The sequence below is a fragment of the Prinia subflava genome, chromosome 1 (genome assembly GCF_021018805.1).
Source record: "Prinia subflava isolate CZ2003 ecotype Zambia chromosome 1, Cam_Psub_1.2, whole genome shotgun sequence".
In the NCBI taxonomy this organism is placed as follows: Eukaryota; Metazoa; Chordata; class Aves; order Passeriformes; family Cisticolidae; genus Prinia; species Prinia subflava.
In genome coordinates, this window is record NC_086247.1 from 22,882,510 (window position 1) to 23,026,001 (window position 143,492).

The 143,492-nt window shown below is 43.7% G+C and overlaps 4 protein-coding genes across 7 annotated transcripts; 3 read left to right on the top strand and 1 right to left on the bottom strand.

Moving 5' to 3' along the window:
• Positions 1-8,116: 8,116 nt before the first annotated feature.
• PTDSS1 (phosphatidylserine synthase 1) lies at positions 8,117-36,519 on the bottom strand. Of its 2 annotated transcripts, none has more exons than XM_063390613.1 (13): positions 36,208-36,519; positions 30,895-30,986; positions 29,350-29,394; positions 27,101-27,225; positions 24,041-24,199; positions 21,329-21,480; positions 19,248-19,389; positions 18,182-18,294; positions 16,638-16,703; positions 13,699-13,798; positions 12,462-12,530; positions 11,870-11,939; positions 8,117-10,563 (listed from the first exon to the last, which is right to left on the bottom strand). In XM_063390613.1, the coding sequence occupies exons 1-13, from the start codon at positions 36,384-36,386 to the stop codon at positions 10,454-10,456; spliced, it is 1,422 nt and encodes a 473-aa protein (XP_063246683.1). In that variant the 5' UTR covers positions 36,387-36,519; the 3' UTR covers positions 8,117-10,453. The 2 variants fall into 2 exon arrangements, with proteins under 2 accessions (XP_063246683.1, XP_063246677.1); XM_063390607.1 differs by having other exon boundaries at positions 8,117-10,566.
• A 98-nt stretch (positions 36,520-36,617) lies between these two features.
• Positions 36,618-50,771, top strand: MTERF3 (mitochondrial transcription termination factor 3). 3 transcript variants are annotated; one of them, XM_063390637.1, is made up of 8 exons: positions 36,618-36,774; positions 37,202-37,550; positions 39,768-39,920; positions 40,905-41,094; positions 44,023-44,170; positions 45,408-45,479; positions 48,127-48,288; positions 50,513-50,771. In XM_063390637.1, exons 2-8 carry the CDS (start codon positions 37,220-37,222, stop codon positions 50,705-50,707), a joined length of 1,251 nt encoding a protein of 416 aa, XP_063246707.1. In that variant the 5' UTR covers positions 36,618-36,774; positions 37,202-37,219; the 3' UTR covers positions 50,708-50,771. The 3 variants fall into 3 exon arrangements, with proteins under 3 accessions (XP_063246707.1, XP_063246697.1, XP_063246715.1); XM_063390627.1 differs by lacking the exon at positions 36,618-36,774 and adding an exon at positions 36,781-36,937; XM_063390645.1 differs by lacking the exon at positions 36,618-36,774 and adding an exon at positions 36,795-36,921.
• A 2,264-nt stretch (positions 50,772-53,035) lies between these two features.
• LOC134547098 (cytochrome b-c1 complex subunit 7) lies at positions 53,036-57,655 on the top strand. Its single transcript, XM_063390658.1, has 4 exons — positions 53,036-53,122; positions 54,316-54,387; positions 56,078-56,244; positions 57,417-57,655. Exons 1-4 carry the CDS (start codon positions 53,104-53,106, stop codon positions 57,492-57,494), a joined length of 336 nt encoding a protein of 111 aa, XP_063246728.1. The 5' UTR covers positions 53,036-53,103; the 3' UTR covers positions 57,495-57,655.
• A 32,227-nt stretch (positions 57,656-89,882) lies between these two features.
• GDF6 (growth differentiation factor 6) lies at positions 89,883-102,659 on the top strand. Its single transcript, XM_063390671.1, has 2 exons — positions 89,883-90,381; positions 99,877-102,659. The coding sequence occupies exons 1-2, from the start codon at positions 90,045-90,047 to the stop codon at positions 100,743-100,745; spliced, it is 1,206 nt and encodes a 401-aa protein (XP_063246741.1). The 5' UTR covers positions 89,883-90,044; the 3' UTR covers positions 100,746-102,659.
• The last annotated feature ends 40,833 nt before the right edge of the window (positions 102,660-143,492 follow it).

A 143,492-nucleotide genomic window follows, 5' to 3' on the forward strand; every position in this document is an offset into this window, starting at 1 on the left:
ACAACAAGGAGAACCTGAAATATCTTATGCATGTATGTTGGGGCAGTTAATTATCTAATTTCTGTTTTTCTTTCTTTGGTCCCTGCCTATCCACAGCACTACTTCATGCAATAATAAAATGTTTTCTAAATAAAGCTCCAAGCTCAAAGACCCCACTCTGGGTAAATTAACGGAAGTAAACAAGCAAGCAGCTAAGTGGAGCTAATTATATATCTGCCAGCAGCCTTGCCTTTAAGCACCTTACAGGTGAACATTTTAATTACTTAATGTGCTCTATTGTTCTTGAATTAGATATAAGAAAAATAACATTGATCCAATCCTTTTTTTTATTTTTACACACTGGAGTTGGAAGGTAAGTGGCTTTGTAAGGGGATTATGCATGCGTTAATCCTCTTTAGCTATGATAAAGTTCTCTGCTTCCTAGTGAGGTTGTTTAACCCTCTTCTAACAGCTGAAGGAAGCTGGAGAAGATGAGTTACAGCCTAGGAGAGTTGAAAGCAGAAAGAAAGAAATGTTTGTTTCTTATCTTTTGCCATGCTGAATATTGCTTATCAGACTATAGTAGGAATACAGTCTCAAATTTAGCAGGTTCTGTAAGAAAGCAGGTGAATGACATTCCAGCATAGAACCCTTAGTTTCCTTTTTTATGCTGTAATGGGCTCAGAGCATCAGCAGCATCCTAAAAGCACACCATCAGGAAGAGGGGCGACATGTAATTCCCATCTCATCAGGCAGAATTATCCATTGCTGAAGTGCAGTATTCCTGCATCTAGAGAACAGCATCATGCTGTGAGGACCAGTGGGGAAAAGAGATGCACGCCTCAAATTCGTGGAGCATTGGGAGCATGTACCTGAACTCATCCCCTGTAATTTGGGTGCTTGCAGAAGGTGATGCAATGTGAAGGCTGGTGTAGCTACACGCCTGCTGTCAGCAGGGAAGGTTCCTTTGGAGGTCACCTGCAACTCCACAGAACGATTAAGCCATCTACAACCTCCCTTGCTCTCTGAAGGTGCCGATAGAACATTCTTGACTGGCAAGGCAGCCTATGGGGACTCTGCACCTAATTAAGGCTCTTCTGTCAATTGTCTTAAGTGGAGATGAATCCAAGCATCCCACCCTGCTGCTGGGAGAGGATGACTGCTGCATGACAGAAAGTGACTTGGTTGCTGAAGGAGAAGAGTGAAAAGTCATTATTAGTTCATTGTACTGAACAGAGGCTGACCCAGACTACCACCAGGACACATCTGTCACCTGCTCAGTGCTGAAGCCTTGTGGGACCATATTAGGTGGAAGGAGAGAGATGAGCCAGGAACCCAGCTCAGCAACAAAGGCTTTATTTTAGTTCTTTTTTCTTTTTACTTTAAAATGGCAGTTATCCTCTTATGAAGTTCAAAAAGTAATTAGTCCTTAATGAAAGATCTCTGATGTGTCAAGGCAGAAGAGCATGGTTGATGAAAACAAATACCAGAGACTGACAGGTTCAAGAACAGTATTTAAAAAGCAGAAATTGAAACTTTTAAACCTGGTACAAACACTTGGGTCATCATCTCTAATTCTTGCTATAACAAAACAAGGAACACCCTAATGCAAAGATCAGCTCACTAGGCAATTACAATAAATGCAAAACCAAAACCAAGAGGGCCTTAAGGTCCTGGCATCAGTGGCAGGGCTTTATCACATTATCCACTCTTACAAATTACAGTTTTTTCATACAGAAAGGCATTGCATGCCTGGCAAAAAACCCACAGCAAACAGGTTTCTCTGGAGCTGTCCATCCAAGAACTGTACCCAGCCCTGCAGGTGGGGTCTCACCAGAGCAGAGCAGAGGGGCAGAATCCCCTCCCTTGTCCTGCTGCCCACACTGCTTTGGATGCAGCTCAGGACACATTTCTCTTTCTGGGTTGCAAGCCCACATTGCTGGGTCATGTCCAGTTTCTCATGCCCCAGAACCCCCAAGTCCTCCTCCACAGGTCTGCTCTCAATGAGTTCTTCCAGTTTGTATGCAAGATCTTCTACTTTGCTCTATGTGTGTTGATCCGCCTTTAGCAAACCCTAATTTTACATCAACAGCCAAGGTACTGGTCATGAAAAAGGTAGGTAAATTGAAGTAAGCCTGTGAAACAAAATGAAATGGAAGATCAGAATATAAGAATGGAGGGGGCATCACCTTGCTCCTGTTCCATCTTACATTACGTTTTCATTTTTAAGGACTAAGAGATGTGGATAACATTCATAGATTTACTACACAAGCCCTTTTTTAGAAATCCCATGGTAATTTCCAGGTAATAGCATGGAACCCAAAAGTCTGGGATTTTACTCTTCTCTTTGTCTTCAGCTTCCTGAGGAAATGTAGACAAGTGACTTACCCTTTGTCCCCATTTCTATTCTTCAACGTGAACATACTGGCCACTCCCCCCATCAAGTTTGCAATGACCTATGCATTGTTCCAAAGAAATTCTTCAACATGGAAGAGGTACAAGAAAAAAAACCTACAGCATGAAAGATCATTACTGGCAATCATGTTACCATCCCTGTGAGAAGCACTGGGACTGAATGAACAGTGTGTGCTGCCGAAACCCAAAGTCACCAAGTGGAACATTTCGCCCTGAGAGATATTTTGGGATGTTTAGAGAACATGTCACCAGGAAATTGCAATTCAGCTCTATCTGGTTTCCCCACCCCAACCTCTGTCCTGCTATTCCAGATGCATTTTAAATGTGGGCAAATGGAATGCATAGATGTGGACTTGGGAGCCAAATATGGCAAAGTCAGCAAAAGGGCAGAAATAATAGTATTTTAAAAGTTATATGCATCATTTTGCATCACCTACAACCCTTACAACACATAAATAAGAAAAAATGTAACCCTAAATGTCTCAGCTAATGTAATAAAAGGTCTTGGTTTTCTTCCAGGTTATTTATTTGATTAATGGAAAAATATGACTCTTAGCAATATTTTTCACTGTATTCTTTTTCCTCTCCATTAAGTACTAAAGTCAGGCTAGAACAAAAACCAATACAGGTTTACCTATATTAGTGGCTATGCAGAACCATATTGAGAAGAGTAACTGTTTACTCCTGCCTTAACTGTTAACTCCTGCAAGGAACGACGGCTGCAATTTTATCTTCCAGACCATATAAAAGTTAAATTACTTTTTTTCCCACCAGCTGTCTTAGCATTAATAGATAGAAGTCATAGTAATTGGTACAAGCTGGATGCCTTGTGGAGGTTTGTGACCAGAAGGATTTTCCAAATCTTTAGAAAAAAATGACACTTCAAGGAGAAATGGGAATTCTTTGCAGATGGTATGAAGTTCTGAATGCTTGCTGATAAATACTGCTGAGTCATCCAAAACTCTGAGCCACATAAACACATGAAGCAATAACAATCTGCACCCAGTGGCTTCTCTGTCCCAAAGAGATTGGCAGGGATGAGGGACAGGCTCACCTGAGCAAGGAGATAAACTCACAACTTCATGGCTACAGCCACAAACTCAAGGGTATGGGCAGCACTGGAGATCATGCCCTGGTTCAGCTGAGCTCCTGGGAACAAAAAAACCACACCATCTTTTCAAACAGCAGTCATCCTATCCCTCCCAGTGCCCTACACAAAGGCCAGTGGGAATAGGAAGAAAGCCATAAGAACCCTGCCCAGAGTTTCATCCCAAAGATCCTCAGAAGAAAGTAGTGCTCCCTTCAAATCTGGAAGGTACTCAGACAAGAAATTGGTAGTCTGTGTATGATGGAAACCAGAACAGAGGTCTATTGCTCTTGCTCTCCAAAGACTAGAGCTATCATTTAATGCTTTAAATAAAAGTCTTCTCAAAGCTACTAATTTGATTTTATTTTGCTTTGGTTATTCTCTAGCAAGTTTGACAACAGGGGCACTTTGGAGGACAAGTGTGCATGGCATTTGTAATTAAAGTCAACGGGAGCTAAGAAATCTTTAAAACTGAGCCTGAGTGGCTAAAGCCAGTAGCCCAAAATTAGAAGCAACATTTGAAAATCCAGGTCACATTCTTTGTGTGTGTTACAGCATCACCTAGGGGCTGCAACTGGGACTAATGCCTACTCCTCCTGGACCTTCCAGGGGTACAGACAGACTTGGATGCTTCCAAATGTTCAAGTGTGCTGTAGTCATTGTCACAGAATCTGTACTGAACCAGGTTCTGAGCATTTTGACGAGAAAGTTCATCTGGTAGATTTACATATACAAATGCACACAACTATTTTATGCATTGTTTTTTGACCAAGAACCACTAAAATACTGAACTGGAGGGCACAGCAGTTGTAGAACATACTTTGGATCACAGCCACAGGAATGCTGCTGCTGTAAATTCCCCTACTCTAAAAACATTAAATAAGCCATCCAGTTATTTCATGATCATCTGAAAACTGAGATCCTCAAAAACGATGAAAATTGAACCCATGTGTGTCCTTAGTATAGTCTGGCACTCACATTGTTGCTGATTATAGGAATTCAATGTTTATAATTTGCATTCTTTCCCACACTTGCCTTTTTTTGCTGCACTGAAGTAAAAACTCACTTCGTCTTACCATAATATAATTCAGACTGTTGAGGGCAAGACTGCTCCTTTGTGAGAAAAACAAAATCCAAGCATGAGAGACCAGTTCTTGCCTTTCACTGAGAAATGATGGAAACAGAAGAGGATATAGTCCAAATTAAAGACACAGGAAGGAGTTGGAAATAGAAATTGACACCCCAAATTTCCAAAATCTCTTGAGATAGTCATGACTTGGACTCAGAGTACAAAGAAACTTGATAGATTTTGCTGAGCAGCTGTCCAAAGTGAACAGAGAGGTCACAAACATACAACAGAAGACTTGTGAAGCATCTACTCTTTGTAATCTTCTTCAGATGGATAGCGTAATTGCAAAAGCAACAGCAGATGTAGAATCATCCAGAAACAAGCCAACCAACCAACGTTTCTTTCTCCAGACCCAAACTGGGTTCCTAAAGCCACCCTCATGGTTTATGCACACAGCTCTCACATACAGGCAGGTTTCTGGCTTCATTGGTACAATATAAAAATTGAAAAAGCCTGAAAGCCTACTTTTTATCTTCACACTGCCAGTGGTAAGCCCTGTGGCCCCAGCTGTGCTGACAGGTCTGAAAGGTGTATCACTTAGTCCAAAAAAAGCTGGAAGCAGCAGAGCCTGACTATCACCTGGCTTCAGGGGGGGCTCATACAAATGAGAGCAGCACACAGGAAGGCACCTGAGGTGCACCTGCAGCACTGACAGATGAGTGAGCAGGCACAAAGATAACAGACCATGTACCCTGCTGGGCATAAACCAGGAGTCTGGCTGTCCTTGGACTTTTCAGCCCACTGTATGAAGAGCTTATGATTTTCTAGTCCTACTTTCTTGAGTAATATGTAAGTGCCCAATTCCTGACCAGCTATACCAAAGCAAAAGTGAGCGACGTGGGCAGGATGTTTGTCCAAAACACATTTCCACTCAACTAGGAAACTGCACCTTTAGGGAATTACTTGAATTTGCTGAATTAGGACCAGGGCCTGCCACAGCTCCAGAGAACAGAACTGTGGTGTGGATAAGAAGGCAGAACACACCTGCAGACAAAGGGAGCCAGAGTACTGTAGGAATTATTTTGAGCATACAAGAAGTAAAACCAGCTCAGAAACCTCTGGTTAAACCTAATTGTGTGTTCCTTAGAGTGCTCCAGCATATACCAGAGGGAACAGGTGGCTCAGGAGAGCAACGCTTTGGCCCATGCATACATTTACAGGACACTGCTGAATGTGAGCACTCAGACACTAAAATAGGCACACCAACACGTCTTTCAATCACAAAGCTTTTGGCTCCAGCTTCTAGTCTGGGCCAAATCATATGATTTTAATAGTGTGCAAGTTGTGCCACAGTGTGACTGAGCACAAATGAAGACACTAGGCCCATCTGACACTGCTGATCAAGCTCCACCCTCAACAGCAATTACCAAGACATAAAACAAAGATTGATAGTTCAAATGTAGTAGAGCTCTATTCTTATAAAGGAGTGTATTTTTGAAGTGTTGTTTCTTAAAAAAAGTTTCTTCCACTTTTCCAATTTTTTCCCAGTATTTTTAATGCTTTAATGAAGAATAAAAAGATAAACACACTCCCCTCCCCTTCTCTAATGTAGTATGCAGCGTTCTGAGGTGGCTCCTATAAAATTTTTAATCAGGTATTTTCCCACCCTTCAGAAGAGGTTTAGAAACTGGACACTTGACTTTTAGGTGTTCTTCCCAGACTATGAACATGCTTAAGTCCTTGAGTTAGACTATCCCTAACTTTCCTACAACCTCAGAATGTATGGCCTCTCTGTAAACCAGAATTCAAAGTGGTAAGTCATGTTAAAGGAAAGCAAATCAGAAAGTCTCAGTATTCAATGTCTGTATGGAGAAGGAGCTGAAGAAGGAAAGGAAAGCTATGCTGCCTTACAAACTACACACCTGGCTCTGAAGAACAATCAACAGCTCACAACAGGTTTTAGGAATAACAGAACTAGAAACTGCTATTGTGGGAACCGTCAGCAGTGGAAGCCAAAGTAAAGTGTTTTAGACACCAGTGGCACCTTTATACTGGCTGTCTACTTGCTGACAGCCTGTCCTACAGTCCTGGAACAGGAGGCCTCCTTTCTTCCTTGAAGGTCTGTCATGAGACCATCTTGCAACTCAGCTCTCCCATCCAATAATAAAAAAACCCCAGAAAGAACAAGTAAGACAAGAACTTATCCTGTACGCTAGAAAAACTTCAGAAAGGATAATGTAACTGTTCTAGTTATCAGATCTGCTGCTCCAAAATAATAAATTACAGCAAAACCTCAGAGTGCACTGTAGGCTGCTCAGGAACAACTGCATTTGTCAAAATTCATTTACTTAGAATAAAACAGAATAGCTTCTAAAGGCAGTATGTCATCATTTCCCATGCCTTACAGGTACAGACAAACACACATACTGGTGACATGGGTCGATTTACTCAATTATTGCAAAATACAATACTTTGCAATCAGTACAGAGCAATTCATTTCAAAATTATTAAATATGTGGTAACATCTGTGTCCTCTTGTGATAATAAAGTAAAAAAAAAATAAAGTTTTAGCAGCTGGAACAAGTGATGATCTTCACAGAAGAGAACAAAAGAATTGGTCGAAACCATGCTCAAAATATTTAATTTGATGTGGTGTATGACGTATCCAGCAACCTTACAACTGGAATTCAGTGCTCAATACGAGCTCTGGTTCATTGTAGAGGTATACAATGAACCAGAGCTCGTGTGGAGCACTGAATTAAAACTCTCCATTTTTACTTAATCTAATACTTAAAGTTCTTGCCACTACTCTCTGCTTACACCATGCTGCCTCAAATTAGCCTCCCTTCAATGACTGACATTGATGGACAGCCTCTGGAGGGCCGATTCCAATCTCTCCATGGCAGCACGGGAGATCACTGGAGGACAGAGAAAGGAAAGAACATCAGAAGCAGGGATGTAGGAACGAGAGGCTGTGACAGAACAAGTAGCTAAAAACAGGATAGTGCATCCATGACTGTTACAAAACACTGTTCAAGCAGCAGAACTCACACATGGATGCTTGTTGCTAAACAGCTCAGTGATTTGTCATTATAGGTGTTACACACATACAGAATTCAGCAACAGTGCGGGAATTGAGAAAACTGAGATCACTAATTTTACAGCAGTGATCAAAAGCACCTTTCCAATGCCTTCCAGTGCAAACCTCACATCCAAAGTGATGGGCTGAAAATACAGTTGTCAGTCAGTGGAGAACTTGTGAGAACACATGTGAATACCAGCCAGAACTGCTGACAGAGGGGACAAAGTGTCATTTACCAAGCAGCACTTGAATAGTTTACTTAAGTTTCCCTTCTCCCTAGCCATCTCCCTTTTAAAGTAAGAAAAAACCCCAACAAACCCAAGCAAAAAAACCAAAAAACCAAAAAAACCCAGAAAAATCTCAAAAAACCAAGAACCAAACCTCCAAAACAAACAAAACAAACAAATTAAAACAATCCAACACCCTTCCAACCCCCCCGCAAACCAAACACCACACAACAACCAAAAAAACCCAAACACAGAAGTTTAAAGTAAAAAGACTTAATTGGAAATAATTTAAATGTGTTGTCAAACAACATTTCTTCAAGACCAAGTTGTTGTAATAGTACACAGAAGTCAGCTTCCAACAAGATGACATTTCAATATTTCTCTTTCCAATATTTTTAGGGTGCAGTTCAGCAATGCGAGCACCAGGTCTGCATTTACAAAACGTGTGCTTGTCCCCACAGGCAGGTAGATGTTGTACTTCAGTATCTGTTTACACATGTAAGCTCTGTATACATAGTTAAAGTGTATACCACTTGCAAGTACAAAACAGGCTCTCACATTGGAAAACCATAGTACTTAAAATACCTAAACCATTAGATTTCAAACCTCTTACTTTGGTATTGAATCAATAGAAAATTTACAATGCCACTCTTCAGTCTTACACAGACTGAGTTTTTAACCAAGGAAATAAAAGAAGTACCAAGTCTCAGTATCCAAAGAAATCTACAAATACATTCATCAATGTGTAGTACACTACAAATACAAAGGCAATATATGGAATCGCTACAGTATGAATGAAAACCAAGTAGTTGTAGGAGAGCCTGGAAGTCTTCCTAACATATTTTTTCATGTTACAATAAATGTCACTGCAGCAATGATGATATAGCAGCTTCTACCACATTACTTTCAAAGTTGTACACTCCATGTTTGATTGAAAAGCAGGGTAGGAAATTAAAGGCCTCTGAGGAGCTCAGCAGCAACACTTAAGTGCATTGAAAACACTGATAATCTGTGGCACATAGGAATTGATGGATTACACAGCATACTTTCTTCTATTTACAGTATCATACACTTGTATAAAGTCTCTGCTGCATTTTTTCTTTAGTACCTAGCCTGTGGCAAATCACAGTAACATCAGTCAAAGAAAAAGGAAATCCCATTTTCTTATAAAGACTAAGTAACTAATGGGCATTACTTATCCTTGCTTAAGCTACCTACCCCTCTGAATGCCTTGAATACCAAAATTTAATTGGCACTAAAACATTTTGACAACTTAACACAGAAACTGATTGCTCATGATTTCTTACCTCTTGACTTAATTAATTATTACATTCACTGCTGGAGAATTATCCACTTTGCTAGATGTCACAATTAATATATTAAAAAACCCCAAAAGAACACCCAGAAAAAAAGTAAACCACTCCTCTCTCAAAAAAAAAACCAAAAAAAATCAAAACAACCAAACCTGCAAGAGTGACTTTGCTGTTGAGTATCTGATGCACAATAGGAAACACACAGCAATGGGGTCTATCACAGTGACATCGTGCTGCCTCTCAGACACCAAAGACCACAGCAAGTCTTCACAAATAATTATGTTTATGGAGATAGTAAGAAACTTCAGCAAAAAACTGCCCTATCACCAAGCTCAGTAGGGCATCTGAGCCTTCAAAGCAGTTTCTGATATCATCTGAAAATAGGATTTCTGGGTCCAGCTAGAATGGAAGCAAATAGAAGGAAGTACAAAGAAACATTGTACACAATGTGGCACAGATGAAAAAAAACACAAATTTACACTTGAAAATGCAAAACATACCACAATAGAGGAGGAAAAACAATGAAATAACATGACCTCTGTCACTGAGGATAGACAGCACGGCCCTCTATTATTAAGCAGATTTTTATATATATATTTTAAAAACTTCAAAAAAATCAAAAATGTATGACTCAAGCAGGAGGACAATGTAAAACAAAAAAACCTCTGTGTTTGAAGATCAAGTTCACATGCTTTACAAGAAACCTGGACCCATTTCTTTCCTAGTAAAACCCTGACTTAAGGCCTAGAGAACCTTTAAACAAAAGGCAAGCAATATGAAATTTTAAATACTAACAGTTGCATGGCAAAGTTTTGTTGTGAGAGTGAGAAAGAAGGGCAGAGTAGTCAAAAGGGTTGCATACTCTTCTAGAAAACAACACAATAAACCAAACAAAAAAAATCCAATCAACTATGCCAACTGACTATCAGTTTACAAACCTTTGGGTTTAAGGCCTCAACTGAGATATTAAAAATGAGCTTGCAACACCTGAACACAAAACAAGGAGTACCTGCTATGATAAAATAACATTTTTTCCAGTATACCCTTCATGAACTTTTGGTGCCACATGCTGAAGAAACTAGATTTACATCAGTGAATGGCAAGTGTCATCAGGCAACGGTCTGCAGTACACTGGTGGCTTCATCTTCATCATCTTTCTCTTCAACACCTCCTTTTTTAAACTTTAATTAAAAAATGGATCTTCCATTTGGTAATTCAGAGCCAGGTCTGATCTTCTTTGTCACTTCTGGTCAAACTGTAGGATGTCTTTAGACACCATTCTTATTTCTTGCCAATTCCATTTGATACTTTTGATTTGGAATGTCGATTCCTCCTTCTAGATGAATGGCTTTCACTATTAACTGAATGTTTTGGTGGACTATTGTCAGCACCTGCTGAGAAATAAATATTTATTTAATACATACACATATTTATATAGTTGACATTGTCAAGCTCATCTGAAATGCAATAAGGCTTTTTAGAGCTACAGTGTTTACAGTATGGATTATTTCAGGCTAACACAAACTGGTTGATACTTGTACTCCATCTAGTGGCCTATTTATTTTAAAGCAATTCTTGAGATTCCTGTAAAATTCTTTCCCACCCTCCAAAAAATCAGATGTTTGCTAGCAGAGTACAGTGGCGAAACATCTTCCATTTTAAACATATCAATAATTAAATCTCCCCATTTTTCTTAGTGGTAGGTAGTACTATCAGAAATTAAAATTCGTGCAAGCAAAGTCTTTTACGAATCTTTTAAGAGTACATTTCTAGATTTCAGTCTTTCAAATGACAGAATATGTTTTATTCGAGAAAAAATGGGAGACAGTGGGCACCAAAACAAGAAATCAAGAACAAAATGTGAAAGGAGCTGAAGCCTCTAATTAATGAAGTAACAGGAAGTTATGAAGAAAGGATTTTTTTGATCAGATTTCTCCAGCATGCATAAATGGGAAAAACATTCTGAGTGAAAATCATTTTTCTCCAAAATATAAAAGTCTGCAAATTTACTAAACTGAGAATAAACATCCAGAAAAATCATGTATGAAAAATAAAGACAATCTGCTTGTAGGTGCTTTTCAAGCATATGATACATAGGAAATATTTTTAATTTTACAAATACTTGGAACATAAACTCTGACAGATAACTTCCAGGTGTGACTATTTGATATTTGTTCAATAAGCAAGACCAAAAAGCCAATGGACGAGGCAGATAACTGACCTCTAGTGTAGGGAAACCAAGTCAGAAAGAAGCTGCCTTTGCTTACTGCAGAGAAAACTGCTTATGATCATCAGCACTGAACTGACAAGGCAAGTGTTAGTAAACACAAGCTCCAGGGTACATTGCTGACAATTTCTTAACAAGCAGAAATAAAAGTACAGCAAATCAAACATGCAATGTTCAGAGAGAAAACCTGTTCACAACAGTTATGAAATGCATAATGCCCTACACCTACAGTATCAGCCTGGACAGCAGAAAAAAATCAGTTGACACATTAAAAAAATAAATACATTTCCAAGAATCAGAGTTTAAAAGAGAATAAAGAAAAATAGCTTTGCAGATGATTTGTCTGCATTGGTCCTGCAGGGATGTTAAAACAAGTCCAGCTGAAACTAGGTAAGTTTCTCAAGCCTCATTTTCTAGCACTGAGCCTTAATGATACCATTTCTGGAATACAGCTACAGAAGTACCAATACCTCTGCTGAATTTAGAATGAAGCCAGGAAGCATCTGGACTGTATGGACTGTCTTCACTTTCTGATAAGGTCTGCAAAAACAAGGACACATGTCATTGGGATGTTGGTGGTCCCTCTTATCAGTACTCCTCCCATTTGCAACTGGACTTATAAACTGTGGCAGAAGTCCTCACAAAACATTCAGACATCGCTTCAGACTTTTCCCTTCCCAGTTAGAGGGCACCACATAGATGGTACAGTAAGAACTCACCATTTGCCACATGATCTGTTGTGTAACCAAGTATTCTTAATATTCCCCAAGCATTCCACCTGTACAATGGGAACATTAGCTAACCATTCATCCTTGGACGCTTTGCTAAAATTACGGCCTCATTTTGAGTAACTGAGGACAGCATTCTTTAGAAACCACAGTGAAATTTGGGATCTGTCCAAGGCCTGCTGAATTCAGAGTTCTTTCTATTGACTTCAGTCACACTCTACACCATCCCCCCTTATCCCCATTTATGCTAACTCTGGTAAAGAATTCTAATATCTAGGAGCTTTGGAGTCTTAACTCTTAACCCCAACAAGCCAGGTCTCTTTTATATAAGTACCTTTTCTCGGTGGCCGTAGTACTCTGCGTACCAAACCATTCCATATAAACACAGGAAAGTTGTAAAGGCCTAAACAAGGGAGGAGAAGAAAAAGAACAACAACAAATCTGTAAAACTTTTTCCAAATTCCTGGCTGATTCAAGGTTTCAGAGTCCTTGGAGATGTCACATTTAAACTTTCATGCTCTGTTTCTCCACGCATCTTTTGTCAGGATGAGTAAGACTCGTGCATCAACTTCAAGCTACCCACAGTCTGCCAACATGGGGTATGCAGAACAATTCTCAATGGGAGCAGGAAAATACATCCAGATCACCCACAGGAAACACTGCCAGGCCAGTAGGATTTCTGTCCATACTCTGTACAGTCATCACACAAAGGCATTTGGTAGGCACTTGTATACTTGCAGGTATATTATCAGGAACCACCAGTCTGTGAGAAAACCAAATTCTCCTTCTCCCTGCCCCATGCCTCAGGCTAGGTACATACTTGGTTTCATGGTACTCTGATCTGAGAAACAATTCAATACTTTCCTCCTCTGAAGTATCAGGAATAAAATCACCATACTAAATAAGAGAACATAAATTCTGACTCCCCATCACCTGTTCAAACTGTGTTACCAATTAGAAGGGAGAAGTATTTATCTGCCAGGCCATTATAAATGCCTTATTTTTCACTGACCATGAAAAACGTGTTTGGCATCAGAGTCAAGTCTGGCAAGACAAACGTCCATTTACTGTTATAAAATGGGCATTTCATGCTGCATTTACAGTAATCACACTGAAGTACAGAAAGTTACAGGCTTAGTGAGAATGATTTGCTTGATAAATGAGGGTTGTTTATGTAGTTGTAAGACTTCAGTGTGGCACAACATGCATTGCTTATTAACACTATCCATTAACTCCTGTTCATTTCCAGCAGGCACTACAGCAAGCTCCACCAAAGCTAGGATCAATCGAACCGACATCATCTCTCATAAAGATAAAGCATCCTATAACTACTGTTTGTTTCATTGTTAATCACCAGTAATCTGCTATGTCAAGAAATGAGAAGTTATTCTAGTCCCTTCAAAGTGAGTTCTAAGCAATCTGGCATTTGTTTTTACTAGGACATGCATAAAGCTCTTTACCAGCATTGCCCCACAATGATCCCCTGCTGCCAGTGTTCCAGAGAGGAAGCTATTTAGATGCTTTCAATGCTTTTGTCATGCTTTATGTTTCACATGAGAAATCTCACTTACCACACAGAGAAGCCAAAACACAACATACAGTATTTGTGTTTTGGAAAAAAGATCTTGTCCAAACTTTATGCACACAATAGCTTCGAGGAAGGCAATTACCCTGTGGGTAAACGAAAGCAGGGGGGAGAGTGAATAAAAACACGAAGTATTTAACTCACATGTTCACAACTCAGACCCGAGACTGTCAACTCTAAACAAGCACTACCCTCTAGTGAGCCCACATTTCCCTGACACCATTAACTGAAATCCTTTGGCAAATATCTTTTTCTTTCTATACTTTTCTCAGCATAAATAGCACACAAAAAGTTATTGACTGGCACTTCACGTTCCATGAGGCTCCAGGGAATAAGGAGCGTGTGCCAATAGCAGAGAATCTTCAGTTGTGCCTACCACTGTGCTTCAGCTCTCACCACATATAGATTTCTTTTCCATGCTGAACACCCAACAGACTCCCTTGATGGATGAACTAGAACTGTGCTTTGTTCATTTCTCTACTAGATGTAAATGTACTACAATTCTAAATTGTCTAGTTTGTTTGCTTCACATGTATTTCCCATATTTTCACATATGAGAAAATGTATATGAAACATTTCAAATTGTCTGAGAATCCATGCATTTGCTCTGGTTTATCTGTAAACTCAGGTCCACACAACAACCTCAGAGGATTTGGGGAGAAATGTGAGAGGAAAAATGCAGTTTTTACTTTCCTCTCTGACCTTAAAAGAGTCAAAAAAAGTATCTCCATCTCTCTCCCTGCTACCAGGCATTTACATCTTTTCAGATTCAAAGCTATGAAGGCTTGTCCTCCACTTGGTTATGAATCCAAAGTTTCTGTTGTCTGCCATGGAAATAAATACAGTTTGTATAGATCCTGAAGAGAAAATTACATATGTTTAACCATATAAGTGTAGAAGTGACATTAAAAACCTGCATAAAAGTGTAGAAAACAGACTCATCTCAATCTGAAGCAAATCATGAAAAACACTATTAAATTTAAAGTGTAATACTTAGCTTGTTCACTAGAGACCTTAAGGTTGTACATCTGACCAATGCATGAAAACTCCCCACCTTTGTGCAGACACACTTAACATCAGGTGAAGTATTCCATTCTCCCAAGCTTGACACTGCAGGACACATTCCCTACCAGCACTCTCCATAACCAGTTAAAAAAATGGCACTACTGCCTTTCAGAGAAGACCCAATTTCCCCCAATAAGAGGAAAGAAAATGTATGCTTGACTAAACCACTGGTATTGCAGAGATGGTCCTGGTGCAAGTAATAAATTACAGCTTTCCCTGTACTGTTTAATGACTTCCAGCATGATGAGTGGGGCCAAAACTTAAAACTGTGCAGTAACGTCCAACTGACCAATATACAAATCAATGAGATGCATATTAGCAAAAAATTGAGAGCAGTATTACTCTCTGGGGTCACTAATTATTTCTTTTCTTGGTTTTATATTATTCTTACTGATCCAGTTGCAGAGTAAAAAATCATGAAACCAAACTACAGGAATGGGAAGGGCAAGACCACTATCAGGAAACAAGCACAGGGTTATGATATACTCAAAGGTATAAACAAAACAATAGACTGTTTTCAATAAGGACTCAAAAATACAGCTGTTTGCTCTGAATTTATACATTCTTTCTATTATTCCTGTCAAGGATACTTGGTTTAAGCACATTTTACAATAAGACAGCTATTACAGTCGATGAAGTGGTAAATCAAGAGAAAGAAGGATGCTAACAGTGAAAGGTGTTAGTGTGCTACTGAACGGGGATGAGAGCATTCCACAGAACTAAATATAGTAAGTTCTCATGTAAGCAAAATGATCTTGTAACATCCTAACAGACATTCCTTTTTTAAAGGCTTAATCTTCATGAAAATAGTGCATTTTCAGCAGGACTGTTGCATTGGCTTTGTTCATGCTTTACTTTGCTTACTAAACATCTATCAAGAGTTGCAATAGTTATGTTAAGTTGAAAAGAAACAGCTTCATACTAATGAAAGGCACTAATTTTAATTCTACCCACAGTTAGATTGCTTAAAATTCCATTTGTGCCTTTAGAAATGCTTTGGTTATCACAGATATGAATGTTACATATACTTATATATACTTGTTTTATTTGCTCTAGAAATTACATTCTAGACAGTTAAATTACTGGAAGATTTCCTGTTTTTCCGCAATCAACAGGAACTCCTAGTGATGCTCTGGTTTTTCTAGCAGATCACAGGAGTAAGCAGCATGAAGGAGAATACTTATTCCATACACATTTCCCACTATTAGATCAGACTGTGGGTGAATGTTCTATTGCAGTTCTTGTTAAGCAAACCTACAGACATATTTAGGTATCTATTTATTGACACTAACGTGGCATTAATGTGTTCAGTGAGGGCTTTGGACCAAGGATAATGGTCTGTAATCCTTAACAATTTTTCAGAAGCAACCATGCAAACCTTTCATTTAAAGGTATCCTATAAGAGAAAAAGATTGCAGCCAAGGTCACCATGGCTCATAGTACACTCATAGAAATACTGGATAACCATGGCTTGTTTCACTGTCTTTTGCTCTGATGCTGCTAACAGCAGCAATGTCCACCCTGCCAGCCAGGGAAACATTACTCTCACGACCATCAAGCAAAGGCAAGCTGTGGACGCAAAAGCTTTGTCCTTCTCACCTCACTGAGAATATGGGCAGAAAGGTCAATGGTACTTCGAAGGAGCCTAGCTCTATCCAGTAGTTCCTAGTTCTTCCTTCTGTTGTCCTTACTCATTCCATCACTTCCCATGTTCTACCTCCAAATTCAGAATTTCCTTTCCTCTGAATTTGCAAAACCAAAATAAGACAAGGACTGGCTTCATGGGAACCACCTGTTCCTATGCTGGACCCATCCTTAACACTTGTCCAAGTGCTTCAGGAATGCAGCAAGAACACTTACCCGAACACCCAGCACTGAGTTCCCACCCTCTTGCACTGTGTATCTGTGAGGTAAGCATAGTATTGCCTGAGAAGGGAAAGAATAAAATTCTTCAGTGAAGCTGAAGGTCCCCAGAATGTTTACATTTAGAAAAAAACCTTTGTGTTACAGATGTATCTACAGTGAAAATGAAGTGCTGATGGTTAAATTAACATGAAATGAATTCTGGATGTCTACCAGATGGCTTCAATTCTAGAAGGACAGATTACCACATATATCAAATAGCTTGAGACAACACAGAAAACAATCCTGAGAGCAACGACTGGGAAAGCACCCAAACTAGTAGGCTAGCAACATTTGTCTCCTGCCTCTCCACTGAGCCTCCAATTCTTATAGGCAAACTGCAACAGTTTCAAAAGAATTAGAGAATCCCTCATTTTTCCCCAGAGTTTGTCTTTTATTTATTAATAACTGCATTTTCTTGAGAAATGTGGGTCTGAATCTTGAAAGAATATGGCTATTCCATATCCTGTTTGAATGGTCTAACCACTGGCATATTTTCCTCCCAAGAACACTAGAATTTTTCACTATTTTGAAAACAGAATGGAGACCATTCTGCTCTGCTCTCTATGCTCCAGAAACTTAAGAGTTTAGAGAGGAGAATTCCAAAGAAGTGAAATCAAAGTTCTTGTTCTCAGTTTCTGATTTCCACTGACAGCTGGGGAAAACAAGTGTTCTTAGTCCAACAATATGAGGACTGCTAAAGAATAAAGACTTCTACAGGTGTGCAAGTTCTATAAAGTAAAGTAAATAACCTTACAAATTCACTTATACAAGAGCTCACAGGGTGTTTAGTGTGATTTAATTAATAGTGTGAAATCACTGCACACAACTTGATACAGTATTTGAGGAATAAACCAAATCATGGCTGCCATTGAACTGTCCAAGGTAACATCACTTTGGACACGAACAGGGAATTCTCTGCTTCTAACTTCAGATCTGTGTGCATTCTGTCTACCTCCAACTATGTAATGGGGAAAAAAAGAAAATTAAGGGACTTTGCTAACAAGCTAAAATTGCATGCATGACCCAAAGCAGATTTGTGTTCCTACAGAGCTGTTAATGCTCCGTATTACTGTTCTGTTCTCACAATAAGCTACAGCTCAACCACAACAAGGAGCTGTTAGAAAAACCAACAGCTCTATTTTTCCTCATCTACACTTTTGGGAGCACCTGACTTATTAACTTGAATACTTTCACATGCAGTCCTCAAGGATAACATATGCTAACTCACAAAACAGGGAGATGCTACACAAACAGGAGAAGGAGCAGACTGGCTCTGCATCCCTATGGCAACACAGCTGTTTATGTACATTTTACCTCATTAGTTTATTTGTCAGGAAATACATTTTATTGACAAGAGACAATTGTTTTGCATTTCATGGTGGCAAAAGCATACATTTTGTGAAATGTGCCACACTTATTTACAAACTAAATGCGGTTCTTGGATGCTTAGAAGTTAAGCTACTTTAAACTGAAAAAAACCACAAAACCAAAAGGATTACCTTACAGTGGGTGCTGTAATGATTCCTATGAAGAGAATTCTCCCCCAGCTTAAAGGGTGGCTTGCTTGGAACACAAAGATATGTTTCAAAAAGAATGTGTTCAACTCAGTTAGCTAGATTAAAAAAAAAGCTAGTTAATAGTATTCCACTTAGATAACTCCTAATGAGTTAGTACAGAAAATGTGCAAAAATTAATATGGAAACTAAAACATCAAAAGAAATCTATGTTCTACTACAGCCCTGGTAAGACTGACCATTGAAAGAGGAATTCCTGATTTTGCTAGGACAAGCAAGTAATATATAAGTAAAACAAAGAATTCTCCCCTAGAAACCTCTATGAAAGTATTTGCTCTCTTTCCCAAAACGCATTAAGGGACCAAACACTAATTTACACTGCAGAGGTCTTCTGATAACTTGCATATTAGGATATGCAGGTACAAATGACCAAGGCAATTTTGGGAGAGAAGCAGAAGAGACCATATATTAAAAAAAACCCCAAACCTCAAACAACTATATCAAATATTTATGGTTTTCCTTTAAAATACTAAATTAAGAAATTTAAAACAAATTCACAAAAGTTTTAGTTTTAAGTTTTTAAAGCATTTTTGATACATTAGAGAGTCTTGCTGGATCAATTACAGTATTCTGAGTATCACTAATCCATTCAGCAGTCAGTGGGAAAGGAAAAAATCCAAAAAAACCCAAACCAAAACAAATACTCCCCACACAAACTAAACAACCCCCTGCCACATCAGCACAACAAAACCAAAATAAATTAACATTCCATCACCCAAACCCCACCGTCTCAGAGTTTTTAAATCTATGTCAATTGCAAAACTCCAATATAACAACCTGTAACATTTGGCTTTTCCACAGATCATGTAATTACGGTCCTGAACTATCACATAACTCCTGTGAAAGTGCCCTGTCCAATTCTGCATTATCAATTAATTTAACTGTGTATTTCAATAACAGACATACATTCCATCAGAATATTTTTAGTCCAACATAGCCAACAAGTAACTGAGCAGATGGCAGCTTTGATTTCACAGAATTTATTTCTTACCTGCCAAATAATCATGAAAAGGTACACTCCAGCCACTCTCTGAAATGAAGACTTTGGATCAAACCAGCGGACGTAGGTCCAGCTGGCCGGGGTGAACTGTAATACAGCTCTTTTGATTTTCCCTGTGGTTGTGTGAATGTCCCTGGAAAAAAATAATGGCTGGAGTAAATACAAGGAATATACCAGAAGGAAAAAGCAAAAAAGCAACAGCTCTATTACTGATGTTTCTGAGGAGCAATGACATTTCTTTGATCAACAGCAGAGATCTTCTCAGACCCAACTATGTACCAAGCAAGGGGGAATTCAGAAAAATAATCTATTAAGCATTTCATTCAGGGTGCATATTCTGCTAAAGAAGTCCAGCCTTCTCTATCCTCAGTCAATAACTCAGTAACTAACTACAAAAAACATTTATCATTCTCTTCACAAAGAAATGGGGACAGCAACCCTGCAACTTCCTTGGAAAATCTAGAGGTTATTTCTTCCTAGTCTATGTTGCCACTGCTCTAACTCCAAACACTCCTTGTTCTAGAGCTCCCTGACATTAATCCTTCAAGAATCTGTCAGACTCATTATTCATTATTTGTATAAAGGGCTAGCTCCACAGGTTTAATAATGTTACACCTCCAGCACAGATAAGCCCTGCTGTTCTGATATCAGATGCATGTGGACCTCCTGGAGAGGTGTGATAGCACTGTTAAAAGCTAGAAAGCATTTAAAATCCATTTTGAAAGGGGATTTTAATGCACGCTCATCTGACATGTATTACTGATTCTTGCTCTTGCGAATATTAATTCAGATGAACAACAGCATCCAAAGGACACAGAATATAAGAAAAACTCAGAGCTTCCTTTCCTGAAGAAGACTAGCAGGACTAGAAGATAGTTTTCACCCTGTTATTTCTCTGGCCCTTCTGGACCAAAAAAAAAAGAATCAAAAAACCCCTCAGATTTGATATTTCCAATATTTATGTTCTTCTAGGCTGGAGAGAGCTTAGGTAAGGGAGAATCTTCTAAACTTTAAGATCTGTATTTATTAAATGAAAAAAAAAAGAACAAGAAATTAAAAGGGCGCAAGCAAAAGCATTTAGTTTTTGCAGCACCTTCATGTTAAAAGTCACCAAAATCTATTCAGGCATTTAAAAGAACATGAGGAAAAATTATCCCACAAAGACAGTAAAGACTAGTTGTGCCATGGTCTGCTGTTTAAACTTTCAGTGAACTCTCTAAAAACAGAAGGACCATCAACTCTGAAAGAAATGCATGAAAACTGAATTCAGACTAAAGGCTGGATTGTTCTTAGAGTAATTAACAAATCTGTGAGTAAAAAAAGAAAGCAGTACAGAAATTCACACAAGGTACAGATCTGGAAGTCAGTTGAGATCTGAGTTCCTTTTCCATCTCTCAATGTAATTCACTGTACTTGACCCTGTTTCATCCACACCTATTTAATCTGCACCATTGTGCAGACAACCATGCTTGCTACTAGCTAGCAGGGAAGAAGGCAAGAGAGGGGCAAAAAACTATGGAAGAAACCACACCTGGACAGCTAGGAACTGACACTTACTAGGCCATAAGCTGTAGCCCTTTTGCACAACAAATGCCTCTTTATTTTACAATTACTCCACTTATTTTAGAAGGTCAGCAATGAGGCAAGGCAATTCACAGCACAGGTACCATCAGCCCCATGTCCCTACTGCAGTTACAACTAGTGCTGACAGATTGCCACACTAATGCATCACCAAGGTGAGCCCAAATCTAGTTTAAAAATGCATGATGAGAAAACCATCACCATTTGTTTTGCTCCCTGACTTCCTTAAAGTTTTATGTATACAACATAAACTGAAAATGCAAATAGCTTTACTATTTTGTATTGTCCATTGGCATCAATGCTTGTAACTTAAAATTGCAAAAGAAAATCATGTATACAGTCACATTTACAAACACATGTTGTACAGGAACATTACTACGACATTGATATTTAACATTTAAAATGAAATTACAGCACTGTTGGCACAGGCAGATTCCATGCTAATTTTATACACGCAAAACAATGTTTATCAAGCTTTAATTTAGACCTACTTGAAGCTTGCCCAGTGATAGGTCCTCATCTCCAAGAAACGACAAACTACCATGCCCAACCAGATGCCACCCCCGTTACAAAGCAGGATGTCCAAAATGACTTGATCCCACCAGCATTCAGCAAAATTAGGCAGAAGGTGCATGAAGAAGAGCTATAGAATACAGCAAAAAGATTCTGGGTGAGGAACAGCACAGAATTAATATAAATTCACTTTTAAAGTACACATTCAAAAATCAGGTTTTCAGTACATAGCATACTTCAAGGGCATGAGCCACAGCCACTGAAATTTGACGGACATCCTTCCATTAACTTCAGAAAGCCTTGAACAGAACCACACAAGGCATCAGAAGTTTCCTGCTCACTGTTTCCTGTTGAGACTATGCTGTATATGAGGATATCATGCAGCTCTTGGCCTCTCAGAGATGATACACAATATGGTAATAGAAATGTATAAAACAAGCAGAACTACTGTGTTTCTTGGAGGAAATAAGGTGGTTTGTGCTTAAAAAAAAATTAGGAGAATCTTTGTTTCATTTTTGCTAAATAGTTTCAAGTAGTATGTTTTCTAAACCAGCAACAAGATGCACCAAGTAAAAGGGATGCATTTGTAACAGCTGTCAGAACTAAAGCATGATGGTGTTCACAATGTAAGACTTCTCTATTTCAAAACTCTGTTTTCAGGAAATGTAGTGACTGTAAAAAACTTGAGAGTTCAACCACATTTCAGCAAGCTTTGCTGCTGTACTTAATACAGAATGGCTCAAGAACTTAAGAGAACATTCCACTCTACTGATGCAGTGAGGGGAACAACTGCCCAGAGTTAAGGCAAGATATAAACATATTTTACCAAGAGCTGGAAACAGATTCACTGCCTCTCTCTCTTTCTCCTTTAACAAAAATAATTTTATTCTCTTATTCTATGAGAATCTGAAAAATAGACTGGAAACGTTACCTATGGACAGGAAATTAAGACAGCCATGTGTTAAGCAGTACCTCTGCAAAACTTAAAGAAATAATTAACAAAACACATAGCAAACTAAAGTATGTACCTCCACAAAAACAGTACAATTCTTGTCAGTTAATGAACATACATTGTGGCTTTGGAAGATTATTGGTATGATTTTGTAATAAAGTATCTTTTAAGAGATGTAAGCATAAAGTACTGAAAAAATCAGATTTGAGAAAAGAAACAAGAAGAATGTTTTCTGTATACAACAAGAATGAATGCTGGCCCATTTATAGTACATTACAGTGACTAATACCCATGACAATTCCTGTGAAAACTCTAGTAGAAGTGTATCAAAACCACTTGTTTTTCTTTAACAAAGCTATGTGAATTCCAACCTTTTCAAAAAGGAAAATTTGAGTTTCTCTTCAGGACCCAAGTGATACAGCATTGTTCATTACCCCAGTAAAGTTTCCCTTTCATCTTTTTCATTAAGTTGCCTGAGAGGGGTGATAGCCTACAAAGGTCAGTCAGATCCAGGCAAAGATCAGAAGCTACAGATAATGAGGCAGCAAAGCCCAGAGCAGACATTTGCCTGACAGTCTCTCAGGTTCTCCAGCTGCTTTCTCAGAATGAGAGACCAAGGTCTGCCTGCTTCCCAACTTTAATCCAACAGTATGGAGCATGAGCCAAGTTTCCCATTTCAGAACAAGGAGTTGGCTGAAATGCATTAATGCTAATAGGAGATGCTCACTAAATCCCTGTGAAACTGCCCTGATAACTTCTGGAGGTTTCTAATTACTCTCCTGAATTATCTAATTCATCAAAAATCCATTTGAGTGGTGATAACATATCTGTGGTTTGAACCTTGTCCAACACATTGCCTGTTCCAATAATCTGCCATCCAACAAGAGGAATACTCGACACCTGATGCTGTGTCAAATTAAAGAGGGGGGTTGTGCAATGAACAATAATAAGGGTATGAGTGAAACAAATCCAAATACATTCTTTTCCAGAGGGAAAAAATGAGTACAATAACTAGCTAAGGTGTTTTCTGTGAACGGGTAATTGTGAAATCCCAACCTTATGCAATTTCAAAACCACAGTATCCTTCAATGCCACAGAGCAAAAAAACACATTTTGAAGAGGAACTCATGGCACCAGGATTTTCAAACTTGGAAGTTTAATTTTAGACTAATAAATCCTTATCTATGTTTCTAAATTATAAATGCTTTGTCAGATAAGCCAAGCATTCTGAAGACAGCAAGCTTTACAGAAAACTGATTTTAAAGACCAATTTCAAGTGTTTACATCAAGAAGATCCCTCAACTCCATTTCATGTGTACTTAATGCATGACTATACACAATGTGTGATACTGTTGTATGTGAGGTAAAGGGACTATGAGAGTAGATCACAGATACTGCAAAGTGAAAAAGCAGAACAGTTGCTCTGAATCAGGAAATATGTGAAGTAGAAAAAGTAGCATGATCCCCACAACAGCAGAAAATAAATTATGAATGGCACAAATAGGCTGACCTAGACTTCCTTTGTATTCAAGCAGTAATAAATCACTTACCTAAAACCCAGCTTGCTGTTGTGCACTCATTCAGCTGCATCAATTAGTCAGCATCTCGTTTATAAGACTTAAAACACAAATCTATACTGAGAACTAGAGAGCCATCTTTCTAGTAACATTCAGTCTTCCCCCAAGAACAATTCACATCTCATACCTTTGCTGATAATTAAGATAAAAGAGAGGCCTACCTCAGTGAGCTCCCAGGTGATGCTAATAGTCCAGCACAGCCCATAGCTGCGGATCAGCAAAGCCTTCATAGCCCAGCCCCAGAAATGTCCAAAAGCAAATATATCAAAGTGGCTGAGGATTCTCTCCCAGGTGATAACGTGACAGTTCACTGCATACTCCTGTTATGAAAAGAAAAAAATCCAGAACAAATTTGCTCCATCAACACACAACTTCAGAAAGAAGAAACATCTTTCCATCCAGTGCAATAAGCCTGGAATTATAATGGTATTAAAATTAGCATTATTTCATTTCCTTATCCTTCTAAACTATGGCAGAAAACTTCCAGTATTAAGACTTGGTGCCATCACAGTACAACTCTAATTTAAAGGGAAACAGAATAGACCTTGGTGCCTGAAAGAGCATGTATTTCCTCAGGGACAGAGAAGCAACAAAACCAATAAAATCAGGAACAATAAAACCAGCAAAAAATACTCCAGAAAATACTTGTTTGCCTTTCTTTGGAGTCTTGATTTGAAATAACCGCTTTTCCCCACATTCACGCTGCCTGATAATCAGATGTGGCTTATTGGTGGCTAAACCTCCCCAGTTTCTGATGTAATGTTACTCATGTCAATGTTTACTTGAGCATCTTTTGTGTCTTACTTTCTTCATTAAAGCAATTTCCCAGAACATATTCATATTGAGGATGTTCAGTCACAAGCTTGGATTGAAAAAAAAATTAGAAGATTAAAGGGAACTTGCAAACATCTTGTCACAGATGAGCAGCAGATCCCTTAACAATACTATTTAATAGTCTAGTCACCAATGACAAAGGAACCAGGCTCTCATAACATGTTGTACAGCAAATGCTAGATATCATTGCCCAACAAGAAAAAAAACATTGTTAGCCATCAGGAGGCTACAGCTGAGGGGTTCTGTCTCATCACTGGGCACAAACTGAACTATTCCTAACAGGAAACACATTTAAAAAATCTCTGCTCTTCAATCCTCCTAAAACACACATTGCCACCTGCAGGTGACAACACAGCACTGCTCAGTGCTGTTGAATCAAGAATTCTCTTTCAGGCCAGAACTATTGCTAATCCTGCACAAACGAACACAAATGAGCAAGCTGAAAAGGAGATAGCACAGAAAGATTTAAATCCTGGCCACCACAAAGAAAAGAACGCACAATTTCATTCAAATCCTCTATCAGCAGGCAGGTAAGTCCCACTATGGGATGACAGGAGTTGTGTAGGTTACTGTAAGTAACCCTTACTGCTGGTGCTTTCTCATGCATGCCCGTGCTGCTGGTCAGAGAAAGGTGCACCACTTGTTCTAAGGCCTGTAAACCTGCACCAAGAGAACTGGAACTGGCTCCTTTGCCAGCATGAGAAGCACAGAATACACCACAGTAGGTGCAGGCTCCTTGCTACACCATGATACCTATGATGAGTGAACACAATGAAGTTACTCCAGAAGTAAGGGTTTTTCCAGAACTCTTGCTTTTATTTTTACTGGGCCCTTTTCCTCTCTATCTCATTTTTCCAGAGGCAGTTCTGCCAGCCATACAGTGAAATGTATTGAAGTTTTTATATACCCAAGCAACTTTGGTAGTCCTGTGCAAGCAACCAAACTGCAGCCTTCATCACAGCTGCACTTTAAAAATTTACTCCAACTTTAAATGACAATATCTGGATTGCAAAGCAGACCAGGGCAAATTTCCGCTGACTGCTACAGTCAGGGAATCTGCTGTACTGTGGTTCTGCACCAAGAGTAATACTAGTCCTCCCCTAGATAGAATCTATTTCTAATTTAAATGACAGGAGAGCCAGGTGCATCTGACAAACCAACAGACTCCTTGTCTCAACACCCTTTTGTTGCTCAGCAACACCCCTGACGCCCGTGCTGGGGCTCCATTTAGCCACGAGTCCTCCCCCATCCTAGGGCAGGCTGCCCTCGCCTCTCCACCAGCACAGGGGGCTCCTGAAAGTCACAGCCCTAGAGCTGCACAGCACGTACTGCTGACAGGCTGAGGTGCAATACCTGAAGCACCCAGTTTTCCAGGCAAGGAGCCTGCACGCAGCCCTCACTATCAATCGACTAACGTGAGCCTACTGCACTGTCAAGATTTCCATTCCCCCATCTGCTACAGGGCGGGAGTTTGCAGCCACTGCTGATGTGGTGCTATGCATTGCTTTGCATAGGCAGTAAATTGCCACGTGTGGAAGACAACCAGTCAGTCTCCCTACTCATGGGGCATGAGCCCTGTAAAGGCACCTAGTATACAACAGGTGACCATGGTGGACAGACGCACAAATCCAAGGACAAGGGAGCATGTTGGTCAGGAGGTGAGGAGTAATTTGATGGGGTAGTGAGGAGGGCGAGACTGGCAACTCTTGCCTCCCCATGCAGCCTCCTCTTCTTCTCAGTGCCCAACTGCTCACACTGTGTTCTGCTGCCTCTCCACTCAGTAAACAGAAGAACACGCCTGGCTTTCCAGATTATGGTCTATGGAGGTAAATTCCCACTGGTAATAGCATCAGTGCTCAGTTGCTGACTGACTGGAAAGGAGCAGAGCCCAGCAGTTGCCACACAAACACGTACTCCACAAGCTCCATAGCACAACAGTAATGTACTAAGCTGTGAGCAACAAGGTGAGACCAAAGCTCTTTGAGTGCAGCACTATGGCATCAAAAACTCTGATCTGTGACACATACCATACAGGCTTCATTCAGATACTACCCTGCTAAGTCTATTTTCAGTATCCACGCTCATATCTATTACCCAAAAGAATCCGAAGTCACCCCACTGCAAATATATATCATATTCCAAATTGCACACTCATCCAAACATCTACATTAGGAAAAAAAAATACTGAGAAGATTGTTTTTCACACCAGCTAATTTCAATGTAAACAAATTGTCACTGACACAAAGGACTTGTTGACTCTGTCAAGTATAGGCACAAACTTGCAATGTTCATGCCAGAAAATTCAGATTTATCCATTCCCACTTATATAAAACATACCTAAAGTATGTACAATAAAGTGTACATGGATATGTTCCATGGATACATACCATAATATCTGCTTCCCTTGTGGCATATCGAAGATTAGGGTCCAGCCAGTACATCACTGCTTTTACCTGCTCAAAGTTAAGGAAGAGCACGAACACCAGGAACAGAAAATAGAGCACACTGAGACCTGCAAAAAGATTCAGTTTTAAAATCATGTTCACTCACAAAACTGCTTGGAACACGGAGTCCAAAAAGCTACTTTCAAACTGTTGTTCTACAAATGAATTTCTATATACAGCAGCTACATGCAGAAAAGCTGCAGAGACACCAGTCAGATGGCAATGTCTGAAGACTCAGCCCTTCGTATCCCCTCCTGTGACAAGTGACACATATGCTCAACTGCATGAACCCAATCAAAACAAAATCAGTCTAATCAATTCAGACATGTGCAGTACAAGGCTGTGATCAGGAAGCTCCTCAGTAAGAGATACATTAGGATCCAGGATTGCATTAGCTCTGTCCCTTTGCTTTAAGTATTCTTGGTCTCATTAACACAAGCCCCTAAGCCTTTACACAGATTTCAACATAAAGATCAATTTAATAATTCTACATGGCAATTCTGAGCTGTGCTGGTAATACAGAGTAATTATAAATATAAACTAATGCCTGTCTGAGTAACTTCTGTGAGCTGCAAAATTTGCTACTTGAACCTTTTGAAGGTAAATATGATTATTATTTATTTTCACACCACTATAAATTATGTATTTGGGAGTACCATTTCTCTCCTCCAGTCTGAATAAAGATTTTTTTTTTTTAAGAAAAACTTATTAGAAGTTGAGTCCTAGGTGTAGCTCTGTGGGCAGCTGAAGCTTTTGTTGAAACCACATCTTTACATTATCCACAAGCTCAGAGATATCCCAAGACCACATTTGGAGGAGGCATATAAACACTATTTCTATGGTCTCAAACGTACTTGTATCCTGTAGCAATGTCATGGAAGGCAGAAAGATTAATGTGAATAAACTCAGGATCTGCCATTCAAAATAAACTGCAGCAATTCTAAGAAGGCCTTTTAAACTATACCCAGGACTCACATGTAGATGGCCCCAATGTTTACCAGAAAACAACTTTTGTTCCGAGACACACACATGCACAGGGAGTATCTATATGGTCCTGTGCAGTCCCTCCCAGAAACAGGAGGGGAACAGATGTCACCCAGCTAAAGGAAGCACAGCCTGCAGGCCGGGGAGCATCTGCAAATGTTGAGGACACCAGTCCTGCCCTTCATCTACCAAAGGGGTCTGAGAACTGAAGCACAGCTAAATGAACCACACCAGAAGAAGCAGAATTACACAGGGAAAACGTCGCTCCTGAATTTGTATGCAGCCTTTTCCCAAAAGTACAGGGTCAAGCTCTGACAGTTTCAACATTGAGAATGACCTTTCACTCAACATGTGGTAGAGTAAAACTTGAAGTGAGCAGCAGGAGCTGTGTTTCCCAAACTTCCCAAGAAGCAGGTTTGTTTAACGAGTACTGTCTAATCAGCAGTATCCTCTCAATGTCAACAGATGAGTAATCAGCTACTTTGGGAAGCTACTTATTTTTAGATATAAGGTGGCAGGAGAGAGGAACATTCAGTCTGCCTAAAAATAATCAAGTGTCTAGCAGTCTAGCAAATGTTCTGTGAGCCGTGAATTATTTGAAAATAAAATTCCTCATGATCTTGCTGTGTAATTTAGATGTTTAAGGAGCAGGATTTAACTTGTTAGTTTTGTAGCTAACAGAATTATTTTTCAAACTATGAACGTAACTGATATTTACAGGTACTTTTAACGACATAAGTTAAGAATACAAATATATAGATGTCAAGAATTTTAATAAGTGCTAACCTATGCAATGGTACAATTTAATAAACATATAAAGTAATAGCATATTTTGCCAATAATGAAAAGAAACCACCTACTTAAGTGGATTTAGAAGTCAGTTTATACAGTAGCTGGGGTTGGAAGAGCTGACAGTAGGAAAGATGTGGGGAAAGGAGATTGGGAAGCACAAAACAGGATTAAACATAGTATCAGAATGAATGATCCCTTTTTGGTGACTTCATTTACACCATCCTGATACACAGTAACTACAATGATATTTCCAAACATAACTAAGAATAGATTATAAGCAACTGCTCAGGAGTGGGAGGAAAGTAACATTCACACAAGTTTGATGCAAAGTTATATTTCATAACAATTCCATTCATCAGAAAGTTAAAAAGACAGGGCCTGCAAAATCAATGCAAAAGTCAGAAACACAAACTTACCAAAAACCATCCTCCATAGAGCAGGGTGAGGACGTGTAAAGGGTCCTATAGGAGGCAAACAAAAAGCTCATTAGGACACAGTCAGTAAGAACCACAAAATTTATTTTTGAGCATATCACATATGACTACTTGGCATGAGCATGATTAGTTCTTCATCAAACTATGTAATACACCTGAAAGCTGGAGCTCTATGTTGTTAAGGAAAAGAAAATATAGCAGCAGATTTCAGAGTGGAAAAAGGAGACTGCCAATTGGTAACACGAAGACAAATTTTCACTGTTTTTATGGAGTCATGTCCAGAACAGTAGCATGCTGTTTGTTCAGCAGCCACCACATCTCAGGTGTCACCTGAGGATGTCCTGACCTGGTTTCCAGGCTGCAGCTTGCTCCCAATTAAGACATCCCATACAAATTTGTCTGTGTTAACAAAGAAACATGGCACTTAGCCTTCAGACCAACAAGAAATGTTACTAAGCATTTGAAATTTCCTCCTGAAATTTCCAAATTGAACATTATATATACAAGAAGGAAGGCACCTATGCTCTTTACCAGTGTCAAATTATTTACTTTAGAGCCAGTGATGAAACTGATTTAATGGGCTAAAAACCTCTCAGCTAATGTGAACAGCAGAGAAGGTAAATCTGGTGAAACTGGAAAACATCTAAAGATGAATCATACATTTAGGTAGCAAGAAGGGCTCAACAAATATTTTCAGCACACATGGCAGACCTCTCTTTCACCAGTGTATGCATAAAGCTAAATTTTCTCTGGCATTCAGTTTTTCAGGCAGAACTTTGCGAAAAATGTGCATATACGATTTTTAATGTATGGTAAAAACACAGCCCAACTCTGCAGTACAAAGCTTCCCTGAACATGATCACTTTTTTTTCCTGAACACTGCCAATTGTGAGATCGTTTAGACTTGATCCAAGAATTACGATTTTGCTGACAGCAATAAGTAAAAATTTAAAAAAACAAAACAGACAAAAAAGCATTTCTTCCACAGAATTAAGTGACACATAAATGTTCTTATGTTTTTACAATTTCAGCTCCTCACGCAACGACCAAAACTTTTGTCCAACTTTAACTTCTACTGAGCAACTGTGGTTTTACGGTGTAAATGCAACTTAAACCATTTCTATCACTATCTTCTGGTAAGGTGTTGTGTCTCAGAATTTTTAGAATTACACTTCTGTTGGAACACACTGAGGCAAAGTTGTCCTAAACATTATTCAAGGATCTGTTAGCATCATTTCTGAGCAATCTGAGCTGCAACTGCACATCTGCAAATAGGACACTGATTTTGAGAACTTGAGTCCCTTGTTAAATACAGACTATAAACAACAAGCTATAAATAATACTTTTCTCTCTCAAGTATGACTACAACCCATTTTAGACTGTTCCTTAATATAAAAGAATTCAAACGAGTAAAGAAAAAATACACTGAAAATTGGTATTTAAATAAAAGTCAAAGTAAATACAGTAGCAATAAAGAGAAATTTGCATTTAAAAACATGAAGTATAAGCTGTATACACCTTACTCACCATTAGGAAAAGCTAGAACACTGATGATTAGAAAGAAGAAAATCACAGAGAGGATACCTCTCCAAATATTATCCTCTGGTACAGAATCATCCCTAAAGAGACAGACAACACAGTATTAAAGTGCATTATAAGGATGAAGGCAATAGGTTCTCAAGATATATTATTTAAAAAAAGAATACATGGAAATTAAATGCATGCTCATTATGTAACAAGTTAAGATAGTAATTGCACTGAATGATTTTCACACTATACTTCTGGGCCTCCCTTTCTTAAAGAGGGTTAAATATTTAGTAAACACATTCAAGCCATGGCACGTGTTAGAAGTGGCACATAGCATTGTTAGAAGTGAGTATAGAAAAAAATGACCAAACTCAGCAAAAGGTGAAAAAAAAATTTCCCACTTTAATGTTTATAGAGACATCATCAAATTACTTTTACACAGCAACTTTTACTTTTACACCTAAACTAAAACCTCTGGAAACCTGGAAACAACTCCTGGGTTTCCCCCTGCTGTTTCAGTGCTACTGCAATATTCTTCACTCCCCTTTGCCTATCCCCAACACCAAATGCCTGAGATGAGGGCTGAAATAATGATTACAATCAGTCTTTAGAAATAATGAATGTACAGCTTAGATCTATAACAGAGACACAGCACAACTTAAAAGACCCAAGGAAAAATATGAATTTGTTTTTAGAGCTATTAAGCCAAAGCTCCAAATATAGTATCATGCATTATTTGTGCTACTGTTATATTATAGCCAGAAGAGAGACCTAAGAATTCAGTTTGGAATGCCAAGGCAAACTTGCCAGAGCCCTTTCTATTCAGGCAGGTAGAATATGGCAGCAAGATTAACAAAATAACTTTTAAAAATTAACTTTTCTAACCAGCAGTTAGAAAAGTTATTCTAACCAGTTTCTGGGATGCTTCAGTAATATAAACAAACTTCAGACTATCATAATTTAAACACTGAATATTTCATAATGTATCACCCACTACAACTGAAGTCAAAGTTTTACTATCTGCACAGTTTTCATGTACTTATGATCGGTTTATTCATTTAAGTATATTTCTTTATTTATTCACAACATGGTAACAAAAGAATTCCCAGCAACCTTTAAAGGTATAAAGCTCTTCCTGGCAGAGCATCTGTCATATTTCTGGATAGTTCAGTAAGGAATCCATGACTGCATAAATGCTCTCCACATTAGATACTTGCTGCAGTTACAAAATATTTCTCACTGAGCCATATTATTTTCCTCGAAACTGAACCTTAACAGCTCCACAGCAGGCTTTCATCTCTGTGAGGCATTTAAGCACCGTGTTAGTTTAAATGCATGGAAGAAAAAAGTGCATTAAACATGAATGGTTTCTCTGCAGGCCTTAGGGACTCTCCAGCACTTCTTTAAAACCAGCTGAGTTCAGCTTTACCAGTCATTTCCAGCAGCCATGCTGCACAGGCTGACACTTTATACCAGCTATAAACCCCAAGTCCCAGAGCTTAATTCTGGCTCCCTTGGCAATCCCAGGACCTTACACCATCCAATGCACTTCCTAGCCAGAGCCTCCAGCTCTGATAGCTCGGACAGCAAAACCATATCCCTCTTTTAACACCTGCAAATACCACATGGGAACATGCTGTCATGGCTGCCACCAAGAGGATGAACTTTTTTTTTTTAATGGAACAAATAACTACAGTTGCATCACATCAATTCATCATGGCCAACAAAGAAGTGAAAGACATTGCAATCACATCACTTAACTGCTGCACAAGGTGGGATGTAAGGTCCTCGCCTTTGCATATCAGGATTCTGAGTACTACTCAGCTCAGGAAACCTGTCCTAGACATATTGGCACCACTTCCCCCCAAAATCAACAAAGATGTATGCAGTCCTAAACTGCATTTTGTTCCATGTGAGTGGCAAGGCATTTTATTTTGGCTTGCAGGTACATTTCACCAGGGATAGACACCCAATCTTCTTGCCAGAAGAAGGTAAGAACAGGTGGGAGCAAGAAACTTGCTGCTGCGCAATAGCTCATATAAGAATTATAGTCTTTACCTGGAAGAACCATTTTGGGGAATGCCAAAGGGACAGATGCAATCACAACAAGCTGCAATGAGGAAAATGTGCTAAATCATCTCCTCACTTAGCTCCAGAAATGTTGACTCTGATTCTGAAATACAAGCATTCATGCAGCAAAAACAAGGTTTCTAATGCTTATGTGGGAGGACAGATGAAAATTCTCTCAATTTTAACCCACTTTATGAGGGCATTTTTCAATTCTGTGGCTTTTTAGAGAGAAATAAAAAAAAGTGAATAATAACTACATAATCTTTATCCCTCTTCTGTTCTTCTCCAGAGTACTAGATTACAAAAATGTCAACTAGTGAGTTATTACATCACAAAAAGAGAGGATACTCAGTTGAGCAAAAAATAGCTAAGACACTAAATTTGGAATGTGGGAGAGGGAGGAAAACAAATCTTGCATAAACTCAACCAAACCTAATTACACAATAATCCAGTTTAATCAAGCCCATTAATCAAGGGACATGGAAGACAAAAGCCCTAAATCCTCACAAGTCTTACTCCTGCTTCCACAAACCCCTGCAGCTTCATACCAGGAGCTACTAGTCTGTCACCTTCCTCAGACCTGTTGTTGTGTCCCACAGAATATCCCTTCCAGGACAAACTCCTGCTAGCTGCCTCTGGGCTCAGAGAGGGCCACACCTCTGTCTAGGGTGAAAGAGGACAGGGAGAGCTAGAGCCACTCCACACCTCTGCCCCAAGGTGCAGCATGGAAGCAGAGGAGCCTGTGTCTGCCTCATTCAGCAAGAAACAACCAAGGAAGCTGCAGCCATCCTCAGAAGCTCTAGAAGGATGTGCTTTAAAGAACAGAATACCCTCTATTCCCTACTTTAACACAGAAAAAATAAATACACATTTCTTTCTCTGGATTACTATCATACCTGTAGATTACTGCTATCTGTTTCACCCTTATCTGTCAGCTCAAAGACAGTAGCAGCTGCTCTCAGTGACCCTAAGGAGAATTTCATGCTATGTAAGACTTGCTACACACAAGGGAAAACCCTTTTCTACGTTTCTCGGAACCCTCCACAGTTCTGACACCAAATTATAGAAGAGACAAGAAAGACTTTAAGGAACACAGAATTTCCTCTGCCTATGGTGAAGTTCCTGAAAAAAAAAATTTTACTTCACAACATCAGCATGAATCTATAAAAGAAAATCCCCCACTCAACAAACTGACCAGGAGAGCTACGGAACAACTGACAGCACAGGGGAAGCAAAGAATCACTTGTGACACCTTACAGGGAAGTCTACAGTGCCTTGTGCCCAGAAAGTAGGAAAATGAACTTAAACCTCACCTTATTGCATGAGTCAGTGTAGACTCAAAGCAATAAGCTGATGGAAAGGAACACAGACTGTAAAAGCATGTGAGAAAGTATCTCCTCTTCCCCAGCTTCTCAAAGAGGGTATATGGTTTAGATGTGTCTCAAATGAGGCCCAGAGGCAGCACTCTTATATCACTCAGGAGATCTATGAAACTCCTACAATAGTTGAAAATAGCAAAAGGAGGAGAGTGGAGAAAGTAAAATCGCAGTACCTTCCACAATCTGAGAAGAGGAGAAACAGAGAAGAGTTAAAGAGGAGTCATCTGGTATTTAAATACAGGAAGTGAGGCAGAAATAGACAGAGAGAGGAAAATGGAACTGAAGAAGTCAGTTAGAAAGGCAGCAAAACAAAGGGAAAGATAAACCAGCAATCCTCTTGGAAAAATGCAAACAAACATCCCGGAAGTGAAGCAATTTTATTTGGGCCTAGAAGACTCCAAAGTGACGAAATTGCTTCTTAGCTCATCCTCTGCTTGAAAGAATTAATGGCAAAATTCCTTCCCCAAAGGTGAGCAATCAATTCCATTAATCCTTCAGAATGACATTGTGATGAGAATCTCTTAGTGACTCAGAAGTTTGACCTAAATTAGCCCTTCAGGGAGAAAAGTGATCAGGCAAGGGGAGGAGGAGCACTTGTAGCAAAGGTCTGTAATTAAACATTGTAGCAGAGCACAAACATATGTCTCTCTATGATTTTGGAGTTAAGAAGGGATCCAAGTGGAATAAGGGATGCGCTCACCAAAAGTATCTTCCTTGGGGCCATACACATGTCGAAACAAGAAAAGGCACACCTCAGACCATTTGCAGTTACACTATTTTCCTTACGTTCCTGTCTCAACTCTAGCCATCTCGGCCATTATTTCACAGCCAATAAAAGCTATACTTTTGGATTCTTAGAATAAAACATAAGATTACACACCAGACTGTGTGTAGAGTTAATGACAAATAATGACTTTCTCACATCAAATGGAGAGCTGCCATGAATGAATGTTTTAAGGTGACTTTTAAGGGGGGGATTCACCACCATAAGAGTTTAAGTCACAAGACCACTGAAATCCGTGATTGTGTACACACAATGCCACAAAAGTTTAAATGAGCCTGAAACCACACTGCACTACTTAGCCAAAGCCTCTCAGAAATTACTGCCTACAGACTACACAATTTAGTCTAAAGCAAGATTATACAATAATCTTTGGATCCAGTAGGAGGCAATAAAAAGTATGCACAACTTCAAAAAACATGCAAGATACCCACCAGACTGCACCACTGTACCCTTTGTTTTCAAGTAAGGCTCCCGAAAAAACCTCTCCATTCCTAGCAGTATCGCCATGAATGACTGCAGGGCTGATGCCCACAGAGCCTTCCTGTGGTGTGCAAAGGATGTGGCTAAGCCCATCCGTGCCAGGGCCTGCGCCAGCCTGAGACTGGCCACGGACAGCGTGGGGCACACAAGCGACGCCACAGTCACGCCCGTCCCCTGGAAATCATCTACCTGACTGATGTCACTGCGGGCTGCTCGACAGCCTAATAAAGCCCATTTTTGGCAACTCCTCGAAACACACGTATTAGTAGAGACTTCAGCAGAGATTCTCCAAACGATTGACAAGTTCCCAGGAAACGCTGCGGGGATGATAACCGCTCGGGGAAGGAGGGGAGGATGCCCGCTCTCCAGCACGGGCCTGCCGAGCAGGGGGCGCGGGCGCCCGGGGCTGCAGCAGCCGCCCGGGGAGGGCACCGCAGGCACGGCCCGGCCCGGCCCGGCCGGAGCCGCGCGGCCCCAGCTCCCCCGGGGCCGGGCACGGGCACTGGCACCGGCCCTCCCCGTTCCCTGCCCGGGACCCCTGCGCGCCGGGGCTGCCGGCACCCAGGGGCGGGGCCGCGGCTCCCCGCGGCGGCCGCGCACCTGGTGAAGGCGAAGGCCATGAGGCTGAGGATGGTGAAGCTGAGGAGGGTGATGGTGTGCGGGCGGTAGAAGAACTCCAGCGTGATGTCTTCCACCTGCTGCTCGTTGATCATGCGGAAGTGCAGGCGGTAGTTTACGTCGTCCTTGCTCAGGGTCCGGCTCCCCACGCACGACACCATCTCGGCCCCTCTCTCTCCTCGTCCCAGTGCAGCTGTAGTTGCGCGGGGCGGCGCAGCCAGGGGCGGCGCAGCCAGAACCGGCGCGGCCCGAACCAGCCCGGCCGCCCGCCCGCGCCGCGTCCCGCCGAGGGCAGCCGAGCGGGCCGAGCGGGGCAGCGCCGTGCCCGCCGCGCCGAGGGGCGGAGCTCGCCCTGCCGCGCCCACGAGGCGAGGGAGGGAGCAAGGGAGAGCGGGAAGGGGGAGGTGGGATCACACCGCCCCTTTACAACACGTGAAGAGAAGGACGCTGCTGCTTGCTCCCCCCCTCCTGTTTCCTCTCGAATGGTCTCGCCCGCCCGGGCCGGGGAGCGGGGCTCACACGTGGGCCGGGCCGCGCCGTGCGGCGCAGGTGAGGTGCTGCTGGGTTCCGCTGCTAGCCCTGCTCCCGGGCTGGACGGCACTGCCCCTTCTCCCGCAGGCTGCACGTAGCGGCTACCGGCGTGGGGAGCCCTGTGAGGGGAGGACGGCCCAACTTGGCCTCCCCGCCCTGTGGCGGGTGTGCGGTGGCGGCTGTACGCGGAGGGCCCCGTCTCCCTGGGAGGGTTTAGGTCCTGGCTGGGCTTCCCCCCTGCTCCCAAGGGAACGGCTATTCGTACCGGGCGGCAGGCGGGGCCCCTCAGACCTGGCTCCTCCGTTTGCTGCGCGTTTAGAACCTTAAGGCAGCTCCGTGCTGCTTTGTAGTGAGGGATTGCTGTAACGCCCAGGGCATTCAGCTCCCGGCTCTGCGGCGAGGCAGGCAGCGCCTGTGTCACTCCGCACCCTTTTTCTCCCGGTAGGATGCCGTGCTGAGGTGTATGATGGCTGTGTGGGCTCGGCAGGTCTGCCGCTGGGGCTGTCTGCTGAGCACGGCCCGTGCTGCGGAGTTCCCCGGGAGGCTGAGCAGCCGCGGCCGCTCCGCACGGGCCTGCCGTGAGCTCGGCCCTGCGGCTGCGCTGCCCGCTGGAAAGGAGCGCGTTCTGTGCGGGCTGCAGGCACGCAGGCAGGTGTCTGCGGGAACCTGCCCTCCGCCCGACAGCGCCGAGGGTGGACCCCGCTCTTCTCCCCAAAGTAACTTGCCTTCAGTACAACAGAAACAAGCAAAAGCAGAAACATTACCTGATCTGAATGCAAAAATACTGGACGAAGGTAAGAGGCTTTAAGGGATACCATTTCTCCCGAATCTTCGTGTTGTGTTTTCAGTGTGCTGCTGTTTAACCCCAGCTGGGTTCTCCTTATTTGCCCTGTTTGCCTAAAATATATATCTGGAGTTCCCGAGTTTCACTTCTGATCAGTTTCGTAGTTAATTCCGATATCTGTGGTCAATATAGCATGTAAAGAATATCTTTAGAGTGAGATAAGGGTATAATGTTTTGGGTAGAAATGTAGGTCTGGAGCTGCCGTTTGAAGGAGTTTTCATAACCCTACCTGCATCTGCTGAGCATTTGCCTTTCCCTCACAGATGTGCTAGTGCAAACTAAAAGGGTTTTTTGGTTTTTGTTTTGTTTTGTTTTGTTTGAGCGAGGCGGTTCCACGCCTGAAGCAGCTCACACTACCCGGCCGTTTGAGCAATCAAGGATGACCAACAGGAGGTAGCAGTGTGAAGCCTCCTTGAGCGCTGCCCTGATGAGAAATGCTCGCCCAGCTGTCTCCTGAGGAAAGGAGATAAATGCAACGGCGCCTCAGTGTTGTTGCCCTGAGGAAATTTACTCACTTTTCCCTCTACTTTTATATCTAAACGAGGATTATAATATTTCCATCCTTTCAAATTACTTCGGGTATGCTGAGGAAACTTGCTCTGAATTACTTAGCAGAATTGTATGTTCAAATTCTGCTTTGAGCCCAGCCAACCTGGATCGTACAGAGCTTATTATTTGGGGTGTCTCGGAGCTGCAGCAGAGATCTGGGTGTGTAGCTGGTTCTGAAACAGTGCTGCACTGTTTCAGAACCAGCTAAAATGATGGTATCCACAAAATTATACCAGCATTTTGGATGGTATATGGCAGCACCTGTGATGCAGATTTATCCACATGCCAGATTTTTATCTCCCAGCAGACTGACTGAAGAGTGTGTGTGTGTGCGTGTGTAGCATTTTTGCCCAGTTGACAGGTTATATAATGGAATAAACATAATTGGTAGTTTTGGGGCGTTTTGGTAACATGAAGTATGATTCCAAATAGGAAGGATAAAGACCTCAAAGTGGTAATAAAAGACATGCACGCATCTGGAAAGGACTTTATTGTATATTGGTTTGGTCCTCAACAAGTTGAAAAAAACCCATTTGCTATTCCTGCAGATTCCTGGAGAGTTCCTGTTCAATGTGTAAATGATGTTGAAAACGTTTTACTGTGCTTTTGTTTCTGAGGCTGTGAGAAAAAGACCTTCAACAGCTATCAAGCTAGTCTGTGCAACTCTTCCTGGAGCATTAGTCACATCCTAATTACTTTGGAATCTGTAGTAGTAGAGTTGGTGTGCCTTTGTTTCTTGACATGAAACAGTGTTACCCTGGTCTCTAGGAAGCCATAATACAAAGTATAGAGCACAGAAAACCCCCTTCCTGAAGAATTTATAATCAGGGCATCTTATTAGTAATTAAACAGATGATTGATGTGGAGGCTAGAAGCTAGCCTGCAAACAGTAATCTTAATCTTGCTGCTGTGAGTTCCTGTCAATGGAAAAATAGATCTGTTCAGAGAATTTTTTTTTAAAGACACTAAGTTCTGTGATTTGGAACATTTACGGGAAAACAAGCATAATGATGTTCCCTTTGAAACCTTAGTGAGTAGGAAATTATTCCTTTTGCTATTAGAGATAGTGGGAGTCAGCTGCCTTTCTGTAATGGATAAGACATAATAGCTTGGCTGGAGTTGGCTATGAAATACATTGAAAGTTAAATACATGAAAGTTAAAACAGCTGCATTTCAGGCATCACATTCAGGAGAGCCCCAAAATAGTGGGCTTGTCAAGTTATGAAAAATAGTCTTTGCAGTAGCCTTTTATGTGGCTGTGATCAGGCAAGAATGCATTTGTGAAGACACAAAAGATGATCCTTTTCCAGAGGGCGATGTGAACTCTTGTCTGCAGTGATCTAGGCAGCAGACTGAAGGCAGGCTTGCTGGGTACTACTCTCAGATTTGGCCATAGGAGTGAAAGCTGATGGGCAGTGACCAGGAAGGAGATGTAACAGAGGCAAAAACTGGGAGCAGAGTCTATGTTTTTATGTTTTCAAATAATAGGTTGGCTGTTTATCACCTGGCACAGAGTTCCTGCATTTTTGAAAAGGATTTTAAGAGATCTGTATAGCATTTGGTGGAGCAGCTTTGTCTTTCACAAAATGTATTTGAGTCTTCTATGTTTGTTTCTTAGACTGGGATGACATCCCACCTTCATCTGCTCTGGAAGTGATTTCTGAGGAAGAAGCTGTACAGATCATTGCAGAACCACTTCTCCCCATTCAGTCTTCTACGCTCCGGGATTATGTTGATCACTCAGAAACGCTTGAGAAACTTGTCCACCTAGGTATGTGTGATTTTGTTTGTGTGACCTGCCTGTGGCAGGAGCCTTGGAGCTCCTGTAATCTGCTTTGCTCTTACTGTTTACCTCATAAACTTGAAAATGGGAACCGTGACCAGTGGTAAAAAGCTGCAGAATGTTATCTAGGGTAAATGGACAAAAAGAGAGGACTGTGTCACTATCAGTGCCATACTGCTCGGAAAGAAAGCTGGCTGGTGTTAGTCCCTTAGTGCTGTAGGAGTTAGAAGGAGGCATCTCCCATGGCTTCAGGAGATGGGGATGGCTGTGTAACTTTCTTTGGTCTTTATTCTTTTGGGCTGGTTAAGGATGCTTTAATTTGCTGCAAAACAATTTGCAGCTCTCTGTCCTTGGAAGGAAGGAGAGAGAATGATTGCTATGCATAATCTTAGGAGTGAGGCACAGCACATTAGAGAGGCAAGAGGGAAGGGATTGATGAGAACCTTCCTTCTCATCAAAAAACATTTGGACTACAGAGATACCAGAGTTCAAGCTCCCTGACCACCTTGTTGCCCAAACATACAAGGAAGACTTGAAAGAGGTTAGAAAAATTATTTGAGAGGGGGAATCTGTCTCCATGTAGTAAGAAATTGCCATGTGTGAGTCAGTATATGAAGTCACTTCACTGCAAAATTGTCCTCTTCCTTTTTATAACAGATTTGGAAGTTTCATGCACCCATACTTCTGTGTAACAAGAGCAGGTCTCTAAATGTGGCACGTGCAGGATTCACTGCAAATGTCTTCCTTCAAAAAATAAACTCAGCAAAAGCTTCTAAAATGACTGCTTATTTTATCTGGAGTCTCTCCACAATATACAAGGTGTTGTACCCTTGCTGTGTTGAGTAATTAAAGTATGCAAACTCAGTGCAAAAAATTGAGTAGTCGTATAAATTCCAGCTTGCCTTTGTGAAACATTTACAGAAAGCAGAGTCTGTGTTTAATTAAAATAGTTTTTGATTTTATTTGTTGTAGGAGTTGACTTATCCCAAGTGGAGAAACGTCAAAAGGCAGGTCAGCTTTTACTGACCTTGGACTTTGAAAAAGATGTAAAAAAAATACTTCTGTTTCTTAAGGATGTGGGTATAGAAGACAATCAATTGGGATCATTCCTGACCAAAAATCCATACATCCTTGGTGAAGATCTAGAAGCTTTAGAAACCAGGTAAGCCTTTCAAGTAGCAGCAAGGTGTTAAGCCCCTTGGCTTGAAGATCTGGTTTCCCTTGTCTGAAGGAGCCTGTGCTGCCTCCTTCCTTACTCAATCCCTGACTCCATGTTCTTGTGCCTCCCCATCTGTTGGCACTAACATGTGATGGTATCATAAGTCAATACCTTCATCCACCTGAAAACTGTCTATTAGCTAATTTTACTGTCCACCCCTGTCTCTCTGCTGCAGAGGAAGCAGCTTGCTATCTTAGGCCACTTGCTTTACTTGTATCAGCTTTCTTTCCATAATGACATCCCTGAGACTTTACATAAATTCGTAGAACAATATTAAATTCTTCAGTCACAATTTGAAAGCTCATGATTTCTGCAATCAAAGAAGCAGATCAGATCTCTTCTGTGTTGACATCTTATAGCAGCAGGAGGTTTTGGTGATATTTTTTCCTGTTGTCCAGCTGAAACTCAACACAACACTACAATGAACTATTTTGTGTGTGTTCACACTTGTATGGCCCTAAACTGTTCTTCAGTCCTTAAAATGAACTTTTATTTCTAATATTACTCCTAATTCAATAGGGTTTTTTTCAGAACAAGTGCTGTGTATGTGTATGTGCATGTTTAATGAACTTAAAACTTGCAGTACTCCAGAGAAGAAAGTCTGTCGTCTTGGCTCTTGCATGTAATAGCATTTCTGTCTGAAACAGAAATGTGAAAGTACAGATATTTAGAAACAGGCACAGGAGTAGACTCTTGTATAACATAGACCTCACTTCCTTCCCGTCTGTTCTTCTAATCTTGTGTTCAATAAGTGGCCTTTCAGAAACAATATCCAAAAAAATAGCCTGTGTCATTTTCCAGCAGTAGTTTTGAGTCTAGATATCAAGCGTATTGCTTACACTCTTCTGAAGAGAGGTTTGGGGGCTTTTTTGTGATAAATATCCTAACTCTTCCATGAAGTCAGTGACACTCCTGTGGCACTGTCTGGTTAGTGAGGTAGGGGCTGAACAGAGCAATCCAATTTCTTCTTAGTTTTCTGCAGTATGATTCTTCTGTAAGTTTGACACTGGTGAATGATTTCCTGCAGGCTTTAAAGTAAGTAAGTGTGCTGTAAAGGCTGTGAAGTGAGTGTTTCTCAAATAGCTGTCTTTTGAAAGCTGAGTATCACCTTTGCATAAACAGTTCGGTGCAGATGGATGTGGTATTGGTTACATCACTCTGGAATGTTTTATTGCTATGGATTCCATGTTGCCAGGAAACAAAACACAAATTTCAATAGGTTTGGCATTTGACTTCAGATAAACACTGTAAAAATCAAAACATTCCATAATTCCTAACAATTTTGACAGTTGCAGATCAGTCTGTACTGCAGCTGCACCAGATGCTTTGTTTTATGCTGGTGTTAATGATGACTTAAAACTGTTAACATGCTACATAAAATTGCTGAGCCCTGTAGTAGAATGAGGGCTGACCTTGGTGCCAGCACTCACAGATGTACCTCAAACTTTGGCCAGGTTAGATGGTTGTGTTCCTTTACTATACTGGTTTCTAGAGTCAGATTACTACAGTCTTGCTATCCCTCTTTTAAGTTTCTTGCCTTTCCAGGAAGAAATGCTTCAGGTGTGAATCTTAATGACTTGTTAACAGAAAAGAAGTAGAGTCAGGACAGCCAAAAGATTTGATTTTTGATCTGCTCATTTAGCAGTTTGTGGGATGCTTGGAAGCTGTGCCAGTTCCATTGTCATTGTCTGCAGCCTAGGGTGCTCCCTTCTGTGTTGGGCTGTCTGCTCAGTTAGGAATTGGTCCTCCAGACCTTGTTCTTACAGCTTCCATCTGGGAGATTTTGGCTTGTGATAACTTAATTTCTGAGGCTTTGTGGAAGGTAATTTTATTTTTTTTTTCTTTCCACAAGACATGGTTTAACAGAGAGCCCATTTTTGTTGAATATCTGCTTCTGCAGAATATTCTGTAACCCATTTAGTATCTTAATTACTACCAGATAAACCAATTCTTGGATGGTCTAAGTTGATCTGACTGCAAATACTTCTCATATTGCAATTACTGTCATCTATAACCAGAGGAAACCTCTCTAAATTGTTGTTTAGTACATGATAGTATGTGGATTAGTCATGTCTCTTTATTTTGTGTGCTGTATTTCTTCTCTTCATGCCTTTTTTTCTGGGAGCTATGATAATCATCTATTGCAAGTGGTACTTGAAATAGGATTTCACTTTCACTGAAATCAACAGAGTTGGGAAAAAGTTTTGACTTGGAAAGAAAGCAAGCTCTGTTAAATATCAAAACTTTAGTCAGCTCCTCTTGCTTTCTGACAACCAGATGTTTGTTACTCACTTGTTAGACCAGTAACTGAAAGTAGGGACCTGTTTGCAGCAAACACAACTTCAGCTGATGTAGAAATGTGTTTTTTGACAATATCTCTACACACAGCATCATTGTATGATGTTTCTACTCCAATGCTATTGGCAAAACAGGAATGCATGAGGTATAGTACTGTGTTCTTTCAGCAGTAGAAATGGAATTCATTAAAATAGCAAAAGGCTGTATATATCTTCTTGTCCATACCCTGTGATGATCTATTAATGTGTTTGCAATCTAGGAGACAGGCTGGTAGTTAAATGTAGGGTAACGTAGTTATCTCCTTAAGTACAGCTGGAAGGAATTAAAATCTGTCTTCAGTATTGACATTCTGCTCTGAGGTTTATTTTACTTCTAATTAATTGGAAGGGAGGGTATTTTGCTTTTACGATAACTGCAGATTTCATCCTAATTATTTTTGGCAGGGTTGCATGTTAATGCTAGAGCATCTGTCCATTTATAAGATATCACTGAGGAATTTAAGTGATCACTGAATAAATGGAGGCAATAAAATTTTCATCACTGGATTTTATTTTGTTTTTGTTCTCTTTCTAGAGTGGCTTATCTAAAATCAAAAAAATTTGGTCAGTCAGAAATTGCTCAGATGGTCTCAAGAGCTCCATATTTGCTGTTGTTTTCAGTGGAAAGACTGGATAACAGACTGGGTTTCTTCAAAAATGAACTTGGACTCAGTGTAAAAAAGGTAAAGACTGAAGTCTTCAGGCATTTTGTTAGTGACATTTGTAAGGTCTGGCAATATGAATACTCCAAGTGTTTGGAGGTTATAACGAACATTGTGTTACCATCAGTAATGTGACTAGAGGGTTACAGGAAGGTAACATGGTTTTAACTGTCTGTGGAAGTGATAGGAACATCTAACATTCAGATCCATTCAGAGGATCTGAAATACAGTTTCTGAAGATGACCTGCTACAGGTTATTATTAAATAAGCATCTGTATGTCCAGTTTTATTATTTGAGTAAGGCCAGAGGACTGAATTAATTACTGAAACAACAAGCAGCTCTTTGAACTTCTGGAAAATTATTTGGTGCTCTTCATTTCTTTAAGATACTGTAACATACTGATGTCATCATTGAAAAAATAGTCTAATCTGCGAGTATCAAAGCAAGATAGTGCCAAATCATATGCTCATCCCACCAAGAGGGACTTCTGGCTTTGCTCATGAGTGCATACCACATTACGTGCTTAGTGGGTGTTCAGCACCGTACTTTGGGATCTTCAGGGCAGGTAATAGCTGGACTTGCCTGGAGTAGGTGGGCAGTGTTAGTTGTGTCCTGCAGTAGGTGGGGTTGCAATGAATGCCAGATTCCAAGTGGAATCTGTGGTTCTTCTATTAGCTGAAGAGTCATAGCTGCTACAGTGCCCTGTTGCTGACCTTTCCATGTTTGAGGTGAGAGATCTCCTTGGAAAAGGGTTTAGTCACTACCGTGTACTCAGGGTGGATTACATGTAATCAGACATTTTGGGGAATGTGAAGTAATTGCTTGCAGTGCTGTTACACTGTGGTCTAAACAGATTCTGAAGTTAGCTCCACTGCCACTGAAAAATCCTTTTCTAACCTCCATCAGGTAGAGTGTGTTGTTTACTTTTTTTAAAAAGATGGGAAGAAGCAACTTGAAGGCTGAAAGAAATGAGGCACTTGAGCATACTTTCTCCTTTTGATGTGTGCTTTAACTCCCTCTTCCTGTCTGCTTTACAATTGTATTGTTTTTTGTTTTCCAAAAGAACATATTTGAGTAAAGTTTTGCATTGTAACAAACTGCTGCTTTGTGCAAATTTATCTTTGGTGTAGAGATAAAATGAAATACAAAATGAAATGCAAAAAACAAAATTTAGATAGGATCTTTCTTTCACAGACACATTTACAAAGAAGCCTTCAGTAAAACTCTTTTAATTTATGTTTTTTTTTCCAATTGTAGACAAAGGATCTGGTAATTCGTCTTCCAAGGCTACTGACTGGCAAATTAGAGCCTGTAAAAGAAAATCTTCAGGTGAGCTTATGAATAGATATTAAAAGTGTATTGTATATCCATACAGTTTAAGAGTTGTCAGAAGATAAAATTCCTGTAGAGGATTGTGTACAGAAAGAATTTAATGAAATAATTTTAGTGGTGGTATAAAATAACTGTTAAACAATGTATTTTCCTCTAGAGTGTGCAAGCTTACCCAATACATGGAGCATTATCTTATTCTGTTTTCTACTCTGATGTAGTGCCTTCCTGCCAAAAGTTGCTATATGATGACATAAATGGTTACCCATTTTTTAATGAGTAGAAAAATACTGTCTTCCCCCCCCCCCCCGCCCCTTAATTATTATGGTTTTTTGCTAACTGGGATTGCTTACTGGATGATCCGTAAGTATTTAGGAGCAAGAAATGTGCAGTTGATTATTTTTCTCCTGGCAGGTAACTAGGCTGCCAAAATGTGCATTTGACACCTATTGTCTGATAGCAGATGGTCGTTATTAACAACTGTTGGGTAAATAACTTCAAACCCGTGGGGATTACTTTCCCTTTTGAAAATGTAACTATGTATTGGTTTAATTACTGTGCTGTAAAGCCATGGAGGCCCAACAGCATGATGTACTGTAACAATTTGTGAAATTCCATTATCCTATAACAAATAACTATGAATCAAAATGTATGATTTTTCAGACACTCACTGCTCTGAAACTATTAAACACCAGAAATCTTGCAATCTGAAATGTGTGTGTGGTAAGGGAGGAGACTGGAAAGTAGCAGACTGTTCTAATTAATAGTGCTTTCTTTCTAACACACATTGTTTCCACAGGCTAGGGAACCGTTATTATAATGAATGTGTTTTTAAGATCTTCAGTTCTATGTGATTATCTTGTTTATCTACCAGGAAATACAGCATAGCACCTTTATTTTTAAAATAAGAGAGACAGGGAAAGACAGGAAGGATTTTTAGGTCCTTGCTGTTGGAATCTACTAATTCTTAAAAGCTCAAGCTTTTCAGGAGGTTGGATTCAGAGTCTGTGTTCAGACCTGTACGTCCTAAACTGTTGGTGGGAGGAACACAACAGTTCAGAAGGGATCAGGCTGTATCCCTCGTTCTGAATGGACTGTTACTTAGAAAGAAATACAGTAGCTGATATTGGTTGTCATAAGATACCAGTCATGGACTAAATGTGCTGAAGGATGGCTTAGTCCACCCTCTGAGAGTTTCGTCAAGCACAATTAGAGATGCATTGACAGGGTAAAACCTGAGAGCTTGCATTACCACTGCCTATTGTGGGAATAATACATACTTTGTTGAGTATTGCTGAGGCTTACACACTAAGGATATTAGCATGTGTCATGTTGAGGGAGCTGTTCCATGTCACAGAGTAGAAGATAAAAGCTCAAGATTCTTGCCACAATTACCTCTGCAGTGGGTCCAGCTTTATATCTGCAGTGATTTAACACGGTGTCTTAACTCTGGTTGTGTATGTTGATCCTGCCAACTCAGGTCCATGGAAGATACCACTCATGTGCAAACACTTATTTTCATACTTGAATGCTGTCTTAGTTGATTGGTATTTTGTGTGGTGCACAAATATTTATAAAGCAGAAAAGTTAAGGAGTTTAAAGACCTGATTATAATTGCCTTTAGAAACAGTTCCCTGTAAGGATTTCAAGTCCTAAAATAAATTCAAAACCCAGATTCTAGGCCCTTCCCTTTATATTTGACAAGCAGTTCTGGAAAAGAGCTGCAGTCTCAGCACATCAAACTGGGCAAACAAAGACACCGTCTTCTTGCCTACTGAAGTACCCTAGTTTGATATGAAAGTCTGCTTATGTTAACTGGCAGGCACACCCACTTCATGACTGAAAGCAAGCTGCTTGTAAGTGTCACTGGAGGACAGAAGAAATGACTGAGTTAACTGACACTCTTGTATGCTGAATTCTTTCTCAACAACTCAATGAATTGCTTGCCATTCTGCACTTTGGGAGGAGTGCTCATGATTTATTGAAAAAATGTGTTTTGTTTTCCTTTTGGGAAATCATAATTGAAGTCAAGGCGGTCTCTGAAAAAGACATCTTACTTTAGACATTATTGAACAGTAGAATAAATTGAATACACCACATATTGTACACATCTCTTTTAGGTTCACTAGTCTTAAATTGAAGACTATGGAAATTATACTCCCTATTTTAAAAACTTGGATACATTAGCAAAAGTGGTAACACATTAGCAAAAGTAGGCACTAGCTATTTGATTGCTATGTTTTACAGAGCTCAACAGCTCCACAAGAAGAAAATCTCTTAACACCTTGGTATTGAAAATTATAAGGGACTCTTAGGGGGGAATTTTTATGCTTGTAACTGCCATACATATAGACACATGGGTTTTTCTTCATATCTCAGACAAGCTGAAAAATTCATAACATTCACAGAAGTCATCTTTATTTTGGGCATATTCTATAAACAAATTACACTTTAATCCAGAACAATAAATGATTTGCATTGTCTGACTTGGGAAGAACTGAAGTGGCAGATATTTTTGTGGCTTGCATTCTTGTTGCTGTGTGAAAAAGGATAAAAGAATTTTGCATTAGTTTATTTCAGTGGCACATTAAAATAAGCTAAGTTTGCTGTAGCTGACTTGTGAAGATAAAATTGTGCTCTTTTTCAGGTTTGTCAAATTGAACTTGGTTTTCAACCTAATGAAATTCAACAGATAGTGTATAAAACTCCCAAGATTTTAACTGCAAGTAAAAAGAGACTCAAACAGACATTTGACTACTTACACAACATAATGGGCATTCCTCACCACATGCTTACTCGCTTTCCTCAGGTGAGTTGTTAATCTGGCAATAAATTGTAGGTGCTCTTGTCACAGCCACTTTACTAATGTGCTGAAGGTGGAGCCTTGCACAACATATAAGTGAATTCTTCAACTAGCCTGTGACTTTACTCTGATTAGGGTAACTTTTATTAGCAATCCAGAAACTACTGAGGATTTTAGTGTGGGACTCCTGCTTTTTTTTCCCTTAGCACATGTGACATCCCTACCCACAGTCTTGTGTATTTTAGGTTTTCAACAGAGGTAGTCATGCTCATCTCTTCTGTATTCATGCAAGAGAGATTATTTTCTGCTTGGGGATTTGCTTGTCCTGAAATCTTACCTAAGAGACACAAGAGAAGACAGATTATGCAGAAGATCTGTTCATTAGATAATATTATAAATACAAATATATCTTTCAGGTTTGTATACTTAAAAAATAAGATTTAGAAATTTTAGGATCTGAAAATGTAGTGTAAAGGTAAGAAAAGTTCTGTCCATTAGGCAATCAGATTCTCATTGGTCTTCTCATTGCTGCAGCAATTGCAAAAATACCATGGGATTGAAAATAGATTAGTTTCCTGATTACTGTTTTGGGGTTTTTTTCCTACCTCCTCATTACTGCTGTTTCCTCACATATTAAAAGCTGAAAGTATTAGCTACTTTATTCAATGCTGAAATGCAGTTGCACTATCTTCTTACAAGGTAAAAATGAAAGCACAAATTACAGCTTCTGAATGGCAGTAATTTACTTTCTAAATCAAGTCTAGTAGAGAATCTAAGTGGCTAGAAAACCAAAATTGTATGGGGAAATAAAACTACTCCTCAGGATTTTGATCATCTTGATGTTTAATATATCTTTACTTAACAAGGATGCTTGCTCTAATGCTCATCTGTGTCAGTTTGCCCTCCTCGATCTGTAAGTTACCACAAGTTTTGTTCATTTCCTTCTTAGTCACCTTATTGTTGGCTTTATGGTGGTTCTTCTCATTATTTTTCTTCCCTTTGTTTGGAAGGGTAAGTTGAGAGTTTCCTCTGTTCCTTGCTCTTGGCCCAGTGTCTCCTTCTTTCCCATTCTTCCCTTTCACCCTTCAAAACTGAGTTCCAGAATACAGGTAGTGCACATCAGTCTATATACGGTTGAGCCTTTAACTTGTGCATTCACAAATGCATACTTGTCTCCATCTGTACTCACTTCTGTCCTAAATGACAGTAATGTTGAAAATAGGAAATGTACAGAAATTTCTTTTTGGTCAAATTTCCTCTGATATTACAGCTGTTCTTGTAACCATTCTTTCTGTCAGCTATCTTCATAAATGGTGGTTGTTTGGGTTTTTTTTTTTCTCCTGTATTCTGACTCTCTCTTAAAATTCAAGGAAGGCAGAGGAGGAACAGTAGTTCTGTTTTCCTCTTTGTTCAAATTAGTTTGCATTCTCATGGAATTCTTCCGTCAATGTAGTCTCTTTTTTTAGTAGAATCTCTGCTTCCTGTAGCATTCAAATTTTCATCATTATTTCCTCTACAGCATCTCTCTCTATTCAGTTGTACTGCTCAGAAATGAACTTAGAGCTTTGCTTTTACGACTTAACTGTGCATCTCATCTTCCCCACTTCCCCTCTCATTTTAAATGTTCTGCTGATTTCTGTTTCCCCTACTATTGTTCTTATCTTTGACTCTCTAGACTTTTTTTGTTTTTTTGGTGGTGAGTTACTTTCAAAGGTAGGCATTGCTGTGCAGCAGAAGACAAATGAACCACCACTGCCTTTTGGCCATGTTATGATGACAGGAGTCACATCCACTCACCTTTGCCCTTGCCACTGTGCCAGTTTGTTGTTTGCATTATGCCATTTGGTCACCTTTTCTTCCTTGTAATGGTGGTCATTTGAATCTGTCTGATGCCACAGGGAAAGTGCTCCCTCTTACTGAATATCTCCACTTTCTTGGCTGTGATTACACAAAACTAATATAGTTGTTATATAGAAACAACTCTCAAGCACATTAGGTATTTTTTGTATAACTCCCTTTTTTCTGTTGTGTGTGCATGTCACATATTGTATTGAAGTATTTATTTAGAGTTTAGATAATTTGCATATAAATGTAACCTACCTGGTGTTTGACATAAATTAAAGGAAAATAAGCCTATTTTTTGTTTGCTTCCTAGATCTTCAGTTTGTCTAAAAAAGGCTCAGGGTCTGAAATTTAAGCAACCTAAAAAATTCTTCCCTTTTTTTCTTAGGTTTTCAACACAAAGCTATTACGAATCAGAGAGAGGCACATGTTTCTTGCATTCTTGGGAAGAGCCCAGTATGACCCAGCACAACCCAGCTACATCCCTCTGGATCAGCTGGTATCCTTGCCTGATGAGGTGTTCTGTACAGAGATTGCCAAAGCGTCTATGCAGGACTTTGAAAATTTCTTAAAAACACTTTAATTAGTAACACATGTAAAAATATAGAATTAAGTTACAAAATAAACATACTTTATAGAACTGCTTCCCTCTAAGGTCTCTTAACTTTTTAATTACTGGTTTAAGAAGTAATTGTTTATGAAACATCTAGGATTTAAAGGCTCACAGTAATACTTAGAGTAACTTAAAAATGTATTTCAGAAGGATTGAGCCAATATGTTGATTGCTACTAATGCAAACCTTGCAATTAATCAGTAACTTAATTCAGAGTGGATGATGCAGCACATTAACAGAAAGGTAAATTTAAATTCTTCTTTTTTCTTTTGATAATGGCAGAATTTTGGGAGATTGGAAAAACTAGCTAGTGACTTATTCTCTGTCTTGTCCTCTGTTGTCATCTCCTTTCACCATCTTCCCCAAAGGTTGGAACAGAAAAGATAGTGTGGTAGTGAAGTAGTGTTGTGTTTACCTGCTTGAGCTAATAATGTTATTATTTTCCTTGTATGTTAGAAAGAATCACACCATTAATATGTGAAGTACCTCATACAGAAAGGCATTATTTTAATCGGTTACAAAGGTGTTTCCTTGTGAAGCTGACTGCTGAAATTAGTATCCTAAAAGCTGGTTAGAAATGTAAAAAAAAAACCCAAAACCAGCAAATGAATTTAGGCCAATTAAAAAAAGAAAACAAAGCTGTTATTGTCTCTGAAATCTAGAAGAACTTTATTTTAGTTACTTTTCTCTTCCCCTTGTTCAGTTTGCCCCCCCCATACCAATGCAATTTTGTGGCTTTAATATACAAGTAAGCATATGAAAAGAGGCTGTAGTATATATTAAGGTGATAGAGTTGGTCAGTTGTAAAAGCGGAAGTAAATGCTGACATTGGGCATCATGGGAGTATTGGAAATATTTAATCCTCTCATTAAGCAAAGCACATTAATATGGAATTATCAAATGCTTCACAGTGTACTTGGGAAAAATGAAAAAGCTGCCTCTATCCACACGCAAATTGTCTGATATAGTTGAGTTCAATTCCTTCATCAAAAAGTCAGTTTCCTTCAGTTCAGGAAATCTGAAATCCAGATGTTTTAATTTGGATTTAAATTTATTTAATGAAAAAGCCTCAATGTTTTAAAACCTCATTGTTGAAGCTAAAAATAGCGATTTTTATGCACACAGCAGAATAAAATTCAAAAGGTTAAATTCTACTAATAGGTGGGAAATAAAGTAAGGTTAAGGAAATTTAAAGAATGAGAATAGTTGTGATCTCTGGATAATGACTTTGGATAAATTCTTATTCATCCAAATTAAGAATATGAAAAAGTGCTTGAAACACACTGAAAAACCACATTTGTTGCAATATACACCTGAGATGATTCTTTTGCCTTTTTTCTCCTATTTCCTGTTCCATGGGCCTGGAATGATTGCTTGAAATACTTTATTAAATAGACCGTTCTTGGTGGAGATGCATAACAAATTTCATGGTGGCTGAAATGTGATGAATAAGCACTTCCCCCATTTCCTCCTGTTAAATAAAAGTGTCCAAGTCCAGTATGCTTACTTAGATTTTTGACTGTATTAAATGCTAATAACAAACTCTAATCTTCAGACATTCTTGTAAAAAATAATACTTATAGTAAAAATATTAATAGAAAGTGTGTGGGTTCATAATGTTTAACTTCTGCAGATTTGCTGCAGTAACCTTATACTATGGTATGGCATACTGTGGTAATACTATGTATTACCAACTGTAGCAGAAATTATATTAAAGTATATATATTTAAAATGTCTCAAACGTTGAGCTTTAAATGCCTTTAATATTTTTAAACGTAGAAATGATTGCTGCCAGAGCTAAAACGGTTTCTTTGAAATGTTAAATGCACAAGCTTCTGCCGCTGTAGCTTCCCCGAACCACGACGAAGAACGGAAGCAAAACATTTAGTGGGAGTGCTAAAATGGGAGAGAGGATCGAAGGACTTTTTGAGGATGATGACAAAAATTCATGGCTTTACGAACCACACCCCCCCCCCCAAAAAAAAAAAAAAACCACAAAAAAAAAACCCCAAAACAAAACAGCAACCACGAACTTTTCTGACTGAAACTGCCCTCTGCCTTTCTTTTAAAACGCAGTAGTCCCTTCACGAAGGAATGGCTGGGCAGATGCAGCGATCTGTGCCTCAGAAGGCAGAGCCGCTCACCTGGCGGCTGCGATACCTGAGCAGAGATAGCTTTCTGCTTCTTGGCGTGACCGACTGGTGCTTTGCTTATCGTGCTTGCAAAGTTCTTTTTTATTTGTTTTATTATTTTCAGCTCTCACCCACACTCACCCTGCCCGCAGGGCGCATGCGCCGCTGCCGGGGCAGCAGTGGCCGCCCCGCCCCGCGCGTTTCCCAGGAGGCCGCGCGCCCGCCGAGGTCAAGATGGCGGCGAAGGCGTCTGGTGAGGCGGGGGGGTGCCGGGGGGCGGCGGGGCCGGGCCTGTCCCTGTCCCCCACCGCCTGCGCTGGGCGGCGAGGCTCGCCCCGGCCCGCGCTGGGCTGCGAGGCGGGCCGTGTGGGGCAGAGGGGGAGCCGGGGTGCACCGTGTGTCCTTGACGAGGACAGCGAGTGTCGGTTCCACAGTCGCCGGGCGAGTCTCCTCGCCGGCCGTCCCGTGGCAGCAGAAGGAGCCTGGCTCCGGTACCTGAGCTTTCCGGGCGTAGAGAGTGCTCAGGGGCTCTAGAGGAAGCCTTGGGCTGCTCACGAGCGGCCTCGGGCATTGCTGTTCTGCGCGGATACCGACTTGGCGCATAGTTGGTCTAAGGTTATTCCTTGTCAGACTCTAAAGGACATAGCAGTAACTAAGTAACCTGCTGAGGTAGTGCTCTAATGACCTCATTTGGGGTGTTTTGGGGGTGGTGGGGTAAGACAGATGGCCTAAAAGTCACATAAAACCAGCTCGCCCGCACTGCATTGCCCGTGTTGTGGCGTTCGTGGCCTTCTAGACCCCTTGTTGAGGTCCTTGATTATGTAAAAGCACCTCTGCCATCCCGGACATTTAAAGAAACATGGACATGCTGTCTGTGGTGTGGAGGTTTGGGGGTTTGTCTGATGGATTTATTGTTTGTTTGTTTGTTTGGGGTTTTTTTAGGTTTTAGTGGGGATTTCGTGGTTGACTTTGGCAGCTTCTTGGAATGGCATTCAAGTATCTGGAGAGGAGAGCAGAAGGTTAACAGTATAATAATATTCTGGGCCTCAAGTCACATAGCAAAAGCTGAGGAATTTACATAAATTATCGGAAAAGCCTGATGGTTTTGCTTTATGTATACAGTGTGGGTTTGGCTCCTGTAAGTGCCGTGGAGTCTGAGTTTTGTTGCTGACTTTGATGAGGGATTGGTAGCATTTTTCCAAGTCTTGAAGGACCCCAATATTCAAATTTAGTGAAATGGGTTAAACTCATGTAGGTAATGAGCAGTTCTTCTACCTGTTCAGTGTCAGCTGTGGGATACTGAGCAGTGGGGGCCGTCAAATTCGAACTTGATGCAGTGTTACATTATTGCATGTGCTGGAGGCAAGCAAATATTTGCGTACTGCCACAGTAACGTGCAAATGTTGAATTTTACCTTGCTGTGCAACTGATGATGGTCACATTCAGTTGCAGGAGGTGGTCGCCTGTTAGACAAGATTCGCAAGTGGTATTACAATGCAGCTGGGTTCAACAAACTTGGTAAGTGTTTCATGGAGTTTTAAAAACTGCAAATTGAACAGTTCTCAAACTAGTTGCGGTTCTTAGGTGGCATAGGTACACGCAGGTCAGCATAAGTCTTTTTGATTGAAATTAGCTACTACTTCTATGGTGAAAAAAGTTGGCAATAGCTTCAATTATTTCTGTTATGTCTGTGTTTGCTAATGTTCCAGTGAATTAACTTACAACAGCTAAGCCCGAGCTGGGGCAGTTGAAAAAACTTTCACAAAGCAGTCCTGAGAACTCAGTTATTTACATTTCCCCACTGAGTCACTTTCACTGGCCAGTGTCTTCTGACTCAAAGACTGCCCTTGAAGCTGGAGAGGTTCCCACTGATGGCAGCCAGCCTGTCTGCAGTACTTATGCAAAGTATCCAAAGTGCAGAAAAGATTGTAGTGATCCTGCCCTTTGTGTCACCATAACTTCAGCTGGCGTCACTCTGGCCTGCACAGTGGTGGAACAGGTGTCAAAACAGGGATTCCTTGAGGAGAAGAGGGTCCCTTAATGGGACTGTCTTCAGTGGATTCAGAGATGTTACTAGGTTTGTTCCAACCATTTAGATGGCAGAACAGTTACTGGATGACAAGAAACTGAATATTGAGATGCTGCAATTTATTGCTCACCACAATATAGGCAAATATCCTAAAGGAAGTTCTGCCCTGGGGAAGTTAGGAAAAAATTACAAGAAAACTGTAAACAAGTAAGCTTAGATCCTTCCTCCAAAGATGCACTGCTTAATTCCTCTTTAATAATGTCTGTCTGCTGAAATTCTTAATTTTGCTGCTTCTCTGGAAATACGAGTTAAAAATTAGAGAAGCACCAAATTTAATATAGTGATTCAACTAGCAGCAGTGCTCCTTGTGCCTTTGAAATAAATTACAAAACTGAATTTAAAAGAGTGGCTCAAAAGAAATTTTTGTTTTATTGAGACACTACTGCCAAATCGGTCACTTGAGATGAAAACCTTTAACCACAAGTCAGTAGGTATGTTATAGTAATCGTCTTGGAATGCTACAGAAGTAATATTCAGAAGTATTTTGTCCTATTTTGTTAATACTGAACCTTAGAGAAAGGTTGGTTGAGTTTCAAAAATCCTTTGTTCCACAGAAGGCGTGGGAGTGTTCTTAGTTTTGAGAAGATTGGGTGTTTCTCCCTGATTTAACTTCTAATTTGGAACTCAAACACCAGCATAAAGCTTCAGGTTTCCATAGCTTCATACAGTCAACAGAGATCTGGTCATTTTGAACAGGTCATTTAGAGAAAAATTCTACTGCACAGGAGTCTCATGTGTGGCTGACTGACTAATGGATTCAGAGCTGTCCAAACCCTTTACCTGGACAGTCATCTTAAACAGAGATACAAAACTAGATGCTCATAAGTTCACCGCTTAGATCCAGAGAAGTTTTTGTTATGTATATTCTCATGAAACACATTGAATTAAACCCCCATTTTCCTTATTCCTCTTTAAGAACAGGAGTGAGAAAAGTAAATAGAGTCTGTGAAAGTCACTGTTTAGGATTACATATTCTCTGTGAGCAATTAGTGGCTCTCCTGGATTGGTTTGATTTTTTTCTTCATCATTTTCTACTGTTTTGCCCGTGGTACATGTGTCAATCCTAAATCTTACTGAAGAACATTTATTCAGTGGTGCTGTAAATTCTTCTTGGTACAGGGTTAATGCGAGATGATACACTGCATGAAGATGATGATGTAAAAGAAGCACTGAAGAGACTTCCAGAACCTCTGTACAATGCAAGAGTATTTCGCATAAAGCGAGCACTGGACTTAAGCTTGAAGCATCAGATCCTTCCAAAAGACCAGTGGGTAAAGTATGAAGAGGTACGTGCATGGAGTGGTTCCCAGGCATGGGTCTGGAATGGCACTGCTAGGACTGATGGCTGGGATTTCATTCTCTGAGGAGACACGTTTACATGTACTTTGTAGTGAGTAAATGAGTCAGTATCTCATGGAATACCTCTGGAAAACACTTTTGATTGCAGTTTAAAGATCTGTTTTTCAGTACACGTTACTAATTTTTTCTCAAGATGACAGAAGCTTAAGCTGCAGCTCAGAGTCGCAGCACATTGTTTGTGTTCAGACAAAATGTTTCTTCTAAGCTGTCAGATAAAGAAATACAATATAAATGTAAATACCTTTGGAATTCTTAAAGAACGTCTCCTGCTTTTTTGATTAGTTTCTTAATCTTGCAGAAATTCTTGAGCTGGAGCTTGTATTCATGAAGGTGCCAAGGAAGAATAATTTGAAGGGAAATCATGCATTAAAATAAGTGTCATCTTGTAATTTAAAAAACAAACTGCACTTTCCTTATCAGATGTAACTAAATTTTATTTTTTGGTAGTGAATTGATTCACAGACTTTGCATCACTGTCTGCCTCAGCTTTCTCCAGATTACCCAGCAGAGAGGAATTCTATTGTTAAACTTTAGACTATAGGAGAGTATAAAGGTATCAGTGCATCTCTGAATAAGCAAAGCTGTTTCTTGTGGTCTCGTAGGTCATGTTTTGATAACTGCTGCATTGAATAGTTGATTGCTCTTTCCTCAAGCAGCAGTTTGGTTTGTAAGTGTTAAACATGGTCAGGTGTTCTACCAAATACAAATTTACAGGGCTGGATAGAAGTTATGCTCAAAAAGAGATTATCTGGAGTATTATTGTTGGACTTTGAACTAATTAAAGTAGATATTGGACATTTGGGTATCTGCCAAAAACCCCACTGTTTCTAAAGGCATAGCTGGAAGCATCACTTTGCACGTTAATGTGGCGTTAGGAGTTAATGGTTGCTGCAGTAGAGAACTTCTTATTGCAGACCTGGCAGATACAAAGTTTACCTTTTCAGGGTAAGTGAAGCTGGATTTATTTTTGGAGTTTTTTTCTTGATAGGTTGATGTTTAGTCAAACCTGGGGAGGAATGAGAAACAAATAGTCTGTGGGAATGACTTGAGATGTTTCTGAGCCTTGCTGTAAGTTTAAATATATTCTCTTCTTTTTCAGGATCAGCCTTATCTGGAACCATACCTAAAAGAAGTAATCCGTGAAAGACGTGAAAGGGAAGCATGGAACAAGAAATAACTATTGAACTACTTCATGCAAATATCCAGATATTTCTGATATTTTTAAACATTTGGTTGTAGAAGTCCATAGGGAGGCAATTGTGAGCCTGAAGAATACTGTTTCAGCTTGTTCATTGAGTCTGATCATCCAACTAAAATAAACATGTCAAAATATAAAAATCCTGGAAGAGTTCTTTCTAAATGTTAACAAGCTAATGTTCAGATCTTTCCTGTGAGCATATACATTACACATTAACTTGGTGGTATGCAGTCTTCATCCCAGCTTTTGATTCTTACTCTTTTCATCATACAGCTGTTTGCTGCAGAAGTAGAATTAGGTAGGAAATGTTCGAGGTTGTTGGTGCTAGTTGCTCTCTAAGTTAAAAAGGAGATTTGGTATTTATTCATCACTCTGCACTGTAGGCAACAATACTGAACCAGTGTTTGATGTTACAATGGTATTGTGAGACAGCAGAATGTAATATTCTGTGTACCCAAGCAGATATATACTGTAAAAATAGAAAATACAGATGATTCCTTAATCATAAAATAGGAAATGTTTCACTAACCTTTTATACCGAATGCATTGTTAAGCCTTAAACACTATTTTCATGCAAACCATAATGACTGTCTCACTTCAGCTTTTTGAGACTTTTTATTCTTTTAAAGAGTAAAAGTGGTATTCTGATGTGCTTTAAACAACATAGCACTTAACACAGTTAACTTCTTGCAGTTTTTTTTTTCATCACCTAAAGCGGGCTCTAGTCTCTAGTGATTGGTATCCAGAAAATACTGGCCCTTACTGGCCAAAGACCTGAGTTTAATCTTCCATAGTTTAATGGTAGTGTGAATTTGAGACAGATACTGGTCTTAGGCATGAAATTCAGAGCCTGTTGTATAACTTCGGGGTGAAGTACAGAATCTTGTGTGATGGCCTCAAGGTTTGCTTTTTTTCTTTTGTTGTGCTTGCTTGTCTGCCAAATGTAACACTTGGTTTACCAAAAGAGAAAGGAGAAAACCACATCTGATGTTTTGAATTGATATCACCAAATAAATAAAATACTGGATTAGAAGCTTTTAGCTTTGCTTATCACTCTGTTACTAACCTTCACCTGCTTGCTTAAGTCCCTTACATCTGTAGGATGGATACAGTGATCCCTCAAAACTTGACAGCCGGATGTGGCAAAACAAAATTCTGCAAAAATACCTTCATTGCCAATATTCCTTTAAAGTCTGTTTGAAAATTATTAAGAATATGAGTTTTTGTTTTTCTCCTATAGTAAAATCTAATGATTGAATCACACATACAAATACATTTGATGTACTTTAGGGAACTTTATGGGTTTTCTTCCAAGAGTCAAATAGGTCATGGAGTTTCACACTTAATGGAATTATTAGAGTGTAGTTTTCTAATGAAATTAGAACTACTTCATTATCTCTTAGAATTATATTAGAAGACTTAATTACATAGTGAAAGTAGTACTTAAAAAGCATAACTGGTCAAATTTCTACAAAAGCTAGAATTCTGTGGAAGGACTGTCTGCTTATTTGACCACAGGTTTGAATTAAGAAAAAAGTCTCTCAAAAATTGGTTTGGACAAAAGGGCTTTATTGGCACAAGGCGCTTAAAATAGGTTGACCTTTGAGCAAGGTGCAAAGCAGCCATGCCCCAGTTGGCCTAAAGCATCTGAAATCACTGACCCCTTTACTCTCAAATGTAAAATCCTGAAGAGTCAGAGGTGAGTAGTAGAAGTTAGCAAGAGTCTTTCCAAGTGATCTTTTGGGCAGCTCAAGGGAAAGAAGAAGGAAGCCATGTTAAAAGCTTGACTGTTCTCTAAGGCTTCATTTGGATGAGTTTTCAGATACTTCTGACTTGGATTGATAATTTTTAACTTTAAATTTCCATAATGTGCATTTGTCTTCTGTTGAAGTATTTTGAAAAACTTACTGTTGTCTAGTTGTATCTTGGAAAGCTATTAGTAAGGAAAATGTTATTTGCCATTTTTGGGCAGAGGTGGGTGTGTATTTGAAATGTTTAGGAGTTTCTAAAAATGGTGAGGAACAGGGAGGAAGGAGGCTGGTGTAAGAGTGGCATCTGTTGCCTGGGAACCAGGAGCTGTAGGAACTTTGTGTTAGAGACCAAGCTCTTCTTTAGGATACATGATGTGAGATTTGCATGCTTCTGTTACCAGCTAATGACTGAGTAGCTTGGGAGGCATTTCATATTTCACCCTCTGTTCCCCTCTGTGCACACTGAGTTGGCAAGCATTAATCTTAGCCAGAAGAAATGTGAGTTTTCTTGTATGTAAGATTTGAATCCTGCTGGTGGCAAGTTGGAGGGTCAGCATGATTCCCAATTTTGAATGCTTGCAGTTATGCTTAAAAATACGTGGGATGGGAAGGAATACAGTTGCAAAAATGGGGTTTCAGACCTGCAATTTCACTGTAATGATTCCATCCCACCTGTCCGTCTCTCTGTGATCCTGCCCTCTGAATCATCCCAGCCTATGCAGCCATTAGCTGCAAAGTTGCCTCATTTTGAGGAAAAACTTGGTAACAGTAAGGAGGGTCAAAGAGCTAGAGGTGAAAAGAAAAGTCTGATGATGAAGGGAAGAGCATTCTGCTTTGAAGAACTGTGATTTCTTTATTCTGATGTCACAAGGTTCTTCTGTAATACTAAGCAAGACACTTGGTTCACAGAAACTCCAAAAGAATTTTGCTAAGTGCTTAACATCTCTGTGCTTGGAGCTACATCTGCAGAAGTGCAGAGTAATCACATCTATGCCTAGGTTCAGTTCATCAGTTCTGAAAATATGAGGTGCAAGTGTTGGTATTTATCCATACACACAATGGTTACTACAGGTGGTAGCAGGAGCGAATTTCACAGGGATTCTCACAATCCTTATTCCTCTGGTGGTAAGTACAAAACTACTTGCATAGAAGATGATGTATTTGTGGCCTGTACCTGGTACTTTCAGAAAGCAAGGATGAGTCATGCACTGAAGAGGATTGAAAAGAGTTTCTGAATGAGCAGAGTGCCTACTGGGTAAAATGTGAGCCTGTAATTGAAGGTCATATCATCATGTACAATGCAACAGCGAATCTTGCATCTCCTTATTCCTGAATTTGAAACCTTCACCTTGGCTAATGTAGTTTTTTGGATATAAATTTTATAGGGATTCCATAAATTACTGAGGTATTTTTGTAATTTTAGTTCACTACATCTGAATTGTGTGTGTAAAATTAAGAGTCTGAGCTGACATTGCTAGTCCTGCAGTTTGATGATAATTTTAGCTTAAATTATTCTTCATCACTTTTGAGGAAACGTGCTTCACTTGAAGTTCTCTTTATTAAATACATAATGAAATATAAGAATACGTTTTGATTGCTGAAGATCATGTTTGCAATGTTAGACTGATTTCTTTAAATTTTGAATTGGTCAACCCCAAAACAATGGATTTTTTCAGCACTGTAACAAGAAACATATGCTTGTTTTACATCCAGCTTCTATCTGAAGGAGAGCTACAGCAGATACAAATCCCATAAGAATTTTGATGAAACGTTGTGCTTGTCATTTTAATGGAAGCATTTTAGTATTGGTATGGTAAACACATTCTGACTTGAGGCATTTTCTCTCTAGATAGCAAAGGTCAAAGATGACTTTCAGGATTTCTCCACAGTGTTGGCAGTCGATTTTCATGGATTGAAACTGTGACCAGGGCTAGGGCTGCTCCTGGGCAGCAGGACAGGCAGAGGCAACTGCTCCAGGGTGACACCAGGGTGACTTCACTTTGCTCATAGCCTCTTTTAGCTGGTCTATGGCCCAAAGGGCTAACATCTTGAAAAACTGTAGGCCATGAACTTCATTGTAAACAGTTTGTGTTAGCATCTAAATACCACTAAACGAGGCCTGATCTCAAAACTGTCTCCTCAAACTCCCCTGCAGGCCACGTGGAGCTGTAAGCTTCCTTCAGTGTCAAGAAGTTCCTGACTCACCCAGAACCTCTGCTGGTGTTGCTGGGATGACGTGACAGGCGAGTGTGTTGTCCCAAGGTGGCAGAAAGCATCTGCACCTCTGCCTTCCTGGCAAGGTCTGTGTTAAGACGTGTCTGGAGTGCCTTCTGCTCCCCAGTGATTGAATGCTAGCTTATGCTGGCAGCCTGTCAGCTCCATTCCTTTTTCTTCACAAAAGGTGTGGATTCACAGTTTGCTTCTCTGTGAATGCTTACATATTTTTACATTATATTTACATTTTTTCTGGAGTGCAAGTAGGACTATCAGTCCTTCTGGCCATCTCTCTTCTGTTACAAAATATCTGATAAACTGTACCAGGAGACTTGAGGATTTGAATTGGTTGGTTAGAGCTTTTTTTTAGGCTGATTTATGATGTGCTTCATTATAAGGGCCATGCCTGACTCCACCATCCTAGAGGCACTTGCCTGCCTGGGCAATTACTGCCCACCAGCTTCTGCCCTGCTCTCTCCTGTAGTACCTGAGCCCTGGCTCAGGATCAGGGAGACAGGCCAAGGGCTTGAGTGAGGAACGCAGAGGGGGTGAGGGGGTGAGGTGGACCCAGGATTAGGAAATCATGTGCAGGGAACTGAAGGAAGTATAAAGAAAATAAGTAGACCTCAAATCCCCTCTGCCTGCTTTGGAGGTGCATAGTGAGCATGAAGTGGAGTTGATGCATTTATGTGCTAACATGTGGTTTAATGCATTTTGTGAAATGGGACCACTGCGTATGAGTATGTGGAGAGAAGTATAAGGTGATTTGACAAAGGCAAGGGTGCTTTTCAGGCCACTGCAGAGGGTAACACCTGTGCGTCCTAACTTTGGGAATGCCAAGTTCATGGCACTCACTGAGGCTTAAGTTTTTCCTAAAGACTATTTAAAGATTGTCCACTGACCCTTACTGTGAGTGAAATCCGAGCTGTCCTTGCCCTGCCTCCAGGATGCCTGGACGTGACCTAAGTGTCCATCTCCTGTGGCCCAGCCTCATCTGTTTCTTTCATGAAAACCAGAATATCTTCAAGAAGATGCCCCCACAGTTACAGGGTATGTCTGAGTTTCCAGTGCTCACATCTCTGCTGCAAAAGAGGAGCACTGGATCTTTCTTTTCCAAAGCCTAAGCAAGTGCTGGAACTGCTGTTGCTGTTTTATGAGGGTGTGCTGCTTTGGTTCCTGTGCTGGGAAAGGATCTGGAGCCTGAAACCTGATCAGAAGGAGGTAACTCAGCACAGCTGGACTGCGCTCTCCTCAGCCCTTCCTAGAGCGGTTCCCCACTGGCCTGCATGGATCTGGTTCTTTGTGTCTAAATCTTCTGGACTGCAAGGGGAGGCTGCATAGTGAGACATGGAGTTAAGCCCTGCTGCACTCAGTATTCCAACACCTAAGCCTTTTTATGAAGCCTCATACTCCCACTGCGGCCTCACAGATTGAAATGATTGTTTATAAGCAGCAAAGTTCAGAGTCCAAAGCTCAGATCTCTTCAAGGCACTTCAGAGGGTTTTCTGTCCACAAGTTGCGTTCCCCAGTGGAGTATTAGTTTTAAAAGATACTATTATGAAATAGTCATAAAAGCAGCTTGATCTGTTTGGTTTACTTCAATTAACTAAAAATTCTCCAAGTTCTCCACGTTTCTGGGCCGCAGTCCCTCACCCTGAGGAAGGTGGGTGAAAAACTCCATCGCTGTGTAAGCAGGCCCTCAGCAGTGCTCAGCCCTCAGCCAGCCTGCTGGAGCTCACCATGCTGCCGTGGCAGGGTAGAGGCAGCTCTGACAGAAAGCAAGATGCATCCTGCTGCCAGGTAAGGCTTGGCTCAGCTCTGCCCTGTGCACTGCAAAAGCCAAGGTACCAGAGCAGGGGTGAGACCATGATTTCGCAGCTCTACAGAGGCAGCGCTTAGGCTCCTAGGGCAGGGCAAAGTCAGGACATGGGGCTGCACTGACAGCAACTAGACATGCTTTGTTTATGTATTTTATAAAGCAACAACACCAAAAATATTTCTTGAGAAAAACAACAAAAGTAACAGACCATATTTCCTTTCAGAAGTACAGCTTTGTTTTTGTCTGGTCACAGACTCTTGCTCTCTCTCATGGAAAGGAGGGGTGTAGTCACCTTCACGTCTGGAGCTCTGGGGGATCTCTTTCATGAATTTCCATCCTTAGCTTTTCATAAGTATATCAAACCCAGTTGTGTGTCTGTACATGTCCAAAACAGCCATTAAAGCCTTATTCAACAAGCTACTTCAAAAAGAACAAGAGGAGGTATGCTTCAAAAGGGGCCTTCTCCTCCAGCTGCTTCCACCCAACACTTTAAAAACACATAAGACACAATAAAGCACGTATTGACATAAGTGAGCCTCGAAAAACCCATTGGATTATTCTGAAGGAGTATAATCATAAGCGGGGAGAGTTATCATCCTTCACCCAGCAAAACAATTACATCAGTGCAGCTTGGACTGGGATCTGCCTTAAGATCTCCCAGATGTTACAAATGGTGTCATTGCTGATCAGTTGCTCTGGGTAATTATAAACTGTCAGATGGAGGAGGGGAGGTTGATTCTCAAATGAAACAACATAAAAGCTTTTCGGGGAATCCACTGTTCACAGCTGACACCGATAGCCTCTGCCTATGTCTGACTTTGCCAGACCAATATTGTGGACATGTCTCAGAGCCTATCATAGACCTGAGTTATGGCATGCTGCATAGAGATGAGCCTTGCAGCAGGGGGTTTGCTGTGGACTGATCCTAGCAAATCTGCTCAGAAATCATTTTAGCAGAATCTCTTAGCCTGGAATGAGGGACCTGCTGCCCACCTCACTAGCAGAAGCCCATCTGATCCTGAGGCAGCAGATCCAAGCCCTAACACTCAAATGGAAAGAGGCAACCTGGATAAAAACTGCTACTTTGCTGGCCCTGGGGAAAAACAACTTTCCCAGCCACAGGGCTGGTCCCCTGCTCAGACCTGGCCTGAGCAGCTGGAGGATGGAGCCCCAGATTAGGTGTTGGTGCTGTGCTGCAGCACAAGAGTTCAGGACTCTGGGAGCTGCAAGAAGATGGGGAGCAGGTCCCTGACGCTGTACCTGGGTGACTCAAACACTTACCAGAGCCTGTCCCCAGCTCAAAAGTTCATTGTGTGCAGTTTCTCTGAAGCATTTGTTGTTTGTAGCACAAAGAAACTGTGGGCATGGTGAGCTTATGCCAGAAATAAGCCCTGGCTCCACTCCTCATTGTGTGTAACTGCTACCTCCCTTAAACACCAGCAGGTCACTGGGCTCATGGAGCACGTTCAGGTCATCAGTGACCCTCTGCTCAGCCCTTTGAAGGATTTGGAAAGGCACCGGCATCCTGACGAGCCTTTAGGAATCAGCTGGGAGAAGCTTCAGCCTTAGAAAGAGAGGGGATTTTGGAAATGCCCCATGCTGGTGTTTCCATGGGCTGACATGGATTGGTGAAATGCCTCTCCAAGGTCCCTTTTGAGAGCCCCAGATCACAGTCCCACTGGGCTCCAGCCATGCCATCCATCCAAGTGGCATAGCTGGGGTGTCCACCCAGCTCCCTGCAGCCCAGGGCATGGGACAGAGCTATGTTTGCCAGCTTGCAGCAGTACATCAGGCTGTGAACAAGGGCAGGAGATAGCAGGGTGAGGGTGAGGAAGCTGGGCGGGCAGCAGCCACCCCCACATGGCCTGTCCAGGGTGGGGAGCAGCAAACAACAGCAGCAGGTAACGCTGCCCAGTGGCACGGCAGAGGGAACACAGGCTCCCAGCCCACGCCTCTGGCCTCTGTTACCAGCACATTGCTGCCTCACCACCTGCTATGGGGAGTTCCTGAACCCTCGGGGGGGTGTGCTCAGCAAACACCCTTGCAAGAGCTGCCCAGTGCCAGACATGCAGGTGGCTTCATCAGCACACAAGGGTGACAAGCTCAGCAGCAGGTCAGCTGCACGAAAAACAAACCCCTGGCAATGCCAATGCCCCAGGTGGAGGGGTGGATTTGTCCTGGGCACAATTATAACAGTGGAGAAAAACAGGTCACCCATCTCCAGCATCACCTATCAAGGCCAGCTCACCCTGACACAAGGTGGGGCTGTGCTGTAACAGTACAAGCACCACCAGAACATCCTGGCATTGTCTTCTTCCCTTTTTAAATTTCATTTTTCAGGATGACAACACTTTAGAAGTTTATGACCAACAGGAGAATTTACTACTAAGTCATATACTGATGTAATGAAATCTAATATATGCTGTGTAATGAGTTATGAGATGTTATTTAGTTTCAGGGTTTTATTACTTCAATCAGTTATGACCATATTTCCTTTTATATGATTGCTCACCCTTTAAACATACCAGATGACTGTATAAAGAACACCTAATAAAGTCTGGAGATGTTAAAATATAAATGTTTTAATTTTTGCCATAAATTTGTTTCAATTCTACCAATGTTGGCTTTTGCACTGGAAGTGGTGCAGTCCTTGTTAGCAGCGCACCCTGGTAGTGTTGACTTGTGCCTTTGTAGGAAGGAGCTGGACAACTGTGCTTCATTACAAAGCACAATTAGTCCCCAACATTCACCCTTGGTGATTACACAAAGAAAAGGAAAGATTTTTAGAATATAAACAAATAGAAGAAAACACTCATCTATGATAGAAGTCATTCTCTTAATTAACCTCTCATATTTATCCTTGCAAATGCAATATACACATGCCCTGGTTTCTACCAGTCTTCAAGAAGGAAGAATCAGGCTTATGGTCTTCAACATCAAGATCAAATCCAGGGATGTTCTTCCCATGTACCATTTGGCAATCCTCCTAATTTTTCCACATTTATGCATTGTATTGTAAAGTCTTTTGGGATAACATCATAGTAGTGGAATTATGTAGCTGTGAAATAAGATCAGGATCAAGTCTTTAATAAATCAATGTTTTAGCAAGCAAAGGACAATTGCAGGAGTAGAGCCTTAGTTGTGACATGTTCATAGTGAGTGTAGAGTTCTCAGAAATTACTGTAGAATGTATTTTATGATGTTAACAACTCCACAGTAAGAGTTTGTGTCTGAGTGGATACCGACTGTTGTGGGACTGTAGCGTACGGCTGCTGCCTGGTGAGCCGTGCACTCGTGGGAATGCAGAGGGTCCTGCATGGGTGTCACCTGCCTGGAGATGGCACCTACATATACAGATCTAATTACAATGTTCTGATTTCCTCCCCACCACTGCAACAGGCAGCACTGGCATGATTTGCTGAACCTGTGGAAGTCCCCACTGCGGGGGTCCAGGGCAGGTGAAACCGGGCAGTGCTGCACTGCTGTTGAGCTGGGAGGAGAGAGCCTGGTAAACCTGGGCCACTATACAGGTTTTCTTGGCCAGCTTCAAGGGAGGGAAAACTGCCTTTTAGTTACATCTTAATTTAGAGTTTGCAGAAACCAGAAATATTTTCATCACGTTTAATCTGCTGTGACTGTGGCTGCCATGTATGTCATGGCCCAAGGACGTCTTTGTAGGGATGATCCCTGCTGTTCTATTGCCTGCAGCACAAAGGTACCAGAGGCCCAATCTGACCTTTGGGTTTCATGCCCATCTCCATCCCAGCCTCTGAGTCCTGTCTGTGACAAGCCTGTGCCTTGCTTTAGCTGTGGGTAGTATTGCTGCCATATGTATCCTCTTCCTTCCAATTCTGCAAGGCAGGATATCATCTCAGAAGAGTCCCTCTGGACAGCTGTTTATCAATTCAATATCTTTTAGTTATACATACATCAATATGCTTTACTTTTCCTAGTATTTATTCAATTATTGATAGAGATACTAACAGTTCTAAGTGATCCATCTTACTTCTCTGTTCTATTAATATCTCTATCGCTAATGGCATAAATTTTAGGAGGGCTACAGCAAGAAATGAAATAAAGACTTTACTATTCACAGTTACAGGCTAATAACTCAGCCAAAGAGAATCATACATCACATAAATAGCCAAGTGTACTTAAAATGTGTCTCTGTACAGTAACAAGGCCCAATTTAATCCCATTAAGAAAATGTTGGCAGTAGCTCAGTGTTTGGGAATATGCCACTGAACTGTCCTGCTGTAACCTTGGATGTAGGAAAAGTTGAGACAAAGCAGCATACTCAGTTTGACACATCTTTGCCCTTTAGGTCCTTAATGATGCAGTGATTTACTGAAACATTTAATATTGTTTAGCTACAGAAATTGTCTCATACATGGAAGCTAAGCAAAAACATGCTTGCTGAATGTGCCCTATCTGCTGCTTTATAAGCAAAGTTTATTTGCAGTTCCATAAAACACAGATTTGTGAGCTATCTCAAAACATCAAGTCTACATATTAATTGTAAGAAACATAATCTTTGTTTCCTATATCTTATTTAAAGTATAAAAATACAGGCAGGTTAGTTTCTCACTAAACAAGGATTTAAGAAAAACTTTTTTTTTAACAGGTTTTAGTTTTTATCTGGGTTACTCTGCTTTTACTTTGCCCCTATTATTCTCAGAAGGATCTGGAGCACTTCTCTACTCTCCAGATATTGTGTATGTGGCACTCTGCTGCCAAAACAATTGACTTCTTCCTAATTAAGAAAGATTTAATATTTACCATAGAAAAAAATAGTATGGCTAGACACATTTCTCATGACCACATATTGTATCCTTGGAGTTTTAACTACGGATCTTGGGAAAAATACCGTGTGAATTAATGAAAGCATTAGATTTTCAAGACGAATTCACAGCTCATTCAGTGTAACCTACCTCCAGCAGTGTGCTGGAGCCTCAGCACGATGAGGGGCTGCTGCTCTGGGGTGCTCCTCACACTGCTTCTGCTCCTTCCCATGCACACTTCCCTTTCTTCCCTTCTGCTGGCGTGGCACTTCCCTGATTCTCTAAGCACAGAAGGAAAACAGGTGCTTTGGGTGTTATTAAAATACACAGACACAGTGAGTCAGAAGTATCAATATTTGGTGCCTTCCACTGGTCCTCCGTGAAAGTCTTGCTCCTAAGGTATCATCTGTGAGGTTTCCCTGCACTGTTACTTGCAATATCACGTTGTTGTGTGGAATGAATCACTTGACAGAGCTTTGTGACTCTGTATTGTAGCAGCTTTTAGAAAAACCCAAACTGGCAGTTTCTGTAATAAGGCATGAGGAAATATATTTGAATAGTGCATGTGTTTTATAGTGCAAGGTCAGAGAGTACCCATACAATGGGATACAATGGGGAATAAGAGGGTAACATAGATATATGCATAACACACAAACATGAGTGATTAGTTTTTTGCTCTCACTCTCTGGCATTTGCTGTCAAACCAAAGGAAAAAAAATGCTGTCTCCTTTCTGTGTGACTGTAGGAGTCTTTGCATCACAGAATACAGTTTGGAAACCACAGGAAGCAAATAGTGTGGCCCTTAGCAATGGGGTGGCCCCACTTTTCTTGCCCTAGTCACAGTGCTGAGGATGTGGCATCGATGCTCAAAGAGGCTGTGCTCCTGTGCTGACAGCCCCATGGTCGTGGCCAGGATGGGGTAACTGTGCTGCATCCAGCAGATTTAATTCAAGGAGCAGAGGGGCAGCACGGCATGGTGGGGTGATGTACCCTATCACATGCACCAGCACTGCCTCCTAAGTGGCTCTTTGCTGCTGACAACCTGGTGTTGATGTTTTAAGGGCAGCTTGCTGTCAGTGGAAGTAATATGACAAAAATTAGGTAGGCAAGAGGGATTAAAACATGTACAATATTGCAGAACTTGTTAGGCTCAATTACACGAGTCAGGAACTAGTGGAGTGTTTGAAGACCTGGAAATAATTCCAATTTGTCATACCAGGAGACTCCTTCCCAGAAACCGGCTGTGTAAGCAGAGGCAAGTCCACCATATGGAGAACAGATGTCTCAAGGGAGCTGAAAAGAAGATACTTTGCTAGTACTAAAAATATTCAGTATGAAGAGGTGATAACAAGTGCTTCTAAAGAAGAAACAATTATTTATCATTGGGTAGACAATTTTTACTGTTTCCTAGAACACAAACCTATATGCTTAAATAATCTCAGACTGCCAGAGTGAAGAGGCACTGATTCACAGCTTGGGGTAGAAACTATAATAATAAGCAGATTGCACATCTTGTTTAACCACCTGATTTTTAAAGCATATTTTATCACAGTCTGTATCACTGGAAAAAAAACGAAAAGAAGTCAGAAGACAATGAGTTACTGGTGTACAGTTGTTTTTATGTACAAAGCAGTATGGTTCCCTTCGCTATATGCAGCTTGCATGTTTTATTTTTTTCCCTTTAATTAGGAACTGTCATGGAGGTTGACTCAGTTTATAACTCAGTCTTGTTAGAATGTCTGTGTCTGTGTCTGTGAGAGCTGCTTCCAAGGACCAAATCTGCTAAAACATCAAGAATGAGACTTGAGAGAAGCACTTCATTGCTGTCTTTGGGTGCCTTGGGAGATGTGCTAAGGGAAAATCCAATTGAGCAAGGAAGCCCAAGGACTTCTTGAACTGGAGCTCTGCAATGACTTGCTCTATAAGCAAAAGCATGCAGCTGTGGCTACTGCCTGTGTAAGTGCCAGCCATGGTGCTCACACAGGTCCCAGGTAGATGGCTGGGTTCTCCTCCTGACAGAGCTGCTCTGCTTCCCGAGCAGCAGAACCGCTATTGGCACAGCTTCTTCAGCTCCTGCACAACTCCAGCAAATTACTGCAGGGAAAGATAAAGCAGTACCAGCAGGGTAGGGCCCTGTGGCTTATCTTCTTGTGCTGAGGTGAGAAGAACTGTAATAGGTTGTCTGCAACAGCCATTCATTCATCTGTTCTTAAAAACCTCTAATGACTGCACTGCCCCTATCCACAAAGGCAGCCTGCTCCTGAGCTCATATTTGATTATAGCTGGGTCATTTGTCCTGCTATCTAAGCTAAATCTCCCCTGCATCCTGTTAAATCTATTATTCCTTATGTCCACTCTCAGTGGATATAAAGACAACGAATTTTCATCCTCTTTACAGAAAAAAAAAATTAAGTCTGTTATCCCACTCCCTTTGGACCTATCTATCTTCTCTTCACCAGACTAAACAACTCCAAGATCTTTCAATCTCTCCTCACAGGTCAGATTTTACAAACCTTGTAATACCCTTGATGGTCTCTCAGGGCTTTCTTATTTCATTTATGTCTTTCCTAAAAGGTGATGGCCAGTTGCTAGATGCACAACTTGAGAAGTTCCCAATGTCATGAAGTTATCACCCAACCCTTAGCTTTCACATCCCCACGTGTACCCTTGTGGATGTCACTGAGGTCAGCTAGGGTGTGTTTGCCTCCAGGTCTCTTCTGCTGCTTGGTTGGTCACTCCTTGTTTCAATACGAGGCCTTTTGACCTCCTAGTACTTTGCATGTACCTCTCTTTGGTTCCATTTGTTGATTCTGGAAAAGCTCTCCAGTTTTTCATAGCTATTTTGAATTTTAATCCTGGGCTCCACTATGCTCACAATCCTCCTGGCTTAGTGTGATTGGCTGATTTTAAAAGCATATTTATTCCATTATCTGAGTTACTAATGAAACTATCAAACTGAAACAGGCTCCAAACAGACCCCAGGTTACCCTATTAAAATGAATTTTCAGTGTGATGACAAACCGTGATGAGTTCAACCACTTGTGCACCCACTGATTTATGGTTTCATCTCACCTTAGCTGTCCGTATGAGAAAGTCATAGGGGACACATTCATATGCCCCCCTCAGTTGGGCAATTGCTATTTTAAGTCTGTAAAAAACTGTTATTACATTGTCTTTTTCTGCTGATCAGTGCTGGGGTCTGCAGTGATCATGAGTCTGTAAAGCACCAAGCACCCACGGAAGCAGCCAGGAAGGGAAGGAGGAGAGCAAGGCAGCATCCTCTGCAGGGAGCAGCCTCCTTCTCTCTCATCCTGCATCTGCACGTGGGTGCTCCACACCAAACCCCAGCATCTCTGGTAGCCAACAGTGAGAGCAGCAGCACACACAGCCCTGGAAAGGCCAAGGGATCACTGCCAGTTCAAGGTGAGAAACATACTCCTTGATTCAAGAAAGGATTAGCATATCTATGCAGCCCTCACATGAATGGGGAACCCTCTTCAGTGGAGAATCTGTCAGAGAAAAAAATATCCTCCTGCGAGAGCACAGGAGAAGGTTGTTCTTTTCAGGCTCAAGCTTGAAGAGGATGCTGCAGGAGTGACAGAACTTTATTGCTAGGGAAGAGACAAATAGTTTTGAGCACACATTTTTGTTGCATGGAGTTGAGTGTATATTGGATGCCACACCAGCTTCTGCAGCCACAGGATTCAGGACAGAGCCTTTTCTGCTGGTAGTTCTGGGCTATGTATATTACACCTTTACATTCACTTGGATACTGCCTTCAGCCTGCTGGCCCCCTGCCAGTGCAGCTGCAGAGAAGTTGGGGAAGTTTGCCGTAATTTGCTTGGGAATTCTTGTAGAAATTGAGTTTCACCTACTGCAGTGGAAGAGGATAGATTTAAGGGGGTTGGGTTTCTTTTCATCCTGAAATGCTCATCTTCACTTAGAAGTAAGGTGGAGTTTAACATTAAAATATTCCAGCTTGAATATACAGAACAACAGAAATCAGTGTTGAAGACTGTTCAGAAAAAGCACTGAATTCACGCCCCAGATTAAACAAGGCAAATGTTACTTTAACAAAGTTCCTGTGGATGTTGCTAATACCAGTGAAGAAGAAGATATACACTCAACCCAGATTTTGGTGGACACCTTTAGAAAGCACTGAAGTAGGTGTCCCAGTCACTGGTCAGCCAGCAGCACAAGCCCAGCCCGAGCTGGGCTTAAAGGCAGCCTTGCCCACGTGCTGCCTGGCCAGCAGCCAGTCTTCCCCTGCCTTCAAGGAGGGAAATCCTGGCACTAAAACCTCTGCTGGCCCCAAGAGCCCCAACTGCTACACCCTTCAACTGCAACAGGAGTCTACCAAGCCTAGAGGAAGAGGACCATAAGGGTATGGACAATTAAAGATAGAGACACAGTGGACTTTAATGTGTTTCCTATCAGCAGAAGCACAAGTGATGTTTTAGGTTTTCAAGAATACCCTAACTCAGCATTTTGCTGCAGCAGGGTGGTCACTGGGCTTTGGACTGCAGCCCAGCCAAACAGAATGGAGCTTTTCGTCAGTTGAAGTCCGAGAAGGGAATAATGATCTCAGAGTTTTGTATTTATCATTGGACTTGGCCTCCTGACCCTCCTAAAGAAAGGCAATGACTTGAAACAGTTTTCACAAAGCCAACACATAAATGCTTGCAGTAAAAATTAACTTTTTTCCTGATCTCTCTTTTCTTTTTCCCCCAGATACACAATTTCTATTATGTTTGGATAAATCTTGCCCCCCAGGTTCCCCCAGAATGATCAGTGCAATTCTCCACATTGGAAAGCTGTGCTGGCCCAAAGATGTCACTATCTTGGCAATGGCTCACACAGCCCCAAACAGGACTATGTGGAATTATGTGGAGTTTTGTATGATTCAGCAGCAACAAGTGTGAAAAGGCTGAGACTGCTAGCACTCTCCCTTCCTCAGCCTTTTCATATTCCTGGCACTCCCTGCAAGCATTGCTGGCTGCAGATATTGAAAGAGCAAAAAGAAGAAGTACAGAAGTTAGCTTTTTTTTTTTTTCACTTAGCATTTTTTCTTTCCTCTTCTTTCATTTAGGCAGACATTTTTATCCTTTTATGGACATGAAAATCTTCCCCTGGTTTATTAGCACCAGCATGGAACACCTCGCTGTCCTAGAAAGCACCATGCAGTGATGAGCAATACTCCTTGTCCCAGCAGTCTTTCTCCTCATGGCAGGCACTTTTTCCCCTTACCCAAGAAAACATGCAGGGTTTGTGTGGTGAAAGCACAGGGGTTTTCCTGTCACATTGTGGGTGCACGTTCAGGAAGGTAAAGCACAAGCCCTGGGTAAAGCGATGAGGTACCTTGTTTGTTCCCCTTTACTGCAGTATACCAAGAGGTCTTTGCAGTTTTGTCAGAAAGCTGGACATTACTGCTCTTTGAAAACCTAGAGACCACCACATAAAAAAACCCCAAAACCACAACATAAAAACCTCTGAAAAAAGACTAAGGGATTTCTATGCCTTCCAGTACACCTATGGAAAATGGAGACAAAGTCTTTCCATGCTACACCTACAAAAGCATGCTGCAAGATTCCTTTATCCCTGTCAAAGCTCAAAGCTCCATGCTTCATCCTTCTAGTATAATTCTTGTGGTATGAAATAAAGGCAAGATCTAGGTAACCTAAAACACAACTAAATTGGGGCTTTAGACTCAAAAATCCACCTGATCTTAGGCTGTGATTTAGTCTCCAGGGTTGTATTCTCCAAAGAGGTACTTAGATTAATTGGGTACTTCCCAGACCACTGGTACCTAACTTCTGACATCCATGTGTCCCTAAGGCATAATGGAAACTGTTAATCAATGTTAAATTAATTTGGTGGTGGCTGGAGGTTTTGAGGAGGGGAGTTCAGAGAGTCAGAACCCCTTGACAGGAGGATTTCTGTCCACCTGCTTTGGCTGCCTCGGCCGAGGTGCCAGTGATGGAACGGACAGAGCCTCGTCTCTCAGCCAAAGACAGCTTAGCTTCCCAGGTGCCCAGTGAACAGCACTGTTTGCTGCTGAATGCAGAGCTGAAAGCAAATTCACCTACAGTTCCGACAGTGAAAGAAATCCCAGGCTTGGTTTTAATATATAATTGTATAATTGGTTTTATTCTTCTTTTTCACAATGGACATTATTGCTGGAAATTCTTTCCTGTGCACAGTCTTGTCTTTTTCTTATTGAAAGCTAACAGCTGGTTTTACCTATGAGAACCAGCTCACAGATGCACTTCGGGATATAAAGCACATTTATGATAAGACACCTGATAAATCCTTTTATGTTCCATATCTTTCCTGTAAAGATATGGGGAGGGGGCGAATAGAGAAGGAGAAAAGACCTGCTTTAGGATGATGTCATGGCTGTCGGGCACATCTGCCCCAAATTAAATTACCATCTAAAGGGCTTATATCTCAAACATATTTCTTTTCAGCTTAGAAGGAGACATAAAGCAGTGTATCCCTTCAGTTTGCATTTGGGGAGTCTGAAAATTCGGGATCACTCTCCACAGTACGCCAGCAAGATTTACTAGTGCTGAGCCTCTCAGGTGATGATGCTGTACAAGTTACATGAAAAATGAATCTTTCTTAGTTCCTTGATTAAGTTGTGACTCCTAATAAATCTTCCAGATACATCAAGCCTGTCTTGCTAAAAGCATGAGGGACCTTTGCAAAGCCCTCTAAGAAGGTGTGAGAAAGAGGTCTCATCTGTGAAAAGAAAGCTTTAAAAAGTTAACCTGTTTGAATTTAAAAATACTCATTCTCAATTTTTCACAGTAAACTCTATGTGCATGCCAGAATTGGAAGACAAAAATGCAGAATGCATAGAAATAAACAACGTTTAAACACACCAAGAATGAAACATTTGCAAATAGACTGCTTTGTCTTGCTGCCATACCAACCACCCCTCCCCACCCCCCCACTCCCCCCTCAAAAAAGGCAACAGGAGAAAAGAAGAGGGGACATGAAAGGCAACTATTATTTTTAGTACTTTCTATGTCATCTTTTCCTATGAAGACACTCACCCTCTGTGGTTTCTGGGTGAACAATAGGAGGAAGATGCTGGACCAGACAAAATCCTCGTGCGCTTGCTGCCTCTTGATGCCAACAGCAGGTGTCCCCAAAATACTCATGGGGGCAAAGCCCTGTGTAGCAAGGGAACCTTTTTTTTTCTCCTGAGCAGACCCCCTGGACCCAGAGGCCATGACAGAGCTGGGCATGTGTGTGGCATGTGCTGCACTGGAGGAAAAGATGCAGCACATGCCACACACACGTGCAGCCTTGCAACTGCCTGGACAACTCATGTTGCCTCTTTCAAAGCTCCAGCCAAACAGCACCAAAACACAGCAAAACTTTTAGAAACCATGGTCCTGGTTTTCCAGCATTCTAGTTGGTGGAGTTATGCTCATCTACACAAGCTGAAGAACTGTTCCTATATTTTCACCTGGTTCCTGAAGATTTATATACTAATTCCCCACAAAGCATTACAATTGGGGAAAAAAAAATGTCTAACTAGGTCCACAAGCCCTATTTCATAATTGAGTTATCTCAGCCTTGCTGGGTCAGGTCTTACTGAGAGGACGATACATCCAGGGCTGTCATGTAAATCATTTCCTTTTGAATACTTATGTCTAATCAACTTCAGACCTTGTTTTGGACACATTGTATGTTTCATAAGCTGAAGAACTCTCTATGATTAAATCCTTGCCTCCTGACCCCAAAATACATCTGAACAAAATTGTCCCATCAGGAGTTCAGATAATTGCTTGGCCTTTCCTGTCAGTCATAAACCAGACAGATGCAACTTTTTTGGACACTTCCCCACACTTGACTGTGCTTTTCAAACATATTCCAAACAGCGTAAGAGAATAGGAATGGTTGCTTTTGTAAATATGTAGTAGTTCATATGCTTAAGCAAAGAAAACAGAGACTCTCTTTGCTGGTGCCGTATTATTGTGTGATAAAAATTTACCAGCATGTAGTTCTGTAATTATTGTTCTTACAGCTCCATTAGACTTAAATCTTATTTATTACTGTGGACTTTTTTCTTTCATTGGAAATCCCAGGCTCTCCCTTTCCTTGTTCTAAAGCTTACAAAGCACCGAGTAGTCCAGGCACAGTTTGAAGACTGCATCTTTCTCACACCCAGGGACATTGTGTTTAGGAGTAGTCCCTGCTCCCACACACAAACCCCTTCTGGACCTGCAGCTGTGCAGGGCTGGAGATGGCCAGGGGCTGACCCAGCAGGACACGGCACCCTCCACCTCACAGGGCTGCAGCTCACAACAGGGACAGCGCAAAGTGCTAATTCAGGGCTGAGCTGGGACACAGCCCAAGCACTGGCAGGGTCAGCAGGGAAGGCACAGAACGGACTCTGCAAAAGCAGGTGAGAATTTTCTGTTGACTTCTGAGGGGACCGTGATTTTCTTCTCCTTGTTCTCCTTGACAGCCTGCTGGTGTACACGGGAGAGCTTGGAGAGGTGAGAAAAATTGCTAGAGGAAAACTGGAACATGTCTGCTGGTGAATGGCAAGTCACCCCATGCACTTGGATGGAGCTAAATCCTGAACAATGAGAAGTATTACAAATATTCAGACATCATAGACAAGGGTTTACAGAGATCACAGTCTTGAGTTGAAAGCCTGGGAATTCCTCAAGGAGAAGGTGTGGTCTAGAGCAGTGCATGTGAGCCAAGAACTTTATAAGTGCCTCTGTAACTCTCAAAATCAAATCAAGTTCATGAGCAAAACACATTGTGAAAATGGAAAGCAGGCTGCTACACTCATCAGTAAGTTGAAAGAACGGAATGCATGTGAATGTTAGAAAAGAAAAATCATTAAAAGTTCATTCTACATCAAGGAGAAAACTTTCCAAGGAGCAGAAAACGAGGACCTGCAGGGCTGGGGTGCCACAGAAGAACCTCATTTCTGCACCTGAGTCCTGGCTGCGCAAGCAGAGCTGCAGAATCGTAAGCATCATCTCACAGACCATTTGGATGCTAAGCCTGTATGTGGTTCCTGCAGACAGGCAGGCTGTGTTACACATTACTGTCCCTGTTTGTGTTTCCAGCCTCTTGGTGGTTTGATGAAAGTCATTGTTATCTAGCAGAGGTAAAAAAACTGGACATAACATGACTCCATCTGCCACAGTTGTGGTCCAGTACTTTACACCTGCAGCACAGAGTAATCTGGAAACAAAGCTGGTGTTTCTGACACTGCAAGAGACACACAGGGCAGGGTTTGGGTCCAGAACAGCCTCATATGTGTGCTCAGGTCTGTATGAGTTACAGAATGCTCCTGAAGCTCATGCTGGCTCTTTCATTTTGCAGGGTACCTTTGTGAGTCTGTAATCTCAGGCAGAGCTCACACAGGGTTTACAAAGCTGTCCTGTGAGGACATGGAAAAGAAGCATGAATCATTGGGAAAAGTGTATTCTCTGTGGGAGCACCTGCAGCAAAGGCCACAGGGATCCCCTGAGTAGCTGCTGAACACATCAGGTTGCCAACACCCACACACCAGCATGTACTGAGCTGCTTCTCTCCAAACTTTTCACTCTTTCCAGACTTATGCTCAGTGTAGGAAAATAACTTTCAATTTTTCATATCTCTGCATTTCTCCTCTTCACTATTGTGAGAAAAGCCCTTACATCATAATCCTGCTGTGCCGTGTGATTTAGGTTGGATGCCCACTGTTTCAGCTTCTACCTTCTTGTTTCCTCACCTCGGATGCTCTCCATAGCTGCTCCATGTCTGTGCTGCCATTCCTGCTGGATCCTCGCAGCGTGCAAGGCAAGTGGCATACGGGGAAATCAGTCCGTGGGCTCCTGCTTTGGGGACTGGAATGAGTACGTGGAGCAAATGAACACAAAAAGGAGGTCAGAAATTTTGGGGAAGTGGAGGCACTCCAGCAGAGCAACCCCATGGGCAGTGCCGCCCCAGGGAACGGAGACAAAATTAAGGGAATCGTCCTCGAAAAGGCCCGTGTGACAGTCACAGCAGCGCTCAGCGACACTCAGAGCCTGTGTGTCCTGACTGGATCCCCACCGGGAGAGCCCACCGGGAGAACACACCGGGAAAGCCCACTGGAAGAACCCACCGGGAAAACCCACCGGGAGATCCCACCGGGAGAACACACCGGGAGAACACACGGGAGAACCTACCCGGAGATCCCACCGGGAGAGCCCACCGGGAGATCCCACCGGGAGATCCCACCGGGAGATCCCACCAGGAGAGCCCACCGGGAGAACCCACCGGGAGAACACACAGGAGAACCCACCGGGAGATCCCACCGGGAGAGCCCACCGGGAGATCCCACCGGGAGATCCCACCGGGAGATCCCACCGGGAGAACACACTGGCAGAGCCCACCGGACCCTCCGGGCTGGGGAAGGGGCTCCGGGGGCCGGCGGCGCGGCTCGCTCCGGCCGCCAGGTGGCGCTGTCGCCTCGGGCACGGCCCGGCCGCCCCCGGGAGAGGGGAGGGAGCGACCGGGCACCGGGGGGGGGCACGGGAACGGCACCGGGGGCACCGGAACGGCACCGGGACGGGGACGCTGTCCCGGTAACTGCGGGTCAGGAGCCGCCTTTGCTCTCCTCTCGCCTTCCCGGCCCGGGGTCGGAGCACGCCGGCTCTCCGGGCCGCCCGCAAGCCGGAGGTGCGAGGAGGCGCTCGGGACGCGGAGCAGAGCCCTCAAGCCGTGTGTCCCCCGCAAAGGCCGGGCGCTCCTCAGATGTCCGCCTCAAGGGGAAAAGTCTGCTCGGAGCCTAAGTGCCAGTCCCACAGAGCGCATTCCGTGTCACCCAGTGGTGACACCCATCAGGTGCCAGTACGGTGCCTGTTTTCACTCAAACATCTCCCTCTGAGGATGTTCATTCACAGACTGCCCGGGTGTTCACTCGGATGCTGCTAGCTCATTTGGAGTGATGCATGCAATGACTCGGTGATCCTCCCGAGGACCACCTGAGCAGCAATTTCTCTTGGAAAAAAAAAAGTCTTATCCCCACACAGTGCCTTGTACCAGCCTCTGAAATACATGATGTAGTCCAAGCACGGTGGTTTGGTTGTACTTTTAACTGGCTCTCCATAGAAAAGCATCTTTCTTGTCCCTTTGCTCTGGTAATTTAGCTTGTGCTGGTGGCTCTGAGTTTACATCTCTGCTCAAAGCACACACAGCATCTTTGTTTGGTGAGGGCTTACTTCAGTCAGAGACATTTGGGATTGAAGCAAGCCCACCACTCAGAAATCCTTCACAGTCCAGACACAGTCCCCAAAATTGGAGACCAAGTCCCTGTCCCAGGTCTTTGCAGTCACCAAGCCCAGCCAGCATTTCATTGCCCACCAGTTTTCTGCACAGCTCCCTGACACGGCACTACCAAGTGATGTGCTCAGCTCCCTTCCCAGGCACCTCATCAAAGGGCAGCCCCTGACATTTTCCAAACACCATCTGCTAGTGTTTATTTTGGCCCTTCTACACGTGTTTCCAAATGATTTTGTGGAAGAACATGGGAAACATGATTTAGGGCAACCTGTTGAAGGAACTGTGAGACTGAAGGTGAAAACTCCCCAGGTGACATCTGCTCTTTGTGCAGCCCCAGTGCTCCATCCTGCCTTGCTCTGACCCTCAGTACGGATGTGCAGTGCTGAGTCCCTCAGGAGAGGCAAAGCCCATCCACAGTCCTCAAAACACGGGCTTAGGAGTTTATACAGAATGCAACCTCTGCTCTGGAAAACCTGCGGCTTTGGAGACAAGTGGGATTTAGGGAGGCTGAAAATGCAACAAGAGAAGCAGATTTTCTTCAGATGTGTGGATCTTGTTGTAGGCTTCATGAGCCATCAGTAAATGAAAAATGAAGTTATTTTAGTAAACAACAATGGACATGTAAGCATTGAAAGGTGAAGTCAGAAGTTTGGAGTCAGTTTGCATTTTAACAGACACAGAAATAACAATGAACTCAGGAAACATGCTTGTTTATAAGGCTGCCTAAGCAAAGCAATACAAGTCAGACAGAGAGCCATCAAACTCAGTTATCCTGAATAATATCCTATTACTCCCTGGACAAATAAGCCAGTCCTCACTGGAGCTATCAAGGAATACCATTCTACAAATTATATACAATTCTGAACTTGTTTTTTAAACATGTGCTTTTTGAGGGGGTAGGAAATCCATTACATTATTTTTGGTAATGTCCTCTGTTTCTATAGTTCTGATAAAGCTCAGTCTGTGAAATGTTTCTTCAGCTACCTCAAGGCAAGTGCTGACATTACGAGGAAGCAAGCAGTGCTAAAGAAAGAAATGTACATAAGTGAAAGCCTGGGCTGAGACTTCATGTGATGAAATGGAAGATGCCCAGACAAACATTAGAGTGTTTCTGCTGACTTACCGTGGAACTTTGTCCTTTTGCTGAAGAACTGCGGTGGGATTTCAGGCACAGTTGAGTTTTGACGAATTGTGAGGCAAAATTTGATTTTCATTATTTGTTTGGTAAGTTCTGAAAATTGCTTACACACAGGGGAAGTCTCCCCATAACATGCATTTCTCTGGTTTCCATTCCTTGTCGTGCTGCTGTTGGGGATATTGAACACCTCCAGTTGTGGAATCCCTGCCCCGGGAAAAGGATGTCAACTAAGCACAGGCAGTGCTGAGATTTATAGAGAAGCAAAGACAACTTCTGATATTAAGCAAAGAAAGCTGAGCTGGATAAAAAGCTTGCTTGAGTAAAATAAAGCTTTTATTTTTCTTTTTTTCTTCTTCCGCTTTTTCTTTCTCGAGCTTAACAAAAAAAGAAAAATAGAAAATCCCCACTGATTGCATCCAGCTGTTAAAATTTTATGATACTGAGATTCCCAGTTGTCATGACCACTTCATGTAGTTTAATATGCAGTCGTATTCTTTTCAGTTTCATTTTCTTCCCCAACTTTAGTTAATAAAACACCTTCCAGACAGCCTGTTCTTAGCAGTTATAGAGTGCCTGGTCTTCTTCTATAAAGAGGAGAGCTGTGTGCGGCTGTACCTTGGCACATGACGAAGTTAAGCTGCGACCATAATTCCTATTACTGTCAGTGAGAGCAAACACTGATGAAAAGGCACTGCAGGCTGAACGGCAGCAGGTTTATTCTGATCACCACAGACCAGCCCTGCAATAAAAAGGTCAGCTCTCTGCCCTAGCTGACTCCCCTTGCCTGTGGATGGCTTTGGGCCCATGCCCAAAGTGAGCAAATCTCTCCTCACTTCAGAAATTCAGAGACAAACCAGCACCTCCCAAACCATTGTACCTTTGTTCTGTTTGATGCACAGCGAGCATGAGGGTTGCTATCTACACTGTTTGCACAGTTTCAGCTTGCCTTTTATAAAGGACTTTTTTGCTGCTTGATTGGCACAGACAAAATACCCAGGATAAAGGCCACACCCATAATTTTACTTGTAAATGCACTGATTTTCTACCATCACTCCTAGTTCCCTCCTGACTCACTGGTGTCTGCTCACACCAGCAGCCATGCATGGATAGGAGGTGTGGAAGTGATTCCCCATACCAGGGCAGCATTGGTATCAGTGGAGAAGAAGAATACTCCAACAAACACTTTAGAGCTCCCTTAGAGCTCCTTCTTTGGTACAGAACACTGGCATTGCTCTGGCTTGCTGCCATTGCCCCGTATATAGAAAAAACACCACCATACACTAAGAAAGAATAAATGTATACATCAGCAGCTCAAGGATCAGACCAGCTGATTTAATTAATCCCAGAACAAGCATTTTAAATTAAGGGAATCCAGAATTATGATTAAGCTGCAAAGGAAACAAAATATGCTACAGGCAAGAGGGTTTTGCTGTGCTGTAGCTGGTGAATGCTTTTTTTTTTTTTTTTGAGCCTTGGCATTCTTTTGTGTAAGTCTTTTGCCTTTGTGGTGTTGAAAATGGTTTGAGGAATCTATTTAATGATGCAGTTTTATGTAATAGGTAACCACATTACTGCATTAAATACAAAGCAGTCAGAGGAACTGAAAATAAACTTGTTGATTTCCTAAGAGGTAGCACTGATAAACAGTTGGGTCAACCAATACATTTTGTGGACAATGGTAAAGGAAATATTATCTTCTGACATGCTTAGCTTGAGGAAGTTTTATCCTTTCTATGCCAGTATTTATAGTCCTAGTTTAATAGGAAGCCTCTAATGATAACATCTTACTGCTTGTTTAATCATGGTTTACTGAACAAAATAGCTGAGTTAATTTGGGACCTATAAAGGATGGACACTATGGCTGGCTGGGACAGGAGAATGGCATGGCACTGTGTTGTAGCACTGCCCCTTGGAGAAATACTTCAACTGTTTCTCCAGGGCAAGTCATCAGCTTCCATTTGCTGTGCCTGCTTCTCTTGTGACAGAGGTAGGAAAAGTGGCTTTTCAAAATTACATGTATTTTAAAATGCAAAAAAAGAAACGTAAAGGGAAAGGAACACTCGCAGGATGTAAGGAGTTTTCTGAGACGGAGCAGAATTAACATCAAGTCCCTTTATTTACTGGGGAAGATCCAGCTGACAACTAACCTTCTGATATAAAACCACTATTAGGTTGCCTTTTCCTGTCTTTCCTTGATCTCTTCCTCCTCCCCTCTATGCCTTTCACTCTCTCCTCAGTAAACCAAACAAAAAGGAAGGGGAAAAGAGTGGAATTACCATGACAGCTGTTACCATCACAGACTCTAGCCTCTGCCTGTTTCTGCCCTGCCACCATCCTCAGGCACAACTTCTCTGGACAGGGAAGATCCCCAGCCTGAGGGTTGCTGCAGCCCATTTCCTTCAACTATCAAAGCATTGCCAAGGGTCAAAATGAATTTTATACTTCCCAGGAGTTTGTTTTGTTTGCCAGAAGCCATTTCATTGGCACCTCCCTGGTTTGGATCCGTATGCAGTGCTTCTCCTGCATTGCTCCTGAAGGGTTTCTCGAGGGTAAATGGCTCCAGGTCCTGGTCTGGGAAGGCAGTAAGCAACACCCAGTGGGCTCAGCAGAGCTGGCACTGGTGGATTGCTTTGAACTAATGTGAGGAAAAATTGAACTTTCCCTACCAAGAAAATAATTAAATAACAGTGGCACGGTGGGAAGCAGATCCTGTCCTGAAGAGTTTGTAACTGAAACAAGGAAAGAGGCAGAAGCAACAGAAACAACAGTAAGGAGAGACAGGGTGACACTCCTGAGGTAGTGTGAGTAGGGGTGAGATTGGTACCCACATCTTTGAGGTGTCAGATAAGTGCTCATTTTCTCCCCAGAACAGGTAACAGAACAGTAACCAAGACATCTTGAAGTCATCTCAGGGTCTGTGAGAAAACCCAGCTGCCATGCTCCAAGTGGCCATGCAGTGCTGAAGCGACAAGAGGGAAGTGAAGGAAAAAGAGATGAGCGAGAAAGGAATTGTAAAATAAAGGGATGCAAATAAATTTCTTTGTGCTGTTAGGCCAGACTGCAGTGATGCAACACTTTGTACAGAATCCTTCATCTACTTCTGAAAGGAATTTGCTTTATGTCCCCATCCCTCTCCAGTCAGAGTGTGTGGTTCTGATCATTCGTAACAGCAAACATCATTTAATAGCACCAGCCTGAGTGAAACCAAAGATAGAAGTCTGAGCTGAGGTATTCACCCTCAAAAAACCCCAAATGTCCAGGTAAATCCAGCTTATCAAAACTGTAAGTATTCTTACATAGAAGGAAAAAATGAAAAAAAATCTGCAAATTATTTTGCATTTTTTCTAAAATGTGAAGTTTCTGTGCATATATGAGCTCCCACACTTCCTGAAGCAAAGAACAGCCCTAGATATGTGGTCACTCAGTATTAAAGACAAAAAATAATGTATTTCAGCTCACAATTTGAGGGCTGAATCCTGCTGGATCTGAGTTCGTTTTGTGTCCTATAGAATTAGGAACTGTGGATTTCAAAGAAAAATTGCTGTGTATCCTCCAGGGCTAGTTCATAGTCTTCTGACTTGCAGAAATTCAGACTAAAAAGAAAGCAACGAATTAAAGTCCCACAAAATTCCTCAGAACAAAGAAAACTGCATCAAAGCAACAGCTTTCACTTTTACCCCCTCAAGAGCTGAAATAAGTAGGCACTGAGGTGGTAAGCAGTCCTCATCCTGCCACCAGCAGCAGGATATACATTCTTTAGAAATGACAGAAATTGTCTGATTTAGAAGGGTAGCTGAACAAATTAGAAATGATGGTGTGAGTGGGGGTTTGGTTTATATAGCCGGAGTTCCAAGACAGAAATACAGATTTTGACAGGTTAATGGAGACTGTGACATTCCCTATACATGTAAATAAACACTGAATTTGAGAACCTCTGTTTTCCCCAAGCACTAGTAAATAAAAGTATAACAGAGACTTCGTGTAAAGTAACCATATGCTTATAATTATACAAACATTGTGGATCCCCTGTGTGAAATTTCACATCTTTATTGCATCTATTTTAATGTTTACAAAGTTAGCAGTAATTTTTCAAAATCAAATCTATCCTAAACAGGAAAAACAATTTCCTACATCGTTTTAATTTTCTACACCACAGCAAATGAAAGCAGAATCACTGTTGCAAAATTCTTCCCTTTCTCCTGATCTATATGCTGCAATTTATTTTCCTGATGTCAGGACGTGTTTTGATGCACCAAGAATGCAGGAGTGGCTTCATTCTTCAAGTCCATATATTAAGTTTTTAACTGTGAGTGAGAGACAATGTGGTTCTAATCTAAGACACTGACAAAAATGCAGAGAGCTTGCAGAGAAACAAAGTTGTCACTGGTTTGTGGCAAAATAAAACACTGCAGAAAGCAACAGTGATGCGTAGGGTAAGCCCTGCTCTTTCTCCTGACTTTTCTTGTGAAAAGGCTAACCACCAAAAGCAGGAGAAAAGGAAGAGAAATGGGAAAGCCTGTCCCCACTCTGTGGGGCTGCACAAACCTCCGCTGAGCGGAACACGGGAGACTCATCTGGAAGAGCTCTGCGGGCTGTGGGGCTCTGGGAGAGGTGCAGATCCCTTGTGGGATGCTTGGAAAGTGAAACAGAATTTTCTTTGGAGGACCACAATGCAGGAGGTACTTCAGACTCTTCTAAAGCAACCCTATTTATTTGGGTATGCTCCTTTGTCTCCTGTTAGTTCACACACCATAGTTTTGGCAATTAAAAATCTTGATCTGCTTAGACTTTCGAGGTTTATGTTGACGGTTTTGAGATGGGGCATGCTGAAATAAACATGTTTAGGAAAAGGGGACGGTTTTCTGTGTTAAGGAAAAAAAAATTGGCTAATATGATGGTCCAGAATACAGGCAGCAGAGAAGGAGCTTGGTGCTCCATCTCAGAAGATGCTCTCAGCCAAGAGCAGGGCAGCCCAGCCGGGAGAGAGGCACGGAGGAGCTGGCCCATTACCCATAAGGGAAGATCTGTCTGGGGAAGGGGAAACAACTCCTGGGCCAAAACATAGCTACTGAAAAATAAATGTTCCCGCCAGTGTGAAGCATTGAAAACCAACATTTTCAGGAGCACTGCAGAAAAAATTAGAGGTGCTAAAAATGCTGAGGCTAAAAGGATAAGAATTTAATGCCTTAAAACTGGGGCCTTTGAAGAAAAAAATTCCCATTTTCAAAGCCAAGGCTTACAGAGGCTAGTGTTTTGCTGAAAACCAGCACATATGGACTTCATGGGCATTTTGGAAAATGTGCTAACCACTGTGCTGGTAGGAATCCCTGCCCCTTGACTATGTGGTGTAACCATGGCCTTTTTGGAGCCTATTGTGCTAAAGTGGGGAAAAACCCATAGTTTGAGGGGGTACATTTTCTAGTCCTCCGAATATAGAATGATTTTGGTTCGCAGAAATAAAAATCCCGCAATAGATCGTTCATGTTAAAACAAGCATCAACCTTGGTGCAAAAAGAAAAGAATGCTAAGGAGGAATGTCTACAAACTGATCAACTCAGTACTCATATCCCTTAAGCACCACAGCAAGTCTTACAAATGATCACAAACCAGAGGTGAAATGAGTGATGCTTACATCTTGGCTTGACCATTTTGCAGGGATGAATTCTAACTTCTGTCATTCTTCCCCAAGAAGGCTGCTCATATTATGGTTACAGCAAGGGAAATTTACATTAAACTTCCAGATTAAAGAAATTGCATTTGATTTGGATTGCTTCCTGACTTTCAAATTTGCCTCTATTCATTTATACTTTTCCCTGGAATAGCAAATTCATAGAGAGAAACAATGTGAAAGTTGTGGAAAGTATGTGTGCTAGTGCAAGCAAATTAATGAAACTAGCTTTAAAACTGCATTTTTGCAGTCTCCAAATTGCTTTAGTTCTGAGAAACGTATTTGAAATTAAAATAATGTTACAAAATATGTATAATGCAATTATAAACTGTAATCTGGCCAGCTTTTATTGTTGAGAAAACCGGAAAGGAAACAAGTTTTTTAAAATGCTATTCTTCTTTTCTGGTGGCTGCTATTATTTTACTCTTTTTATTGTTGCTGCCATTATTTCACTCTTTGCCATGCACTGTAGCGGGGATCCCAAGTGTCTCACAGGCGCTGATTCCTTCTCATGCTGCCCCACAAAGTGCTCACTCCTGCCTGCAGTTCCCAGGTCCAGTTCCACACAGTTTTCTCAGGCACAATCAAAACCAAAGCTTCTTAAGATGGCTCAGTATATTCAAGTCCCTCTCAGTGACCTGACTGTGCTGTTCCATGAGGCGCCACAATTGTTATACCCCCACAATTCTGTACTCTGTCATTCCCTTAAGTGACTGTCTTGGCAATTAGCTGTATTGAACAATGGCATTGTCTTCCAAAACGGCACGGGGACAACCCTGAGCAACCTAAAGCTTTGAGAAACGGGCTGGAAAGCAACACTGCCTATTTATGGCTGTCACTGCTACCTGTGTGCACTCTCACCCACTAAGCAAGAGCCTTGGGGTGCTTGGGGCATCTGCCTTAGCAGGGCCTCAGCCTACACACTGCCTGAAAGGTCAAAAGAGCCAGAGGAAAGGCCCTCTTAGCTGCAGAGGGCTTCAAGTCAAGCCCCTGATAAAGAAGTGACAGTGCAAAGCAGCCATCCAAGTCAATTTTAGAGATTGCATTAAAACATGCAAAAGCAGCAGGTAGAAATTAAATCAGGCTGATGGAAGTTGCTCTTGAGACCTTGCAGCTTTGTATTAGTATGAAACCACCTCCCCTTGGGAGAGGAGGAGGCCAAGGGAGGAAAAAGCTGAGAACAAAGAGGGAAGAGGAGAGACAGACCAAGAGACAAAGGCAGGAAGGGAACAGACACTCCGGGAGCACCAGAGGGGACCCTGGAAACCAGTGGAGTGAGAGTGGGAAAGGGCAGCCGTGCAGCAGCAGCAGTTGGGACCACAAGGAGGGGATGTGGGAAACGGGAACAATATCAGAAAAGAAAAACAGGACAATGAAATACAGCAGGAGAGAAAAGAAAGAGCCTGGGGGGCTAGGGTTGGGCAGAAGTTGACGGAGGAGAAACTGGAGCTGGGCAGCTGATTGGAGATAGCCAGTAGGAGCATGGAATAAGTGAATAGGACACAAAAGGGGCAGAAGGAAACAAAAAAGTGATGATAAGGCTCCGGAAGGAACTGGGTCACGGCAAGAAAAAAACAGCCAAAATGCTAAGTACAGAGCAGAAAGGATGGGAGTGGCAAAGAAGAGCAGAAGCAACAAAAGTGAGGCATCAGAAAAGAGAAGCCAAAGGGATAGGAGGAGGGGAGATGCTCCCAGTGCAGAAAGCAGCTGATGAAAAGGGAGGTTAGTGGTCAGGAGGGTGTCTGTGAAGCCAGAGGACAGACAAGAGGAGTGAAAGCACAATAAATAAAAGAGGGTGAAGAAACGGGATGGAATGAAGTGGGAATTGGTTTTGCAGAACACTTGCCTCATTTCTGCACTGTCACTGATACTTTTTTGTAGCCCTGTCTCTTCACAGTTCATCTGCCAGCATCTCGCAGTACATCTATCCTGCTAAAAAGAAGCCAAGGCAATGACGGGCCCCATTCTCTAATCCCAGCTGTATGATGTGTCCCACATCCACATGGGCACATCCAAATGGCCATCTAGGGACAGCCCCTGGCACAAACCATAACTTGTAACAGGCCTGGGTATTGGCTGGGAAAGTGCTAGTTGGCATGGGCCAAAACCATGCCAGAGAGCTCTGTAAGCCATGTGTGGAGGGCTGCAGGATAGTGTGAGCTCCTGCCTTGGAATTATCTTTTTTTGTAGGAAAAGATGCAGCCTGCTTCGCTTGGAACCTGAGCCTGTTACTTGCTTTGAGTGTTTCCCTTGTGTTCCTTATAGTCCCTAGCATCTCTCCAGAGGAGGTGGGGAACACAGTGGGACTGAGCACCCTACAGGCAAACTGGGATGTGCCAGGCCAGAAGCCTGCTTCATATGCCCTGTCAGGGTCTGCCTGATCTCGCTGATCCTGTGTTGCACTGGGATTGGTGCCAAAAGCCCAGGCATGAGCTGCTCTTGCTTGTCAGAAAATGAGAACAGGGAAGAAAAAGACAAGTCCACAAGTCCAGTGTATGAATGCATGAAGAATGGCAGCCTATGGAGGAGTGTGGTCAGAGATCTCAGATTCAACATGGGATGAATGCCAGATTCCCTTTATTTACTATGGACCAGGCTTTCACAGCTAAACACACATGACCTCTTACTGGAATGAGAGGAAAATCCACCCATGGCAGAGCTGGGGCAGATAGGAGAGATAGGAAGAAGTGGACAATGGGAGATCAGGACAGGAAAGGAGGAACACTTAGCACAGGGCAGAGAAAAGCTACATGGGGAGGTGGAAGAGGGTGGTTTGTGGCTGCCTGCAGCAGCAGTGGTTCAGGCAGGAGGATGAGAAGGTGAAGGAGAAGCAAGTGATCAGGACAGGTAGAGTAATGCAAGCATGTCACTATGCTTTGTCCATGGCTGTGAAGCCTAGACAGGTGGTTGGATGAAACCATTGGAGAACTGACACAAATTTTATGCTGAAGGATGCACCTCTGAAAAGCCAAATGAGAAGGGGCATGTGAATTTCTGAATCCTTGTACTTCTGTTCCACTGCTGTCTTTTGCATGACCAAGACAAGGTAAATGTGTGCCCTGCTTTGAGGAATCTTTCCTGCCTGCCCCAGGCTACCCTGATTATCGTTACAGTGTAGCTTGCCCAGTAGTGACCAGCACTGCCTTTTGCCAGGCCCCAGCCTGGCACTGTGCTCTGCTTGGGCTGGTCCCCTCTTGGTAGCCCATTTGCAGATTTTGAGGCAAGGAGAATGGTCTCTGGTTCTTCCTATGCTTTCCCTTCCTTCTCTAATGGGTGTCAGGGCCTGCCTCAAGGTGCTAGCTAGATGGGCCCTGGCACATCCCAAGGTGAGACCCTCACTTGCCACCAAATTCTCCTTCTTGTAAGACCCTTGCTTTGTGCCAGGTTTTCAGGCACACAGCCACGGGAATACAGACAGTCTCAAGTAAAGTCATTAACGTCGAACGAATCTGCCCTCCCTCAAACCCGGAGAACCTGTGAGGCACCTGAACAGATGACAGCACCGCTGGGTCGATGAGAAGCAGAACCCGAGAGGTGGCAGCAAGACGCGCGACATCGCTCTCCGGCCCTCGTGTCCACGTCCCGCGTGGGTCACACAGCGAGGAGGGAGCAAAGGGGTCCCCGAGCGCCCGCCCGCGGGGTGTCCCTCCCCGGCGCGGCCCGCCCCGCGGGGCGGGCTGGGTGCCCCCACGGGGCGGTGCGCGGCGGGGCGGTACCCACGGGGCGGGGCGGGCGGCCGCGGGCCGAGCCCGCCCGGGTGCAGTCGCCGCTCCGCGCCGCGCCGCCGCGCAGACCCCGCGCCGCTCCGTGGGCCGCCGGAGCCGCACGTCGGGCCGCCCTCCTCTTTCTCCCCACCGCCGCCGCCTCTCGCTATGAATGCACGCCGGGCCCTGCTCTCCGCCGCCTTGCTCGCCAGCGTCCTCTGGGATTTACCTTGCTGCCTCCCGGCTTCCCTCCCTGCCTCCTCGGAACTCGCCGCCTCCTCCAAAGGTGGTCGCAGCCGCAGAGCGCCGCGGTCCCCACGAGAGACCCGCCCGCGGCAAGGGGGACACGCCATGGAGCGGGCGCTCCCGCGGGCGGAACCCCACGAGTACATGCTGTCTCTGTTCAGGACGTACTCCATCGCGGAGAAACTGGGCATCAACGCCAGCTTTTTTCAGTCGTCCAAATCCGCCAACACCATCACTAGTTTTGTGGACAGGGGACGAGGTAGGTTCTGCCCCCCCCACGCCCCTCACGGTTTCCCCCGGGGCTGCGGTGCCCCTTCCCGCTGCGCTCCACGGTGCGAGGCGGCCGTCCCGCGGAGCCTGGTGCTGGCGAGGTGCGGAGCGCGCTGCAGCGCTCACCGCTGCTGTTGCCCGCCCCGGTATTGCGGGAAAGTGCAGACCTCTCGGTGAAATGCGAGTCGAGTTGCTTTATTTTAACGCAAACGGCCCCGCGGCACTAAACCCGAGCCGAGGCAGACCTAAGTGCTGCGTGCGAGAAACACGGGTGTTCCTCCCCGAATCGTCATGAGGTGGTGGAAAACACGCCCCGGCTTTGTAGGCGAAATTTGGGTAAAAATTCAACCTTGAAAAAAAAAAAATAAATATCGCTCTTCTGGTTTCTTTCCACCCGCCGGAGAAAGGGTGGCTCTTATCGACGCGGCTGCACCGCAAAGAGAAAGTTCAAACTGACCGAGGGCAAACATCTGCCTGAGGCTGCTCTCGCCGCGGGTCGCGTTATCGGAGTTACCTGGAAGAGCCCCGGCCCCAGCCAGGAGCGCTGGGACCGGGACCCTCCGGCTCCGTTTGCGGGGGCAGCGTGCAGCCCAGGTACCGCCCGGTACCGGGACTCAGTGAGGGGCGGCCGGACTTGACCTCTGCTCCGGGGCTGCATCCTTTCAGCTGAATGCGGGGTTGGTCCTCACGCACCCCCGGGCCGGGCTTGGCAGCGGGGCCCGCTACCCCGGGCCGCAGAGCTTCCCGGGCAGCATCGGTGCCGAGGGGCTCCGGGCCACCCTCCGTGACCCGCAGCCCCGGCCGGGGCTCTCCTGTGATTTTCTCTCGTCGCCGTATCGCTCGTACCCGGGGCCGCGGGTGCACATTTCTCGTCCATTCAGAGTAAAATTTCCCTTCCATAAAAACGCCCCCCTGCCCCTTTTATTCCCCCCTTTTTTCGTTACCCTGGCTGTGAGCCATTAAGAACAGACTAATTAAGACGTTCTTAGTGAAGGTTGCTCTTTCGTTCCTCCCCTTCTCCCACATCTGAGGACCCTCCCCTCCGTCCGCGCCTCCCCGGGCGCTGGTGTACCTGCCGGTGGCCGGCAGCGCCGGGAGCCGGGGCAGTTCGCCGCCCGCCCGCCGTGTCCCAGCCCTTTCAGAACAAAATACAGCCCCGGGAAAAATCACACTGCTCCCTGGAGCTACAGAAGACGATCGCCTCAAACGAAATCGAACCGAACCCAAACCGACCCCCTTCAGCGCTCCCCGAGCCGGAAGCCTCTCCCCGCCCACGGCACCCAAGGCTCAGCCCCTGCCCCATCGCTGCCCTGGCTCGGGGGTTCTTTCCCGCGGAGGGAGCTCGGCGGGGCTCTTCGCCCCCCGCCTCGGTGCCCGCCGCGCCTCTCTGGGCCCGGGAGGATGCGTGGAAATCCCCACAGTATGTGTCCCTCGCGGTCGGAAGCCCCCAGACGTTTTCGAGGGGAAAGGGGACGAGGCGTTTTGCTCTTCGCCTTATGGGGGTTGTTTTCTTCGTCGCTGTTAAAAGCGGGGGTGGGGAGAAGAGGACTCGCTTTCTAGAAACAAGGTTTCGAAAATGCAGCCGTCTTGAAGGAGCTGGGCCGCTCCCCCTGACGGAGAGGAAACGGGGTGGTAATTCTGCGAGACACAGGAAATGGAGCCGCGTTCGATATCATCTTATTCTTGATAACCAGAAGAAAGACAGTTAATTTAACAAATTTAGCTCATCTCGCTGCATGTGAGATTCTACTCTGGGGGAAGTGATTTGCTAACAGAAGTCCTGGTTTGATGAAGGAAAAGCCTCACTTTTCCCCATTGATTTTGATTTGATGTGTCACAGGCTGTGACCTTCTGCTGGACCTTCTGAGGGTTGCTTAGCATCAAGCCACTGATTGGAGTATTTCAACTCAGTGATCTAATTGAGTGTTCATGTCATAACATATCAAATATTGTCTAGTCTCCCATAATGAAGTGGACCAGCCGATGGCACATCACCAAAAAACTTCAAGAGAGCTTCCGTTCCTCTGAAGTGGTAGCTATTTTACTGCCCACCTCCCCGTGGGCTCCTAGCCCAGTTAATTGGCGAGCTGGAGTTGTGCTGATGATGAACAGTCTTTGCTCAGGGAAAGCGGGGAAGGGAGGGCAGATTTTCTGTCAATTCATTTGCAGACAATGTAGCCGCCCAAATTGACCCAATTAGATGGGCTGCTCTTTACCTAAACGGCAGCTCCGGGGGGATGTGACGGTGGCCGTCCCACCTGCCGCACGCCATCCTGCACGGCAGCATTTCGGCGGGACAGCAGCCCGCAGAGGAGCGCGAAGCAACTTTTAGTCCTGCCGAGAAATACCCTTCCCTTCCGAGGCGGGCTGCTGTGCCTGCGTGTCCCGGAGAGCGTCCGGCGGGGCTGCTCGGGGCTCGGCCCTGCCCGGCAGCCGCAGCAGCCCCAGCCCGCCCGTCCCACCGCCCTCCGAGGCTGCGGGGCAGAGCCGCTTCCCTTTGCTCCGCGCCTTCCCTTCTCGCTTGAAGCTTAATAAGATCGTTTTCAGGGTAGCTCGAGAGGGAGTGAAGCCACACCACTGCTTAATGCGTATGTAATTTTCTCCCCCGTCGGTAGAAAAAGAGAGGAGAAAGGGGGGAAAGGGCTTGAGATTCCCCCTTCTCCACCCCCTCCGGCCCCCCACTCGCTCCCCCTTGTTACGGTCGCAAGATCAGACAGGACCTAGCTGAATGTAGGAAAATTACTGTTGGCACATGAAGTAACTCATTAAAACGCAGATGGTGCTCTCACTGGCCTCAGGACCCCCAGCATTGGAGCTCCACAGTAAGGAAGGACAATTAGGAGCTGCAAGGACTCCACCAGGCAGGAAGAAAAAAAAAAAGGAAAAAAAAAAAAAGGAGAGAGAGGGAGCTGGGGAAGGGAGTTATAAACAAGCAATCCCACAGCTAACAAGAAACGCGGCATGACTGGGAACAAATCGAAAACAAAAAAGAAATAGCCGGAGTGCGAGAGGGCACGATTTTCGAAAGGATCTCCGTGGAAAGGGATTGCCACGAGGGCTGGCTGCTGCGAGTGCCCCTCGCCTCACCCATTTTGTCTGCAGAGCTGCACGCAGCACCGGCACCGCGGCAGGGCTCCCGCATACGAAATGCTGCGGTCCGCGCCAAAGGGACGGGGAAGACGAAATAGGTCCGGATTGTCTCCTTTTCCCCTCCCCGTTTTCTTTGTGCAGTTTCGCGTTCCAGTTGGGAGGCAGCTGATTCGGATGGGCAGGGATCCGGACATCGTTATTTTGCTCTTGCCATATATGAGGGTCGTGAGGGTGGTGAACAGAGCGCTAGGACGAAAGGGGGATCCCGTGTGCAGAAACTGAAAATGGCCCGGCTGTGCATGTGGCAGAAGAAAAGAGTGTAATCCCACTTGAAGTTCATCTAGTACAACATATTTATGCAAAACAGCGGGTTTCTGGGTGGACCGAAAGCTGCAATGTAGCGTAATCTGTGCAGCGCCTTTGCCCAAGCAGTGTTGTCGTTGGCAGAAGGAGAATGAAATATAAACAGGGAAGTATTTTAATGGGAAAGGAGGGAATTCACAACTGTTAATTATTTGGTGACCTTGTATTCGATTTGTTTGAGCCCCTTATAAAAACACTAATGCAGAACAGACGGCCGGAGCACGGCAGCGAGCTGCCGCTCCTCATCCCCGCCGTGCGCTCGGGAAAGGAGCGAGGGGCCCGGCCCGGCCCGGCCCGGCGGGGCCGCCGCGCCCGCGGAGCCGGTGGCGGGGGCGGGCGGGGCGCGGCGGCGGCTCCGCGCTGCGGTGCCGGGAGGGGTTCTCGGGCTTGGTGTTTTACCCCCGCGCCGCCTGAGCTGCGGGAGGGAGCGGAGCGCGGGGCGAGGCGCAGCACAGCGTCCCCTTGGCAGCTGTGGCTGCACCTCTCTCCTCTTCCCGGTGAAAATGGGGGCTGTCGGCGGGGGGGTATTTTTTAGATTGTCTTTCGTTTGTTTGTTTTCCCTGGAGAAGGCGCGGGGGCTCGCGCACGCAGCGGCGCCGGGAGCTCCGTAGTTCAGGCAGCTCGGCGGGCGGTGCGCTGCCGCGGAGCCGCGCTGCTAACTGGACCAGTAATTAACGCCTATCAGATCATTCCGGTGGCTCATTTCGGACCTGGTCCTTTTTAAAAACAAAACAAAACAAAAAACCTCACCTGGTCGGTTTTTTGTTTGTTTGGGCTTTTTGTTTGTTTGCTTTTTTTTTTTTTTTTTCCTCTTTTTTTAAATTCAGAAACCCTCCTGCAGGTCTTGCTAAGAGGCTGCATTTGATTTTTTTTTTCTTTTGGGGGGGGTGGGACACGGGGGGGACGGAGGTCCGAGCTCTCCGCCTCGGAGCTGTGGGGTTTCCGCCGCCCGCGGGGAGATGCTGCGCCGCAGCTGGGCTGGCCCCAGCCGGCAGCCGAGTGGCCCGCGGGGAGAAAATCTGGCCCAGGCCGGGGCCACTCGGTGCTGGTCACGGCAGCGGGGCGCCTCGCCCTCCTCATTTACCTCCTCCATTCATAGTAGAAAAAAACCCCAAAATGGTCGATCGGAGAAAACCCTCCTTTCTTGCGATTTCGGGGCAGGCGGAAACTGAGGGTAGGAGTCCTCTCGTGCCTGAGGTCTGATTTATGAGCGAAAGGGGATGTTTCAGTCTTTGCTAGTTATAGCAAGATCTGTATGCTCTGTTGCTATATCCTAGCGCTTCCACATTTATCGCTCAGAATTATCTTCGCTTCATTTCTTAGCATTCCAAGCGCTGGGAATATTCAGGCCGTTTTCCTCAACACGAATAATTTCGGAGAAATTCTCCTCTGTCGAAGTATTTCGGGTAGCGTAACCACTGCAGATGGGTAAAGGGAAAGATACTGGGTTAAGGTCTGTTAGAGCAGGTAGAACCCCCCCAAGGAAGCTCCCTGTCCGCCTCGGCGCATCTCCTGGGACCATGCCGACAGCCCAGGGCCCCGAGCCTTGCGGGACGTCCCGCGAGTGATGCTGCCACCCCTCTACGCCCGGGAGTAACTCGTGGGAAGCTCGTGGGAGAGGTGGCGGCGAGCGGGAGAGTGAGGCAAGGACAGGCAGCATTCCCGGAGCAGGTACGGTACAGCGGTGATCAAGGTACATCGCAGCCAGGTGCCTCCCCGTTCTGAGGAGGAAAAAAAAAAAAAAAAAAAAAAAGAAACAGCCCTCCAACAACTAGTTAGTGTTTTTGGCAGGATTGGGAATTCGTCGGAGGAAGGTGTGGTCTTTCTCGGTTATTCGATAGCGAAACGAACGATACATTTAAATCTAATCACTCTGTGTAATAAAAAACCGCGGCGAGGCAGCCGCTGGGAGATGTGGAATTGAAACCCGGAGAAATACCACACATGGAGAGTCAGCCCCTTGTTTCCACAGCTTGGGTAGTGCTCCGAAAGAAGTACCTGTCAGCCTTGCGACTCTGCAGACAACGTGTAGGCAGACCTTCGCAATTAGGGACAATATATGTTTTAATTTCCAGATTATTGTTGTGAGAGTGTCTGCAAAGTGTCTTTAAACTGAAAATGTGCTTTTGTTTTGCGAGTTTAAATATGGCTTGAAAGAGAATTTGGGAATGGGAAAATTCTTCTTGAATGTGGTTTGGGTATAATTTGCAGTGATGTAAAGTTAAGATCTGAGCCCTGATGAATTGGCTGGGAGCCCAGTACCTGATCTGCCATGAAAAGGGAAACTTTGTGTAGCCTTCGTTAACCCCCGGCTCTCCTCAAAGCCCTGACTGCGGCGGGAAAGCGACCCAGGAAACGGGAGAGGCTTCACACAGGGAATCGAGGGAAACGTCCCAACCCATTCATTCATGAAGCTTCGGAGATGCTGACACCGCGGCCACCGCACCGCCGAGGAAAGCGTGGGGGAGGCGGGCGGGGCCCGATCCTGCCCGCCCGCGGGAACAGCGGGCACGCCGCTGCCCCAGCGCCTCGCCAGGGGCAGAGCCGAGCAGGGGTGCTCTCTCCCATCCGCTGACACATCCCTAAATTTCAGATAGATCTACTCCCTCCTTCTGTCCCTCCTTCCCGCTCCTAATACTTTATTTTCGCCCGGAAAAAAAAAATAAACTACGGATAATCGAAACAGAACTAATACTTTACTGCGGAGCTCATATCCATCTACATTAACTCTACAAATATAAACACACCTCCCGGGTGCACTTTCGGCAATGTGGCTTTCCCCAGCCCAGCTGAGATGACTTGGCTGTTCGCACCAAGTATTTCGGTAATCGGAATATCTGTAAGGACAGCTTCAGCTGGCCTGAGAAAAAGGCAGATCTCGAGCTGGCTGTTAGAAACCCCGGGTTTCACCCCAGTCGCTCCTTGGGTTTAAAGGAAAAGTGAAGAGGGCAAGCCCCTATCAGTTGTGCACTGCTCACAAGGAGAGAGAGGGACAGCCAGGGGACAGTCAGGGTGTCTCCACGCCGTCTCTGCTGCCGCTCTTTGTGTGCTGAGAAGGCAGCAGCTTCGCTGGAACAAAGGGTCCCCAATCTAGACCCCGTTTTGTGGAGGTTACGGAGGTCCCGCTTTCCCTCCCCGCCCTCCGTTGCTTTTCCCACCCTCTCGACTGCGCTGGGAGCGAGCCAGTACTGGTTTAGGATTATGTATTCTTCTGGAATTATTAGGTTACAAGAGTGAATAAATAGGGTTTATCTGATCGGATTCAGAGCTGCTTATTTGAAACAACCGGCAGCCCTGCCCCTTTCCCTGCCCTCCCGAGAGAGGCACGGGAGCCGGCAGCTGCCTGAGCCAGTGGGACTTTTCCAGCACAGAGTTTCGGTGCTGCTGAGCCGTCTCAGAGATCCGCTTGACCGGGGGCACATTTCCCTGCAAATCGGCCGGGCCCCCAGCGTTCCATGCCACCGAGCAACCCGGACCAGCCGTGCAACGCCCCAAACCCTCGCCAAACTGGAGTTTCAAAAGGTGCTGCTTGGGGAGCACCCCTGAGCAAGCTTTTTGGCACCCACAGTGCCGGAGCTGGTTTCCTCCCGCACCGCCGGGTGCCAAGGGTCTGCAGACCCTTTAAAGCCCATTTTCAGCAACGGGGATATGCGGGGAGCTCAGCCTCTCGCTGCTTCCTTCCCGTCTAAACGGCATGCCTGGATGTTACCCCCAAATGGGATTATTTCTTTCCCCGCGACAGGTCACCTGAGTGGCAATTCCTCGGGAAGGGGAGAGGAGCTGTCACCTTTGTGTTCCCTCATTCCTCGGGAAAGAGCTGCTCTTTCCCTGAAAGCTGAGACTGCCGGGCAGTGCTGCCCTGCTCCTGCACCCCGGCAGAGATATGGGGGACCCCAGGACCATGGCGCTGACCAAGAGTAGGACAAGGAGGAGTGTGTGTGGGGGGTGTCTGCCCTGGAGGGACAGCAGCCTGGAGGCAGCACTCTCCTCACCCCCAACCCATGGCGACTGGGAGTATCAAAGACAGCGAGCATCTCTCTCTGAAACCAAGCGTGACACCCGCCTCCATCCGCTAAGCAACGAGAGCGATTAAAAGCGAATCCGTGCCCAGGCCCGGCTCTGCCCACATCCCGAAGCCGGGGATAGCGGCAGGGGAAGATGCTGATCTAGTTTCCTCGACAGTCGCTGGAGCCCTTGAACGAAGGTCTGAGGCATCTCGGCAGGGCCAGGAGATCCGTCTTCGCCCTGTCGGATGCACGGGTATCTAACAGGTGTTGAATGCAGAAAAAAAACCCCAAGACGACGAGAAAGAGGAGAAGGAGGAGGAGGACCTGCACTTTCTTAACGGAGGGATGCCCATCACCTTTTGTCTGAAGCTCCCAGGACCCCTTGAAGGAGGAGGCAATTATAGGAGAGATCTCCTGAGCTGTTGGACCTTCCTTCCGCAACCTGGTGCACCTCAGCCCCTGGTCCCCACGGCCCGCGCCTGTGAAGGGCAGAACTATCCCCACGATCTCCCCAAACCCACAGGAGACTTATGGACCGAATCCTGGTCTGTGCTTGCAGTGCCGACGAAACTGTCCAGGACCTCAAGGCAGCTCCTGATGGGTTTCAGTTTTATTTTCACAGCCCGATAAAGCAGCTGTTAAACCTGGACTGTGACGACAATTTTTGGGGCTCTGTTCGTGTTTTTTTCAGACTCCTCCCGCACTCTCCGAGCGGGATACACGACCAGGCTGCCTCTCGCCCGTCGCTGGGAAGGAGCAGCCCCACCGCGAGGAAACAGACACGCCAGAAGTGGGAGGCGGAGGCAGGGATGCGAAAGTCCTGCGTTCAAATTCTGCGGGATGCCTGAAAGGCCTGACCGATTCTGCACCGCTCCCGCCGGCTCGCAGCCCCGGGGAGGCGGGGAAGCTCCTGCTCGGGAGCTCCCTGTCCTTGCTGGCTCCCGGTGCCGCCCGGCTCCGGGAGCAGGGCAGGTGTGCGGGCCCGGGATGCCGCGCGGTGCGGCGGGCGGCGGGGCCTCCCACGGCGGCTCCCCGGGGGCCAGGGGGACGCGCTCGGCAGGCGGCCAGGCCCCGCCGTAGGATCCCGTGGCCTGGCTTTGGGGCAGGTCTTTTTCCCAGCAGTTCCCGCTGTCCCCGCTGCACTCCACGCTCCATCTCCCTGCTGACGTCTGGGGGAACACGCAGCGACGCGGGGCGACTGTCGAGTGTGCTAATCCGCACTGATTAACTGCACGTTAATCCGCATTGATTTTTACATAGCCGTGGCGCGTCTGAAGGTTTTGGTTTGCATAAATCATCCCCTTGTCTCTCCTGCCCCGCAGGAGGTTCCCAGAGACCTCTCAGGTAGAGCCAAGGTTGTGAAACATACTGATCAGGAGTAGCTATAACCTTTGATATCGATAAATAACAGGCGGGTGTATATTTCTTTAGTCTCTGTTTCTACCCCTGGGGCGGGCTGATTTTGGAAAAGCGGCGAGGGGCTGCTGAACAGAGGCTCCAGTGACACTTTTACTATAGAAATCTACACAAGCTTTACTAGCTTCTGGGGAAACACAGGGGCTTTGGGAATTTTTGTATTTGCTGGGTTGTAAACATTTTATTGGAAAGCAGCTCAGGGGAATCTGGTTTGCTTTCTGCGCTGCACTTTGTACACCGATGTGTCAAAAAAGAAGTCCAGGTTTTCCTCAGAGAACAGATACGTGTATATGGGGCTGATAGGCAAGAGGATGTTCGTGGAGCAGGGTCTGCCTCTAATGCTGGAGAGCTGTCTCCTGTCCGGTGCGGGTTCTTCCGTACCTCCTTTATTTTGCATATTCTTTCCCTTCCTTTCCATATTCTTTCCTTCTCCTTCTTTCTCCTCTCCCTGCCCTCCCCAGGTCCCCGTCCGGCTGGGGGTGGGGGGTGATGCAGGCTGGAGCGGCCCCGGCTGGGCAAGCCGGCGGTGCTCCCTCCCTTGCCCGCCTCAGAGACCTCTCGGCAGATCCCTCCGAGCGCAACTGACTGTAATTATTTTTATCTCGCAGACGATCTCTCGCCCGCTCCCTTGAGGCGGCAGCAGTATGTGTTTGATGTGTCGACCCTCTCGGAGACGGAGGAGCTGGTGGGGGCCGAGCTGCGGCTGTTCCGCCGGGCCCCCCGCGGCCGCCCGCCGCCCGCCGCCCCGCCGCGCCTCCAGCTCTCCGCCTGCCTCTCGCCGCGACCGCTCGACTCCCGCGCCCTGGACCCGCCAGCGGCCGCGGCCGCCGGCTGGGAGGTGTTCGACGTGCGGCAGGGCCTGCGGGAGCAGCGGCCCTGGAAGCGGCTGTGCCTGGAGCTGCGGGCCTCGGAGGACCGCGGGCCGCGGCGCTGGCTCGACCTGCGGGCCCTGGGCTTCGCTCGCCGGCCGCGGCCGCCGCAGGAGCGGGCGCTGCTGGTGGTCTTCACCCGCGGCCGGCGGCGGAGCCTCCTCGGGGAGCTGCGCGCCGAGCTGGGCGCGGCCCCGCCGCCGCCGCCCGCCGCCCGCCGCCCGCCGGCCCGGCGCCAGCGCCGCACGGCCTTCGCCAGCCGGCACGGCAAGCGGCACGGCAAGAAGGCCCGGCTGCGCTGCAGCAAGAAGCCGCTGCACGTCAACTTCAAGGAGCTGGGCTGGGACGACTGGATCATCGCCCCGCTGGAATACGAGGCCCACCACTGCGAGGGGGTCTGCGACTTCCCGCTGCGCTCCCACCTGGAGCCCACAAACCACGCCATCATCCAGACCCTCATGAACTCCATGGACCCCGGCTCCACGCCGCCCAGCTGCTGCGTGCCCACCAAACTGACCCCCATCAGCATCCTCTACATCGACGCGGGCAACAACGTGGTGTACAAGCAGTACGAGGACATGGTGGTGGAGTCCTGCGGCTGCAGGTAGCGGGCAGGACGCCCCTGGTCTGCGTCTGGCGAGGTGCGGCGGCAGTGGCGAGCGGGGCCCCGGCCCGCGTCCGGCCGAGCGCGGCCGGGGCGGAGGGGACCGGCGGATGGGACCGGCCGAGGGGACCGGCCGAGGGGACCGGCCGAGGGGCGGGCGCGGCCCGGCCCGGGGGTCCGCGGCGGCGGAGGGGGCTACGGCAGCGTCGGTCCCCGGCTGCCGGCGGTGAAGGGCGAGCGGGCCGGGCAGGCGGCGAGGCCCCCGCCCGGTCCCTTCCCCGCTCCCCTCTCCTCCCCCGGGGTTTATCTGGCGATCTATCCTACTCCTCCAAAGGTGAAGGCAATTTACCAAGTACAAAAAGAATCGGGGGAGGGAGATGGAGCAGACTGATCCCTCTCTCTGAAGTTGCTCTGAAGAGGGCTGTTACATTTCTGCCCTCTCTCTTTCACATTCCTGCAAGCTTACCAGCCAGAAATAGCCTACGGCCCACCCCTTCCCCTCTTTCCCCCTAAGGGGAAAAAAAAAAAAAAAGCGAAAAGGAGAGAAAAATATACAAAAATACAACAGAGTTGCTTAAGACTGTAACTGTCAGCTAGGTTTTATTTTAAGACGGCAGAGAAGAACTGTGAAGAGAGCAGAGTGCTACAAAAAGCACAGCGGGGGTGGATTGGGAAGGAAACTCCTTCAGGTCTCGCAAAGAGTGCAAGGATGTCATTGCCAGGTTTCTGGGTAGCTGTGCCGCTGCACCCCTCGCAACTTGCAGCAGTATTAAACGCAAATGTTGTGCTGGAAAAGGCGTTTTATGTAAGATTTCTCTTTCCCACCTTTGGTCTCAGCTGTGGCTTCACCTGAGGAAAGTGCACTTCGAAGCTATGCCTAGCCCTTTCTTAGTGTAATTATTATGTTCTTAGTTTCAGGCTTTTCCCCACCGATTTCTAGAATTGTTGGCTTATCTGGTATTGCAGAGCAACAAACTTGTGGAAAAAAAAAAAATAAGAGAAGAGAATAATAATATAAAATGCTAATAAAAAGACTCGACCAGGAGCATTAATTTAAAATGCACATTTTGCTTCGGATGCACTGTTGTTCATACAAAAGTTGTAAATATTTGTTTATTTAAACAGACTGAAAAGTGCAAAATGGAGATGAACAACATGCATTTCTTTTTTAATGTACAAAACATGATATGCACTCGAAATGTTATAATTTCTAATATTTTTTAAAGTTTATATTTGAGTTGTACAGAATTAAGCATTAATCAAATACTTCATCCTTGCTTAACATTATCATTTCCTTAAGATATTATTACAAGATTTAAATTCTGTGCTACTAATGGAGAAAAGATTTTTTTTTACTGTCTACCTCAATATAATGCAAGTATTTACAACTCTAAAGTTATCTGAGGTAAATTAATATTCAGAACATTTTTACAATACACCTTTACTGGACGATACTGCAACTATTATTGTATTATTAAACATTTTTTTTTCCAAAAAGTCAGCTTGCTTTTATATGTTCTATTATTTGATTAAGTAATTCTGAGTTCTCAAGTAAATATTGGCTCTACTTCTAAAATGCTGCAGAGTTGAGTTGGATCAAGTGCCACTTGAAGGCGCACCTAAAAGCCATTCCTCCTGTCTGAAGACTTTTTGTACTCTCACAAGATCTCTAGTTTCGTCTTTGGTATATGCCAGTGGCATAAAGCTGCATTGTGTTTTTATGCCTTTTATGCAATGATTATTGTAAGTGGGAGAATGCATTAAGGGGAAAAATTCAGGCAAACGTTTGTAAATCTCATCTGTACTGGGACATTAATATACACTGTATGATGATAATGAGCAAAAGACAATGAATGTTTTATAAATGATATTTATTTTGATGCAATGGGTAATATATTTATTAAATATTTCCTGGCTATCTCTTAGATAATGAAGAACTATTCAATGAGTAGCTGTTTCAGTAAGAGAAGGATCCTCTCTCAGTGGTGTGTGCAGAGGTGGTACAGGCAGCTTGGGGGCTGTGAGTCCCATTCTCAGGAAAAAAATAAAAGCCTCATCTTACATACAGAAGGGCTGAAAGAGCTGCTCATCTCGTGGAATGTGTTTGAAAGCAAGGTTTCTTTCATGGAAAATGGGGGGTTTTTCCATATCACAAGATCTGATCCCATATGTTTTTCTCTGACTAGCTTTCACTCCCTCAGACTGGTGCTTGAACAAAGGAGAGCAGAATCGGGCCCGAGTGTTTGAATAGCAGCAGCTAAGAGACCTGTAGAAGACTCCAGCCTTAGTGTTGGTACAACTGCCAGAGGAATATTGCTTTCTGGTACTTAATAGTGTTTCAAGATCATTACTAATAGTAGATTTAGAAATTACAGCTTAAAAAGGGCTTTGGTTTTAAAGCCTGGTTCACTATGTGCAGCTCTGACTGGTGTGGACTTTGGTTGCTGTTCTAACCACACCAGTTCAGTCTTCTGCTATGGATCAAAACTCTGCTCTCTTTATGAGGGAAAGAATGGGCAAATGATGTCCAACAAGCTGCAATATACTCTCTGAGGAAAGGTAATCGAGATATGTAAGACATCGTCACAAATGAATGTGATGTAAAATCTGAAATTTTAAAAAATTGTCAGCTAGAGAAGGCTGAATGAATCATCTCTTTATTTGCCTGTCTATTGAGCAAATGAATTATTGTGTGTACAGACAATGCCTTGGCTAAAACCATACACTGAGAGTTTCAATGCAATTTCCTTTCCATGTAAAAACCAATATCGCTTCTGTTGCAAGCCCATTCATCACACGCGGGGTGGCAAGCTGTGCTGTCACTGAGTTGTCCTTTCTGCTCCGCCTCAGACATGGTTTTGGGGAGCTTCATCAGACAAAGTTCAACTGTGGGAGGCCTCAGAAAACCTCCATCAAAGGAAGTTGTTAAAGAGGCAGCATTTGTCTGTCCTAGGTGTACAGTGTAGTGGAGTTTGTACCTTCTTTTACATCAGCTGAATTTTTGGTGACGTCTTTAATGGCCGAAAAATGTTTGAAAGCCCTTTGTCCCAAATGTGTGTGGTTGGTAACCTCCAAGAGGAATGGAGAATAGTTAGAAACTGCAGTTATCTGCTTTGGAGGCACACCTTTTGGATATTGCTTACTGAAGCAGAGAAAACTCTGGCCTTTTTGAGCATGTGCTCTGCATGCTATAACTAATATAACATTATCCAAACCCATTTGGGCAGGTCTGCTATTCCTAAAGATGGGATTTCGGCTCACTTCCTTTTTTAGGTCTGCACTATTCTTTTGCACAAATCTGAGAAGGAGCAATATCATGCTGAAAGGGAGAAGCGAATAGATACAGCAAAGCTGATTGATGGTTTTTCCCTGCACTTTCCATCCTCTCTCCAACCCACCCCCGCAAGAGATAACCAGTAAATTGAAAATGTAACAAAAAATACTTGTAATTATTTTTTCAACTTTTTTACTACAAATACTGCAAGCTTTTGTTACAGAGCAATCCAAATATGGGAATGCAGTGGATACACAGCTCGGATCTCTTTGTCCTGCCAAAGTAATATGAAGTTTCTTTTCCATTTCTCAAGTCCCCATGCTCAAAATCACATTTAAAAAGGGGAAATTATTTCTTTTATTATGTTGCTGGCCAGAAGAGGGAGCAGAATCTATGAAATATTGTGAATAGACAATGAGGGACAGAAGACAGCTGAAGTTGGTCTGGCTGATGGTGTGATACTTATCAGCAGACGTTACACAATTCATCCATCACACTGGCTATGCTGCTCCAGCACAAGAAAATCACTGACTCATCTTTGAAGTGTAGATATGCATTGGAACAAATTCTGAGTATAAGAATGAAAAAAACAGTGTGAGACTTAAGCCCTTACTTTTATAAGAAAGCTCCTTTTTGGACTACAGGCTTCCTCTTACATTTATTTGTCAGAGGAGTGTATTTTTGAATTTTTTTTTTTTGTGGAGAAAAAAGCTGGAAATTCCCCATGAAGAGCAGATCCAATCTTCCTCCTTGTTATCTCCATGTAGATGAGAGGTTGGTCTGCTTAATGCATTTATAGAACAAGCATGTCGATTTTTAACAACTCAGTGTTTAACCTCAAATATTATTTGAGCTGATCACATTGTGTGAAACATCTTCCTTCATAAACGTTTATCTTTGCTTCAGAAGCATGTCTGAAGCTTTGAGGAAGTCGAGTGACTGAATTTCACCCTTGTCAATCATTCAGAGGCTGGGCAGCAGGACAGCAGATATCAATAATGTGTAATTTGTTCTCTCACGTAGCAGCCATGTGCTATAAAGGAGTATATTCCCCTAGAGCAGGTCTTCTTGTCAGCATTCAGCTATATTATGTGATTAGATTTCCAAATATTTGTTCTTGTTTCTTTGCAGTGTCAGACCCATTGTAAACTGAGGATGTTTCAGCTGTTCATAATTGTGAGGGAGGAAAATCAACATATTGTCCCTGCTACACTCATCATATGCCTAGTGCTTGATGACTGCAGCCTTGAAAAGTACCACTGTCATAGCTAATATACATTACTATTTAGTGTTCTATGCCATTGGGAATTAGAAACTGTTCTCCCAAGGTTTTACCCAGACCTGATTTTGCACAACATGGGCCTGATGCAGAGTATGGGACTTTATATTTGCCCATGTGCTAGCATTTTGACAAAACTAGCATTTGTTTAAACTGTGAATGCTGTCAAACCCCTCTCTGGAACTGAGAAATCTGAAATTGGACTGTGGACCTTTATCTGATAAGACTGCTTTCCTACAATGTTCTGCAATGTTCTTAGGGAGAATCTCCATCCTATGGAGCATTGTTAAATCAGTGAAAAAAACCACTGCTTTCAGAATGTGAGAATTTTATTACTAGAGAAAAATGAGTGAAAATGCCCCTAGGACAGCAGGGTTTGAGTGAGTGGGCAGGAGAGACCTCAGGTGAGTAAGAAAAGTGGAGGTCTTGTTGACAACTCATTGCTTTGGTGCAAGTGGGAAATTGCAGGAGGGCCATAGAAGAACGAAAGGGATAATGTAAGGGCAACCTGCCAAACATCTGAGATGGTTTCACTCTAATGGTAAGAGTATGGAGAATAAACAGGAAGAACAAGAAGTCTTGGGACACAACAAAGGCTACAGTTTAATCAGCATCACACAGGCTCAGTGAAATAAATTGTGGCACTTCAATATTAGCAGAGAGAATATAATCTGTGTAGGAAGTGGAGGCAGTAAAAAAGGGAAGAGTATTATCTGTTATATTAAGAATGTATAGAAGGCCAGAGAGAGGGGAAAGACAGAGTGGTTGGAGATGAAAGAGAGGAACAGTAAAACCCTACTAAAGATTACTGAATGAGGAGGAGGTTGATATCACAATTTGGAGCAACTTTTGGGAGTGTCGTGAGGATATGAGGTACTGGTAATCAAGGACTTTATCTAACCAGGTTATCTGCTGTCAGAAAATTTTAAAACCAACAAGACAAAACCCAACAGCACAGCACAGAACAGCACAAAATATTCCTCAAGTTTTTGGAATGTGTTTGGACATCTCTTTGTTTCTTAGTATTAAGGCAGTTATGGGAGACATGGCCAGATAAGATATGATAGATGTGATTAATAAAGAGAAACTTGCTAGCAAGCAATTTGAGCTCATGTGTTTGAGGAGGAAGAGAACAAGACCAAATGACTCCTGTGTGGCAGATTTTCTCACTTTGGGCAATTCATAGGGAAAATTCTGAAGGGAGGAGCCAAAAGGAAAAAGAATCTTAAGAAAACAAGCAGTTTAGAAGAAATCCTTAAAGGTCTCATAGGAACCTATCCTGCTGGCAAGGAGGACAGCATTGGAGAAAATCAGGGGGTCTGAGTCAGAATTCGTGTGGTTGTTGACAAAAACCCATCATACAAGCCAAGACACTATTAGGATAAGTAAAAGAGAAGGACTGAAGTATAAAGAATGCAAAAAGGATCAGAAAAAGAAATTAGGAAAAAGAGCAAAGGATTATCACTTCATGGAGCTGTCAAACAAAGGACAAATGACAGACTGGGCTGAAGTGTGAAACACTACCTTAGCACGTAGAAGACAATTGATATGAGAGGCTGAACACACTCAGTACCAGCGAGGCAATTGAAATGCAGCTCACAGGAGAGAAGTGAAGGAACCTTTGAATAAAGGGCATATACTCAGAGCAGGAAGTCCTGGGGAAGTTTAGGCTGGTATAAAGAACCAACCACAGGAATTTATATTCACAGAAATATTAACATGCGTATTTAGGAACACAGAGAAGATTTAAAAGGTACCAAGAATTACAAACCAGGCAACCTGTCTCAGATACCTCCAATACTTTGAGAATTACTGCAAAAAATTCAAGTGCCTCATAAAATAGCAATTGCAGAATGATAATGTGATAAAAATATCCAGTGTGAATTTATCCAGAACAAATCATATCTAACTAGTCTCATGTTCTTCTTGGTAAGAGTGACATGCAATTCAAGCATGAAAGTTTCCAAAATTATTTTGCTGCATTAAAGGGACAGCTTGATATAAGTACAGTGAAATGTAATACCAACAATATACACTTAAGCACTTTATGCAAAATATCACACTTAAAAAAGGATAACATCAAACAAATTATTAAAAAAACCCCATAGCTGTTAGTGCTTATTCAAGAGAGAATCTGAACTGTATAGTGAAATTAATTCTGAATGCAAGGTAATGAATGAATCATTCAGTTGCTGAGGATATTCCAGATAATAACAACTGGGATATTAGGTTTCAGAAATATTCTGACATCTAGACTAAGGAGGGCTCAAGTAAAGTGCTGTGCCCAGTTTTAGAGATCATGATCTAAAAGGTCATTTTCTGGCTTCTTCTGGATCATTGGTAGTCTGCTGACCACACACTGACATGACCTGGGACATCATTATATCTGGGCACAACAGCTACCTCTGTAAGACTCACTCAGGGCCAGCTCTTTCTCTCTGTGTTCTGAAAAATATTTTCAGATATGTCTACCAGGATGGGCCTTGCTCAGTCTCTTGCCATCAGAAGAGGAGGGAGTAGAGCTCCCAAGGTGCATGGAGAACTCTGCAGTGCCACAGAGATCTTTTCATCATAAACTGCCTGAGACTGGGGAGAACTAAAAACTGCTATGCACTTATCTACAATTATCTCCCTTGAGACGTGCAGAGCTGAATTTTCCTTTTGAGGTGGGAAAAAGGGGATTTTTTGTGATGCCTATTGTGGCGCCTAAACTGGACTGTACACATTCTGGGATGTCATTAGTACTGAGCAGAGTGGAATAAATGTCTCTCATAACTTTATATAAGGCATTCTGTTTAATCCAGCCAGATGAATGCAATGAGGGAGTCCCTTTGTTCACTTCCACTCAGACGGGGTCCGGCATTGGATGAGAGTTTCTTGTTGCCATCATAAACCAGACAATGGGTCATAGCATGACAAAAATGTGCTTCTGTGAATTCACCAGGCACAATGTGCTGCTGATGCCAATTCTGGTCAAAAAACTCCCAAACTTCAATCAGCCTAAAACCAGTTATCTGCAATTTCCAGCAGATGTTTTGCAGCCAGCTGTGTCCTACAGCTGACTCTGAAATACTTTTCAGAAACTAGATTTTGTGTCCTCAAGAGTTTTAATCTGAAATTGCTGTTCTGTTTGTCATTTCATATTGGTTCACATGTGGAGCTCTAGAGAAGAGTTTTGGATATTACTGTGACCAGACAAATAAAAACAATGAAAAATCTGGTTCTTCTTGAACCAGAAACCCTTCAGACATGAAGGAAATCAGTTCTTGGATATGTCTGCAGGCCCTTGGCACAGTTGTGAACTGAGTACAGCATATCTGCTAATCAACCCACTCACATACATCTTTGATTAGTGAAGATGAACATCCTGTATGGCACAAGCTCCCAAATGTTTTTTGCTTTGTTGTTTTAGAGAGAAGTAAATTACTATTATCATCTAAAGCTGGAATTCTGTAAATCATACTTCTGTCTATTTTTGTCAATACTCTACAAGCAGAGTATTTTCATTAACAGCGCTGAAGTTGTACTGACTCTTCTCTATCATTTGATTGCTCTTTTTGTTCTTTTAGAGCAGAGTCTAAAAACCTATTTAAATTGGGATGTATGTCTGCCAAAGGCTGTTTTGCTGGGAGTCGATGCTAACAAATTCATGAGTGACAAAAGAGACAGCAGAGCCATGAAACATTAGGCATCTGCTGTAGGTATGGCTGAAAGATTTTGAGAGAGAAAGAGGAAATAAAGAAGTGTTCGTAATTTAAGGACTTCTGAAGTATTTCTTACTTCACATTCTACCATTCAGGAGGAAGGGTACTCTTTACATTAAGATGCCTAAGATGGCAAGGGAGATGGAATTGACCTGGGGCCATTAGAATGTGGCAAACAATTGGAAAGCAGTCACATTTGCTTGAAAAACAACAAACCTCAATTTTTTTCTAATTATGACAGCTATGATATTAGAAATGGCTGAGGCATCTACTCTCTAGCTGCCCCTTAATACCACACTGTTACAGATGTGAGACGTTTAGAGCAGCTTAGAGAAAGCCAGGACAATGTACTCCTGGGCATTGTGTTTTGTACAGGTTAGTAGTCCTAGTGGGTTTGCAAATATTTCTTGCTCTGGGTTCTGCTCTATTCTCTATCAGCAACCACCAGGACAAATTCCTTGATGTGAAGGTAGAATTTGTTTCAGATGGAGCAGCCCAGAGATAATGCCCTCTCCTCCCTGCAGCTTCAGCTCTGGTCTTTTCTGTTTGTGGCACAAGCTTTGCCAGAAGCTCTGAGGCATTTAGACTCATAGCCTAGCTAGAGGGTTTTGTTTTGTGTGAAGAAGTATATGCATTCGAATTCAAAGCAGATTGTTTTATGCAGTGTCAAATTCTGCGCAGATGGAACATGATATGATATGATATGTTGAAGTGGGATACATAGCATATGGCTATAATTCAGGGAAACACATTTCTCCAGCTGGATACCTGCTATTGAGTTAGAAAACATGTGTCCTGCATTCTGGTAGGCTTCCACCAGAACAGTGAGAGGACATAAAAGGCGGGTCATTCCTGGTATTGAGTATCAGCTAATACTTACATCTATTGCACTGGTTTTGTAGTGCTGTTCACAATTAAGCCTCCTGTTATCACAATGAGCAGAGTGCAACCAAAAAAAAAGCTATTGATGAGCTATACACTCACAAGTACATTTCAAAATCAGGGGAACTTTCCATGAAATACACAGGCAGCCAAATATTTAGGTCTGCAGAGTTACTGTGGGACATTACTTACCTATCACAAACACAAAACTCAGGAAAGACAGAGCTGTCCAAAATTTGGATAGAATGTCAACTCTTCACATGAATGTGCTTTCTCTGTTATTAAACAGAAACATTGTATTTCTCCAAGAGCTTAGTCAGAGTCTGAGTTTGATAAGAATAGATATCCAGCTCCATCATCCCAGGGTATTGATCAGGACTTTCCTACAGCATCTGTGTGCCCTAATTACAGTTACTAGAAGTTACAGTACTAAAAACAGTTCTTCTCCGGTCACAACAATGCTGAGCACTATTTCTCCATGAAGGGCATGGAAATCAAAGTTTGTGTTTCCCTCCTGGGTCAATAACAACACGTGCACCACACTTACTTCCCCACCAGGGCAGGAGGAGTGACCCTCCACCAGTACACGCAGGGCCACCACGAGACCTGCCACCAACCGCTGTGTGGTAGCCTTTGGACAGCTTCCAGTGACACTTCGTTCCCAGGGTCATCTCACTGCCACAGGAGGCACACACCACACTTTCAGCTGGGATTGCTCCCCTCACTTTTGAACAGGTGCTGTGCGCAGAGCTTGGACCTGCTTTGTTGCTGGCACACAAATCACCATCTTCTCATGGAGCATCTGCTGCCTCAGAGAAGTGACATGCTGGCCTCCTTCAGCTTCTCCCCATCCTAAAAGGGTATCAGAGACATGCTCTGTAAGTCCAGGAACTGAGAAGGGCAGGAAATGGAGATGGCAGTGAGGCCTTTGAACTCCCTCTTCTGAAGTAAGAGCCTCTCACACTGACTAGACACATTGGAAAGCCATGACCACCTCCATCAGCTACCCTAGAGTCCCATGAATGCCTCAGGGGTGCATATGAGCCAAAACCCAGAGCAGAGTGTTCACTACACTTAATAACAGCTGCCCTGGCTTTTTTGTCTCTTCACATTTATGAGCAGCTCTATCCCTCACACACCTCTGGGTATCATCACTGTTTTGATTTTGGTTTGATTACAAATATCCAGAACTGGGGCTGTGCTGTTGAGCTGTTGCTGCTCAGGTAAGTGGCATGACCTCCTTTCCCCTTCTAGCACAAGTGAGAGGAATAAGAACCCTGCAATTTGTTTTTTACCTCCTCTTTTCTTTTTTTAATTTTTTTTATATTGTTAATGAAAGTAACATTTCAAGATACAATGCATTATTCTGCCCACAGAACTCAAACTTTGCTGTGTTTGTGCACAAAGGGGACAGGAATATGCATGGAATATGTTGAAAGTTGTAATGTAGAAAGGCGGGAAACACGTTGCAATTTCCACACCCTCCATGCAGGACAACATCTGTGGGGTTTTTTTTCTGTTTTCAGTCCTTATTGCAACATGAAAAACCTTTTTGAAATAGTCAGTATAATTACAGTATTTTCTTCATCAAGATATATCATAGGCTGCCTGCAAAAGTGAGATACTGAGCTGCTCCAGAGTCTGCACCATGGGATCTACCTACGCCTGCCCACAGGTCACACAGATATTTCTCTGCTTCCCACAACCTTCTAGGAGGAATCTTTTTGAACATATGGAAAGAGGGGATGGGTTGTACCATGCCAGTTATGTCACCTTAGGTGAATTAGGAGTCATCAGCACACTGGAGAAAAACCAGTGCAGCTGAGCAGGGTGTCTGGGTTTATAGCTCAGCCATGCCAGTGAGGTGTGCTTGGCAGAGGAAGGACAGTCCCTGCTCTTGGTGTCACTGTCCCGTCCCAGAGAGACCCATGGCACACCAGGAACCAGCACATTCACCTGGTTCATGCAGTGCTGAACCTAACAGGTCTCAGAGCACCCCAGCTGCCCCAACTGCTCCTGCTGTGGAGGGGAGCAGCTGATGATTTTGAAAAAAACCTAAAAAAGAGAATGCTGGGGTGAGAAGGCTTGCTGAGAAACTAAGCCTGTGATGAAGCAACAGTGTTCACTTTTTAAATGAAAATTTTAATTCTTAAGGATTTTGTGTTTTCCTATTTTGTTTGGCACATGGTATTGAAGAAATGGGTAAGGCAGAGATGAAAATCACAGGAAGTGATATTTTACCTCCATCCTTGTAGAACCTTCTTAATTATTGACAGTGAAATTTCTTTCAGTGATATTTTTTCCACAGAAAAATCTCTTTTATTCTTCTCAGGAATATGTCTGTTCCAGTGAGGGGGCAGAGCTTTGAATAATAAAAAATTGTAGCCATTTTTAGGTAAAAACAAGAAAGAAAAAAAAAGCCACTGGGGAAAGATTTTTTTTGTTGTTATACCAGTCAGTCTCCACTTTTGCTATCAAGATTTTGCCAGACTAGTCTTTGAGGAGGTGGCATGGTGTGAATTGAACTAGCAGAATTGCAAGGGTACAGTGCACCTGAAGGTAATGAAATCTGTGTAGCTATGACAGTGATGCTCAGCTTTAAATCTGGGAGTAGGAAGGAGTGACTAGCATGGGAAAATCAGAAGTGGAAGAGGGCGAGGAAGGAGGAAATAGAAGACGCCATCATCTCCAAGAGACCAGAGAAAGTACAACGTTCAGAGTGGTTATTAGCCGCACAAGGTTTTGAAACTAAAACTAAGTGCAAGAGGAGTAGAATCTGCAAAAGAAAAAACAAAGGCAGGGGTGTGAGCAGGGAGCATTGTTAGTCTGATCAGAGGAGAGCAATGGTTATTTACTCACCGTGCTTGGCTGGGACAGAGCAGAGCGAGGTTGGAGCCTGGATGGGTGCAAGGGAGCAGAGCGGGTGATCAGCAGGCAGGGAACAGCAGTGTTGAAAAGGATGGATCACTCCAGGGCAATGGTTTATACTTGCTCCATTATTTTAAGTAGGCTGAGGCAGGCAATTACTCATGAATCTGACCACGAGGTATTTAACAGTTGAACCACAGAAGAAGCTGTATGCATGGCCTACCTCTGCCTGGCAGAAGGCATAAGTTGATGATTAATACAGCTTAAGTCACATCTCACTTCTCCCATTGGCCTTTGGCCAAAATGAGCCCATTTTCCTTGAGGAATAGGTCTATCATGTACAACTCAGCTCCTGCCTGCTTAGGGATGCTATGAAATTATGCCTGCACCTTGCCAGACCATGCAGGACCCAGGCAGAGCTGCAGCTCTCTGTCCAAAGACACCATCACTCCCATCCAGATGCTCACTGCAGCACCACAGTGAGGCTGAGCAAGACAGGGGCTGTAGGTAGGTGCTGCACCCAAGGGGATCTCCAGGTTCAGGGGATCCCTGGAGACTTGGGATGCTGCCCCAGAGTCAGGGGCTGGTGTCTGGAAGAAGTGCTGCACCCTGAGGCAGCACAAGCTATGTTTTCCCTGGGGACAGGAAAGGGCAGAAGGCATGGTCATCCAGCCCAAAAGCAGTCCAGCCTGTTTGCAGATGTTGGCTTGTCCACATCTTGAAAGGTCACAGCAGATGTGAAAACCAAAAAGCCTCCCCTGAGTGCTCCCGACCAGTGACCACTGTTCACTTTTGGATGCCACACACATTGTTCATCAGTTTATTAGATGGGCTGTACACAGGAACGGCCTCTGTGGAGTCAGGAAATCCAGACCAGTGAATACTTCTGTTCTATTTGCAAGCTGTTGGAGGGGAAAAAACCTAGCATCTTTTTTTATCTACAACCTTTTCCTCACAGAAATATGGTTTCAAAGGAATCTGATCCAAGGGGCCTGATGCTGGCTTTATGCCTTATATAGAGCTGCTATTTTTCATGCAGCACACCTGAGTTCTCAGAATGGCATAAAGGCAAATTTAACTAATCTCAGAGGAATGGGCTAGGGTGTGGGGTGCCCTTCTGGGCACTGCAGATGAAGGGAGCATCATGATCTGTCCCAGGGCACGGTGTGCTGGAACACTCATGGCTCCTCTTAGATTTCCAGGTACAAGACCCACAGTGTTGCAAAGGCTACTTGAAGCTTTTGTCTGTTTGTGAAAGCACCTTTCTGATTGGCTTGCCTGAGCAGTGGAGGGCCCATGATGCTGAGGGATTCTTTTCTATTTCTGAAACAAGCTGTATAATGGTCCCTCTCACACTAGTGCGCTAATGGAAAAGGCAGCAGCAATGCAACTCCTACCAATACATCACAGACCCCACCAAGCTCTGCAAATATTAACAAAGAAGTGACAGTAGCCTTCTGGTGGCTCAGCATCACATGGAGAGTGGCATGGTGGCATCCTACAAAGCCCTAGAAAGGGAGAAATGCTGGATCTTTGCCTTCTCATTTCAGGAGGTGGTCTCATGTAGCAGTGCCCTGTGGGGCAGCAGCATCTCTTCACCACTGAGCTTCAAGAGGTGTGGCTGCTGTAGGGCCGTCCAGACCCTCTTGCACCTGCAGGGCTGGCTCCCAGATCCTGTACAATGGGGTCTAGTTATCAAGACCTTTCAGGTCTGATATCTATGCAGGATCTCATGGATTATGCTTCTGCTTTCCTAAAACAGTGGGTGGTGACAACTATCCCCATATTCCCTTACAAGTGTCTGAGAGGGCGAGTCACTGGCAATTTGGATACAGTTTTCATGTGTTCACCTTCCTTGTATTTACCCTGGCACATGAAGTTGGACAAAACACCAGTGTACAAAAAACAAGGCAAAGATAGGGAGCTACTGTATCTTATGTTTAGTTTAATATAACAGTTTGAGAGGAGAAACTAGATCTCACGCATGGTCTCAGCTGGCCTGAGTCCACATCTGCTTGATTTACCCCAGCTGAGGATCTGGCTCTAAACCATTTTCTTCCTCATAGATGTAGCTGTAGTCAAGCCAATTGGTACATGTCTGTGCAGATGAGCTTCCTGTGTAAAAATCAACAGAGAGGAAATGGGGGAGTAAAATTTCAAGCACGGAATGGCAGCATTCAACAAACCCCTGCCCCTAGCCCAAAGTGCACCCAAATGATCTGCACCCTGTAGCTCAGGATTTCAATGACCACAGGACTGGATCTAGGCTATGCTCTGCTCTCCTTCTGAGTCTTCTTCCTCCTACCCCTTGCAGATATCCACCAAGCCCTACAAGCCCCTGCCTCTCAACTTCTGTTCAAGCAGTAGCTCCTGCCCTTGCCCTGGGTGAAGCACACTGCCTTTGGGGATAGTAAGCTGCATTCTCTCTGGCAGACTTGCTCCTTCTGCTTCCTTATATCTTGAGTACTCTCCTCTGACTCTTATGCTGGCTTTGGAAGCTGGATGGAAGTGTGCCATGGATGCCTTGCACACACAGCCTGCAACTGAGACCACATCCACCTGTTTCAGCCTCAGACTGATTTTCTTCCACAGAGGATAGGGGCAACAGACATGAGAAGATTTTTCAAGGCTGCAGGAACAGTTTCAGATCTGGACCGACAATCTGAAGTTTTGGGTGCTCTGAACTCATCATAGAGGCCCCTTCCTTGGGGAAGACCTGGATGGAAGAATTTGTGTGTATTGAGGCACCAGTTGCCAAACAGGCAGGTTGACTTCTGGGCTGCAGAGTGAGAGAGGCTCCATGGGCTCTCTGCAGACAAAGCAGTGCAGAGTATGAAACACCTGGGGGAATGCCTGGGGCTGGGTGCACCACTGGAGCTGCACCCAGTGCTGTCACCACAGATTTCAGATGTATGTGGATATCCCACCCTCCTTCCCAGGAGGGTGACACTAGCTTACACTGACACTCACAATACATTTCCAGCTCTCTTATCTCAATGCAATGCTCTATCTAGCAGCATATACATTTCAACTGCTTCTCTGCAATGACTTTGACTGTGCATGGGTTTAGAAAAGCCACAGGATTTCTTACAAGAGCCTTACCCCTGAAAGCCTTCAAAATTTCCTGTCTTGTGTTTTTGTCTTTAGCTCTCCATTATTTAAGGCACCCCTTAGCCTTATTAGTATCTATCCTGCATCCCATCTTTGGTACACCATAATCCTTTCAATAACATGACCTGAAAGTAGCCATATAACAATGGATTCTATCTTTCCCTTATGAATTCCAAGAGATGAATTCTTTCTGTGTCTCAGCTATCATAGAATGATAGAATATGCAGAGTTGGAAGGGACCCATCAGGACCATCAAGTCCAACTCCTGCACATGACACCCCAAGAGTCACTCCATGTGCCTGAGAACACTGTCAAATATTTCTTGAACTCTGTCAGGCTGGTGCTGTGACCACTTCCCTGGCCTCCTGTGAGTTGTGGGAACTCGAAAGTCTCTATTTACAATTTGTAGTCTCTTTCACTGCAAAACTGTAAATAACAGCACAGTGATGCCACACAGGAGAAGGTACAAAATTTAGTGAGCTGGTTTCTGAGTATCATCCTTCATGGTAGAACGTCCTGCCTGCACATACCATTGCCTCCTTTCCTCTTTCCTTTCCTCTTTCCTTTCCTCTTTCCTTTCCTCTTTCCTTTCCTCTTTCCTTTCCCCTTTCCCCTTTCCTTTCCTTTCCTTTCCTTTCCTTTCCTTTCCTTTCCTTTCCTTTCCTTTCCTTTCCTTTCCTTTCCTTTCCTTTCCTTTCCTTTCCTTTCCTTTCCTTTCCTTTCCTTTCCTTTCCTTTCCTTTCCTTTCCTTTCCTTTCCTTTCCTTTCCTTTCCTTTCCTTTCCTTTCCTTTCCTTTCCTTTCCTTTCCTTTCCTTTCCTTTCCTTTCCTTTCCTTTCCTTTCCTTTCCTTTCCTTTCCTTTCCTTTCCTTTCCTTTCCTTTCCTTTCCTTTCCTTTCCTTTCCTTTCCTTTCCTTTCCTTTCCTTTCCTTTCCTTTCCTTTCCTTTCCTTTCCTTTCCTTTCCTTTCCTTTCCTTTCCTTTCCTTTTCCTTTCCTTTCCTTTCCTTTCTTTTCCTTTCCTTTCCCATGCTGTGTATACCACTATAAAAACATAACACGTTAGCTCCTCTTGGTGCTAAATAGATTTTTATTAATGTAACAAAGTTTCCTTGCCCACCCCCTGGCTATCCCTCCTTCCAATAGTCACAATGAGGTTTTACGTAGTGAATGAAGTCAAAAGGTTCCTGGTTTTAATGTTTATTTAGTAAAACATTTTACATTCGTGGTGAGATACCAGTTTGTCATTAATGGATTCTTGGCTTGATGCCAGCAGCTAAAAGTTTTATTTGTTCTCACACATACAGCACAATTAGGCAATTTGGGTAACTGCACTGAGCGGTGCCTTCCCCTTCTTAAATTCTGGCAAAAAAAAAAGAAAAAATCAGTGCTGGAGGATGGACAGCCCTCACAGTCTGGTGAGGGGGAAGGGATGAGGGGCTGTGCCCTCCTGAGCTTTGCAAAGGTTATACACAGCTCCTGGCAGGCAGCTGGAGATGTTCCCAGCCCCTGTGAGGGGCAGGGTTAGCTGCAGGCCATCCACACATTGGCTGGGCAGCGATGAGTTCTCCTGGGTCATTTGGATCTTGCCAGGAGCATTGTCCCCACATTCCTGGTGTGATCCCCCTGCCCCACTCCTGCCCTCTGTTCCCCAGACCACGGGCAGGCAGAGCTGGCTGCCAGCTGGGGCTGTAGGCAGAGCTCTGTGACAGCACAAGTGGGATCTGCAGTACAACTTCAAGTAACTGTCTCATTCAATTTCATTTTCCATTGGTAGTTAAGATGAGGCCACTTCTTTCTTAAAGCCTCTTCCTCTCTTAGACTCAGTGACAAGAGGAAAGGTGGCAGTGTCACTATTTTTCCATGGGGGTTTGCATTTGTTTTCAGCTGGAGAAGTCAGGGTGTTGTACACGTACATAAGCATTTCAAGGGTATGACACAGTGGGAGAAAAATGAGTGCTTTGGTGCTACAGGTCAAGTTTATTTAACACTACAATGTTTTAAAACAGAGTGATACCATTTCAATTAAATACCCTCAACTGTTTTGCAAGGTAATAATTTAAGACACTTTTCAGAACTACTTCTGCAAATTAAGCACATCTCACATAAAACAGCCTGGTAATAAAAAGGTATGTGTAAGAAAAAACATGCTGAGGACTTTACTAGAAATGAGGGAAGTAGTAATTTTCTTTTCAGGACAGGCTGGTTTGTAATAACATGTTATTATATCGCTCAGCCTGTTCTGTATTTCTCTTGCAATATTTGTATTTTTCTTCTCTCTTGCATTTGACAAAATGTAAAGAACAATGAGAAGAGAAAATAAAACCAAGAACAAGAGGGCACTTGAATTTATAGAGCACATTCAAACCTGCCTGCATCTCTTTCATCAGCAACATCTTAATTCCTGCTCTCTCTTTGTGTTTCCCACCAATCAAACTCAGTTCCACAACTGGGACTGACTGAGACCCAAAACTGAACTTCACAGAACAAAATAGTTGTAGGGACAAAAGAGACAAAAGACGCTTTAAAAGTTAATTCTGTCTAGTTCTCTTGGTATTGCGACCTCTGGATTTGTAAAACTGTGAGATTTCTTTTGATTATTGGAAGTTTTGCAAGGGATTTTGTTTTTCCTCAGAACTTTAAGTTATTTGATACTTTTCTGTAAGAAAATATTTGACAAAGCTGTGGCACAGTGGTGTCTCATTCTGTTTCTAGGAAGAATGGAAACTGGAGGAAGGAAACTTCCAACGTGAGTGTCAGATTCTAATCTCTTTTACAGAAGGATAAATCCAGGGTAACTCAGTGCAGTTTCTTTAGATTTATGCTACCATAAATAAGATAACAATTTGGCTCTGGGAATCTCTGTGGTTCCCCATTTGCTCATCTAACAGCTGGCAGCTTGCTTCTTGCTATTTCTCTTGCTTTCTGGGCTAATTTGTCTTGCTTGGTGCTCAAGTTGGGGGCCAAATGAACTTGGGACCTGGTTTAAACGAACAAATGTGTTTTGCACAACACACAACCATGAATGGCTCAAGATCCTTCACATGATCATACATATTTCAGATTTCCCAAAGGCCAGAAATTAATGGCTAGTAAATGGATAGAAATATTACTTCACACAGTATGTAGTCAACCTGTGAAATTTGGTACTGCAGGAGGTCGCTGATTCAAACAATGGGTCAGGATTTGAAAAATGGCTGGATAATTTTATGTCAATTACACTTGGAGCTGGACAAGCAAAGATTGAGGTAAGTAGGCCTTTTGCACCAGTGTAGACATGAACTTTCCTGTGGAGACTAGGAGGAATTTTCCCCCTCGGGTTATGCCCACTTGGCAATCAGCCTTGCCTGCTTTCCTCTGTCGTTCCACAGTGGCAGACAGGAGGGAGCAAGTGAAGCTGAGGTTTGCAGGGCTCTGTCTGCTGCAAAACCTCAGATCCCAACACCTCCTGACTTTGAAGGAATTAGATCTACAGCTAGAGCCAAGCCAGACCTACATTACCTCCACCTGCTTTAGGTACTTTTTAAGTGTTATCTGTGTGCTGGATCTGGTATACACACACTCACTGACAGAGAACAAAATTCACATTCACATATGTAAGCTGATGCATCGCTGTTTGCAAATTAAGTCAGACAACAAAATCACTTCCAAACCATTTTAGAAAATAAGTAGCTTGACTGTAAACCATGAGTCTCTATTTAAGCATTTATACTTGTGTTCTGACCTCTCCTTGGGGGTGGTTAGAACCAACCAGCCCAGTGCAGTTTCCCAGCTATAGGTATCTGGTGACACTTGAGAGGACCTGACACACCAAGGCATCTTCTGGTGGCTGGTGGGGAGAGGGTTTATGGGAAACTGCTCTCCAGCTGCCTGGGGCCAGGTGACACCGGCTGGGGCACCTCAAATGGCCCAAAAGTCCAGTGCTGAGGCGATTAAATCCTACTTACTGTGTCAAAACATGAACACACACATCCTATCCAATGTATCCCCAAAAGGGAGCGGAGGTTGTTTTCCAGAACTGCAGAAGGCTTCCTGGCACTGATGATTGTCTAGGGCATGGCCCCGGGGTTTAATGACAGATGTGCTGTGCACTAGACCCAAACTTGCAGTATGGGTAGTACTGGTAGGCCTTAGGACTGGGTCTAGGTCTAAGCAGGAGCACAAGCATGCCCTGAGGAGTACAACTTCCTGCAAACCTGCTTTTCTAGAAAAGCTGACTAAACCACACAGGAAAGCATAAAGGGTGGGAGGGTTCCCATTAACAGTAATAGCAGAAAACATGAGTTCTGAGAAGGTGTTTCAGTGGAGGCAGCAGGTAGGTGTGATTTGGAGCACCTGCAGCAGCATAATCCTAGATAGTTGGTTTCCAATGTTCACTTCCTGTGGAGGTCCTTACAGAGTGAACCCAGAAGTACATGGGAGAGATCTTCTCACCATCTTCAGCAAAAGACAAAAGCAATTATATTTCATAGAAAAATTATAGAATTGGACAGCAGAGCAACACGACTGATGGCAGCATATGGAGGGAGCCTGAGGACTGCACAGAGCTGCATATCACTGGATTTTGTTCTGTGTTACATACAGAGTCATTATTTTTTATTACTGACTGCTCTGACTGCATTAAACACCTGAACAATAAAGACGTCGTGGTTTCCTGTCATAGCTGGGAAAGTGATGTCAGTGGGAAATCTGTCCCTAGCTCCTCTCAAGCCATCAGCTTTGCCTTTGAGATGGCCAAAGGAGTTTGAGTGAATCTGCTGAGCAGTTCCATGCTCTGATTTGAACATATTCAGACCAGAAAAAAACTCTTCTTTAATACAAGACTTTGAAAAAGGTTTATGCAAATAGCAGGTCTCTCACTTGACTCAGGACATCTGTGACTTGCCAGGTTTTTAGAGAAAATCCTCACTTTTCTGTTTGGAACCTGGTTGGGAGAGTGGATCATCACATGGTAACTATCACTTCTGAGCAAGCTCTGCCCTTAACATTTTTTAGGTTCAGCTGAAAATGAGTTTGCAAACAGCCTCAGCATTTCGAGTCCCACTTTGAACTGTTGATCAAAGAAATAATGACTACTTTCTACTTTGCTCAGCTCAGCTCGGGACAACTAAACACTTTGAGGTGATCTTTTTGGCAAGTAGGAAAACTCTTCCTGCTGAAGTTGCCTATGATGAAGCTTGCAGCTGCAGTGAATAATCTCTGGATTCCCAATCCCTTGCAGATGCAGACACAGGCCTCCTCTCCTCCTTTGTTTTCCTCTGCTGTTTTGTCAACTGTGAACAGAGACCAGCCAGCAGCTGCAATATGCTCTTAAAAAACAGGCAAAGGTCTCCACTCACCTCTGTCTCCCAGGCAGCTGTTCACAAATGTCCTGCTCTTTACTGTTCTCAGTATATTGAAGTATCTGCACGTGTTGTCATGCTGAGAATCCAGAGTGCCTTCAGCTGGTGGGGTCAGAGGCCCACAGTGCTGTACACAACCAACAAGCCTTGGCCTTGCACAGGTTGGACTTGAGAGAGGTAGCTGCCCCAACAGGCACTTGTATCCTAAGAGTTTCCCACACATGTTCAATTGATTTCAGATATCCAGAAACTCCCATTGCGTCAATTCTGTGTTTATGATCTTTCCTCCCTGAGATGTACTAAAGTGGAGGAGGAGTTGGTACTCACGGATAGACAAAGTGTGACTCCAATGAGTTCATCTGTAGGAGTAACCAGAATAAAACATTTGTTATCCAGCTGAACAAGGCTTTTAGCAGGAAATGTTTCACAGAACCACAGATTCATCAAAAATATAATTGTAGAACATTTTGCTAAAACACAGCAGTACCTAAATGAAGCTGCTGAGTAAATGTCTTGGTTTGGAAAGACAGGTGTGTGTCAGGGAAAACTGGAGTTTCCCTTGGAATGGAGAATGTAAAACCCCCCTCCCTCCAAATTATTACAATTTTTGCAATTAGGAGCTTTCAGGCAAAAATGTGGGAATAGGAATAACAGTTCTTTACTAGGACTATTAGAAATGCAAGTGCAGTAGGCACAAAAAACCCCAAAATAAAACAAAAAACAAGCAAACAAATAAAAGTCCTAGAAAACGCTGACAGAGTCAGAGATATGACCTGACACCCTGTTGTCAGGGTGTTGGAAGCAGTCCAAATAAATCTTCCTGGAGTAACAGATGGTGTTCTGTGGAGTAGAGATGATCCTGTAGAAAAAAAAGGGTCCAGTGCTGGCAAGATGGGTCCAATCTTCCTCTGAGAATCCAGTGGAAAAGAGGATGTCTGGTGTTCCCACATCTCAGTTTTTATCTTGGTAGGAATGGTTGGCTCCTTCCCACTGGGTGGTGCATCTCACAATGCCATGATGTAATGTGTTGTGTCATTGGTGAGCCTCAATGGCCCATTAACAGAAGATATCCCCTAGAGGGTGGACAAGGTTGATGAAAGAGATAAGAAACACTGCCCCACCTGCTTTAACAGCTGGTCTATTATCAGAAGACATCTGCCCCCTACCCCCCTGGAGTTACAAGAGGTAAAGAAAAACATCTCCCCAACTGCTTTCAACAGATGAAATAGAATACACTTTTTTTTAGTTACATAACCCAAGACAGTAAGTTTCTCACATCCAGAAGAAATGTTACCTTTTTCTTGAATCTTGAATGAGATTCAACCCCCTCAGCTAAGCTAGAGAGTCTAGGTCACCTTTAGGGCCACCAGATGTCTTGAGTTTGTTTTTTCATGGTAGCACCCATGGAGAATATTTTATTTTGATTTCATTCTACAGAGAAATAAAATATATTGACCTTCATGTTTCACACAAAATAGAGTCCTGGTTTTCTGAATAGGCCTAGCTAGCAGTAAATAATAAGACTGGACTTTAGGGATACTACATCCTCCTGTATATTCTGAACTTTACAATTTTTAAATTAATATTTTGCAGACCTAGGCATGGAAGGCTGTCTCACAAACATTTTTATTTACCATTTTTTGATATCTAGTCATGAAGAACACATTATTTTTATAGGCATATGAGTATGCATCTGTGTGTAACAGTATAAGTAAAAACTGATATGTGCAACAGTGGTCAACAAAGAGCACTATTTAAATGCCAGTGCATAGCTTCAGGTTAGCCTTGAGATACAATTAGACGTTACAGAGCTCTTCAAGAGCAGGGCTAAGGCTGAGCAAGTAATGGTCCTTCATTATGCCCTTGCTGGTGCAGAGGTACTGCTGAAGCAAGAGAGCAAAGGGAGCTGGCTGCTGGTGGAAGGCATGGCTAAAGGACCATGCTTCTTGCCTGGAAGACCTGGATTCACAGGACTGGAAAGGCAGCCCGGAACACCACTGGGGTACCAAGCTGTGTGCAGCTAAATCCAACAACATGGATAACTGATTTAATCATCCTAGCAATTTCTGACCAAGAACATTTACAATGGGATTTTCTTTCTCATGCTGTATTAACATTTGGGATAACCATGATGTGTAGTGTGCCTACAGAGCTACTGATAAGTCCATCTCCAGGCATTACAGTATGCAGGGCTAAGCCTATGAGGGGGCTAGTTCATCATCATTTACAATCTCTCTGGGATCTGCTGTAAGGGTTGTCATCCACATCACCTTCCTCCACTGGATTTGCCAGGAGCTGTGTATGACCTCCTAGGACTTCAAACGTGATTCATTGTATATTACAGAATGTCCATTCCTCTGGGCAGCAATTAAAGTGCCTTTGATGTGGGTCACCGTGGAAGGATGAAGGCTGCATGATGTCACCACTTTCCCTCTGACAGACCCCTGCAGCCCTGCCAATGTCAATACAGAGCAGTGGTGCTGGCTGGCTGTGAGAATCACTGTACTGAGTCCTCCCAACTCTGCAGGATCTGTCAGGGGTTTATCAGCCTGTCTGGCTGCTACAGGCAATGCTTCACAGACCCCTGCAAAGAATCAGCACAGGCAACTGTCACGCAGGTCAGTGTGGAGCTGAGCTATAGCTTCTATTTTTAAAATAAATACTGCTGTGGGGATTTTTAGAGTTCCTCCTGGTCCCTGCTCTGGGTGTGTGTGCATGTGAGGGTGGAAGGGGAGAGTTTAAGCTTCGTATGCGTCTGATACTCTTTTTCTGGTACCCTTGCAACCATGCAAAACTCAATACTAGTTTGATGATATCTCAGAAGAAAAAACAACTGTGCCTTAACAGGTCTGCAATCAGTTTCTGGTTTCCCAGGACAGTAGCAATCAAATTTTAATCTTTTGGGATAATAGGAACAGGGTATAGAGTAAAGCAAAAATGCAGATATTGTAAAAGTTACTTACACCTGGCTCTGGGAATACATATTTGAAAAACTTAAAACTTGGCTTACTGGAAAGTAGAGTGTCCAGACTGGTCCCTAACTGACCCCAAAGCACTTCTAAGTAGCATATCTAAAGCTAGGAATAGTGGATGCTGCTAGCTCTGATACAGTCTCCTACAGATGCTGTTGGGCAGGTGTCCTTTATCTCCAGGGAAAGCTGGTGCTTTGACAGAGTCCAGAGGGGTGGTGCTGCTGCTTTGGTCTTTGCAAGTATATGTATCCCACTCTCTCTCTCTTTCTATCTCTATCTCTATCTATCTCTATCTCTATCTCTATCTCTATCTCTATCTCTATCTCTATCTCTATCTCTATCTCTATCTCTATCTCTATCTCTATCTCTATCTCTATCTCTATCTCTATCTCTATCTCTATCTCTATCTCTATCTCTATCTCTATCTCTATCTCTATCTCTATCTCTATCTCTATCTATCTCTATCTCTATCTCTATCTCTATCTCTATCTCTATCTCTATCTCTATCTCTATCTCTATCTCTATCTCTATCTATCTCTATCTCTATCTCTATCTCTATCTCTATCTCTATCTCTATCTCTATCTCTATCTCTATCTATCTCTATCTCTATCTCTATCTCTATCTCTCTATCTCTATCTCTATCTCTATCTCTATCTCTATCTCTATCTCTATCTCTATCTCTATCTCTATCTCTATCTCTATCTCTATCTCTATCTCTATCTCTATCTCTATCTCTATCTCTATCTATCTCTATCTCTATCTCTATCTCTATCTCTATCTCTATCTCTATCTCTATCTCTATCTCTATCTCTATCTCTATCTCTATCTCTATCTCTATCTCTATCTCTGAGGAGCAAGATGAGTTCAGAAGCCAAAGCAAAAAGTGTATTAAGTAGTCAGGAGGTGAGAGGTGAGGATGGCATGAGATGTGCTACTCCTGCATTTTACAGGTCGTGAGTGGCACAGGTGTAGGACATGGATTTGGGGTCCCACCTTGGTGGGAGACAGTAGGAGGAAGACAGTGCTGCTCACCCAAGAACATTTCCTGGGCTTACTCACAACATAAACCAATATGAATCATCCTCTGCATTTCTTCCAAGAAGTGGGGAAGCTCATTGCAAGTATATGACAAGCAAAACAAAAAAATAATCCATCAATGAAACAGTGAACAGCAGGCAGGTCTGGTGGGAGGGAAGCTGTGTGGGCAGAGAGGTTTCACTGGGGGCAGGTAGCCAGTGACTGACTGATACTTGTTGTAGGACCATGACATGAAAAATGAAGCCAGGTCAGCAGAAAAGTAGGCAAACATGGTAGTGTCCAGCTAGAGATGGCCAGAGGGAAGTGTTTGTAATGTGATCCTGGAGTACAGTACTGCCTGGCAATGGGGGATAGAAATAGCAAAGAAATTGTATCTTGCTATGTTGAGCCCCAAAGAGATTGTAGAACATGTTTTATATTTTTTATTTTTGTATTTGAGTGGGATCACATCAGTGAAATCCCTGATTCTACCATCTACTTTTCTTAATTGAAATGAGCAGAACTGCCTGTAATGCCTGGGTTGGGAAGAACAACCAGGAGCCAGACAGAAAAGCAATCATGGCAAAAAGGTTGTGAGCTGATGGTGTCATTGAACTGAAAGAACCAAATGGTGGAAATATCAAAATTACTTGTCTGGAATTAGGGAAAGAAAAAAATCACAGACAAGGTCTAAAACAAGACCCACCGACTTTACAGTTGGAATTAAGACTTGAAGCAGCTGGAGATGTCAGAGAAGGAATTAAAAGAGGGTATAAAATATGAGCTGAAGGCTTTGCAAAGAAATGAGAGCAATGTCTGGAAGTTTCCCAAAAAGGCAAAGAAACAAGCCTTAGATTGAAAATTGTTGAAGACAACATCTACAAATATTTCTCCATCTTTGGAAGCCACCCAGGTGCAGCATTTTAAATCAGCAAAGGCTTTGCTGAGGTTTTTGATAGCCTGATTGCTGTATTCCACATGAGATTATTTACTAGAAAGAAGGAGCCTAAGCAACTTGTGATTGAATCAAACTTCTAATTGTTTGAGACTTGTCAGCAGAAACAGACTGATGTGAGGATTCCAGAGGATGCATTATGACTCTGAGAAGGATGCTGGAGGTCAGAGTGGTCATAAAGTCTCTGGGTTTTACTGAGACAAATAGGATTGAGTTTAGCACTTTCTTAGTGTACTCATAACCTAGAGGCCTGAGGAGACATCTTGCCTAGCTCCAGAGATATAAAAAAGAATATCTCTAGGGAGCAAGATTCCACAACTCTTGCTGAAACAAAAATCATCCTTAGGTGTTTTTGCAGATTAAATAAAATTCAAATCCCCAAGTTTATCATGAGTGAGAGAGTACGAACAAAAAATGCCAGCTAGAGATTCAGGCCAACTTGAGCACAAAAAACTTGAGTAGGTTCTAAAGAGCTTCTTTGTAATAGCCTGTCCCAGAAGGCTACGATTTCCCAGTCACTATAATTTCTCATGGCAGGAAGCCTGTGGTTGGGACAGCACTTGCCATGATCATCTAGAGCCATATGTGCTGCTCAGGCACTGTGTGTGTGGGAAGATGACAGTGCTGCAGGGCTGCAGATGTGCACAGCCCTGGGCACCACATCCCTCCAGAGCCTGGTCTCCCAGCTCTAGCTGTGGGCACCAGACACGAGCAAGGAACATACAGAAATGCATGAAAAGGGAAGGATGCCTCTTCTCCTCCCATGACCTGCTGGGCAGCAGGCACTCCTGCCCAGGGGGAATGTGTCTCAAGGCTGTTGCCTCACAGTACAGTAGAGGACTTTTTCTGGCCACAGCAAGATGGTTTAGACTAAAGATGTATTAGAGTTGGGAGGCACACAGCAGAAATACAGTGTCCAAGGGTAGCTGGGAGGCAAAGTCACAAAGTCACAGTATGGAAAAATATCTGAAGCTGACAGGCACTTCTGGAGATTGTCTGGTCCAACCCTTGCTCCAACACCATCAGCTGCAGCAGGTTGATAAGGCCTGTGCCCTGTCAGACTTTGAGTATCTCCAAGGATGGAGACTTCACCACCTGCCTGGTCAGCCTGTACCAGGGCTTGACTGCCCTTCACATAAAAATGTTTTTCTCTTACATTTTAAATGAATTTTCTTGTGTTTCGGTTTGTGAGGTCAGTCCTCAGGGCCTGGGAGGCTGCCTCAAGTGAAGCAGCATGTTGGTGCCTGCAGGAGAGGGGTGAGGACAGGGATGGGGGCCTGCCTGATGAGTGGGATGTTCTATAACCAGCCCTCAGCCCCATGGCAATTAGTGTGGTGGTGTCAAGATTTACTTTGTCATCAGATTTGTCAAGTCTTTTGCAGAAGGACACCACTGGACACAGACTTTTCAGTGTTTGAAGAGCAAGGTGCACGAGTGAGATGGGTTGTGCAGGAGGATGGTCCCTACAGAGCCCCATCATTGCTCAGGCAGCAGGGACACGCCCTGCCCTCCCCTTGGGCAGCCCCTCTCCCCACCTGATGGTTGCAGGTGCTGACAGTGGGATGTGAAGGATGCTTCTCCTATGCTGGATGTTTATGCGAGATCTGAGTGGGAAGAGCTGAAGTTTTCATGCAGAAGTTGCTTAGCTTCTTTTCCCAAAGCGTTCCTGAGGTGTATTTGCACTGAGTCACCTCCCTTCTGGTCTTGGACTCAAAAATAAAATAGTGGAAAGAAAAAATCCTGATGGTGACAGCGCAGGCTTAGATGTTAAAATCAGCTCTCCTTTGTGGGTAGGAGCTCATTTATACACATGATTTATGCCTGTTGGAATGAGAGGGACAGACTTAACAAATGACAGGTTTTGAATGGTTGCAAGTAATGTTATTAATGTCTGCTGACTTGGTGCCCTGCCCAACTTTGAACTTCTTTCAATTGTATGGGGCTGAACAAGAGCTGCATGACTTTTGAAATATTTCCACATAAAATAAGCTCTGAGACAGATGGAGAAATGTGAGTTTCCTAATGGGGCCCAGTAAGAAGAGTGCAGGAATGAAAAAAAAACAAAAGGGGGTTATAAGAATCTTCCTCAACTGAAACAGAAAGAAAGAATCAGAGGAAATATATTTCAGTGCCAACCACCGTTGCCTGACAGGTTGCACTGCTACAATTTGAGGACAGGCTCTTTCAAAAAGGCTTTTGCAACACCTTTCACCTGCTCTGCAGGTCAAGCAGCACTGCATCCATAACTCCAGGAACTACAGCCTCCCAGACTAGTGCTACTGAATCCCAGCCTTAGTTTATTTAAACGTGTACAAGATGATTCAGTAGGTGCTAATGCTGCTAATTCAGTAGGTGTTAATGCGTGAATAATTATAGACATATTTAAGCAGCTGGTGCTGTGCCTTCCAAAGTTTCTGTGCATGGAAATTAATAGCTCTGTGGTGGCGTATGTGCTTACATAACATAAAATGAAGATGTTGGTAGCAGCTCCATGTTAGAGTCTGAGTTAATATTTTCACTTGAAGTAGAATTTAAACTTCTTGTTTTACCCTTGGATGTCTCCAGACATGGTACAACAGATCCTCAGAAAAAATCTGATCTTTTTTCTGCATTCTTTAAAAACCACCCCAGTGGTTTTTTTTTACATCTGTCCTTGATTTCCCCTCATTTGTGAGGATCCCCAACAGCACTAGCTCAGTTCTGAGAAGCTTCATCCACATATGTGTACTGATGGTATCTTAGGGCTAGGCCAGATGAGAACAGTACACACAAACAAATATTCCCTTTATTTGCAATGGCTGTTTGCAGCTTGATGGAGTAGATGCTGGAGCTGCTCTTCACTTGACTAAAGTCTGTTTACAGAGTTCCAGGTGAATCCTTTGCCTTGACAGGGCACCTCAGATGGACACACCCCATAGAAAATACACCTGCATGAAGCACAAACACTGCAGAATGACAGTGAAAATGGGGACAGTGAGAACAACAGCTCAGTTTGGGCTCTGCTGACTGCAAATAATACTTTCTCATATATTTTGCTGTCAGGGCAAAAGGATTTCCAGGCTTGTGCTCAGAGGTGCTCAGCAGCTTCCAGGATCAGCCCCCACAGAGATCTGGGCTGAGGCAGGAATTGACAACAAGGTTTTGACGTGTCAGCTCTTTGGCTTTGGGACAGAAAACAGGGTCGAGTTGATGCTGCCTGGTAGATTTCCCTGGGTCATCCTGACAGCTGTAGAAAGCCCTTTATTGCTTTTACCAGATAACCAGGAGGAGCCTGCTTTCTTTCTTACCCCCTGCCTTAAGCACCACTGCTGTTTCCCTTTCAGCTGCCTGGCTGGTGACAGCACAGCCTTGCAGGGGAGGGGTCCTGCCAAGCAGGCCTGAAGCAAGGGCTGCAGACCCAGGCATTTTCTGGATATACATATACACCATGAGAGCAGAGAAGTTTGCTGATCACCACTGTGATTCCAGCATTTTTTTGCCTAGAATAGGTGATGGGACTTCTGGCCTATCTATGGTGGCTACTTACAAGAAGTGGCATGGCTTTGGATGGGAACCATTCCACAGACATCACAAAGCTTAGATTAGTTAAATAAGCATTACTCTAGCAGCTGTTTTAAATAGCTGCACATTAGACTGACTTCCATTGCCTCAGTTTTTAATAGATGAATGTCATGTGAAAGTTTCACATTATCATTTGGATGAAATACAGATTTTTGAAGATAGAGTGATATACAGTTTTTTGTTTTGTTTTGTTTTGGTTTTTTTGTTTTTGTTTTTTGTTTTGTTTTGGGTTTTTGTTTGTTTGTTTGTTTTGTTTTTGTTTTTTTTATTTCCAGGAATGTTATATTAATATGTTCTCTGTTCCTCTGAAAAAGGCACAAAGCTGTCTCACCAGTACCAGACTTACTGCACAAGAGTGGCTCACAACTGTTAATAAAAAAAAGTCCGGGATGACAGGCAACAAGGTCTGTTCTCATGTGCTTTGTATGCAGGCAAGGAAGTCTCAGAGTTCATGAATGGTTCATTTATACTGCACTTTAACTTATCTGTTTCTTGAGTGCTCCTAGTCTTTTAAAAATGTTGTATAAATTTGCACTGGATACCCCTCGCCTAAACTGATTATCAGTATCAGATCCAAAAATAATTTAATTCCTCTACACACTACCTGTTGCTTCCTGTTCCACTGTACAATAGTTTATTGTCTGGCTCTGTTGTGCCACATTTTGTCCTGTCAACTGAAGCCACAGATGGGCTGAAAGGGGAGATGAAAGTGTTCTGCACTTCTTTACAAACCATAACCCAAAACCCAGGGAATGCACTTTACATGAGATGCCCCCTAGCCATGCAAGTAATGACTATTTTACCTTCATCTTTGTGCTGATATCTGTGAGTCGTCTGGGATTCAGAAAGTATGTATGGTGCATGGGGTGAGGGGGGCAGTGGGTGTTCACGAGATAAAAGCTACATTTTCCTGACTTGACAAAAAGGTGCACTGTAAAAGAACTCACTGCACAAGAATTTGCTTTTTCTATTGTTATAGTTACAGGAAAGTTGAGTGTTTAGTGTAGCCCAGTATTTTTCACTAAAAAATCCTGCAGGAGCAGGAACATGAAGAAAACTGTCCTGTTTCTGTCTTCTCATGGACAAGCCTTTCTCCTCTGCCTCTTATCCCCCTTATGAGGTGGAGGATGTCTGGTATTTCTGCTTCTGAGAAAGGCACCTCTCACCCTCGCCGCTCTCCCTGAGGTGCTACTGGGGGCCCCTCAGGACACCCAGTGTCAGGAGAGGTGACTGCTGCTGGGGAATCACCCCCAGCCACCCTGCTGCTACCTTCTTACTGGGGAAACCACAGTTCCCTCATCCCTGAGACAAATAACTCAGGTGTGAAACTCAGAGGTAACTCAGGTATAAAATCCTTTACTCATTCATGGTCTCCCCCTCAAGCACGTCTCCATTGTTGTCCCAATATTTTCTTTGGACTTTCTCCTTTTCATCATTTCCCTGATTCAGTTTTCAGCTTATTTTGAAAGACAAATCCTTAGATATACAAAAGGGAAAAAATGGAACAGGAGAGAGAAGGGAAGGGGAAGGGGAAGGGGAAGGGGAAGGGGAAGGGGAAGGGGAAGGGGAAGGGGAAGGGGAAGGGGAAGGGGAAGGGGAAGGGGAAGGGGAAGGGGAAGGGGAAGGGGAAGGGGAAGGGGAAGGGGAAGGGGAAGGGGAGGGGAGGGGAGGGGAGGGGAGGGGAGGGGAGGGGAGGGAAGGGAAGGGAAGGGAAGGGAAGGGAAGGGAAGGGAAGGGAAGGGAAGGGAAGGGAAGGGAAGGGAAGGGAAGGGAAGGGAAGGGAAGGGAAGGGAAGGGAAGGGAAGGGAAGGGAAGGGAAGGGAAGGGAAGGGAAGGGAAGGGAAGGGAAGGGAAGGGAAGGGAAGGGAAGGGAAGGGAAGGGAAGGGAAGGGAAGGGAAGGGAAGGGAAGGGAAGGGAAGGGAAGGGAAGGGAAGGGAAGGGAAGGGAAGGGAAGGGAAGGGAAGGGAAGGGAAGGGAAGGGAAGGGAAGGGAAGGGAAGGGAAGGGAAGGGAAGGGAAGGGAAGGGAAGGGAAGGGAAGGGAAGGGAAGGGAAGGGAAGGGAAGGGAAGGGAAGGGGAAAAATCACCTGAAAACCCATCTCCACAAAAAAACCCGAAACAAATCAAACCAAACCAAAATAAAATAGAAAAAAATCCAAACAACAAAAAAAGAAAGCAGAGCTTTGCAGAATGCCTGGCATATACAAAATTGCAGCCACGAAGTATCAGCAGGAACTGACCTCTGCTTCTAGTGAGACCCTTGGACCTGAGCTTCAACACAGGCTGGAAGATGTGAAAGGTCCTTCCCTGGTCACCACAGTGGATTCAGACAGTAAAAGTGGGATGGGCAATCTGGTCTCAGAGGTCTCCCAGGCACGGGAACAGGTAAGGGATGAGGCCAAGGGCCTTGCTTAGGGTTTCCTTCAGAGGTGTCACTGCTATGCAGCCTTCTGCCAACAGGACATGGAAGCAATGTGGAACCTGGGGCTGAGGGACTGGGCTTGGCTTGAGAAAGCAGGGTCAGGCAGAGGTTTGGGAGAGGACAGCAGTGCTGCTGTGGCTCCACAGAGCTGCTGACACACCTCTGGCCAGGTGTGGTGCTGGTTATGCCAGGAGAGCTGCGCTGCCTCCCTAAGCCACTGCCTGGGACTTAAGATCCTGGTCCTGAGGAGCTCAGAGTTGTTAATGCTGTGTAGGGACCCCTTGATCTAAGTCCAAAACTGTGACTCGTTGTTCTGGCATCTGACAAGTCCTGAGACACCTAAAACTCTGCACTGGCCTGATGAGGAGCACCTCACCTCTGTTTGGCAGCCTACAAGTCTGGCATTTTTCCTAGGCTGGATGTTGTTCCAGCCATGTGGCCCAGGGGCTTGAGCCAGTGCTGTCTGCACCTGTTGTGCTCTGTGGGAGTCTGGCCAGGGGAGGGTCACAGTCGTGCTCTGATAATCAGTTAATTGGTGTATGTTAATTAGTCATTTCAGGAACTGTAATAATAGATGTTAGAGCAAAAATGAGACCCTCAAAACCCCTCTCTGGGCAGATGATTGAGGCTGAGAGCACTCTTCCTTGCTCTCTTTCTGAGGTCTAGATGATCTTTCACAACTCCTTGCCAAGTGGAGCTGTTTCAGCAAGAGGGGTTGATATTACTTTTCTTTCCTCTCTGGAAATGCTGTGGTACGAGCTCTTGCAGACAGCTGAGCCGGCAAAGTTTGGGGAGATATTATCTTTGATCTACCTATTGATCACCCTCACTAAGAGCACCCTCTCAGGCTTTTTCCCTGAGCTAAAAGTTGGATTTTCCTCAAGTTTTGCAACAAAGTACACACTTAGCAAATTTGGGGAAACAAAATATGCTTAAGGTAATATTTCACAGCCAGGTTTTCCTTATCGGCCCTTTCAGCAGCTCTCAGCACAGGAAAGGGTTCTGGAAAGGTGCATAGAACATGATGCCCATGTGAGAAGAAGAATGGGGTTAAAAAAATTGCTGATCTATTTTTAAAATATTATACAAGAAAAGGAAGTTGAGAAAAATAGACACCCAAGTGATTGTTTCTCCAGTAGAGGCTGGAGAAACTCTAGCCAGAAAGGATGCCCACTTCATCTCGTATCTTAACTTACAGAAGCACTAACAATGACAAACTATTAAATAAAATACAAAACTAGGAGGCATTTTGGGACTTATCCATAAGAAATCCAGTGGAGATCTAAGTGCTTCAAAATTAAAGTTCACCATAATTTAAAAATACCATTTTCACATTCTGGCCTTGTTCACAGTACAGGCAGAGGAGGGGAAGGCTGCCAGGCCTGGGGCAGGGTGAGGGGCCCAGCCAGCCCTACGCTGACCATGACTGGACCACCACGGGCCAGTGCTGCAGCTCTGCCCTGGCTGTGTCTGTTTGGCTAGAACGGCTGCAACACGATTGCTCAGGGATGGTTCAGCACAGGACAAAGTGACAGCTGGGGGAGGAAGCCACAGATTTGCATCTGAGTATGTCTCTCTGCAAGAAGCCAGTGTCCCTGAATTGGTGGCACTGATCTGCACTGGATGGGCAGAGAGTTAGGCCTTCAGGGGATCAGAGCATTCCAAAGCCACAGGGACAACAAACTGATCATGAGGAATGTCCCAGCTCTTTGACCATATCCAGCATATGTAATTAGATGGGAAACTCTGCATCTTGGTATTAATTTCTGGATTATTCCTTGCAACTATTGCTCCTCTGGGTATCAAATTCTAAGCAGGTGCATAATCAAAACAGTAGATAAGACTGATCTCAAAATATGCTTTGTTCATCTGCAAAGGAAAGATGACTGCCATTTCAATTGTGTCTGATAATCACAGAATAATTAGGAGTGGAAGGAACCTGTAACATCATCTTGTCCAACCCATCTGCAATGAGCAGGGACATCTTCAACTAGATCCAGGTGCTCAGAGCCACTGTGCAATCTGACCTTGAATGTTTCCAGGGATGGGGCATCTACTGCCTCTTGGGGCAACCTGTAACAGTGTTTAACCACCCCCATTGTAAAAATACCTTCTTTCTTAGATCTAATCTAAATCAACCTTGTTTTAGTTTAAAACCATTACCCCTTGTCCCATCAAAACAGAATGTTTCAAAATAACCTAGCAAGTAGTTGGTAATCTATTTAATTGTAACGATGACTTTGTAATATTAGACATCCTTGTAAGATGAGTTGGTAGTACAAAGTGAATACATTACAATGCAGGTGTCCATTAATTTGCTGGTAGAGCACAGACCAACCACACAAAGAGAGCTGGCCAAAGCTCATGAGGCTGTGTAACATCTGGAGCTGACCTGCCCTTGAACTGCTCTGGGAAAGGTGGATCTTGACAGGAATTCCATGTGCTGGATGTCTCAGGACAAAAAGTTAGGAGATGTTTGGAGAGCAGAGTGGAAGGGGTATATGGGACACCTTTGTCACCAGCATGGCTCTAGTGTAATGTGCAGGCACTGGCAGGCAGCCAAGGACAGGCACATGTTGTGGAGAGAGCCATGAGCAAGCATCACTCTCAGCTGGTTAAGAAGAGGGATCCATGAATAGGATTCCCTCTCCTTTGGATGAATGAAGCAAGGGAGGTTTTCTGGGCTCATATATTTATGTTTTACTTCAGTGCTGCCTCAAACCAACCAAGACCCTCAGAATTCTCTCAGGAGTATGAAAAAGAACTTCCCATCACTTCTTGTTTTCTCATGCAACAAGGAATAAAAAAAAGAGGTGAGGCAGAGGAAATAGGACAGGCTTTGGGCACTTGTGCTTCGTGGTAATCCTGGGCTGTGTTTTCCTCTTCTTACTGCTTACTTCAAGACTTTTATATGTCCCAGCCAAAAAGGGTGACAAGGTGGTTGGCTTCCCACAAAGCTTACTCTTGAGTGGGGGATTTTCTTTGGAACATTGCATTTGTGGCAGTGGAAGAAGCAGTGGAACATGATCAGGATGGGATTGTTGACCTGAAGAAACGTGTGTTAGTGCAGTGACACATTGCTTCCAAGGAATGGAAACAAACCATCAAGAAAGCCAAAAAAATGCCTCATTTCATAACTGGTGTGTGAGAGTTCTAGCATCTGGTAGGTAGTGCTATATGTACCAAATACCTAACAAACACAAAAAAGGATGAAAGTAAACCATATTTTACTGAAACGTAAGAATGTTAAAATTCACACCAGCAATGATACGGGAGATTGGCAGGAGTGGTTTTGAAAGACTCTGCCACATCTATTGTTTTTTATTCTGCAAAAGAACTGAAACCACTGATTTTATGAAAAGAGCATGGAGAGCAGCAGCCCAGGCACTGGAGAGGAAATTGTCCCCTGGATAATATGGTGCCATGGAAATACAATCTGATGGCCAAAGTCACCAGATGGTGCTATTGTGCACACTATTTTTGTGCATGTGTGACCATTGTCTGTGCTTGGAAGGGACCTTGAGGGGTTTCTCTGTAGGATGAGACCTCTGGGGTGGTTTGCTCTCTGCCTTCCTCCCTCCTGGTCCCATGCAGACCTTGGGGCTGAGCACTCCTAGACTGATCACTGCCTTGTTGGCCCCAATTTCCAAATGGGGATGGCCTCCATGCCATTTCATCCTTCACCATTTGAAGATAAAAAATAAATTAAACACACTATACAAGGAAACCCCCTCATTCTGAATCACTGATTTCTTCCCTGTGGGAAGTCCAATCTCCACTCAAGAGGATGTAAAAAAAAAAAAAAAAAAAAAAAGCTGGGACTTCCATCATGCTCAAGGAGACAAGGAGCATAACTTGCTTGGTGATCAACAAAAATGCCTTCTGAAATATCCCACAGCAAAACTACCCTGCAGCTCTGCGGCACAAAATTCCCATCCTTTAGGCTCCATTCCCACACAACAGAAGGGCACTTCTCTGTGCTCCAGGAGAGTGCTTCTTCCTGGAAAGGCTCTGCTTTCTCTTCTGAGTGAACCCTGTAGATCAACTCCCAGCAGCAGGATCATGGCCAGAGCAGCTCTGTGGCACCGAAGCATGATGAGCAGAATATGTCCCAGGTTCAGAAACACCTGTCCCAGCTCCTGTGACCACCAGAATAACATATGCAATATTACATATCTACATAGTATTGGCTATTTAACAGTAATAGTTTATATGCATACAGGTGTATATTAATAAAATGCATATTTATCTATAAATAAAATATCTAATTATAATAATAGATAATATGCTGTATACCTTTATAATAGGACCTAATCCCTGTAAAACACCTCCACAACATTATCACTGCTCCAGAGGGAGCACACTGCATGTTCAGTCATGCTTGCTGAACCTGGGGGCAGATGTGGGAATAATCTACTTTGTCTTTCCCTGCCTGGAGTCTTGGTCAGCACTTGCACCACCTCTGCGGTGCTGATAACCAAAGCAGATAACTGCACAGGAGGAGGAGATGGACCTAGCCCCAGATGATCCTTTGTGGAGCTCTGTGTTTGAGTACTCGTTACATGCCACAGGACAAATGAAAGGCAGGGAACGGTGTTGAGCTGGCCAGGCTTAGATCTAATTTCAGCATCTTGTCATGGTAGGTGTGCAAACTGAGGTAAGAGGTGTAGACTGTAGCTACAGAAGTTTGGAATATCCATATTTAACTGGGCATGTACAAGTCATTATGGGGACAGTTGTTGTCCCACTACTCCCTATGGAAAATGTGGGAAAAATATAGGATGGAACGAAGATTTGTGTTGGTGCTCCACCTTGGCTGCTGTGGGGGTCTCTAAAGGCAAGGTCAATCCAGAAAACACCACTACTAGCATCAGGGATATGGGTAAGGCACAAGATTATATGATGGCCCTGATGAGACTTCACCTGGAGTCCTGTGTCCAGTTCTGGACCTCTCAGTTCAGGAGGGACTTGAGGTGCTGGAGCATGTCCAGAGAAGGGAAACAGAGCTGGTGAAGGGTCTGGAGAACAAGTCCTGTGAGGAGTGGCTGAGGGAGCTGGGGCGATTTAGCTTAAAAAGAGACTTGGGGAGACATTATCCCTCACTACAAGTACCTGAAATAAGGTTGTAGTGAGGTGGAGGTCAGCCTCTTCTCCTGGGTAAAGAGTGGCAGGATTAGAGGAAATGTCGCCAGTTGCACCAGAGGAGGTTTAGACTGGATGTTAGGAAAGGGTTGTAAAGCATTGGAACAGACTGCCCATGGAAATGATGTAGTCACCATCCCCAGAAGTGTTCAAAAAACACATAAATATGGCACTTGAGACATGGTTTAATGATGAACATGGTGGTGATTAACAGTTGGACTAGATGACCTTTAAAGGTCTTTCCCTATGATTCTATGATTCTGTGATTTTAGGTCCAAAGTTACGCATTATAATTATTTTGCTTTATGCCCATTCTGTAAGTTGTTTAGTGAGCCTGTTTTTTTCTAATGACTATTCTCTAATTCTTTTTCAAAATGCATAAGCAGTTTCTAAACAGTATTCATACAAAAAGTGTGACCCTGAGATCCTGAGTAACATGGGAAAGGTACAAGTGGGCATTTTAAGAGTGCCATTGCAAGATATATCAGAAGTATGGCTGGCAGGACTAAACTCACTTTGGTGTCATCTCCTCTGATTGAGGTCCTGCTGCTGCAGGTGGACACTGGCTGAGGATCTGTCTGTGCTGTGTCTGGAGCAGGGATGCTGCCTGGTCTCTACCTCCAGAGAAGGACCTTCTCTAGCAGGTGGTAGTAGGGGGGTTGTAAGATGCCCACACCACTGATTTCCCCCCAGAACTGCCCTAAGGCCACAACAGGAGCCTGCTGTCTCTGCTGCTTGAACAGTAGCACTCTCTCCAGCAGGTACCACGAGCAAGGGAGTCCATCCCCAAACATGGAAGATAAATCCCTTTTGTCAAAGCACCCCACTGCTGGCTGAGTTCTATTCCTCAGTGATTAAAATCAGGGGCACATATTTTTGACTCAGAAACAGAGGGAGGACAGCAGCTCCCTTTGAGTGGACCTTTTGCCTTGCTCCAGACCAAGCCCCTTCGTTGCAGTGATCCAGCAGCAAAGCTGCCCACGGGGAGAAGCAGCACTGGCCTGCAAGAGCCCCACGCAGGGACAGGGATGGGGCTGGGATTGGGGAGCTCCCCTGAGTGAGTACAGCTGCTGGAGCGGGATGAAGCAGCATCCAAATGCTTTTAGCAACAGACACAGGACTTGAATCAATCACACAAGAAAGCCTGTGGTCGGCAGCATTTCTGGCCACAGCAGATGGACCACCATTCAAGGAAGGGTTTGAGGCTTCCTCTGCCTGAGGGGATTTTAAACCACATTCCCACATTTCAGGCGAGTACCCTCATCTCTCTCTGGCCTGTAAGTCTGTGTAGAAACTGTGGCACTGCACAGCCAGGAGTCACAGGGCTGGGAGGAAACTGAGCAAAAAGCATGAATTTTGTTGAGTAGCTGTCTGGGCAGGGCTGCTCTGATGTCTACACCCAAGAGCAACCCTGCCCATGGAGATACTCATACCTCAGCTGGTTATGACCCTGTACTACCTGATCTAACTTGAGGTTATATTTCACTTTGAAGTTTACCCTGCTCTGAGCGGGGGATGGACTAGATGACCTCCAGAGGTATCTTCAAAGCTAAATTATTCCACGATTCTATGTCTAGCACTGTTTTTTATCCAGCTACTGTTTCATGTAAAATCCCTCAGTGAAGTCCCCAGCCATTAGGTGCAAGCATGTTGCTTCTTGCCTGTTCTACCTCTGCCTCCATAAATCTAAGGAAGCTCAGTTGTGGAAGTAGAGAGTCTTCAACAGGTTTTTATATAATGCACAAAGATTAAAAGCTACTGCAGTTGCCAGTAAAGGCAAGATTCTCAGGGTCACTCTTATGAGCTTTACTTAAGGTAAAATCTCCACTAATTTGATCAAAGAACTAAATGATATATTTTAATGATTTGTATAACTGAAAGTTATTGAGTTCTATATAAAATTTTGCATAGAAATCCACTTTTCTGCTGGTACCTTTGAACAAATAATCCCAGTATATTGGAGATGATATAAAAGTGCATTTAATTGCAACAGAAGATATGCTGATGTATTTGTTGGGTATGAACACAGGCAGATAAATATAATCATATACAAAACCATTAAATGAAGCCTGAAAAATAAATACATTTATTGTATCTTTTAACAGCAAATAAATAAATAAATATTTAAATATTGATTTAAACGTCTTAATTTTTTAACCATTATATTTAGATACAGGGAAGTACAGTCAGTACTGATTGTATAATAAAAGATACAAAAGATATACATTAACTCGGATACTGGAAAACAAAATGTTGATTTTTAGCTTTTTTATGGTGAAAAGGGTTATACTTAAAAAAAATATTTTCAAAAGCATGTCCTGTTTTCAAGCTGTATTTATTTGCCATGAAGTAACAAGTTCCACAGTGTGGTGTGTTCTACAGCAGATGAAAATATTTAGTGTGTTAAATTTATGGCCGAGGGCAAAGAGCTGAACTTGGGAACCTATTTAAAGTGCAGTGGAAGTCTGTAAAGATAACGATGGGGAGTTGAAAGCAGAGAAGACTCAGACAGTAATATCTCAATAACAAAGAGCTAATACTTTGCTGCAGAGGCTTTCTCAGCAACAGTTGGTCCATTTTTGTCATTACGTCTAATCAAGTCCAGTCTTGCCTCGGCCTCCCCAGCCAGCAGACATCCAGCACTTAAATATAACCGTATGTGTCCAGCGTGATTACAAGCGTCGTAACGCGCTCCCGGCTCTGTCCTCCCACCTCCCGCTGGCCCCACACCCCAGGGTGTCACATTCCAGTTCCATCCTCGCAATGGCACAGGACGTTGGGGGGCTCAGGGAGGCTGTGGGGTGGCTGTCACCCACGGGCAGCGGCCTCTCTGATCCCAGCCACTGCCCCAGACAGCCACGATGGAAACGTCATCAATCCTGCCAAAAAGCACTCAGAGTCAGTGCGGGCTTAGGCTCCCAACGCACCCGTATTTCTTCAGATGATCATGGGCTTCACTTCCCTGGCACTGATCCTGACCCCACTGGAGGCCAAGCAGGTAAATCCCCACCCCTGCCAGGCAGAGGATGGAGTTTGCCTCCTTGTGCAAGTGGAGACAGTCGGCAAGAGCCAGAGGCAGGAGCTGTCTGAAGTGCTTTCTGCAATTACACTGGAAAATGCTTTAGCATGACTCAGTGGTAAAAAATTAAGAAAGTGCCAAGGAACAAAATTAACATATGAGAGGTTTCACAAGGTAAACAACTTGGCTCATAATTTGCTTAGGTTCTAATGTTGCCTACATGGCTCTTGAAAGGATTCCTAGTTAGAATAAAGACATTAAATTACCCATATTGCTTATTAATTATGTACAGGCACTGGAATCCCAGTTGTGGCTTTGGATACAATTTTAAACAAGTTTTAGTGAACAACATCCACTACCCTGGAGGCAGCAGAGGACAACAAGCCTTTCCACAGCTGGGGTAGGATATAGGGTTGTATTCATCCCTCCTGAGTTTTACCAAAGTCCCTACCCCTGTGACCTTTCCCAAAAAGTGCTGAACAGCCTGCAGGAGTGATGGGGTGTACAGCACAGGTGACAGGGGGATGCATGACCTGGGACTAATAATCACCTTAAGGCTACTTCTCTGAGCCCAGCTCCAGCTGGGATGAGGAAGGCTCTGAAGTTCTCCTGAAAAAAAGCTCTCCTTATAGTGAGTTGTATATTCAGTGAGGGAACAAAGGCCTTGAGACAGTGGTCCTGCTAAATGTTTTTAGGATTATAGTTTCCCTTTTGGATCAATGGTCTCTGATAATACTGGAGAGAACAGAGATAGGCAGAGAGCTCTGCTGTTTCCACTGTTTCTCCCATTTGTGCCAAAAGCCTGGAGAAGCAGGAACAACTCTGCTGTAGAGGCCAGAGGGTTGCTCTGGTGTGGTCTGGCCAAAGTGATATGCACCTATATGATGAACAAACCAAGGTGTGATTTTAATGTGGGAGCAGCAGGCATGAGCAGCCCAGCAGCAAAGAGGAAGGAAAGGTAATCCACCTGCTCTTTCCACTGCTGCTTCCAGTGCTACGCTAAAGACAGGCAGGCAGGGGAGAAACAGGTTGGGAAGAAAAGGCAGTAGGTTGCTCCATGCTCCTCCCCTAGAAAGGAAGCTGAGTTGCTAATATTATCTGTATTTATTATATTTATGTGGTGCTGAGCTCATCTTTGAGACATCTGGGCCCAAGAACGGTAATTAAAATGAACAACTGTTGACAGCATTTGTCACAGATTGAACAACTGGCATAAATCAGACTGCCTGGAGTCTCAGCCATCTCTCCCAAGGAGTGAATAAATACCATCTAGCCAAATTAAGAAAGCTCTGTGGAGTGCAAATGTTTGTGGCACGGAGTCAAAAACATGCCAGTGTCAAGCTCTGTTTTGGTTCTAGAGGAGCAAATCCCCCAGCCCAGGTGCCCTCCCTGAGGGATGCCTGTCTGCCCCCACCCACCCCCACACCCCTATGCCTCTGATTCCAGCTATGGCACAAGCAGAGCAGGTTTTCTGGCAACAGGGAAGGTTAAAAGCAGCGGCAAGCTCTGTCTGAGGGTGGATTTTGCATTATGTGCAAATACCACTGCTTACTGGAGTTTGCAGCTAATTAAAGCACAAACCAAACTAACATCCCACCCAAACTCCTTTGAAATCCATGACATGCAATACATAGGATGTATTTTATAAGCACTCAGGAGCAGCCAAATTCATTAGGTAAAGATCCATCTAACTCAATATTCCAAAGCAACAGTTTAGGGGACAGCATAAATGTAGGTAAGCAGGAATAGTGCCATCTTCCAAGCCTCTCCTAACCTCTGACCATTTGCAGCTGAGAGACATTTAGATGACAAGGCTCGAGGAAACAAAATCTACCTTAGAAAAAACCATGTCAAACATATAATAATTATGGATCAAGTGCTTGGGACATACAAATCCATACAGCACCTTTATTTTTTTTCTTAGAAAGCTGGTAGATTTTCTCTACACAGAGCAGGGGCCAATTTAACACCAAATTCCATTTGTAATTAGAGTTGCTCTTCTACTCCCTTCAAAAGATTTTTAAGGCTGGACCAAGTGTTGGTCCTACCCAGCATATTCTCTTTGCTTCCCACAACTGAAAACAGAGGCACTTTTCCCAAAGGGGTAACCAGAACTGCCCTGGTGCTGAGGCTCCTCTTTAGCCTATTGGCTCATCAAAAAATCAGGGCCAGATTGAAACAGGCAAAACCTCAGAGACATCCCCAGTCTCCCCCTCGGGGCTGCCCTGCCCCAGGCCCTGCATGACCCCAGGCCAGCTGCACAAAGCGGGCTGCAACTTGTCCCCAGCCCCAGCGAGGAAGGTGGGACAGCAATGCACAGTGTTATTTCAGGAAGCTCCCTGGCTCGGGCAGCACTTACTCACAGGGCACGTTCTCGAGTTTTGCATTCATGTGGCTGCAAATAGGTGCAGGAGTTCATGCCTCCTCACATAGCTGCAGGAGTGGGGTCAGAGTGGCCAGGAGCTGCGTGTAGGACATCTGACAACAGCTAGGGGAAGAGGCATAGCAACAGGTCAGGTTTTGCTGCCCAGGTCTGTGAGCCCCATTCTCCTCCACAACAATTCTGAGGCTCTACAAGAAGTCCTGTGGGTGTCTGTTTTGTGGCTGCTGAAGGTGCACCACCATGTGCCCAGCCCACCATTCTCCCCTTTCCAACCCCTGCCCTGGCACGTTCCCAGTGCTGCTCCTCCAGCTGTGTGTGGGGAAGCACAGATCAACCCAGTTTCTCTAAGCTCCAGCAATTCCTTGCACATTCAGTGTCCCATCTGCCCTAGCAGACAGCTCTAGGCTGGCTAGGATCTTCAGACCCTGTTCTTTAAAGCTGACACAGTTGTTTTACAAGGGTGCTCTCTTGCCAGTATTTGTTCTCTTTTCCCCACTCAGCAGTGCCCATCTTCACCTCTATGGACCTGAAATAGCTCCCTGCATCTGGATTCAGAAAATCTCCGGTTTTGTGGTTTTTCTCAAAGTTTATAGAAGAGCAAAGACTATGTGCATGCAACCTTTCAAATAACATTTGCAACTTTCTTCTTACCTTTATTTATTCTGTGTTTGGCACCAGCTGTGGCTTGAAGCATTATTATACCAAGCACCATGCAAACACAGAGCAGAAAAGCTGCTGGTCACTAGAAGAGCTTGCAATCTTAATGGCATAAATCAGTACTGTGATTATACATAGAAAAAACCTAATTCATGCTGGCATACT

Excerpts from the sequence above, each read along its gene's own strand:
- PTDSS1 (XM_063390607.1), bottom strand. The coding sequence starts at position 36,386 with ATGGTGTCGTGCGTGGGGAGCCGGACCCTGAGCAAGGACGACGTAAAC. Across the intron at positions 24,200-27,100 it reads CAAGGGAAGCAGATATTATG|GAGTATGCAGTGAACTGTCA; the intron begins GTATGTATCCAT and ends TTTTCATAACAG. Across the intron at positions 19,390-21,328 it reads TATCACTGGGCAAGCTTCAA|GGACATTCACACAACCACAG; the intron begins GTAGGTCTAAAT and ends ATTTTTTTCCAG.
- MTERF3 (XM_063390637.1), top strand. The coding sequence starts at position 37,220 with ATGATGGCTGTGTGGGCTCGGCAGGTCTGCCGCTGGGGCTGTCTGCTG. Across the intron at positions 39,921-40,904 it reads TGAGAAACTTGTCCACCTAG|GAGTTGACTTATCCCAAGTG; the intron begins GTATGTGTGATT and ends TATTTGTTGTAG. Across the intron at positions 44,171-45,407 it reads TTGGACTCAGTGTAAAAAAG|ACAAAGGATCTGGTAATTCG; the intron begins GTAAAGACTGAA and ends TTCCAATTGTAG.
- LOC134547098 (XM_063390658.1), top strand. Across the intron at positions 54,388-56,077 it reads AGCTGGGTTCAACAAACTTG|GGTTAATGCGAGATGATACA; the intron begins GTAAGTGTTTCA and ends TTCTTGGTACAG. Across the intron at positions 56,245-57,416 it reads AGTGGGTAAAGTATGAAGAG|GATCAGCCTTATCTGGAACC; the intron begins GTACGTGCATGG and ends CTTCTTTTTCAG.
- GDF6 (XM_063390671.1), top strand. The coding sequence starts at position 90,045 with ATGAATGCACGCCGGGCCCTGCTCTCCGCCGCCTTGCTCGCCAGCGTC. Across the intron at positions 90,382-99,876 it reads TTTTGTGGACAGGGGACGAG|ACGATCTCTCGCCCGCTCCC; the intron begins GTAGGTTCTGCC and ends TTTATCTCGCAG.